The sequence below is a fragment of the Nothobranchius furzeri genome, chromosome 16 (genome assembly GCF_043380555.1).
Source record: "Nothobranchius furzeri strain GRZ-AD chromosome 16, NfurGRZ-RIMD1, whole genome shotgun sequence".
Taxonomy (NCBI): domain Eukaryota; kingdom Metazoa; phylum Chordata; class Actinopteri; order Cyprinodontiformes; family Nothobranchiidae; genus Nothobranchius; species Nothobranchius furzeri.
In genome coordinates this window covers 22,839,312-22,983,490 of record NC_091756.1, presented here as the reverse complement: position 1 = coordinate 22,983,490, position 144,179 = coordinate 22,839,312, and the positions used below count along the sequence as shown (strand labels likewise).

Below are 144,179 nucleotides of genomic sequence, written 5' to 3'. Positions count from 1 at the left end.
TGGTTGCAACAAACAGACACCAATGAAGGTAATCAGAAGTGAGGAACAGAAAATGAAATAATTATTTTAATGTTTAGAGCAGCAGGAACTCCGAGAGGCTGCAGGCACATCAGTGAGTTTGCGGCCGCTGCGCAGGGGGAGGGGGGAGAGGGCTGAAGCAGAAACTACCATTGTTAAAAGAAATGTGTTTAACTTTGAAAATGTGGGCGCAATTTTAATTGTCAAAAACTCCAATGAACCATTAGTTCATTTAGCTCAAATAGAAATTGAGGCCTGCCTCCAATTCTGGCCCTCCTTCCAATAAAGGCCTGGGGCTTGAGTCAAATACAGACCCAGGCTTGTATTAGAGGATTTACGATATATATATATATATATATATATATATATATATATATATATATATATATATATATATATATATATATATATATATATATGTGTGTGTGTGTGTGTGTATGTGTGTGTGTGTGTGTGTGTATATGTATATACATGTATATAAACGGGAACTGAAGGTGCACTGGTAAGTCCAGTGGGGATCGAGAAAGAGGAGCGCGGCGTCTGAGGAGGGGAGAGCAAATACAGGTGAGTCCAGGGAGGTAAGTCTTAACTTGGTGGGTGCAGATAACAGACTTACTGGGAGATGGGGAAGAACCAGAATGAGGGAGGGCAGGTTGAGAGCCGGGGTGTATCCAAGTGAGGGGTCCAGGAGAGGGAGCGTGAGGAGGGTAGGAGAGCGGGTCGGTTAGGAGGAATGGAGAACGGTTGAGAGCTGCGTCCAGAAATCATATGAAGCATGGGTAAGTAATTCCGAGGAGTCGCTGAATCAGACATTCCAAAAACCTGGAGACGGGTATCACAAAATCCAAAGTTTACAATAGTCCAACAGAGCACAAAAACCTAGTACACTAGGAGGGTAGAAACTACCAAGCAGTAGTAATCATCCAGCGTTGCGGTGTGTTCTCCATCCTCCTTAAGTAGCCGGGCCCGCTGATTGCCAACGAGATGCAGCTGGGAACCTCCCTCTCCTGCAACACACAGCTCAGAGGTGGAATATTGAGAGGAGTACTCACCCCGGCTCATGACACATGAATGACTTACAAGGCATTCATTCCTACTGGAGACCACTGCAGATGTATTGATTAGACGAGTGAACACTACACCTTTAATGCTATTGCATTTTACACCCTTTTCATTATTACTGATCAACAGTTTTATCTGCAATACAATAATGAACCATTTAGCAATTTTCACTTTTTTATCTTTTTTAATTCTTTTAATCCTTACCTAAAAACAAATACAACAAAGTTTTCAGAATCTGATGATGTCTCAGTGATTGAACTCCACTGGACAGCTCATCAGTGGTAATTATAATAATTGAACCAAATAAAATGACCCAAATAACATAGTATTTTAGCCCTACAATCACTAATCAGAGAGATATTTGTAATTACTACATCAACACATTCAGGACGTGCACAGTTTGGTGTTTCTGAACCCATTAACTCACTGCCATTGACCACCAACGTCGTCTAAATCTAATCACTACCATCGCTACCACTGACGACTAAAGTCATCAATTGCTTTTTTTTAACGGGGCGGGCTTGGGAACGAGGAACTGTGGTGGGGAATGTGCAGGTGAGTTTGAAAAATGACCTGCACCCGTATAGCACCATTCTGAGTCAGAGGACTCCATAGTGCTTTACTCAAATGTATTCATGCAATTGCAAACACACACACACACACACACACACAAACACACACACACACACACACAACCACACACATTTGAGGCAAGACTGCTTTACACAGGTGCCACCGATCACCACCAGCAGGCAAGAAGGTTGAAGTGTCTTGCCCAAGGACACAACAGCAGAATTCCCTGTAGGGAGCTGGGAACGATCCTACAACTCTCCTTTTAGTGGAGAGCATCACAAAAGATACTGCAAACGGGACAACATGGATTCAAAACCATTTCCCAGAGAAAACGATACTTTTAGGGACAAGGTAGTGGCAGCTGGTGAAAAAATCTAGGTGGGGCCATGTGTGAAAAGATGTCCCTTCTTAGTCCATTACAAGAATTCAGATGAACATTTGCAAAATGACTACAATTACAAAACAATAATTATTTCCCTGTTTCAAATGAGAAGTCTTTACATAAAAAGTCAATCATTGTATTTATAGATCACTTTTACTATGATAACACTCAAATAATACACACACCTTGTACGCCTGCCCACCAAACATGAAGATAGTTCAGTCCACAGTCTCCATTTTTGGCATTATTCACATTTGTTTATTTTCCATATATGGATAAATGTAGGGGGGAGGGGGGGGGGGACTTCTTGCATGCTTTCATGGAGAATGGGTGGCTGTCTCTAGTGGTCACATAGGGACAATGTAGAGTCTCTAGTTAGTCCTGACACGCATGTTGTTGGTCTATCTTAAGACGCTGGAGGACACAGAGACAGTCCGCGCATTCATAAGAGGAACACCCTGTGCAGAAAGTCCTCAGATGGGATTTGAGCCAGCGACCGTCTCTCTGCGAATGCAAGGCAACAGCGCTACCAGCTGCACCACCATGACGACCATGATTATCAGTTAAAATAACAAATGGTTCCCTCTGCCAAGCCACAGAAGTGTGTGATGGTTTGTAGCGCGCCAAGTGCTTCTAAATATTTCAGTATAAGTTTATCTTGTCGAGACCACCATCCTCACTGAAACTAGTCTGAGTGACAGACTAGAGAGGATGTCGCTGAGACGAGCAAGATAATGAGCAAATGACAAAAAGAAGGCTAAGCAAGCAAGAGGGGCTGAGTGTATAGAGTGAGAGGACAGATAAGGTGTGTGTGTGTGTGTGTGTGTGTGTGTGTGTGTGTGTGTGTGTGTGTGTGTGTGTGTGTGTGTGTGTGTGTGTGTGTGTGTGTGTGTGTGTGTCTTCAAGGGAAGAAACGACAAAGAAGAAAAGGGAAATCTGAGATTTCTGAGAGAATCTTAAGGTTCTTAGAAAGCAGCACAGCTCCTGCTGTTCCCTGTCCTCCTACTGTTGCGCTCCTAGGTGGCCTTACAGCTTATCCCCTTAGATGACCAGAAACCAAAATAAACTGTTACATTTGAGATCCGTCTCAAACTTATAGGTTAAGTTTATTGTCTTTATGAAAATAGATATATTGAAAAGTAGGTATGCACCGATGCCAATAACAACCTTTGGTATTGTGCCAATGCTACATGCAGGTGCTCGAACTCATCTAACTGCTCAGAGGGACCAGTGATAGGAAATTATTTCCTTGACTGCATTTTGTGATCTTCAATTAGACTCCAAAAATTCCTGACTTTCATGCTGTTCCGGAGTCCCAGAAATGAGTAATATGTCTGTTATCCTGAAACAAGGCAGACCACCAGATCGCAGAAGTACTCTAAAAATCAATCTTTGTCTCACCCTGGAGGCCTTTGTTCTCTATGGATAAAGAGATTTCTTTCAAAACACAGATAAAGATTAGATGATCAGGCTGGCATGCCGTCTTCACAGATTAGATTTTGTGAAACCCCATCAATGCTGGTCCGTCTCCTGTTGCAGCATTCATTCCTAGCCTTGTTTCATTTTTGATCATACCCTCGGCAGCACTGACTGTTTGAAGCATTGAAACTGATTTGTGATTTCTTTTCACACTCAGTGCAGAGAACAAAGCTCTCATTGCTTCTTGTAATGTCTGATGCAACTAGCCGATTTTGTTTAAAAAAGGATTGTCTTGAGCTTGCGTTCTGACGTTCTCCTCTCTATTGTTCAAAGAGGAGTAATGACAACCAAGTGATTTCAAAACATTTGAACTAAACTTTTTTTTATTTCTTTGCAATCACCATCCAAAATGATTAATACTGACAGTCGGCATTTTAGAACTACACGTGGAAGGATTGACTCCGACTTCCCATCAGTGACAAATGAAGTTCATCATTAATGCTGACAAAGCGACCCTTTCAAAGTGCTAGCCCTCATTTGCTCTGTCGCTCACTTCCTCTCCTTTTGAGCTGAAAACAGCTTTGATGTGGCCAATAAGGCAGATCCAGTTATACTGACTTCATTTACGCCGAAGTCGCAGTAGAACAGAATGCAGTGTTGGGTTTAATTACCGACTCAAGCAGATCAAAGTTTGCTACAATTTTTACTCACTATGCACAGTCCTTAATATCAACTTCCCACCATTATCTGCTATACAGATGTGATCTGTTGTACAGCACTTGCTGCAAAACTTACCGGCTCCTGTGATTATGTGTTTCCCTTCCTAATATAAAAATAGTAATGAAAAAAAAGAACAGCTTGCTCATTGAAGCAAAAAGTAAACAGACTGTTCACATCTTAAAGGGGCAACTAGGGATGAGCGAGTACACCACTATCTGTATCTGTATATGTACTCGGAGTGGGCGTGGCATGACCCAGAAGTGGGCGTGGTTTAACCGGAAGTGGGTGTGGTTTGCATCAATACACTATATTAAGTCTGAAATTGACATGGATTGATCAAAAGTTGCTATCTGTATTGTTTATTTGAAAACTATTTACAGAGCAGCCTCAGAATTGAGATTAAATATTTTTGATCACAATAGTAAAAGAACTATTTCAGAACAAGTGTTTCAGTAAAATCAGAACATTAATATTTAAGTGCATGAATTAATGCATCTGAACTCATGCAGTAGGAACTAGGAAATATGAAATACTAGAACCATTTTATATTAATTTGATTAAACAGATTATTTTCTTATTGTTCTTGGCATTTTCCCACACAAAGTTAAACAAAACAATGTTGATTAAGGTGTGTGTGTGTGTGTGTGTGTGTGTGTGAGAGAGAGAGAGAGAGAGAGAGATAGAGAGGGAGTTAAAAAAATTAATGAAACCCGACCGGAGCGGAGGCAGTGACTGACGCAGCACGTCAGTTCTGTCTTGTCAAATGCACCATGTAACTTACGAAAAAGTAACTTTAAATATTCAGCCGAAAAAGAGGCAAGCTGAGGAAAACATAGGGAGTACTGAAGAAACGTGAGCAACAGTGAAGCAAGCACAGCGAGATCCGTTACTGTCTGTGCGTGTGCGTGGATGAGCCAGACGGACTGAGCCCCCGGCTAGAGAGTTTTGTGTGTAGGGAGGGGTGAGCGCTCTATGTGACTGGCCAATCACAGAGCGTGAAGACAGTCAGTTACCCAATGAGGAGTTTCCGTCAGCACGATTACAGGTATTTACGAGTTTTACTCGTTTCATGCTCATATTCGTCAAAAATGTTTTATCCGTACCGGATACTCGTCTGAAACGAGTACCCAGCTCATCCCTAGGGGCAACCATGGTTAAGAGTTAAGTGACTGCTCCACAACCAGAGGATTGCAGGTTCGAGCCCAGTCTGCCACAGTCGTGTCGTTGGGCAAGACACTTCAGCGGTCCCGGCTGCTATGGTGATTGGAGGGACTGGTGGCGAAGATTGTGAGGCAGCCTTGCTTCTGTCAGTGTGCAGCAAGGGCTACATCGTAGCTGTTCGCCATTCGCGTGTGAATGGTTGTACTTTAAAGCGCGTTGGAGTCCCTGACTTAGTACAGCAATATCAAACCAGTACTGGAAAACACAACACTTTCTGCTCCGGGCTGATCAGCAGCACTTGTGTGAAAAAGGCCGTGACAATTTGTATCAGGGGACATGGCGATTTAATTACTCCCTTCTCCAGCTCTAAACCATTTGCCAAGTGGCTAGGACCCTTTGAGGTCCATGGCGTGTTGGAGATTTGGAGAACGGAGAGGTGTAATCTGACGGGGCAGAGCTACACAAATAGATCACCTCAACCTCCTGAAATCATGGAGGAAGGTTGCCCCTTTTTCTTTCTGCCAAGGATGGTCGCTTTTCTCTTCCCCTCCCTACCCTGTCTGCTGACCTGCTCTTTGTACTGTCTGACTTGGGGCGAGGGACGGGTACCAAATTCAGTACTTTTTAAGGCACCAACCAAATTCCATAGTGAGTACCGATTTGTGGCATATGAAACGGTGCCTCGTTTCAGTACCGGTCCTTCATTACAATAACTTGCGAGACAGCGATTTGCTAAGATAGACAGAAGCACTGGCGCAAGAGCATTATGTCTTCAGTCGCTGCGGAGCGAGCTGTAAACAAGGTAGCATGGCAGAGAGGATGTGCTCTAAAGTTTGGGACCTCTTCACTAAATGGGATGGGTAACTGGGTGATGATGAAACCAGCAACAACGATCTAAGTGAGGCATCATCATCTTAACCTGCTTTGGTAGGCAAACAAAATGTTTAAGATAACGGTAGCTTGATATGTTAGCTTCAGCTAATGGTGCGTTTGCTTTTGTTGCAAGCTCTCGCATGCCAGAAACAATGGGGGCAATAAACAAAGTCATAAGGAGCACAAAGATAAGAGAGAGCCTTTTGCTGCGAGTGGAATCAGGCAGGTGATAAGGAGGAGTGGTCCAACTGAACAGGAAGTAGCACAAGATGCGGGACAGAAGAAGGACAACTGAAGAGACATCTCAGGATATGAAAGTCCTCCGTGGGGGAGTTTTGGACTTTGGGTGGACCTGAAACCAGCTTACATATATAACGATCATATGGGTTTGGCTGTCTTGTGTTTGACTGAGATATGTAACTGACAAATAATCACATTGTTTTGCTGTCTTGTGATAAAAAGATATATGTAACCGGTAAATTATCACATTGTTTGGCTGTCTTGACTGGTTGATATATTGCTTCAATATGGAAAATGTTTGGCTTGGCAGTTTTTAGAATGATATATAACGGGCAGTTAGAGAGAGACAGTGAAGTGGTAGAGAGTAAGAGACGGAGGATGAGAGGAGTGAGAGCATGTGACAGAGAGTGACAGTTAGAGTTGACACAAGTTGACGAAGTAGCAGCGACAGTTGCAGGAAGAGAGAGCAGTTATTCTCAGGAAGATTTATAGAAGTAGCATCCTCCTAAGGGGATTAGTTGATCTTAGATTTACTCTTTTTTGTATTTTTTTAATTTTGAAATAAACTTTTTGGAAAAATAATCCTCGTTCTCAATTCTTGAAGGTCTCTTTTAGCCTTTGAGCGGGAGCCCCGACCAGATCTGGTAGAAGAGGTAAGCCACCTTAAATTGCTTGTTCCTGTGCTTCAGGACTTGTTTTCAGGTTGTGACAGATTAAGAAAAGATACCTTAGGTAATGAGAGCTAGTCTCTCCTCTTCCCTCATGCAGCGGGACCTCCTAAGGGTTATAAACCCTAATGGTTCGTTGGTTCAAACAGGCTCTGTTCTGCACGTGTGAAAAAGTCTGTTTAGCGTGGGAAGGAACCATTTCAAAGGGTGGATTAATTAGACTAATTGATAAATCCATGTTAGCCTGATCAACTAACAGGAGTCGTTTTCTATTTACCATCGCCCACATATGCTGACAGAGGCGCAAATTAATCCTGATAGGACCCAAATAATAGTCAGCTGGATGGCCCCCAGTAAACTTTCGCCCTAGTATTTAAAACCATTACATAACGGGAAATTAAAAGGAAAGTGTGTTGTCACAGAAGAACAAGTACGGCAATCTCCATTCCACCTTTAAATAGAAAACGAGTTCTAATTAGGGAGTCCAAACCAGGGTCTGTACAATAAAACTCACCTGCGGCCTCATTACCCTGAAAAAGCAGCATATTCTGAGGTTCTAACGGAACCACTAAAAGTACACGCTCGCTACACTTTCTCCTCCGAACTCCGAAATTCTGACCAGAAGAAATCGAACGCACTCTAAACTTTGGCTTCACTTCACTAAAAGCGATGTGCTATTGGATGATGATGAAACCAGCAACAACGTATGAGGCCTCTTAATCTGCTCCAGCAGAGGCTGAGGCTGACACAACTCAAGCAAGTCGAAGCAAAACAATTGTTATCTGGAGTGGAGGGTAGAGATCTGGACAGTAAATTCTGCAGGGGAGTTGAAAAGATCCCTGGAGAGCACCAACTTGGATGTCTTTAAGGATTCTGATGACCTTAATGAAAGGGTTGAGGTGATCTACTCCCATATTCTCTATTAAAAGACTCAATCTTTCCAACGAAGCAGGTCCAGGTCTTTCCTAACAGTAAACCTTGGCTAAACAAAGATATGAGGAATGCACTACAGAAGAAACATGATGCCTTCATACGAAACAAAGATGAGGAGTGTCATGTTCTGTGTCCCCTTGGTCCCCAGCCCCCTCCTGTTTGTCCTCTGTGTTCTCCTCATGTGCCCCCTGGTGTTTTCCAGCGTCTCAGGTCTCTCCAGTCACCCCCCTGTAGTTTTCTTTCTATGTTCCCAGATCTACAGCCCTCCAGATCATCTCTCCTAGGTCCTCCCCAGTCACCCTTCTGCAGTTTTTATAGTTTTCAGCTTTTCATTTTTATTAGTCTCTTTAGTGTGTTTTTTCCCACCAGTGTTTGTAGTTTTTCCTTCCCCTTAGATATCAGTTATGTGGTTGCTTTTCTTGTCTTTAGATTTTACTTTTAGGTCATGTTAGTCTCCTCCCTGATTAGTTAATTGCCTTCACCTGGTTCTCTCTCCACACACCTGCAGCCCATTTGCCTCCCATCATGCCCCAGTGTATATAAGCCCTGTCTTGTCTCAGTGTTTTGTTGGTCCATTGCTCTCTGTCAGTCTCGTCTCGTACTCCGCTTTAGTCTCGAGTGTTGTTTTTGCATTTTGTGTTTTGGCTCCCTTCCCTCGATGATTTCTCCTAAATAAAGGAATTTTAATTTTTACCTTCCACCTCTGCCTCATTCATCTGGTTCTGCATTTTGGGTCCTTCTCCTCCTCCTCCAACCCTCCTTGTGACAAGGAGAAGGTGGAGGCAAAAAAAGAAAGTAATATTAAGCCAGGTATAATCAGAAGGACCAAGCATCAATATAAAAACAAATAGAGCTTTTGGATTATTTTTTCCTCTATGGGACGGCATGAAAGCCATGACCGGACTGAACAATGTAAGAAGCCAATGGATACAAGTGGGGGTTTAAGGATCAGATGGAGTCTGCCAATGCTATGAATGAACTTTCTTTACAAACACACGTGTGGATTTTTTTTGCATCCGCCTTCTCTGAACCTGCCGTCAGTGTTCAGTCCGTCAGGGCTGTCCTGCAGAGATGTAACATTAGGAAGAGCCCAGGCCCTGACAGGATCACAGGCAGACTCCCTAAAGTCAGTGCAGACCAACTGTGTGACGTTTTTACAGATTTGTTTAAGTCATCTCTTATCAGCAGAAGGTCCCCAAGTCCTGGAAGGAACCTAAAATTATACCGGTTGCAAAAAACAAATCTCCGAAAGAACTGAATGATTTTCGGCCAGTTGCTCTGACTTCTACTATCATGAAATGTTTTGAACAACTGGTCAAAGCCATTCTGGCCGATAAAGTGAAAAACCAGCTTGATCCACTGCAGTTTCCCTATCTGGCACACAGAGGAGTTGAGGATGCTACTGCTAGTCTTTATAATTACCTGCTCAAGCATCTTGAGGGCTCAAAAAGACATGCGGGGCTTTTATTTGTGGATTTTACTTCAGCTTTTAATACCATTCAACCCCACAGCTTGGTGAATAAACTCCTGCAAAATAACAACAGGGTCACCTCAGGGGTGTGTGCTCTCTCCTTTGTAGTACATTTTATACACTAATGATTGTAAAAGTGCCTTTGAGATCTAGCACTTCACTAAGTTAGCAGATGGCACAGTTGTTGGTCTGCTTCTGGATGGAGAGACTCAACGTGGACCTGTACTTGATGACTTTATGAAGTGGTGCAAGGAACATTACCTTGAGCATGGACGTAATTTGGGGGGGGACATGTCCCCCCCACTTTTTCCAAAGTCAAGTTTTGACCCCTGCACTTTTTACCATCCAAAAGCAATATTGATTTATATTAAATTGACACTGGTTGAGCTCTAGGACCAAGTAGAAATGTTTGTGTTGAAGCCTGTTTCCTGTTAGAACATACTGTAAAGATACCCCCCGTGCCCCCCCCCCCACATCTAAAGTGAAAATTACGTCCATGACCTTGAGACTAATATCAGTAAAACAAAGACATGGTCATTGCCTTTAGGACAACTCCCCACCCTGCTGTACCAACAACTATCAAGGAGTCTGTGGTGGAGCACACGTGCACGCCCATCCTCACGTGACAGACAGGCACAGACACCCAGTTTTTCTACATGCTCACATATCCTTGATACTCTCCTCCAGTACTTGGGGCAGCGGTGGTTGAAGGCCACGCTGATGAGTAGCTGCTGGTCTTCCTCGGATGCATGAAGATTTCCACTCATTATGTTGTGACTCAAATTTGTGGGGTTTTTTTTTCTCAGATGTTTTTTCCTGCCAGCTAACTCTGTGCCCTGTAGAGAGCAGAGTGGGGGGCGGCACATGTTTATTTTCTCCCTCATCCCTCCCTGCCCTTGTGCCAACCATTTTTCTTTATCTGCATAAAAATGGCTCCATGCCCACAGTAAATCCGTTTTCCTGTAAATGTGTTTTATGTGCTGTATGTCAGATCTTGGAATGGTGGTATTGAGACTAAATTTCCTTGTACCGGGATGCTGGTTCATTTACAAATAAAGCTATCATATCCTATCCTATGCTCTGCCGCTTTGGTGAGTGTATTGGCTGAGGGAGACGAGTTGGATCAGAGGTTTCTAAATCCTACTATCAGGTCCGAGTCCTTTTTTATGACATCTATTCTCACCCCTCCTTTCCACCGGAGCTGTCATCAGCACGTTACTGCAGCAGCACGTCATAGCTGCTGATAGGAACCGCTGTGGTCAACAGAACCTTTTCCACCGGAGCCGTCAGCAGCGTGAGTCGGCCGCGTCTCAGTCAGGAGCAGCATGTTGCGGCCTTTACGCGCCGGTTCTATTTTCTATGCTCTACGCCTCTGAAACGGGTCAAGTTCGACATTTTTGGGGAAGGAAAGACAGGAAATCGGATGCGGAAACGGAGCGAAGCTTCCCGAGATTTTCAGAACAACAAAACGTACTGCCTTCCGGTTGCTTTACTTTAAAAAAATAAGTTATCACCTAGCTAGCGGTCTCCTCTGTTTCTCCATAATGGACGACGAAAGGTCGATTACTGAAGTGGAGAAGTACCCAAACCTGTTTGATCCCAGTCACAGTTTTCATAAAGACAACATCCAGAAGGATAACGCATGCAGTGACGTATCTGCGGTTTTGGGGCAAGATGGGTTAGTGTGATGGTGAGTTTATGCTAATTATTAACGTGATTTTTGTTCTGTCTGGACCTCTCAGTTATGCTATCTAAAATATATGGCCCTCGAAGTTTTAATTAAACTACAATGAACCAATACCAAAATAAATACCGTTTGTCATTTTTAATACATCGTTAACACTAGGCCTAATTATTATGATTTTTTTTTACATTTTTGTCTTTATCATTTTCTATATTAGTGTCATATTTGTAGCTGTAGCTGTTCAACCTAATTATTTCAACCAGCTGTTCCTGTGTACCGTATGATACTTGAAAACTGAGGTTTCAACCATTTAGAAAACTCCAACACAGACCTAGGAACCTGGGGGAAGTGATTGAAGCTTGAAGTTTCAGCCTTTGTTAAAAGACAAAGCCAACCCTGTTTTTCACAAGCTGCTTCATTCATGTGCTAGAACATTGCAAGGGCACTAGAAATGAAGAGAAAGCCATAAAAGATGGATTAAAACTTCACAATGTTTCATAACATATAAAAAAGTTCTTTAATAACAAATCTCACAACACATTCTTCTGAAAATGTATCCAAACACAACAAACAAAAATTAACAAGTTTACAGTCCTAGCAATTTATGAATCGTAAATGGTCACAAAATATTACTTTTATTCTCTAAAGGGTCACTGGAAGTTTCCAGTATTTACAATATTTATAATGCCATATTATAGAACAGGCCGTGGTTAAACACCTCAAACCATCTTGTCCTGCCAAGGCACACTTCCTTCAGGGGAGTTGAAGGTGGTGAGACATCCAACACAGCTCTTCCAGCTCTGTTCACCCCCATGTTTTGCACTGCAGCCATCTCTCTCCATTGCTGCTCTGCCTCATTCAGCAGCCTTTGGTTGTCCGCTGGGTTAAGTAGAAAGTCGTGGAGGATGCAAGCGGTGACAACCAGTGGGTCAACGTGGTCCGGAGACAGGTTAATCCTCCGATAAAATATCCTCCACCTTGAGGCCAGAATGCCAAAGGCATTTTCCACCACCATTTTTGCTCTTGAGAGTCTGTAGTTAAATATTATTTTTTCATGGCTTAGATTTTTCCCTGGCTAAGGTCGCATGAGATGGGTCTTCAAGGGGAAAGCTGCATCTCCCACCATGGCGAATGGCACAGCACCCAGGTGAGCCGTGCCCGGTAGAGTGGCACTGGCTGGGACATGAAGGGTTTCGTTCTCCATTCCTTTTCCCACTTCTGATCCGGCAAACACGCCACCGTCACTGGTTCTCCCGTAATCTCCCACCTGGATTATCCTGAACCTGTAGTCAGCATCAACCACTGCAAGAAGCACTATTGAGAAGGTTTTCTTGTAGTTGAAGTATTGACTTCCAGACAGTGGTGGAGCCTGTATCATGAAATGCCATGACATCGATGGCTCCTAGGCAGTTCGGAAAATTCCACTTGTCCCAAAAGCCTTTAGCCACCTACTTCCAGGTTTCTTCTGATGGGATGGGCAGGAATATTTGCATCATTAGCTTCACAACCGCGGCAACACCATGTGGACAGTTTGACACAGTGGTTAGCCCAAGTCTGTAGCTAAATGCTAGACTTGTCATCGAGTCCCCTGATGCCAAAAACCCGTGAAGACAAAAGAAAATAGAATTTGGGTGTGAAAACAAGTTTATTTATTTATTTATTTTACATCTCTCCTTTTTCAGTTGACGGCTGCAAGCAGCGATAGAAAGTGCTGAGGGACTCTTTTGTAAGAAGCAAGAAAAAGGGTTCCCTGCTCAGTGGATCAGCTGGAGTTTCGCAGAAGGAGTGGGAATACGGTGAGGCTATGTCCTTTCTGTCACCTCATCTCCAGCCAAGAAAGTATGTTTGAAATTATTAGTAACAGGGATGTTTTCCTGTTGGTTTTTATTCTACTTTTGAAATGCACCTCAACTTATTTAGAGTGTACAGTTAAAATCCTAGCAAGTCCTGGCAACTGTCAAAGTTCTCAGTTCATACCAGTTTTCAAAGACCTGCAAAAAATAATGATCAATTTCTATAAAGTTACAAGTAGAAATTATTTTTTTTTAAATATTCTGTCATGTGAATATGAATCATTCTTTTGCCTGTCATTTTGCTTATTATCAATTCCCCCCTTGCAATCCATTTCCCCCTTGTTATACAATGAAAAAGGTATCTAATATTATATTCTAAAGCTCTAACTGGGCAAAAAGCACTGAGAAATTACACAACATTTTTTGACTTAGAACAATTTAAAAGGCAGACCAAAGTTAAGGAAAATTAAAAATTATTTATTGGAGAGAAAAAATGATCTTCTATTTGATCTTTTTCTGTTTTATGTGTGTAGGTCCATCGGCAGCATGCGTCAACCATCACCTCTTTTTGTGGAGAAGCAGCAAAGCACCCCATCATCGGTCGAAGCTGAGGAGACAGTCGGCACACAACCAACGTCCCAGGAGCCAAATTCATCCATTGATCCCATTCCAGTCACTTCTGCAGAGAGAGGAAGGTCCACCAGGCCACGAAGCCCCACTGAGCCCATGTCTGCTCCCCGAGGCGCTAAACGCCCCAGGATGTCGCAGCAAACATGTGATGACATAGGTGACAGACTGCTCTCTATTTTATAGGACACCCCGCAAAACACATCCACACTTGATGCTGACTTAGCAGAATCATATCATTTTTGTATGAGCATTGTTGCTATTCTTCACAGGCTTGCCAAAACAACTAGACTAGAGGCAAAAAAATAATGATATTGACCACACTAACTAACCTTGGAATCTGACAACAGCAACCCCCCTCAAATTCCACTACTGTTCAACATCACAGGCCACCACAGTCACGCCCCTGGATCCTCAGCTTTCCAACAGTTTCAAAGTCCCCAACCCACATTTAACAGACCAATCGGGCCATATACACAAATGCTGACTCAAGCCCAGGAAGAAATGCAAGGGCCAAGCACTAGTGCTGGTCATTTTACACACCTGTAATATACAGAGGAAATTGTTCATTTTTTTCTTGTCTTGTCTTTGTTGCCTTTGGTTCTTAAGTTCTTTGAAAATTTTGTAACAAAGTTCATTGTATATTTGTAACGTTAACTGTTTAGTGTACTTGCATAAATATTGTAAAATGTGTAGGGGTAAATTATTTTAACACAAGTTCTATGTGATTTAATGTAAAAATGTTATGTTTTTAGAAAAAAATAAAAACTGGTGAGAAAGAAGTGCTTTGATTACTTTTCTTACCTCATTGCAACAGCCAACCTCTGTTTGGGCTCTATAGGAGCTCTGTAGTTTGTTGATTGCCTTGTCAGTTCAGGGCCAGTGATGGACAGAATGCCGTCAAGTTGTGCTGCTCTCATTCTGAAGTACTGATGGCGTTGGCTGTCCAGCCTCAGCTCCTCAACAGCATGATGGAAATCACCCTGATGTCTCCTCCGCTGGTTGAAGGGATGAACCCAGAACCTACTCCTTCGTCTTCTCTGCAATTTTGGACAGCAAGCGCTAGCACTTTCTTTCTACTGAAAGCCACTAGAATTGAAACGTAAAACACAATGAACCTCAATGAGTCTCATGTCAGTTAAATCCAAAATTATTAGGCAAGTAAAATTGTATTTAATGATTTTTTTAATTATGGCTCTAGACTGGGTTTGTAGTCCCCTGCTGTGAACTACTCCAAACCCAGAAGTATGCTCAGAGGGAGCAGCCCTAAAATGTCTACTACAGTACCTCGGATCGCCACTAACATTATTCAGTTGGACTTTGAGCGAATTGGGATATTCCCTGACTTAACATAAACGTATTGGCGATTATAAAACGGACAGAACATAAAACACAAACCTTTTGGAGCCATGTTGTAGTTTCCTCCTGCTTGTTATTGTGTTTACTGACAAAGTCACGTGTGATTTTGCTAATGTCGCATGACTTCGTGCTCTGTCGGTGACAGCTGCTCCCCTGCTGCTTCGCGTCTCGTGGGAAGGGCCAAGCAGCAGCATACGCGAGCAAGACATGCTGCTGCAGTAACTTGCTGCTGACGGCTCCAGTGGAAATGAGGGGTTAGAGGAGATGTTGCCAGCTTGCAACGGCTGACATGCTCTGTCCCCTGTCGGGTTGCAGGACCCTTTACACCATTACATAGACATTCTGTCATGAACAGAACTTGGAGGACCCGTGATGACACCAAACACAGTAAGACGTTTTTAACAGTCTTTATTAGCCAGAAGCTAATAGGAGGCATTACCGGAGAAAACTCAGGTAAGGGCAGAGTCGAAGGCAGGCGTGGGTCGAAACTAGATCGAAACTAAGCGGGTACAGGGAGCAGGCTGGAGACGTGGTCATAGACAGGCTAGGGTCGTGGTGGTAGGCAGAGTTCTTGGTGTGGTGGTCAGGTGTGGAAACAAGGTAAAGGGACTGATCAGGCAGGAAGGAAGGCTGGAAGATTTACTGGCAAAATCAATCCATCAATCAAATCAAAGATACTTTATTAATCCCAGAGGATTAATAGAGATCAGAGGGGTTACATGAGGATTGGTTCAAGTGGAGGGAAAAAAGAGGCACTTCACAGCTACTCTCCAGCAGGAAGCAGCTTTGCTCTGCAAAAAAAAACAAAACAAAAACACCTCAAACAGATATGCAACAGACTGCAGAAAACACAACATACCGTAAATCCTCTAATACAGGCCCGGGCCTGTATTTGACTCAAGCTCATCAAGCTCCAGGCCTTTATTGGGAGGAGGGCCAGTATTAGAGGCAGGTCTCTATTTCTATTTGAGCAAAATGAACTAATGGTTCGCTGGAGTTTTTGACAATTAAAATTGCGCCCACATTTTCAAAGTTAAACACTTTTTTTTAACAACGGTAGTTTCTGCTTCAGCCATCTCCCCCCTCCCCCTGCTTCAGCCCTCTCCCCCCTCCCCCTGGCAAACTCACTGATGCGCCTGCAGCCTCTCGGAGTTCCTGCTGCTCTAAACATTAAAATAATTATTTCATTTTCTGTTCCTCACTTCTGATGACCTTCAATGGTGTCTGTTTGTTGCAACCAGCAGGTACAAAAACTAACTTGTTTTTATTTGACTATTTTTCTGTCCTGTCTGTTTATTATCTTCCTGCATCTCCTCTCAATCCTAAAGAGAAACTGCTACCTGGGTTCATATATATTCACCTCATGAGTTACCTTTGAACTGCAGTTCTAAAAGATCTACCGACCGCAAAAACAGCGGAGCGCTCGCTGTTTGGCGGCCGTATCAGTGATCAGTGCGTCGGAGGACAAGGTGATGCGCCCCGCTCCACAGCATGCAGCGAAACGCATCAGGCGCAAATAAAAGACAGAAAACATTAAAGGAAATGAACTGACATGAACGATCGCGTGTTAAATTAGTTTTGGAGGTGGCAACACCTGATTGTTACTGTGGCCGTGCTCAGGAGGCAGATCTACCAGCCGCGAAAACAGCGGAGCGCTCCCTGCTTGCCGGCCGCATCAGTGATCTGTGCGTCGGAGGACAAGGTGAAGCTCCCCGCTCCACAGCAGCGATACACATCAGGCGCAAATAAAAGACAGAAAACATTAAAGGAAATGAACCGACATGAACGATCGCGTGTCAGTACCTACGGTCTAGCACAGCGCGTTGCCCCCCCACCCCCCCCCCCACCCCCACCCCCCGAGCGCAGGAGCTTGTCACCTGCTGACAGCAGGCTGCTGTCTTTTCCGAGGGCTGCATCTTGCCTGTCATTATCACGTGACAGCGACTAGTCGACGACAGGCATAAAAAGTCACTATAGTGAAGTTGACTAGTTCATACACCCCCTACTGCTGCTCTCCAGAGTGTTCTGCAGCATAATCAGCATGTTCTCTTTGAACTTGATAGTGTAATGACCTGGCTGGGGTTGTAAGCCAGGTGCATTCTGGGTATTGTGTTATATGTGTTTCCTATCGTTCTGCTAGTTCCTATGTGCTGATTTGCGTCTTGTGTGAGTGTTATGTAAGCCACAGGGAAGGTGATGTGTGTTCTGTGGAGCGGGTTGAATTAGCATGGTTAACTGACACCGTGACTCTGTGTGGTAGGAGCGTGATAGAGGATCGTGTCTGTAGCGTTACAAAGCATAGAAGAAAAAGCCTAATAAAGGTCTGTGTGAACCTCTATTGCCACCTGCTGGTTGATTTGGGGACTATAACCCTGCTGCTGAGACGCTCATACTTGCTTGTTACCACATTCCACCCGGCCACAATAAGAGACCGGCCATTATTTACTTCTGCTGACTCCGACACCGGCCAAAATTGGAGACCCGGCCTTTAATTGAATACCGGCCTGTATCAGAGGATTTACGGTAAGTGTCCACTAGGTGGGGTGGTGGGTTGGGACTATCCCAGCTTCAGCTCCTGCAGCCGCGATGAAGCAGCGCACGTCACCTCGGTGTGGATAGGGGGAGAAGCATTGAGGGTTGGAGGGTTGCAGTGACCCTGGATGCTTCAGCGGCCTTCCCACAGTCCCGCCCAGGCTGGGAAAGGAGGCAGAGTTGAGTTGCCATAGCAACGGCACATTCCACATATCTTCTGAGGGGGAGTTTTCGTTGGAGCCTTGCAGGCTCAAGGGCGCCAGATTCCGATTAGAAATTGTTTTGGGGCCAGACAGAGATAATTTCCTCTCTGTCTTACAGTCTGCTGGTCCTCAACCTCTCAGAGTCCTAATAGTAATGGATGTTAATCTATCCCAGTCCATGCTGATTTGACCACTCTCTCCTTGATGGCATCCATCTTTTGTGCCAAAGAATGAATCTTGGCCAAAGTCCCAAGTTTACAATTCATCTCGACAATTATGTGAGTCTGTGAATTCACAGCGAGGTGCAAACCATCTCTGAGCTCCGGGATCAGGCCAATATTCCTCGACAGCTTGTTAATTTTCCAGTAAGCCAGGTAGCCTCCAAGGCCAATGAGCAGGAAACCTGACACCAACACCACGAATATCCACACGTCTTCACAGTCCTCCACAGACCGCTGAGATAAACAAATCAAGTTCCACTGTTTCCAGGACTCCATGATGTATCCAACTGGGTCTGTATCGGCAGGGCATCTGGGAGCCCCTTCTCCCGTTCTCATTGTTGAAAAAATTGTATCAATCGCGTTGAGAGACCAGCTGACGAGATCCATTTAAATGTATTTCAGGTTCCAGTTTCCAGAAAAATGCAGAAGCAGTCGTGCACCCAGAGACAGACAAAGGCCTTGAGGATAAGATATGGAGGAGAGGAGGAAAAAAGCATCTGCACCCTCCAAGAGCCAGACGAGAATAATCTGGCGCTGAATGGTTGGATGGCTGGTTCTTAAGTAGCAGGGGAAGCAGGTGTGTGTGATGAGCTGAGGAGCCAGGAGCAGGTGAAGTGGATGAAGCTGATGAGATGAATGATGGTGTCTGGAGGTCAAGGCATGGACACATGCCCCTTGAGTGACTGAACATGTATAGCCCTACAATCTGCTGGAGTTTAAAATGCAGGTGGTCGATCAAGAACTACAGGCGATGCTGGAGATGGAGGTAATGGAAGAGTCCTACAATGCATGGAACAGCCCTATTGTGCTGGTTGGCAAGAAAGACCGGAGCAACAGGTTCTGTGTGGAGTAAAGATCGTCATTTCATGTCTCAGGTCAGTGACCTCCAAGACCACCTTAGCACAACCCAGCATGTCATAGCATCAGATCTGACCCGGTCACCAGCACAGAGATGCTGTACCTCAGCTGTTGGACATCCTCTTCTGCTTATTATGCATGAACAATATTTATTTCATGGGTGGAATTAATGAAGAGCAGCCGCCAGTAACGGTAAAGCTGAGCTCCACTGACTATTATGCATTATACATGTTGTGCAATCATGTAACATCACTTTGCTCATGGGACCATGAACACCAGTAATTACACAAACACACACTGGCAGAAATCCTCGTAGGCTCCCGTTAGAAGCATGTATATGTTGAGTTTATGGTAATACATGTGTTGCACAGTGGGAAATAGTTGGATTTCAGTAGTTTAAGTTGCATGATTTTGTTCATTTTTGCATGATTTCTGTTTACATTTGTGGTTTATTTTGTTGGAATTTGAGGGTCCCCCCCCCCCCCCCTGTGAAGCTCCCCAAAAACACTCACTTGGGCTGGCTAAAGAGTTGGGAGGGAAGCAGCAGAACTGTCAGCTGCCCCATGCACAGGTGTACCACACCAGCAGATGTGGTTAACTGATTGATAAGGCTCTCAATAAAAGGAGCTGAAGAAGGAGAGCCTGTGTGAAGGAGGTTGGCTGGAAAGTTCTCTGGCTTTTCTAACAGGGCTCTGCTGTGTTATGTCGCTGGGGTGTCAGCTTCGATTGGCCGGGAAGGGAGATTGGTGGATCGGCCGATGACCTGTTAGGGTCCGGTAAGACAATTTTCCTTTCTCTGTTCCCGTTCAATCTCTCGGTGCTGGTATGGGGCGGAGGGCCAGTGAGGGAGCCGGGACTAAGCCGGCGGAGGGTAGAGGCATTTCTATGAGTGCCTCGTCTCCGGATGGAGTGGTGGAGGATGATTCGTCTAAACTGCTGCAGACTAGAGGGGTTGGTGAGTTGGGCCTGGTTGTTCGATTGAGGGCGTCGAGCGGGGGTGGTTTTGCTTCCATCAGCCCACTGCAGCTGTCTTGGGATTTGAAGGAGTCATTGGGAGAAGTGGAGGATGCTCCGGTCTTGCCTTGTGGGGTGTTGGCTGTTGTGTGTCATACTGGGGCGCAGCAGGACAAGGCATTCAAACTTAAGTGGTTTTTGGATGTGGGGTTCGATGTGGTGGTACCGCTGGTGTGGTGCTGAAGCTGGTGTTCAGGGTGTGGTAAATGGCATCCCGAATGACGTTCCTGAGTCGGAGGTTCTTTGATGTCTGAAAGGGGGTAGTGTTACAACTGTATGGTGAATGGGCTATAATGCCCAGGGTTTTACACCCTTGTTGCTGTCTTTCAGCGACTCTGAGTTGCCTGGCCGTGTTATGTTGGGATACGTCAGCTATTCTGTAAGGGCATTTGAGAGGGCACCTTTGAGGTGCTTTTGGTGTCAGAAATTCGGCCATGTGGAAGGAGTCTGCATGGGAATTAGGAAGTGTAAGAGGTGTGGGGGCGACCATGATAGTCTCCAATGTGAGGAGGCCCTCTGTTGTTCCTACTTTTAGGGGTTGTGCGTTTTATCGAGAGGCGGTGGCTGTTGAGGCCTATCGGTCGGATCGTAAGGTTTCATACACTGAAGCAGCGCATTTTTGAAGGATGGTGGAGGGGTGGGGTCTCGGGGGTCTGAGGTGGATGATGTGGTTTTGTTGGTTGTTGACAAGAGGATGTTGGGAGGTAGTGGGGTGATGGTGGGGGATCGAACACAGTTTCTGGCTTTTCTGACAGATCAGAACCATCAGAATGGATAATGCCCCCCACTTTAAAAATAAAGTGGTACTGGAGCTCCTCAAAAATGAGGGATTGGTGATCCAGTGGTCCATCCCATATAAACCACACACAAATGGGGTGGCTGAGCATGCGGTACGCACAGTAAAATACACAATAAAGACGCTGAACCTAAAAGAGTGGGATGCGGACCTTCGTGCTCAATCCCCGGTGGCACATGCGTTATGCCGCATATGATTCATTATCTGATTTCCTGTGTAGGTAATTGGTGTAACAAATATATATATATATATATATATATATATATATATATATAATTTTTTTTCTTCCCCCGCCTAATCTCAAGGAGAGAACACCCATGTCTATCCATGTGATCGGTTTCCTGCTCCTCATCCTATAGTCCTTTCCCCGTAGTGATTGTGTGGTGGCTAATGACGCAGAGGCGGATATTATCACTTATGGTTGCAGATATGTGCAAGTGGCTGTTGTGCTGTACCATTTGCCGTGTAATCGGTTCTGATCTGCAGCCTGGATGGGGCTTCCACTAGACGCTGCTCCCTAACAGATAGTCTTTTATTTTATTAGGCTGATGTCTTAACAAGCAGTAGCAATTTGACCTCCATTGTGATGAGATCATCCAGGTAAATGGCACACAACATATCACACAAAGACTCACTGGTTCCTCCAACGATATCTTATACTGTGTTGCATGTAGAGTAGAGGAAAGGCTGTGTGGTTGTCGACTGACATGCTTACATCCAGTGTCACCTGCTTGAACAGATATTGAATTTTAATTGCATGCTGAATAATTTCTCTCTCTCTCTCTCTCTCTCGTCCATCACATCATTCCAGTGACCAATAATCGTGTCACTCCTACTACCAATATGCATTTGTTGACTGTCTTCTTTTTGAAAAGTTAATCAGCTTTTAAAGTGTCTAAACATTTTTACCGCTAGCAAATATCCACTCCGCTGCTATGAAAGGGAGTAAGGTCATATGAGGTCAAAAGCTATAAACTTCCCAAGGCCTGTCAAGGTATCTGTGGTTGTATGCTTTTCTCTGTGATATTAGCAAACTAGCCTGTTAACTACTGAACATAATTTATGTAACTCTAGAAAAGTACTTAAATGAACATCTGCAACTTTCATAGTAAACGTTTTTGATTTGTTCTCATGTCTCTAATCATCCACTCTAATCATCCAATCGTCCTTACCTGGTCCTGCTTGATATTTTCCACCTGTGTTCCTCATGATATACGCTCCCTACTTCCACGGCTTGGAGGCCAGATCATCACAAGCTTCATGCAGACTAGACACAGCATGTTCCAGTCTAATCCATCCAAGTCAGCCCAGATAATTAAAGTTGATTATGCTACTCTGAATCAAGTGAAGCCAAGCTGAGAAACAGGATGTTTCTTTAAGTCAAGTACGTCAAGCTAAGCAAAGTTGAGCTAGGTCTGTGTTTTGAAAAGTACATTTTATGTAACTATTACATCCTTTGGCATTGCCACATGGGTCTGCCTACATTTGTGCATGGGCTGCAAGGTTCCAACATCAGTGCCTAAGGTCACAAATACACTTTTGGAATAATGGTTTTGAAGATTGTGAGTTACAATTCTATAAGGTGCCTTTGACATATTTTTATTGAAGCTGCTAATATGGTCACACTTTAAGGTTAAAGTAAAATGCATGTTTAAAAGCTGCATGAGAAGTTACACTCGAACTCAGCAGTGAAGAGCACTAGAGCATTGCATGAGTTAATGGTGGCCCAGGTCAAAGTGCACAAACAGATAGGGCACCAGCCCCTAGAGGGGACTGGGAGATTTGTGACCCTGATGAGGACCCAGTGTCTCAGTTAGAAAAGAGCAATAAATAGAAGGAAGGGTGTTTATTTGTGCTGTTAATTTGCAGACTGCCTGGAAAAGAGGTGATTTTCATCTTATAAAAAGATGAACACCAGCGGACCAATGGGAATAGACCATGTTTGCACATTTCCTTAGTGCGTGTATAAGTATGAAGCCCTCTGAAGGTGATGCATGGTGGTCAGGGACGTACACAAGGTGATCGACCCAGGATCCTGTAAACTCATTTTCTGTGGCTTGGAAATAAATTGTCAGGGTTTAAACTTAATCAACTGTTTTCATTGTCTTTTATTATTCACCTAGGGACGCCTACTCAACAAAACCTAATCTCCTCTCTTCTTGTTCACACTGACTTCCTTAAATTCTGAGAAATTATTTCTTCCTACTTAAGAAAATTAAATCAAACTCTTTGGCCCATTGCAAGGGACGGCCATTTCTTGATGGATAACAATGGGGGAGACCTCTGTGTCAAGTGGATGGATCTGATTTCCAGATGCCTGCAGCCACTACTCAGTATTCTTAAAGCAAGGTTCAAAAGCCAGATTAAAGTTGAATTCAGCCACAGCATGTTCTATCTTTATAGACAAAGTCTGATTCCCAGAATTCATTTAATCATTTTCCTTGATTTAAAAACAAAAGTGATGCAAATTTCCATGACTACTCCAAACACAGCACTGGAAAGTGGCCCACTTTCCCTCTAACAGCTGACAGTAGAGACAACTAAGCAAAATGTCCAAGCTGAGAAAAGCAGAGAATGTAACTTTGTTTTCAGGTAAAGCTGTTTTTGTGGATTTGGAACATTTTTATCTGTTGCTGTAAAAATGTTGACATCCTAATCTGATTGGTCGTTTGTTGGCATTTCTGGGGTTGTTGCACTTGTTGAACCATCAGAACCAGAGAAGTAAATTGTGCCATCTGTTACTGTCAGTCATTTCAGAATCATGCTTATCAAAATGTGTGTTTTGAAATGAAAGCATGTTGGCATTTGAGCGTGCATGGAGCATAATTAATCAATTTATCTGAATCACCAGAGGAAGATCTTGCTCCTCTGTGGTGCATGTCAAAGCTTTCACTCAATTCAAATTCAATTCAAAAATTCTTTATAAATCCCAGAGGGAATTTGATTGCTGTAGTAGCTCAGAATAATAATAATAACCAAGTCATCAAAGAGTTGTTGTATATTACAATGGCTGTTGGCAGGAAGGATCTCCAGTAGCGGTCAGTGTTGCAGCCAAACTGAAGAAGCCTCTGACTGAAGACACTCTTCCGTTGTCGGACAGTCTTGTGAAGAGAATGCTCAGGGTTGTCCATAATTTTCTTGATTCTCTGGACAATCCCTCTTTGCATCATCTCCTCCAGCGGTTCCACAGTCGTCCCCAGAACAGAACCAGCCTTTTTTATTAGGCTGTTGAGCCTTTTCAGGTCCCTGCTTCTGATGCTGCTACCCCAACAGACGATGGCTGAAGAGATTACACTCTCAACAACAGACTTGTAGAAGATCTGCAGCATCTTGCTACAGACATTGAAGGACCTAAGCGTCCTCAAGAAGTGCAGTCTGCTGTGTCCCTTCTGGTAAACGGCTTCGCTGTTCTTTCTCCAGTCCAGTCTGTTGTCCAGGTGAACTCCAAGGTATTTGTATTCCTCAACCACCTCCACTTCTTCTCCCATGATGGAAACAGTGTTTGACTCCACCCTGTTTCTTCTGAAGTCTAAAATCGTCTCCTTTGTTTTGTTCACGTTCAAGGTCAGATGATTGTTTCCACACCATGCCACAAAGCACTCCACCAGCTCTCTGTACTCAGCTTCCTGTCCATCTCTGATACACCCGACAACTGCAGAGTCATCGGAGTATTTCTGTAGATGACAGGTCTCTGATTTGTACTGGAAGTCTGAGGTGTACAGGGTGAAAAGGAATGGTGAGAGTATAGTCCCCTGTGGTGCTCCAATGTTACTGATCGCCTGGTTGGATGTGCAGTTCTTCAGCCTCACAAACTGTGGTCTGTTTGTCAGGTAGTCTTTAATCCAGGCAATAGTTGAGGCCCCCACCTGTGTCTTCTGGAGTTTCTGGCAAAGTACATCAGGCTGGATTGTGTTAAATGCACTGGAGAAATCAAAGAACATGTCCCAGACAGTGCTGCCTGCTTTGTCCAGATGACAGTGGATTGGTTGAAGCAGCTGGATGATGGCATCTTCAACTTCAACTCCATGGCGATAAGCAAACTGCAGTGGGTCCTGATATGTTCTAGTTTGCTTATTCAGGTGGACCAACAGGAGTCTCTCCAGGACCTTCATGATGTGGGATGTCAGGGCAACCAGTCTGTAGTCGTCATTGGCTCATGGGCGAGTTTTCTTTGGAACCGGAACAAGGCAGGATGTCTTCCACAGGACTGGAGCATTCTCCTGGGCCAGGCTGAGGTTGAAAAGGTGCTGCAGAATCCCACAGAGCTGCTCTGCACAGGCCTTCAGTACTCTGGGGCTGACACCATCTGGACCTGCAGCCTTGTTCCAGTTCAGTCTCTCCAGCTGCCTCTTCACCTGATGTCTAGAGACAGATCAGTCGGAGGGGGAGGTAAATGGGGCAGCAGCATCTCCTGACTTGGTTGAAGACAGATTTATAGAACCAGAAGAGTCCATGACTGCGTTAGAGGACAAAAGAGCTGGCGTGTGACAGGAAAATGTTGGATCAGAGGAGGATGGGATGTCTGATTGGCTGGGGACAGGCGAGGAGGATGCTGGGTTTGTTCCTGAACTGAACCTATTGAAGAACTTGTTCAGTTCATTGGCTGTGTCCAGGCTGCCATCTGTGCAATCCTTCCTCTGCATGAAGCCTGTGCTCTTCTTCATCCCTGACTAGACATCTCTGATATTATTCCTCTGTAGTTTGTTCTCCAGCTTCTTCCTGTATGCCTCCTTGCTGTCCCTTATCTTGATCTTCAGTTGCTTCTGTATACACAATAATGTCCTGTCTCCCTCCTTGAAGGCTCTTTTTTTCTCATTTAGCAGATTCTTCAGTTCACTGGTGATCCAGGGTTTTTTTATTAGCGAAGCATCTCACTGTTCTGGTGGGTATGATGTGGGCCACACAGAAGTTTATATAGTCAGTGACACATCCAGTCATGGCATTGATGTCCTCCTCATATCCTTGGCAGAGAGTCATCCAATCTGTCATCTCAAAACAACTCTGCAGGCCTTCTCCAGCGTCCTCCAGCTTCCATCCTGAGTTTTTGTTAATAAGGTTTTTTTATTTCCATTAGTTTTGGTTTCAGTAACATGAATAGATCTCTGTTGGGTTTAGACAGGTGTCCAACAACTTAACCGTAAGGTAGCAAGTCCATTACACAGGGTTTTGTAGGATAAATGAAACCAGACACAATAACAATTGTTTTAATGTTTATTTAAAAAGGGTGAAGAGTTTAGACCTGTAAGAAGAAGAGTTGGTATGAGTACTGAAGATTTAAAATGGTAAATGATTGAATGTTTGTACTTAGCTGTTTCCGTTGTGCTTCTGGAGGTGTTCCAGCTAAAGGAGACCCCAGGGAGCTGGAGCACCAAAAGAAGGTTCCAGAGCATTCCATTCAGGATGAATAGGAGGGATGACCTATGAAAGTGCTCTAGGAATGCAGATTTGTTTCATTGAATGATTTTAGGATTGATTAAGGATATTTCTATTTTTGTATTGTAATTTATTAAAGAAATCTTATAGATGATGATTTAAGGATCATTTAAGAATATTGAAAGATTGTATTTTTGTACTTACCTGTGTCTGGTTTTAGGATTAGTCCAATTAGTCACACCTGTTATAAATACAGCTCTGTTTGTTGCAGAGGGTTAAGAGATGGATGGAGTGGCATGCATGGATTTTTGCTGCCTAGTTTTTAATTTGTAAAAAATGTAAATAAATCCACTTGGGTCCACACTGGACATCGGCCTCTGCAGTATCACTTTTTCCTCCGGAGCGCATGAGGGTTATCCTGACAAGTACCCTCGGTACCACAATTACCAACAACTTATTTAGTAGACTAGAATGAAGCTTTTTTATTGGCTGCAACTAAAAGGGAATTTCTTGACATGAAAGACTGGAGAAATATTCTTTGTTTGCAGGGAAGCTTTGTCACCTCCAACTTTTACTCCACTTTGTCCTCGTGAGATTAGCTGAAAGCATCACCAGGAGCTCATCGCACCTGGAACCAAATTACATGCTATTTAGTAAGCCATAAGGCGTAGGATTCCATAGGAAATATGAAATCCACCTTACGGATCTGTGAGGTTACTTAAACCAGAAGATTGGAACTTTTTAATGCAGGGATTAGATAACAGCTTCGTATTCACTCAGAGACAACAGAAGAGAGAGAGTCAAGTTGAAAAGTTAAGAATTTTATTACTAACAAATTAAACTAGACTGACTTTAAGCACTAAATGTATGGTGTAACCATGGACGTAATTTTGGGGGGGGGGGGCAGGGGGGACATGTCCCCCCCACTTTTTCCGAAGTCAAGTTTTGACCCCTGCACTTTTTACCATCCGAAAACAATATTACGCTATATTAAATTGACACTGGTTAAGCTCTAGGACCAAGCGGAAAACAACCGTTTATGTTGAAGCCTGTTTCCCATTAGAGCATACATTTTACCAAACACCATCAAACCACGCCTCCGTCAGATCTGTCAGATTCTGACTGGATCAGTGAAAGCAATTTGTTATGTCTTTTAACGCTACGTGAAATCAGTCCTACTGGAACATTTCAAGTCATAGTACCTTTATATTCTAAAGGATTATAATAAAGTAATTAATATTTTGATTTCACAGATCGGTCACATCTTATTTATTGACTAACACCTGGTTGGATTAGCTTTATTAAAATAGTTATTTGATTAATTAAAAGAAAAGAGTCCATTCTTCATTCTTCTGTTGAGCTGAAAATAAGCAGGTTAGAAGCAAATGCATGAGACCTTGAGACCATATCTCATGCAGACTAGTCTTGTGTCGAGGAAGGGAAAAAACAGTCATTTCACTCTGATACACAATAAAGTTTGAGACACCATCAGAACTGCATTTATTAGTAAAAAAAAAACAACAACAAAAAAAAAACCCAACTACAAGTAACATTGATTTTCGATGCACCCTCACAGGTGTGTCTTGTACATTTCCACCAACGCTGCTGCTGCTATGACAAACGCCGTCTTGAACCTCAAAGTCAGATTAAAAATCTTTTCACTTTGAACATTAAACTCTGAGCTACATCCTCAGATGGTTTAATAAATCCTCATTTAAACATTCAAATATCAAAAATAGGAACAATGAACTAGTTGGTTTTAAAATGTGTGAACTGAACTCTGAACTAGTTTGTAGAAATGGAACATTCCCAACTCTGTTAAAGTCCCTCTAAGGCTGTGGAGTTATTGGATAGAACACAGTCATTTTTAACATTGTTGATTTGATGCCGTCTGGCTTTGGGATGTAATTAGGTCTTTAACTTTTAACATGATTAAAAGGAGAAAATGCCATCTGGTTTGATGTTTGTTCATAAATAGGAAGGATTTCCACAAACTCTGCTGAGATGGAGCTTTCACAGGACAAATACAAATAGACTCACCGTTCAGTCTCCTTTGGACAAATAATCAATGAGTTTATATTTATTTCCAGTTTAACTCGACATATCTAAGCTGAGGACATCAGCTTTTTGTCATTACATATAAAGCAGATTAATGATGTTGGCTCTTAACCTTAACATCAAGTGCAGCAGCATCTGAGGACCTCTGCAGCAGATGTTTGATTACTTTGCCTGAGAAAATTGCTCTAGTGGAAGATGACATTGACCCTGGTGGTGTGCGTTAAAACAATAAGAACGGTGACTGCAGGCTGCATTTTCAGTCATAGATTTATGTCCTGTACGAACATCTTTGTGAGTCAGCAGGTTCTTCTGTCAGTGACCAAACTGACTTAAATCCCTTCGCACATCAGTGCGTGGCACACTCTCCCTGTTGTATGGAAATAGATGGCACAGGGGCTGGAGAGGGAGCAGAACACATTTCCTGCATACCTCTCTCTGCTGCTGGTTCCTTCTCAACCCACCCTCCCCTGCTCCCCTTCCCTCCCCTCCCACTTGGGCTTTCGGAGTGAGTGCCTGACTAGCAGCATGTTCTCTCCCTCTCTCCCCTCTCTACCTCTGACACACTCACTCCCGCTCAACGTTACTCTTCCTCAGTCAAAGACGGGATTGTCAGAAAGCAGCCGTAGCTTACTGTAATCCCCTTTTACCATCAGTACTCTGAGGCTTTGTTTCTCGTGTTAATTTTTTTTCTTCTTGAAATTGGATTCTGTTGCTGCCGATGTCACAGCTGACAATCAAGTGTTTGGATGCTCTAGAGGCGCGGAGGAATTGAAGAGAACTTTGAATGAATGGATTTTTGACTGACTAATCAAACAATGGAGTGGCATTGGTTGTGATATATGACTCATTTAGGTTATTTCTCCACCTGAAGACTGCTGCAATCCTTTTTTTCCACCTGCATATTTCTTCTCTGAGTTGCTTGACTGGAAATGTGCTAACTTTTTTTATGGAGATTTTTGCTTTGAATGCATGTTGAGAGGACCAAAGTTAAATAAAGCAGGGCAGATGGAACCTCAGTTGACTGAGTCTTGAATCTTTTGTCCAAGAAGTAACCCAGGTAAGAGAAAATGCAATTAAGTTTATGTCAAATTGCAGGAAAATTAGTGAAATGTCTTTACGTGCATTTACTAACCGCACGAGACAGGTCTGATACTGGCACCTAAAGGGTAACATTAAGTTAGACTGACATTTGTTTGGAGTTACATCAGTCACGAGGTGAATGACTCTGTAATGACTCCTGTCTTGGTTGTGACAGCTCCACAGGGTCTCACCAAAGGGAGAATTATGCGACAGAGAAAATCCATTTGGCACTTGCATTATTAGTGAGACCTCTAGCTCTTAATCTCTGTGAGATCTAAGTACCGAGATTCACAATGACGATGTCATACCTTTGGTGATGCTGATACAAATGCTGTGCTTCAGTTTTACTCAAACATGGACGTTCTATGGGTCACAGTTTATTGAAAGGCCTTGGAGACGCTTCCAACATACTCAGATATTTACTTGAAATTCATAAGCTGCAAATTGTCTTTGTCATTTTTATGGCAGGATTAATGGAAAACCTTTGAGATCCTTCAAGGACGGGCATCTATGCCAATGGGCATTACTGTATATTCTTCAAAGAGTCTACTAAATTTGCATGAGTTCTGAGCTATTTTTAGAACTTCTCTCTGAAGTGTGTAAGCTAACTGGGCACTCTTAATTTCCTCAAAATGAAAAACCGTAAAAATGTTGGGTCATCAGCTATAGAAACATAATATTAGTCATTTAAGTTTTCTAAATGACAAGTCTAACAGGAAGATTTGCATTGAATTCAAATGAATCTAGTACTTGACTAACAGATTTTAGACGTTTCATCACATTTTCTTGCTGCAATTTAGTTGTCCTTATTTTATTTTCAACTTTTTTGCCAAACCCTTGAGAAATGAAAAAAAAAATGAGAAGGGACACATGAAACCGCTCTGCAAATATTATGGTAGAAAACTAATGGTTAAACACTCTGTTACATGAAAGCGTGGCCCCACGACTCACGCAAGGCAACTGATAACCCTTTTGAGACATTCAGGAAACTCCTGCGCTGTTAGCAATGTGTCGCCACAGCCCAGTGAATCACACACTTTATTGGATTCTTCAAAGGTCCTTTTTTTTTATTAGAGGTGAATATCTGTGTTTTTCCCAACTACCCAGGCATGACAACAGTGTCCATGGAGCCCGTTGGAGTTTTGGTGGACAGGAGCACCAATGCAACCGTCCCACCTCTGAGCTCACATCAGGATGCAGCTGCTACCTTTACCATAGGTACCATCCTCTCCATCATGTGCCTCGTTGGAGTCTCAGGGAACATCTACACCCTGGTAGTCATGTGCCACTCCATGAGGACTGCAGCCTCGATGTACATCTACATAATTAATCTCGCACTGGCTGATCTACTTTATCTTCTCACTATCCCGTTTGTGGTTTGCACGTACTTCTTAAAGGGGTGGTACTTTGGAGATACAGGATGTCGAATACTTTTCAGCATTGACTTTCTGACGATGCACGCCAGCATCTTCACACTGACCATCATGAGCACAGAGCGTTACTTTGCAGTTCTCAAGCCGCTTGACACAGTCAAGCGATCAAAAAGTTATCGGAAGGCTATTGCGCTGCTGGTCTGGGCAGCCTCTCTAATTCTTACCTTACCAATGATTGTGAGCATCCAACTAATGACAATGGGCACCAAGGCTATGTGTCAGCCAACTTTATCACCACTGTCCTACAAGATTTACATCTCATTCCTGTTTTGCACAAGCATTGTTGCTCCAGGACTGATCATTGGCTATCTGTACATCCAGCTAGCACGCACCTACTGGATTTCACAAACGGAAAGCTTCAAGCAGACCAAGAAACTACCTAACCAAAAGGTTGGTGTCCTTACGAACAATATGTTTTTCTAAGACCTTCAAACAGAGGCAACTTGTTCCGTGTTTTCTTGAATACTCATTCAGGGAGCTTTATCGTTTTAAAATGAAAGGGCTTAGTTTTTAAACTGCAGGGACAATGTGTAATCATTAAAAACACAGTGTTTACAAGTTTTACTTGTTAACAATCAAATTCTGGGTATCCAGTCACAATATTTTTTGAAAATTATCAGTTTACCTTTCAGGCTGAATGGGAAACTAGTCTTCCCCAATTTCCTGCATTAGTGTCTAATAGAAAATAGACAGAAAAATGCTCAGTTCACAGAAACTTACCAAATCTACATCAAATGGTCAGCATTTAGCATGCATGGCTCATGATGGGGATGGCTGTTGTTAGTTTCACATTCAGGAAACAGCAGAAATGCCTCCACTAACCGCTAGCATTAGCAACTCCACCACACAGCAGAACTCCTTCAGGCTTGTGTTATTTGTGGGGATTAAACATCAACGTTGCAGAGTAACTGAGTCAGTGGTAGAGCTGTGTTGCTGTTAGCCAATCAGAGGCAAGATGCCCAAATATCAGGGAAAAAAAACCTCCAAATTCTGTCATTTTAAACTACTTTTTCCTCTGGCTGAATTTTACATCTTCCACCAGGAACCTCAGTACCTTTTCTCCCAGAAAATTACTTACAAGATATTCAATCCTACTAGAAACCTCTGCAAATGTATTAAAAATATGAGTAAACTTGACTTTTGACCTTTCTCACCAACGTCTATTCTAAGTATTTCTATTAGCTTGACATTTATATTCATATTCATAAACTGTGGTCGACGCTGCATATTCATGCACCTTTTTGAAATACAGTAGCTGTTTAGGGACATACAAGATATGATGCTCCACGTTTTGCATTTGCGCTTTGAAACGATCATCTCTGAAAGAAGCAGCAGGGGGCAGCAGTACGCCCTGACAGCATGCAGTGTGTCAAACCAACTAAGACGAAGACAAGAATTGGTACACTGTTATTGTACTCGGTTAGTTTCTAATAACTTTCATGACATGTTGCCTTTTTGATGCACGTGGCTACTGTAGCGTTATGGATTTATGCTCTTTTATGAAAGAGAAACCATGCTACGTATTAATTCGGAATATTAATTTTAATAAATCAATAACCAAATTTTATATTGTTCAGAAGACTCAAAGGTTGTTTTCATCCATAAACTGCCGATAATATCTGAGTGTCTGTGTTTCAGTTCAATGAGGAAACAAGTTTGAAAGATTAAAAGTTTTAATTCTTCAAATTAAACTAATGATTTTGAAAATTGACAAACAGGAAATAACAATCACATTGGCAACTTTGTGGGACAATCTTTTAACAGTTTATATGCTGTTCTTGCTCAAATAGACCTTCTGGTGAATTTATGAAGATTCAGAATGTTGTGACATGAATGCGTGTGTGAGTCTGATTTTGCTTCAAGAAGAAACATGTGTCTGAGTGAAGTGATGGTTTGGATAAACTTAGGTCTTATCAGAGAACTGCATCAAACGCTAAAACCGTGCTCTGTCTCACCGAACTCTTGTGGACCCTCTTTCGGATCCGGGCCGTGGAGGATGTTGTGGTTCATCCAGATGACACCGGCGGCTGACAGGAGACATAGGTGTCGAACGGAACCGGTCCAGAGTTGCCCTCGGTACACGTGGATGGTAGAGCGTTTTATCGATGCGCTTTCTTAAGTTAATTCACTCAGAAATCAAAAGACTCGGTAATGAGGCTTCGTTAGAAGTCGCGATTCAGCTATTCTGCCTGGCTTGGCAGAAACAGCGTGGAAGGGGGGAAGAACGAGCCAACAGGCTCTGCCCCCTCTTTGGTTTTCAGGTCTGTTCTCTCTCGTTGTCCAACACGAACTGAATCAAAAGACTGAAAACTTACCAAAAACCTTTCTCTTCTCAAAGCAAACGTGCGTCATCAAATGTGTCTGGAGTTTACTGTGAGCAGGTGTGTGTGGATGTGTGTGAATGTTTGTGCTTGAGTGTGTGTGAAGGTCAGTAACAAACATTCTCAACATTATTTAAGAATGGATCCATTAAACCATTATAATTACCCCAAAGCTAAATAGTCATTCATTTGATTAATCACATTTATAATGAGCAAAATGATAATGGTTACTTTAACATTAAAATCAAGAAAAATAAGTTTAAACTTTATGTTTTGACTTGGTCTGGGTACAACTCATGTAAACACATCTTCTGGTAGACTGCAGGTGGCAGATGTTATGGTTTCTTCCCAGACTCGCTGGCGTTCAGGTCTTAATCTGTGGGTGAAAGTTCTCAGCGACCCAGCTATGACCCAGCTGCGTCCAACACCACCATTGTGACAGAAAACCCATATTTCCTCACGTTACATTCCCCCCTTTTGTGACGACATGGAGGTCAAGCAGAGGCCACCTGACGTCACAACCACAATAACGTGATGTACTCGTGAAGGTAGACATCCCAGATGAAGGCAGGAACGATGAGGTGTCACCACAGGTCTCGTGTAGAAGGGAGTCTATCCTGATCAGATGATTAAGGCCAAAGCTGTTGCAATCATTGTAAAGTAATCCACTTAGGAATCTTGAAAGCAGAGCTATTTCAATAGCAGTTAATTTTCATCAGCAATAATGCAAAGGTATGCAAAGGATAAGCAGCTCGTGTGCCACACGGAGCTGGGCAGGTGATGTATTCCCCAGGCGTAGTCCAGGCGAAGTCCAGCGCAGACCTCGACCCATCTCGAACCACGACCGAAGCCCCATGCGACAGGAAACCAGTTGAAGGATGGTGAAGACGACCCCTCTGATGGGATGTAGTCCATACGAGCTCGGAGAAGGAGACAAAGTGAGACAGCCCACACGATAGATAGCATTTGATGCAAAACAAAGAAATCAATCAAAACCTATCTATGGGTGCCTCTGGGAAAATGTGGGTGCCTTTTGTGAATTATCTAAAGAAGAAATGTACTGCACCCTGTTCTACGTGTCATGTAAAAAACGTGATGCAGGGAAAACACAAATAAAAGAAAGCAAATCCTAACTGATATGTGAAACTCAGCAGGCTGCATTAATTAAAGGCATATATATAACAAAAAAAAATCATGAAAATGAAGGGCAAATTGGCTTGTGGCCCTTTAAGGGAAATAGTAACAAAAATAACATTAAATTTGTAATCAAATATAATCATGCTACACAAAGCACTAATAAAAAGATAGAGATGTAAATCAGTTCTAAAAATGTAAATCAGTAGGTTAGTAATCCCTAAAGATGTGAGTTAGTAACAGGACCCTGGCTGGAGGCAAGTAACCTGAAAAAAAACCTCAAAGGATATCACATTTGTTAAAAATTCATCCCACAAACGAGAGAATTTGTAACGGTCCACCAGTCAGTGGAAAAGAATCCGGTCAGAATAGAGTCTTGAATCTGGTATTGCGGACCCACAGAGACACGAGTTTGGACGTATCTGTGGGAGCAGGCTCATAAGCGATTTGGTTAACAAACCGTTTGTATCTTGTGTTACGAACCCACAGGTAAACTTGTTTGAATTTACCTGAGGGTTCCGTTTGGAACTGGAGCGAAGCTGATGGTTTAACTGTTGGATCAGAACCTGATTTTACCTGCTCAAAGTTGGGTTGCAGCTTTACGGAGGCGACTCTGTTGTGATCAGAAATAGTAGTGAACTGGAAATGCGAAAATGATGCTCGCAAAGCAGGAGGAGGCTCCCCACCCCCCTTTTTTTTCTCAAACTTATGCCGTGTCTGTGAGACAGGAGAAGCATAACAAAGAACAGTTCTTAAGCTCTTAAAAGCCCTATTACCAAAAAGATGCACATCGTCACCTGAATCGTGCTGAAAGAGTAGGTGTTCAGATGTCCAAAGACCTGGAGGTGTTGGACTTGGAGGTTCTGAAAAGGAGTGATCCAAGGATGGTTGTGTCACGGGTGTCAAAGCAAACCTAGCCATGTTTAGAATCAGATACAGACATGATGCTAGCTTTAGGAACATGGTCTGTCCTGAAAACTGAAGCCAAGAATACTTTATTCCCAAGAATGATGGAGGTTCCCACACTGAATCAGAAAAACCCGGTTTAACCAGAGTATTTACAGACCGACTAGAACTCCGCCCCGTAGAAGGTGCTGCACCTAACTCCGGGTCGGAGGTCAATGTCGTCAGCTGAATTGGTGGAAGGTCAGTGTCGATTTCTGCAATGACCCGCCCGCTCAGAGGAGGCGTTCCCCCGAACCGGTTGAAGTCCGCAACGGAAAACTCAGAGCCACTCAGCACCCCCCCTTTGTCAGGAGGGGCCCCGAGCATAGCATCACTGCACGCACCTACACCTCCCGGGCCGGGTTGCCTTCCCGAGCCCGTGAGAGAGGTGCGCGCAGCAACCACCGAGCCACCTTTAATATCGCCACTGACCACAGGACTGCTGGAAACCGCAGGGTTTTCTGTGTCGTCGTGGTCACCTGTAAGAGAAATCACAGGAAAGAGAGCACAGAGGCCCGAGACTAAGTCACACCCCTGTGAAAGGAGAAAAGAATTGGCCACCGTATTAGCAGAGGTCACAAACTGAAAAGTGACAAGGTCATTCACATAAAGGTCAAGATGTCTGGGCACAAACCCCTTAAATGGCATGGTAGCTCCGTCCGGAGACCACAAGTGTTTCACGGCGGCTGACGTTTCCATCACGCCCCGATAAAGAAGCTGGTTTGTGCATGAGGCGGACTGACGAGTAAAACAGACCTCTGACTGAAGCGGTGGATCACAGCCTGAAGATTTCACACCCATGCTGGAGGGATGTTCAGCCTTTAACATGGATGACAGAGGAGAAGCATCAGGAAACAAAGGGTTAAGCACAACCTGTTTGTCAGAGAGGTTAACCATAGGCTCAAGAGATTTATTCAGCTTAAAAGCAGCAGAGAAAGTGTTGTTTATTTCAAACCTTGATATTGATGGTGGGTTTTTGACCCCCTGGAAGAAATAAAAGTAAAGAAAAAGCGTTATGACTGTAAACAGCATGTTGCATGAATTCACGTCATGAATTGCAGACCAGAACCACCTCCGACCCAGTGCAGCTGGCACCGAACCGCAGCCACTAGTCCCCACTGCTCCCGACCGGCGGCACCCGCCTAAAACGGGCCCGTTCGGGCGGGCGGAGGGACCAGCGATGCTCGGCCGGTGAACAGTCTCCTGCGTCATGGCATGTTCTGGAAGCAGAACGTCAGAGAACCTTACACCAGGTGTAACAGTGCAAGAAAGATTTTGTCGTGTCTCGTCCATCTCCCATTAAGTTCAGAGCAACTCGCGTTTTTACCTTCTGAGCCGACGTAAAACTCCGGGCAGATTCCTTAATATGTCTCACACAAACAAGGACTGTCCGTAGCCTACTTAACTTTATGACACAGGGTAAAACAAGGAATTGTTGATAGAGAAATGAATACACACAACTTCACAAGATGGAAGAAAAAGGCATGGAACCGAGCAACGGAGGCTGTGAAAGCCGACCCGATCACCGGTCCAAAATAAAAATAATAATAAAAATAATAAACCCTACGCTGCCGAGATGCTATCAGACGGACAAACGTATCAAAATGTAGATTCTACACACCGTAGCGATTTACAAGAACCACCGCCAATGCGGGTTTTGTGAGGACACAGACTGACTGTGTCAGAAATGGTATGACAATCTAACGGGACGCGTTCCCTTTTTGTCTAACTGTGGTGCTAGCTTAGCTCTCCGGCCAGGTCTAGCGTTCTTTGTCTGTAGCGACCAGACTTAAATTTTCCCGATTAACAAGTAGGCATCTCGCCCCGCTTGTAATACGGACTTCAAAAAACGTACTCAATCTGAATGCAGTAACGCGTGACGGCCATAACCCGGCTTACGACGTTTACCGTGCAATCAAGCAACAGTAGGTGCCTACGGGCATTCCGTTCAGATTGTTTCTATAAGTCGCTCATGCAATGGAGATATTTTCCACAATAGCTCGCCCACAGTGTCAACACACTGAGACGAAAGGTGTCCGAGAATTTAGTCTCGGTTCTGAGGTTCGGAGAATTTAGTGAGCGGAACAATTTCCGGTTAAGTTCAAAATAAGACATCAAAGTGAAACACAGAGAAAAGCGTTGTTTGTAGCTTTTAGATGTAAGAAATCAGACATATCGCAGATATAGAAGACTGGATACGCTCGCCATTAAATGTAGCGTTATGGATTTATGCTCTTTTATGAAAGAGAAACCATGCTACGTATTAATTCGGAATATTAATTTTAATAAATCAATAACCAAATTTTATATTGTTCAGAAGACTCAAAGGTTGTTTTCATCCATAAACTGCCGATAATATCTGAGTGTCTGTGTTTCAGTTCAATGAGGAAACAAGTTTGAAGGATTAAAAGTTTTAATTCTTCAAATTAAACTAATGATTTTGAAAATTGACAAACAGGAAATAACAATCACATTGGCAACTTTGTGGGACAATCTTTTAACAGTTTATATGCTGTTCTTGCTCAAATAGACCTTCTGGTGAATTTATGAAGATTGAGAATGTTGTGACATGAATGCGTGTGTGAGTCTGATTTTGCTTCAAGAAGAAACAGGTGTCTGAGTGAAGTGATGGTTTGGATAAACTTAGGTCTTATCAGAGAACTGCATCAAACGCTAAAACCGTGCTCTGTCTCACCGAACTCTTGTGGACCCTCTTTCGGATCCGGGCCGTGGAGGATGTTGTGGTTCATCCAGATGACACCGGCGGCTGACAGGAGACATAGGTGTCGAACGGAACCGGTCCAGAGTTGCCCTCGGTACACGTGGATGGTAGAGCGTTTTATCGATGCGCTTTCTTAAGTTAATTCACTCAGAAATCAAAAGACTCGGTAATGAGGCTTCGTTAGAAGTCGCGATTCAGCTATTCTGCCTGGCTTGGCAGAAACAGCGTGGAAGGGGGGAAGAACGAGCCAACAGGCTCTGCCCCCTCTTTGGTTTTCAGGTCTGTTCTCTCTCGTTGTCCAACACGAACTGAATCAAAAGACTGAAAACTTACCAAAAACCTTTCTCTTCTCAAAGCAAACGTGCGTCATCAAATGTGTCTGGAGTTTACTGTGAGCAGGTGTGTGTGGATGTGTGTGAATGTTTGTGCTTGAGTGTGTGTGAAGGTCAGTAACAAACATTCTCAACATTATTTAAGAATGGATTCATTAAACCATTATAATTACCCCAAAGCTAAATAGTCATTCATTTGATTAATCACATTTATAATGAGCAAAATGATAATGGTTACTTTAACATTAAAATCAAGAAAAAGAAGTTTAAACTTTATGTTTTGACTTGGTCTGGGTACAACTCATGTAAACACATCTTCTGGTAGACTGCAGGTGGCAGATGTTATGGTTTCCTCCCAGACTCGCTGGCGTTCAGGTCTTAATCTGTGGGTGAAAGTTCTCAGCGACCCAGCTATAACCCAGCTGCGTCCAACACCACCATTGTGACAGAAAACCCATATTTCCTCACGTTACACTACCATACTTGCAATATCTACTCTGAACTATGTGGCGCTAAAGACTCTCATGATTTTCACAAATTGGGCCTTACAGCTTGCTACTTTGCACTTTTTGATTTTGATAAAGCTCCTCAGGTGAGGAGGGAAATTTTGCTTTTTCTGAACCTCGTTGGATTAATAACTGTAAATATTCACCATAATAACCACAACGCTGTACAGCAAGTCATTTGACTCGTATTGATACGTGTCTTTGGTGTTTTGTCCTTAAAGGTGCTGTACCTGATTTTCACCATTGTGCTCCTCTTCTGGGCATGCTTCCTGCCTTTTTGGATCTGGCACCTGCTTGGACAGTTCTACCCCTCATTGCCTCTCTCCACCAAAGCTAAACGCAACATTAACTACCTGACAACATGCCTCACTTACTCCAACAGCTGTATAAACCCTTTTCTCTACACACTTCTCACTAAAAACTACAAAGAGTACCTGAGGAAGCACAAAAGGTCCTGGTCAGCTGGCAGCTACTTCAATCGGCGAAATCGTTTTCAACGGTCGCCACGCAGATCGCCATCTGCCAGCAGTCAGCAGTGTACGGAGAGCTTCATGCTAACACACACAGCTTCTCTACGAGCTCATAATACCAGCTTGTAAGGTAGGAGCAGCTTATTCTGACCAGAATGTATTTTTTGTGTGGCTTTTTCTTTGGCATAACACCAGTTCCTTGAGAAAGATGATTCCTTTTCCCTAAATAATCAAATATAGGTTTGGGGATTTTATGCTTACATGTTTATTTTTGGCCCTCTGAAAATGTGTGTTTACATTCTCTGGAATGCTGTTTAAACATTTCAGTGTCGATTACCCAGAGGTCCTTGATTCTTATCTTTTGAATGGGGTAAGCTTGACAAAACAATGGAAGTAATGTGGGAAAATCAGGAGATTTGGGGGGAAAACACCCATCAGATGGAATATGTTGTGTTAAATAAGATGGGGTTATGTTTAATTTATGTTAACTATGCATCTTGTACATACATTGTTAGATTCTTGCTCTCCACACTATATTTTCCTGAACTTTTTTTTAACATATTATCACCTAGGATACCATGATGCTTTATTGTCTTTGTCTCTGCTGTTTTGTTTTGCTATGAGCTTTGCTGTTACAGTTTTTATTGTCAGAGTTTGTTTAAATATTTCTATTCCGAAAAGCTGAACTAACCATGATTAATCAGTGTTTAGATCCTTTTGTACTGCAATAACACACCAGCTCAGTGGCCTGGTGGAAGAGTGTACGCCCTGGGACTGGGAGAAGACTTTAAAAAAGGGAGCCAATGTCTCCCTGCTTGACACTCAGCTTTAAGGGGTTGGATTGGGGGTAAAACCACCAAATAGTTCCTGAGCGCAGCCACAGCTGCAGCTCACCACTCCCCTCCATGGGGATGGGTCAAATGCGGAGATGAATTTCATCCAAACACACCCACATCACCCCGCTTCTCCTCCAGCTTCACTGGCTGCCAGTCAACTCCAGGGTTCATTTCAAGATCCTGGTTCTGGTCTATAGGGCCTTACATGGACAAGCACCATCTTACATTGGTGATCTTCTTAGTCCCTACACCCCCAGCAGGTCCCTGAGGTCCAGTGGTAAAAGCCTACTGGTTGTGCAGTACCAGGCTAAATACCAAAGGTGACAGATCATTTGCTGCTGTGGCCCCCAGACTCTGGACCTCTCTCCCCCTGAGCCTGAGATCAGTGGACTCAGTGGTCTCCTTCAAAAAGCAGCTGAAGACTCACTTGTTCAAGCTGGCTTTTGTATGACCTTCTTCACCACCCTCTCTTTATTCGGCTCTCCCCACCTATTCCACCTTCCTCAGGATCCACTGATTTCCCTCTTTCCTATTCACTCTCTCTCTTTCTTAACATTTTTTCTTTTAAATCTTAATTGCTTATTCTTGCTCATTTTAAATATATTTTTAAACATTTTCAAAATGTTTTTTTATATTTTTACAATTTTTTATAGTTTTTGTTTTTGTGAAGCGCCTCGTGATTTTTATCTTGAGAGGCGCTATAGAAATGATATTTTCTTCTTCTTCTTCAGTGTGTGATGATGACTATGGGACTTTAACTTGAACACAAGTGAACCCAGTGCTTAATTTAAGCCGGATCTTGCCGGAACAAGATCCGGGATCTATCTTATTTTGAAAGGACCGTTCTGGCAACAGTCTGCTAGGATCCGGCAACTCATGCAACAAACTTGTGCTATACGCAGGATTCAAATTACGGGTGAGCTAGGGAGCTCCTAGCCCTCAACACACCCAGGGGGAGCCCAAAAAGATCCTGGTTCAACTTGTATTACATTATTCATGTGGACTCTCCAGGGATTATCAAGAGCTGAGAGATGCAGAGCTCTGATCGTTGATGCGCTCCAGACAGACGCATCCTCAGCACGACCACAGTAACTTTTTCAAAGTGTCATCAACTCAAAAACAAATTTAACACGCAATCACTTATGTCTGCTCATATCCTTTTATGCTTTCTATCTTTTATTTGTGTCTGATGTGTTTCCCTGCTGCGGAGCACATCACCTGTTTCGTCCTCCAGTGACCGCCTCACAGGTGCGGTCAGCTATATTTGCGGTCGGTAGATCTTTTTGAACTGCAGTTCAAAGGTAACTCATAAGGTGAAAAAAAAATGAAGCCAGGTAGCAGTTTGTCTTTAGGACTGAGAGGAGATGCAGGAAGATAATGGACAGACAGTACAGAAAAATAGTAAAATAAAAACAAGTTCATTTTTGTATCTGGTGGTTGCAACAAACAGACACCATTGAAGGTAATCAGAAGTGAGGAACAGAAAATTAAATTGTTTTGATGTTTAGAGCTGCAGGAACTCTGAGAGGCTGCAGGTGCATCGGTGAATTTGCAGTCGCTGTGCAGGGGAACAGTAAAGATGCAAAAAATACCATTATTAAAAGAAATGTGCGTTAACTCAGAAGATGTGGGCACAATTTTAATTACTTGTCAACCCCACTTGTTCTTTCTGGCTGTGAAGCAAACAGAATTGATGTCTGACTGCTGGTGACAAGCCTTACAGATTTACTCTCAGGTGGAGCATCAAAGTGTCTGCTTGTAATGTCACGCCTGATACTTAAAACTTTATTGTTATTGTTTTTGAATGCTTTTTGATTCTGAAGCTGCCCCAGAGCACAGGAACCCCAGGAACACTGTGACCAGAAAAGCCCTCGCTCCCCTCGAGAGGCGCAGAGGATCGCCCCGGGGGGCCACAACAAGCAGCCAGCAGAGTCCCGGGAGATATCGGCGGCAAGCCCACAGGCCCGCCCGCAGCCTCCCACCCCCTAGCCGGCCGAGCCCGGGACCCAGCCACCCGGGACCCAGGGGCGACCACCCCTGCCAGGGACCAAGCAGAGCCCAGGGACCCAGACCCCACAAGGCAGCCACTGGGATTGGTTAGGCAGACGCCAAAAATCTTAAACCCCCTGACCCGGGAGCCACGACCCAGGCAGACCAAGGCACCACACACCACACCAGGTGTGGCAGGGAGAGGGGAGATGAAGATCTATATAATCATAAGAAATCTCAGGAGAAGGGAGGAGTCAAAGGCCCCACCTGATATATACAGTCATACAAAAACACAGTCACACACTCTCTCCCTCATGCTCACACATGCACATAAACCAAAGACTTACAAAAATGCACGCCAGAAACCCACGCAGCTCCCCATACACACCCTATTCACTCTGGTCCCGGTACTGCTGCACATGGGGTACAACCATTACCGGTTCCCAGAGTTCAACCCTTTCTGCTGGGGTGCTGATGAGCAGGCTCCCCCACCAAACGCTGAGCACAGCAACCCACCACCCCAGACCCCAACCGGACGGCCGGATCTCCCTCCTAGCCTCCAGCCCCAGGAAGACATGCGACAACAGAGGTGTGCTAAGACCCTTAGTCTCCCTCCACCTGCTCCAATATGGTGTTAGTGAGTGTTGATGAGGTGTATTCCATGGCTGTGGTGAGCGGGCAGCGCGGACATCATCTGGCCTATGCCACCATACCACCCCACTTGCACCCACAGGCCTTAGTGTCTAAGTGCAGTTTAAAATTGGAAGTGGGCACCAGCACTTGGGATGAGGCTGAGAAATCCCCCTGCCATCTGCCGTTGAATGTGCTCACTCCCAAGGCCCTAAGTGTATGTTTGCATGGCATGTCGTTGGTGGAAATGTTTAATGTGCAAATAAAATCGGGGGGTCCCGCACTCCCTGACTTGTCCACCTCCCGAGGTCCTATGTGCATGTTTGTGTCATTATGTGAGGGAGCAAGAGGAGAGAAATGTGTGGGGATGGGGAGGAATGGCTGGTTGGGCTTAACCCTCCAGGAAGCCAGCTCCACCACTGGCTCCAATAGGCACCTCTGTTGTCAAATGCCACCCAGGGCTTGGAGACCCAAGGCCATCCTGCCCGGGCCCAAAGCAGCAGCATCACAGAGCCTCACAGAGTCCAAGGGCACCAACCCAGCACCACCCCAGCAGAATATCTACACCCATCCCTGCATTTGCACAACTTCCAGATTATATTACATAGGACATCCAGGTATGGTTGAGCCCACCCCCTCCTGGAATTCCCCCTCCCCTTTGATGGGACAGGAGAGGAGCCAAGGTCTATCTGAGGCCCCTGAACCCAGGCCAGGCACTGCTGCATGTTCCTGCCTTCATCCCAAAAGCATCCATGTCAGGACCCGACCCCCAAGGCCCCGCCCAGATCCCCCATCTTGAACATCCCATGACCGGTATAGTGTACTCTCTGTAGAATTTTGTGTACTGAATTAATTGTAAACTGGGTTATCTGATCATTTTAAAAGTTTTTAAACAAGTTTGGGACCAGAAGTTCTGGTCAAAGCTGACTGATGGATCCACCTCCCATTTTTCAATAGGGATTGCTATTCTATCGTCTATTTAAGACAGTGTCTTATATACTTTAGACAGTAGTTTGGGGGGGTTGAGTTTATAGAAGTCTAATACCCTTGGTGGTGTTTGTAATTCTATTTTATTGAGCTTAAATTTTTGTTTGACTACAGATTTAATTTGGTGATATTCTTAAAAGCTATTCTTATCTATTCCAAATTGGGAGACTATTCTATTAAATGGGATGAAGTCCAATCCTTCATATGCGTTCCACATATAGAATTCCTTTATTTTTCCAGTCCGGAAGGTTCATCATTTTGTTTTTTTGCAAAATATCATGATTATTCCAGATAGGTGCATGATATTAGTGAAGACGCTGCCATTTTTAGATACTCCCACCATGCTGCCAGAGAGGTGCTGATACTAATACTTTTGAAGCCTTCATGTTTTCTTATGCTTGAGCTAATAAATGGTAAGTCTGAAAGCTCTATCGTATTGCAAAGTGTCTGTTCTATGTCTAACCAAGACTCATCCAGTGGGTTATCCTGCAACCATCTTGGTATATATTGCAGCCTGTTGGCTAAGAAATAATAATGAAAGTTGGGTAGATCCAGTCCTCCTTTGTCTTTGGTCTTGTGAAGCATTTTTAAGCTAATTCGTGGAGGTTTATCCTGCCAAAGGAATTTGGTAATTGAGGAGTCCAGAGATCCAAACCAGTCAGCTGGTGGCTTGTTTGGGATCATTTAAAATAAGTAATTTATTCTAGGTAAGACTATCATTTTAATTGTAGCAACCCTCCCCATGAGTGATATAGGTAAGGATGTCCTTCTTGCAAGGTCATCTTCCACTTTCTTTAAAAGTGGGACACAGTTTAGTTTGGTTAGATCTGCCAACTTGGGAGAGACATTAATTCCCAGGTATGTGATATTCCCTGACTCCAATTGTGTATTAAGTAAATTGACAGAAGAGAAATTAATTGGTAGAACTGTGGATTTTAACCAGTTTATAGCATAATCTGAAACTTTTGAAAAATAGTTTATCAGTTCCATTGAATAGGAGAGAGGATTGAGAATTCTGGAGAAAGAGTAAAACATCATCTGCATGAAGACTGATCTTATGTTCTATTTTCTTACACTTTATCCCTTTAATACCTGTTGTTTGCCTAATTGCTGCTGCTAGTGGTTCGATAAAGATGGCAAACAGTGAGGGGGAGAGTGGGCATCCCTGCCTGGTCCCCCTCTGAAGACAGAAGCTAGCTGATATTTGGTCGTTTGTCCTGACACGTGCAGTTGGTGAACTGTATGTTTGCAGCCAGTTTTTGAAGAAGTTCCCAAAACCAAATATATGTAAAGGTGCAAATAAGAACTTCCAGTAAACTCCATCAAAAGCATTTTCTGCATCTAGAGATAATATACTAGTTTCTATGTATGTTGGAGCCAGAATGATCCAGAATTCTTTGTAGAACTCTGCTGGAAACCCGTCTGGACCTGGAGCTTTCCTATTCGTCATGGATTTAAGGGCTTCTTGGAGCTCAGCTGATGTTAGTGGCGAGTCCAGGAATGTAGCTTGGCTGTCTGATAATTTAGGAAGTGTTTTCCTGTCAAGGAACTCATTGATCTCGTTATCTGATGGGTTTATCTGTGGTGAGTACAAAGTTTGGTAAAATTCTCTGAAAGTGTTGTTTATGCTTTCAGGGTAATAAACTATATTCCCGGTTGAGTCTAACAGCAGATATGGTAGTTTTCTCTTGTTATATAGATATGTTCAAAGTTTTCTATTTATAGTTTTTGTGCTAAAAATTGTGTCTTTTTGTCAATAATTCCATGAAGTTCTAATTTAGCTTTACTTCTGTGGATGCCTCTAAAGGCTTAATGATTTCTTCTAACTCCTGAATACGTTTGTTTTCTGTTTTGTTTTTTCTTGTGTGATGAGAAAGAGATTATTTTTCCTCTCATCACTGCCTCTCCTGCCTCCCAGAGAACAGATGCTGATGTTCCAGGCAGGTCATTATGTTCTAAATATAAAGCCCACTCCTTTTAAAAAAAATTCTATAAAACCTTTGTCTTTAAGAAGTGATGTAATAAACCTCCAGTTTTTGCTTGGTGGGATTGTCTTCTTGTTTACCAGAGTTAAAGAATTCGGAGCATGGTCGCTGACAACTATGGGGTGTATCTCAGTGTCTGAAATGTCAGCCAACAATGAGCTGCTGACTAGACAATGATCCAAACATGAATGAGAGCGATTGACGTGTGAGGAAAAAAGTATATTCTCTACGGTTAGGATGAAGAGATCGCCATGCATCACAAAGCCCATAATCACTCATGTACTGTTTAACTATGTTAGTGGATTGCCAATTGCGCTGAGTCCCAGCTGTACTGAGCCTGTCTGTTGAAGTATCCATCCAAGAATTAAAATCGCCTCCAAGTAAAAGTGGGCAGTCCAAGTATTCGGAGAGTACAGAGAAAAAATTATGAAAGAATGAAGGGTCATCAATATTTGGACAGTATATGCTGACAATACATAAGCTTTGGTTCTGTACAGATATTTTTAACATTATAAATCTACTCTCTGGATCAGAAACTGTGTCCAGTACTGTGGAATTGATGTTTTTGTGTATTAAAATAGCTACACCTCTTTGTCTAGAGTTATAGCAGGCAGAGAACATGCTGGGAAACACTGGTGTTTTAAGTTCATCTGTGGATGTGGCAGATCTATGTGTCTCTTGCAATAATGTTACGTCTGCTTGCACTCTCTTTAGCTGATCAAAAATCTTTTATCTTTTCTCTATGGAGCCAGCTCCATGTATGTTCCATGAGACAAACCTTAGTGCACCCATAGATGTGTGTGAGTAGCTAAAACATGACACCGTCGTGTGAATAAGATGGAATATGTAACTAAATGTATAAAGAAGAAGAAGAAGAAAATATCATTTCTATAGCGCCTCTCAAGATAAAAATCACGAGGCGCTTCACAAAAAAAACAAAAAATATAAAAATTGTAAAAATATAAAAAAGCTTTTTGAAAATGTTTAAAAATATATTTAAAATGAGCAAGAATAAGCAATTACGATTTAAAAGAAAAAATGCTAAGAAAGAGAGAGAGTGAACAGGAAAGAGGGAAATCAGTGGATCCTGAGGAAGGTGGAATAGATGGGGAGAGCAGAATAAAGAGAGAGTGGTGAAGAAGGTCATACAAAAGCCAGCTTGAACAAGTGAGTCTTCAGCTGCTTTTTGAAGGAGACCACTGAGTCCACTGATCTCAGGCTCAGGGGGAGAGAGTTCCAGAGTCTGGGTGGCACAGCAGCAAATGATCTGTCACCTTTGGTCTTTAGCCTGGTGCGCTGCACAACCAGTAGGCTTTGATCACTGGACCTCAGGGACCTGCTGGGGGTGTAGGGACTAAGAAGATCACCAATGTAAGATGGTGCTTGTCCATGTAAGGCCCTATAGACCAGAACCAGGATCTTGAAATGAACCCTGAAGTTGACTGGCAGCCAGTGAAGCTGGAGGAGAAGCGGGGTGATGTGGGTGTATTTGTATAAAATAGTATGTTAATAAATAACAGAAACATAAGTAATAATAATAATAGTAACGGTCCAACAGTGTTCGTGGTTGTATCATTCGACACATAAATTATGATATTTTGCTGTGTGTGTGTGTGTGTGTGTGTGTGTGTGTGTGTGTGTGTGTGTGTGTGTGTGTGTGTACATATGTGTGTGTGTGTGCGTGTGTGTACGTGTGTGCTGAGTCTGACGCAGTGTTGGAAAGTTGTGTGGTTGTGCCATACAGGTGTAAAGGTACAGAAGCAGGTAAAGACAGGAAAGGAAAGAAGTATGCAGGTTAAAGAAGAAGAAAGAACTAAAAAGAAAATGTGATAGGGGTGTGAGGTGTTGATGAACAGGTGATATCATCTAGAATACGGATTTAATTATACAGAGCATGCTGGGACCGATGGACTGAAAAGCACTTTTAAATAGAGATGAGGGTAAGATGTCGAGGGGGCATGCAGAGGTCTTCATAGAGTTAACTAGTTTGGTTAAGTCAGGCAAAGAAACAGGAGCAAATCTATCTAGGATGATGGGCCTGGTTGGAGTTAGGTAGGAAGGTAGGAAGGTTAAATTGCAAGAGGGTAAAGGTCACACTTCGGTCAAATGTCCGTTTTACGGTGGGCGTCAGATATCGACGCTCTGGCACAGCACGTCGGGAGGCGACGCGCAGGGGCTCGTCACCTGCCGTCTTTTCCGAGGACTGCATCTTGTCGGTCATTATCACGTGACAGCGACTAGTCTATGAAAGGCATAAAAGTCACTACAGAGCAGTGAAATCGACTAATCGACTAGTTGATTCAACCCCTATTAGGTATTATTTATTCATGCCTGTTCTGAGGCTGAAATGTGCGTGACTCCAATCCCTTCACTGAGAAGTGCACTTGCCACCCTCCACACCATGCCACATACACACACACATGAATGGACTCAGAACTTTTACTGTTGGAGGACACAGGACTGATGAAAGCACTGACCTTTCCTTCTCCAGATTATCCATTATACAGAAGTTCCAAACAATCAGAAAAATAATTAATCAGGAAAAAAAAGACTTTTCTCCAGTCCTCAGCAGTCCAATGCATGAATCTTTAGCAGAAAAACAGACTGTTCCTGGTGTTATTTTTTTGGCCATAGGTGGCTTATTTGCTGTCCTTCTAGACAACAGACCATCCTCTAATAGGAAAACCTTAGGTCATGGCTCTAGACCCCTAAAGTGGATCAAAATGTCACGTTGTGAGGGTGGAGTGGAGATCGACCATGTGTGGTGGAGAGTTCAGGAGGCAGGAGAGCAGGCACAGATGAAAAATAAAAATGGGTTAAATGACAGGATACGGCAGGAACAACACAACAAACAACAGTGATCTGACAAAGACTGGCACAAGGAGGGAGGTATAAATATACAGGGAAATGAGGAACACATGGGCAGGTTAACGAGGGGCAGGTGAGAACAATAAGGGCTAATCAGGGCAGGAGAGAGACACAGTCAAGAAGGCAGGGGCAGAACGTGACACAAAATTAAGTCATTTGAAAAGGGTAAAATGATCAATTTGTCAAAAAAAAACAAATTGTGTCATTTCGTGTCACAAATTTGCCGAAAAGGAAGGTAAATTCAGCCAGTATACTTAGGTGGGCCCCATATAGAATATACATGGGCAAGCCGTATGCAACCCAACAGGGTTTATCTGTGGTTTACACAATTGCCATATGGGGATTTGCCCACATAGATTTTAAGGTTTTCAGAATTTTGACAAAAACACGAGCCCATTGGCATCTTTGTGGGTAAATTTCTGGAGGCCACCATGGAAATAGGGGACAAACCCTGCTGGGACCCAAATGGCTTGCCCATATATATTTCATATGGGGCCCATTTTCATTTTCAGCAGGCTGGCTGTACGGTTGGGGGTTTAACTTTGATTGTGTGTGTCCAGGCTTACCGTGCAGTGAGTGTCTGTCTTATATAATTCTTGTCTCTGGTCTGTAACATAATGTACTCAGAAACCAGAATTCATAATAGGTGACTCAGCTCCATGCTTTTTTGGTTTGTTTGTTTGTTTTTTTGACACAAGAATTTTTTTTGTCATATTTCTCACACCAATTATACTTTGTGGTTCACGACATGAAATCTCTGACATCTCCAGTTTTAGTTGGAAAATACAAATCCAGCTCAGTGGTATGTCATGCTGCATTTAGAGGGTTTTAAAATTAGCTCATAAGTTTTAAACTGTGCTTGAAGCATTAAACCACTGTGATTACTCCAAACACAAACATGTTTTCTTGGGTTATGCTTTCATTAACTTTGTCTTTTTACACTGCAAAATCCAAACCCTCTACCATATTTTTTGTATTCTGTTCTAAAACATGTAAATGCATCAGAAATTATAGCTACAAGTGGCCAACAGCTTGTTAATCCATATTCATTGTACGACAGCCGCTGTCTAATAAAATCCTGATTTTAAAATCAATATGTCATCCAATAAAAGTACCATCTTATTCTCTTAACCACTTATTTCTCCGTAGGGTCACGGGGAGCTGGTTTCTACCTCTGGTGGTCACCAGACAAGAGACAGAGTCACCAAGTACATAACAGAGACATAGGTTTGGGCTGTATTTGCAGACATTGATAATTCAGAAACTCTTTCAAGCTTAAATGTTTAAATTGTTTGCTCTAAGTTTACCGTCCCCTCACAGCTGCTACCACTTAAACTAGTGGTTCTCACTCCTGGTCCTGGAGAGCCAGTATCCAGCTCTCTTTTAGGTTTAACTGTTTCAAGTCACCAGATTTCAATCAAGAGGTGATTAACTCATTCACTGCCAATGTCATTTTAAATCCAATCGTTCACTGCCAATGACGACTGAAGTCGTCATTTGCATTTTTTTACTGTGTGGGCATCGGAATGAGCCCCCCGCACCTTGAGAACAAACATCCCAGCTCTAAAGCCGATCTTCATTCGCATCCGTCACACGTCACATGATCAGGAAGCAGAAAATCCATGTGTTAGGAGATCGTTTTGGGCCGCTGCTGTAAAAAAAAAGGTGAGGCGCGAACCGGAAAAGCTTCTGCGGATCACAATTCAACAACGGATTATGAAAGAACGGATAACACTCGAAACGCACAGATTCTTATTCCATGCTGTCCTTCTTTTTTAGAACCAAGACACAGCAAGAACACACCTAAGACGCACAGATTCTTCCTGATGTAAGAGGTGATTCTACTCTTTGTTTTGGTAGTTTTGGTAGTTTTGGCGTCTACATCATGCTAGCGCACAACATTCTGTGACTCTTAAAACAAAATTAAAAACTGTGAGAAACGCTGTCAGCGAAGGGCTTTTCTGATCAGGAAACGGCTGGCACTAAGTGAGTTAACAGACTCCTGAAAAGCTTGATGAGCTGCTGCACAGGTGATTCACCCGCTGAATTTGGTGTGTTGGAGTAGAGAAACAAGGAAAACATGCTTGATACTGGCAGAACCAGGAGTGAATGAGTACCACTGACTTAAACTTTAGGACAAACTGCCAGATTCCCACAAGGAAATTCACCATTTGAAGTAGCAGAAAACAAAAAATGTTTGGACCTATAAAACTGCCACTGGTGGTTTGCGCTTTCTCGTCTCTCTGGCAATGTGGGTTCTGATATCGGGGGGGGGGGGGGGGGGGGGGGGGGGGGATGGCTATAGATGATGGCTGATGCGAGGGGTAGGAGTTCCATGACAGATTTGCCATTGCAGCTTTAGTCATTCTTTTATTGATATTGTTATTTTGGGGACTTTAGTTCTTTTTATCATGAGAGACACTGTATAAAATATTTTTCTTCATCTATCTTGTCGTATTCAAAAATAATTTTCCCAAAGCTGCTGCAGCACTTTAAACCCAGAGCACAGAAACTATGCTGAGGACAACTCAGCTAACTAGACGTTACAGTTTTACAACATATATTTTATTAGTCACTTAAAGCTTCTTTCTGGAGTATTTCTCTTATCCGATGGCACCATCTAGTGGCTGATAAGCATATCACACTCCTTCCGTTTGTTTAAGATGGCAACTTCACGTTTCTGTTTATAAATTTGCTTCTGTAGCCAACATACAGCTAAAACACGTTGTTTTACGAGTATTTTTCTTATGCCATGTTGGGTTTTCATACATTTATAATTTAGAGAATTTCTTGTCCATGAAAAGTTCAACTCTCCGTCAGATGACGTATTGCTTATATTTGAAGCATGTAAGCGGTAGTCTAACGCTATTGGTTAGTTCTGGTCCGCGCTCAGTTTCCCATTGCATGGAGCTCTGCGGGGCAGGGGGCGTGTTTAGCAAAAAAAAAAAGACGTATTGCTTATATTATATCACAGTACATGATAAGATAATCACTTTTACAGATTTCTGACAAATCATACATCATTTCTGAAAGGGGAAAACTCCGGAAAGCTACTTTAAATGAACAAAACAAAAAAAAACTTAGCTTAAATATCAGTTTGTTCAAACTCGTCAATCTAGCTTGAACAGGATCTGTTTTTGCAAACATAGGAGCAACAGAAGCATAGGAGAGCAGGCAGATTATTTTAGTGCTTTGGCTAATTGAAAGTCCAACAACTTAATAACCTGGATGAGATAAACTAAAAGATAGAACTTCGTTCATGGAACAATGAACATTTTCTACAAAGACATTTTATATCCCAAACTAATGAAATCAAGTGTGTAACTGCAGGCAAACATCTCATCTCCTCTCTATTATATTCAGTTTAATTAAATCCTTAAACTTGAAAATGTGATATCTTCCTTCTTTATTGCAGCACAAGTAGATGCAACACTGCTTCAGGTGTTGTATGCAAAAGTCTATTTGGAAAAACTGTTTATATTAAACGAGGCTGAAAACAGAAACATTGATTTTGTTTGTTTTTACTCATGAATACTTTGAGAACATCCTTGAAAAGTAGACACTTTGAATTACACAAACTCTTAAATTTTTGTGCCTAAGTTTGAGGAGAATTGTTTTAGCAAAGTAACTTGGATTTTTCAGGTGGCACAGAAAAGAACCAAACAGTCCAAGAACTATTAATACTGGAAACAGTGATTTTTATTCCATGCATCCATTTTGGTCTGCTTATCTGGGGTCGGGTCGCGGGACAGCAGCCTAAGGACAGAGGCCCATACTTCCCTCTCACTTAGGTCAGTTCCTCAGGGGGTATCCCAAGGCATCCCCTGGCCAGGTGAAAAACATAGTCCCTCTGACGTGTCCTGGGTCTTCCTTTAGGTCTACTGGTTGGACATGCCCAGAAAACCTCACCAGGAAGCATCCTAATCAGGTGCCCGAGCCACTTCAACTGGCTCTTCTCAATGTGGAGAGTACTGGTGTCAAACAAAATATAGATATAAAGAAAAAAAATACATTTTTTTTAAAGAGGCAGCAGTAGCTCAGGAGATTGAGCAGGTTATCCAATAATCAGAAGTACAGTGTACATTTTAGGACATCCTCAGGTCTCAGGTGTCAAACCCCAGACCTTAGAGAAAAAAGCCTCGGGTTTAATTCAAAAACCCATTAGACCACAGGTGCCCAATCCTGGTCCTGGAGGGCCAGTATCCAGCAGGTTTTGTGGCTTCTACCCTCCAAAACACTTGATTTAGAGGTGGAATCACCTGTGCAGCAGCCCATCAAGCTCTGCAGAAGCCTGTTAATCACCTGCTGATTGAAATCAGGTGTGTTGAAGCAGAGTTAAATGTAAAACCTGCTAGATACCGGCCCTCCAGGACCAGGACTGGGCACCCCTGGATTAGATAAAAAAGCATCAGACAAAAAGGAAATCAAGGGAAACTGCTCTGTTTTGGGGGTTCCAATATTAAGGGAAACGCGTCCCCACCTGATCCCTTGATTCCTATGCACTTATTCATATCTAATTAATCTGAAACTTGACAGCAGTTTTTGTCCACCTTTAGGCCGTTGACATGGACCCCCTAGTGGGCGTGGGCCCCTGGGCCTGTTCCCAGTTTGCCCATTGGATAATCTGGCCTTGGTCCTTGGGCAAGACACCTAACCCTCCCAGTCGGCTGGTAGTAGTCAGAGGGGCCAGTGGCAGCTCTGCTTGGCCGCTTTGCCCCTGTTGGTGAGCCTCAGGGCAGCTGTGGCTGCACTGTAGCTCATCACCACCATCATTTACCATCACCATCGGTGTGTGAATGTGTGTGTGAATGGATGAATGATGATGTGCTTTGGAGTCCTCTGACTCTGAAAGTGCGGGTCATTTATGATTTATCATTATTGTTCCTCTCCTGAATTTTCAGGCGTCAGACACAGTAAAACCATCTGATCAGACTCTAAAGTCCTTCAAATTTAACCTTAGATGTAGAAAAGAACCCGTTTCCACCATGTTTTTCTCAAACAAGAAGGATGCCAAAATGGGAAAGGTCTGCAACATGATCATCATATGTGAAATCCATGGCACATAACTAACAGGATTAGAAAATAGCGTTTTTAGCCCCATTGACTTGCATTCATTTGTTTGTTCTTCCGGGGGACCCATGGTCCGGAAGTAGATGGGCCTGGCCTAGGCTCCCTATGTCAACTGCAGCAAAGCAAGCCTTCATTTAATGCCCCCAAAATTAATGTAGGTTCAGAACAAAAACCAATAATGGACGTCAACCCACAGTTGCACACACACACACACACACACACACACACACTTACTATACTGTGAAACTATGCTGTAAGTGCTGAGATTCAGTATGAAAGTAACTGAGGAATTTAATCATGTGCCTGTCATTTAAATGGGAGAAGTGCTTAGAGCATAAACGCATGAAAGTCAAAGAGTTGTCATTTGCTGTCAGCAGTCGGGGTGCTCTCATCACTGACTGCATGCACTTATCCACCCTTCATTTAGATCTCCCACTGGAATGTGGGAGCACCTGTGGTGATGGAGACATGATGATTAGGCTCCTTACATTTTAGAGCTGATGTTTATGACCTGTCATCTAACAAAGGTGAAGGGGTGTGACCCAAGAGACACAGAAAGCAGAGATTTGGGGGTTTTAGCTCAAGTTGAGCCTGTGTTTCATCACTTTATCATCTTTTTAAAAGACAGTTGAAACAATCACAAGATAAAGCAGCCTTAGATGAGTCCAGGTCTCTCTATAACCTTGTTGAACAGCTCATTTATCGATTGAAGGCAGGATTTTCCCAGACAATTCTGCCTGTGGCCATTTCAAACAAAACTTCCCTTTACTGGTGATGAGAAAAGACCAATGATTCTCATCTTTAGTTCCCAAAATGAGCCAAGCCAATGCAATCTGCTCTCTCTAACAAGACAAGGAAATCAATAGTTCTTGCAGCATCTTGTGTGGAGAAAGAATAAACATGGATACGTTTGGATAATCTAGAGAAACTTGTTTGACTTTTCTTCCACATGGTTCTCATGATGCTGCGTGTTATTTTCCATCTCAGACTGAAATGTAAAAATGTAACAGCAAATTTATATTCTTTGATTTGGGTCATGGAGATTGAACCAGATCTCGGTTGTCCAGTCTGCTTGTATTTTGTAAACTTGGCAGTTTTAAGGGGCATCTGGGACTCTTGCAAGATGCACTTGCATATTTTTTGCAACGTTGAGCTCATTCCCAGTATTGGTTGGACTCATCCAGGGCTGTCCTTTGTCTGCAATCCTTTGCTGTGTGTCGACAAGATCTTAAAGTGATAACAGATTTTTAATGGTAAGCCAGATTTAACATTGATTGTAGAGATCGAAACTTGACAATTTTCATATCTGACACCACTCTGCAGCCCTCAGCTGACCAAAAACCACAGATGATAGCTTTGTGGAGCAGGTAGGTGTTCTAGGGGGAGCATCTGTTTCATGGCTGTTAGCTGGATTGCTAGTGGTTAGCATTTTCAGTTTGCCGATTGTCAATAAGAAGCATGTTGGTGTAATTAATTCATTTGATCCGGGACATGGCTTAGATCATGTCTCCATTATTTTTCTGTACAGAAAGTATGCAGGGGTGTCTGTTCATTACTAGATACAGCAACAGCCACCATTTTCACATCTTGTTCTTTTAGGATAAGATTTGTGATGCAAATGGATCTTGACACATTTCCATGCCCTGATATAATACAATAGATAATAATACAATGTAACATGTCACCAAATGGGGAGGTCCAAACTAATGTCTCTAAAGATGTAAGGCCTTTTCGACTGATGATCATGAGGGGTTGCTTCAGGGGGTATTGTCTTGTTTGTACCATTTTCTATACTTTTTCTATAGAAACCAATTTAAAATCAGTCTACTGAATAATGGTCATTTTTGGACGAGTATCAGGTATATCCAAGTGTTCCGGTCTTCCTCCCTTGGAAGGAAAGAACCAGGAAATTAAGGTCCGCTAGCTGGAGAGGATGCAGACCTTGACAATAAAAAGCACTAGAAGAACAGGAAAAAAATATTTTTCTGTTGGCATCATGGCTGAGTCTGGATTTTAAAGTAAGAGAGTAATGTTTGTGAGGTGAAACAGAGCTAATACTGCTATAGCCTACACTAGTATCAGGGAGCTAAAGGAGGCTACTAAACACAGACTGATGGTGAGCTGGCTTTCCTCCTACATTACTTGTAACTACTAGTCTTGTCCAATGTGGAACTTTTACCTTCGTGATTTATTTTAGTATTAGTTGGTTCATGTCAGTGCTAGCTTGTTGTTAGCGCTAGCCACTTTTAGTCAGGAAACTGCTCACTGTTACTTTAAGGTGTAATGGTAAGAAACAACATTGTCTAGTTTGGGAGCCTAGGATCTCATTTCTGCTTTTGCATGTGGTTCTGTTTTTGTCTTCATTTTCAGCATGCACTGAGGAGGATTTGTTTACCCAGTGGTCAGTGGTTAGAAATCTCCAAGTCTGCGATCAGAGATTCTGACTAGAATATCTCCTGGTGCCTGGTCACCTTCCTCTGGAGAACCCTCTGGAACATGCAGGGGCCCATTAATTATACTCTTGGGTCTAGAAAGGCCTTGGAATCACTGCTGAATCACATCACCATTACACATCCATGGATAAGCTGAAGGAAATTGATGCATGGATGATGTGTTAAGATAGACATCCAGTCTGCTATGAATATTAGAGATTTTATTGGTAATGATTAGTGCACAGTTGTTTGTACAACTGAAAATTTTTGAAAATGGAACAAAAGTCAATTTATGCCAGTAATCCAACTTAGACTGAGAGACCATCTAAAGGGTCGGGAACCCTCTGCAGGTGTTCTCGACTCATTAGCTGATCAGAGTGTGACACTTTGAGTCTAGAATATTGAACCTTTTCACAATATTCGGAATGTCTGAGATTTTAAATGTGGGGTTTTCGTCAGCTGTAAGCCTCATCACCGTTGTAACAAATATAATAAATATACAGTCCAGGCCAAAAGTTTGGGCACACCTTCTCATTTAAAGTAGTGTCTTTATTTTCATGACTATTTACATTGGGAGATTCTCACTGAAGGCCTCAAAACTATGAATGAACACATGTGGAGTTATTTACTTATCCAAAAAAGGTGAAATAACTGAAAACATGTTTTATACTCTATTTTCTTCAAAAAGGCATTCTTTTGATAAGCTTCAAGAGGTAGTTACCTGAAATGGTTTTCCAACAGTTTTGAAGAACTCTGACTTTGGGACTACAGTCACAGCTCCTTCCTGCAGATGGCGTGGGTGTGTCCGGCCTCAGCCAGGATCTGGATCTGGATTCCTGTAGGGTCCTCCATCAGCAGAGAGCGGGTCGGAGACTCCAGCCATAGGTCTTTGAATGGCTCAGCCCTGACATGCGGCGTCTCCACCGATTTGCTGAACACCTCTTCTTCAGCCCCCATGACGCTGAGCCTCTCTCCTCCCACCACCACCTTCTGCTCGTCAGCAGAGAAGAGGAGCTTCCCAGAGGTGGGTTTGACTTCAAACATCTTGCCTCGTGCTTTAAATCCACTGGATCCTGTTATGAGCTGAGTGAGCATCTGGTTGTTGCTGTTGACGATGTTGACTGAAATGTTTCTGGATGACTGGAGGAAGAGCATGCAGGCCTTCATGAAGCTCTGAGTTGAACTGGGTTGTTCTGTCTGCATTTACTCTGTCTCTGGTTTGGACTGGATTTCTTTGGCGTAGAGGGGTTGGAGGAACTCGGGAGTCTCCCTACAGTTTCAGGCCTTTTTCCGGTATTTTGAGATTGCCCATGTCATCGATGGTGAAGTTCCTGCCCTTGAGGATTCAGATAGCGTCAAATTGATCAGGATCATAAGCAGCAGGATGAAGAAGTAAAGGCAGCGCTTCCTCCAGTCGTAGATTCCCACTTTGTACACTTGTGGTTTCTCTGAGCTCTGGACATTGAGAACCCGGACCCTTGTTTGTCCACCTTGTGTGTGTGTATATATATATATATATATATATATATATATATATATATATATATATATATATATATATATGTATAACACTCAAAAAAAATATATAAACGCATCACCTTTGTCTCTGCTCCGATTTTTCATGAGATGGACTTAAAGATCTAAAATTCATTCCAGATACACAATATTACCATTTCTCTCAAACATAGTTCACAAATCAGTCTAAATGTGTGATAGTGAGCACTTCTGCTTTGCTGAGATAATCCATCCCACCTCACAGGTGTGCCACATCAAGATGCTGATCCGACATCATGAGTAGTGCATAGGTGTACCTTATACTGCCCACAATAAAATGCCACTGATTAGACTGATTTGTGAACAATGTTTAAGAGAAATGGTAATATTGTGTATCTGGAATGAATTTTAGATATTTAAGTCCATCTCATGAAAAATCAGGGCAGAAACAAAGGTGATGTGTTTATATTTTTGTTGAGTGTATATAGGAATATTTATATATGAAATATCTGGCATAAATCTGTCTCATACATTAGTTTCACACTAAGTATAATTACTTACATAAATAACTTTTGCACCATAATCAAAATTGGCTTGCAACATTTTGACTAAAAAAGCAAAAGGCTGCATACACATTTAGTTGAGTGTGATTCAACAGATTTAATTAAGCTGAAATTTGGAAAGGCTGTTGAGCTGTAAAAGGTTTGATGTATGCATTAGGAAGAAGAAATACAAGTGTCGGTGTGCAATAGGAAAACAGTACGTCTCCAGGCCAAATACAGACAAGTTAACAGATTAAGTGACTGATGATGGTGCTCCCAACTATTGTTCATTCCTCACAGGTGTGTTTGCCATGTGCTCTTCAAGCTGCACCTGTACCAACAAACGATTGAGTGTTCTCATTGCATCCAGACTCCAGCAAGTTTAGCCCAGTATCTATTTGGGCTCTGTTTAACAGGTTATGGGCCCAGGCTCATTGATGTTTGTGCAAGTTTGTGTGAGTAGCCACTGCAAGCCAGTTTTTTTTTTTTTTTTTTTTTTTTTTTTTTACAAGTTTTTGGAGAACTACCACCCTGAGTGAACGGACAAATTCACGTTGGTCCCGCCTTGTGTTTGATGGAGATGAAAAAAACTATGAACTGTGGGAGACAAAGTTTTTGGGCCATCTGCGGTTGCAGAATTTGAAGGACACAATTTTAAATGGGCCTGATGAGGATGCGGATGCAGAAGCACAGGCTGAGGACGCAGGGAAGAATGCTGAAGCATATGCTGAATTGATTCAGTTCCTTGATGACAAAAGTTTGTCCCTGGTCATGCGAGAGGCTGCAGATGACAGGCGTGGTGCACTCAAGATTTTGCGGGACTATTATGCTGGCAAGGGGAAGCCCCGCATTGTTAGTCTGTACACAGAGTTGACTGCCTTGCAAAAGATGAGCGGCGAGAGTGTGACCGAATTTGCCATACGGGCTGAGACTTTAATCACAGCGTTGTGGAATGCTGGAGAAATATTGAGTGATGGACTATTAGTTGCAATTGTTTTGAAGGGCCTTCCAGAATCATTTAAGCCTTTTTCCATTTTTATCAAAGTGAAGAGACTCTCTCTTTGACAGACTTTAAGACAAAGTTGTGAAGTTATGAGAGTACTGAGAGTATCTGCACAGCTGTGGCTGATGACAATGTCTTAGGGGCCTGGGCATCACCAAGGAAGGCCTGCACTCCAGCAGAAGCAAGGCCACGGGGTACTGAAAGCAAGGAAATTGAATGTTTCCGTTGTGGCCAGAAAGGACACAAGGCAAGACGGTGTCATCGTGGTCAACAGCGGTACAGCCAAGGAAAGAATACTGCATGGCGGGGAGGAAGGAAACAGCAGCAGCAAGATAATGCACGTGGGGTGTACGGAGAGACGGACAACACCTTTTATCTTCAAGCTGGTGACCAGTGATCGTCGATCGAAGGGTGGTGTCACCAGAAAAGAGTTAATGGTTGACACCGGTGCAACATCGCATATCATCACAGACCTGGCCAAGTTCAAGAGCTTTGATGACTCATTCCAGGCTGGGACGCACTGCATAGAGCTGGCAGATGGTACAAGGTGCAAGGGGGTTGCCGAGCGGAGAGGGGAAGCAGAGGTGTGCCTGGTTGACAACAAGGGGTGGCACCTCGTAGCTAGACTGAAACAAGCGCTGTATATCCCCGCTTATCCGCAAGATATCTTCTCTGTGAGAGCTGAAACTTCCAACGGTGATCTTCAAGGAGGGTGAAGACATCCTGCAGTACAAAGACGGTGCATGTTCTCATTCATGAATATAACACTGTTTTATTAGCCTACTGTACAACCGAACAATGACTGTGATGATACATCTATGAGTTGTCATGATATCCAGACGTGGCATGAGATTTTGGGACACTGCAATTTTGACGATGTTCAGAAGTTAGAGCGTTGTAGTCGGTATGTCAATAAAGGGCAAAGTATCCAAGCCTATGCAATGTGAAGTGTGTGTTCAAGGCAAGTTCACTCAGAGCAGGAACAGGAAACCTGATGTGAGGGCCAAGTCATCTTTAGAGTTGGTACATACAGATTTGGCAGGCCCCATTGAGCCTAAGTCCAGAGAAGGCTATAGGCATGCTCTTTCCTTTATTGATGACTACTCAAGTGCAGTGTTTGTGTACTTTCTGAAAAACAAAAGTGGCACAGTGGAAGCCACAGAGCGGTTCTTAGCTGACACAGCCCCCCATACTGAGTTTACTGGGCAGGGTTATCAAGCACTACTTTGTAAGAACAGAATCAGACATGAGACATCAGCACCATACTCACCACAACAGAACGGTACTGCTGAGCGGTACTGGAGAACTCTTTTTGACATGGCTAGATGTATGCTCTTGGAAAGCCAGTTAGCAAAGGAGCTATGGCCATATGCAGTCCAGACAGCAGCACTGGTGAGAAATAGAGGTTTCAATAACCGTACCAGACACACTTTACTTTATGCTGACAGGAAGGAGACCAAATTTGTCCAGGCTGCAGAAGTTTGGTACTGTATGCTATGCCTGTAGGCAGGACAGGAAAAAGCTAGACCCGAGGTCTGACAAAGGTATTTTTGTTGGCTATGGCAAAAGCAGTCCAGCCTATATGGTCTATTATCCCGACAGTAGAAAGGTGATGAAACACAGACTGGTGAGGTTCATCTCAAATGATGGACAGGAGACTGTTGACGTGTCTGATGATGATGAAGTTTGTGTAGAGTATAGTACAACCAGACCTGACCCTGATGAACATAAGCAGTTTGACATCCCAGAGACTAGGCAAGACCTAGATCAGATAAGCCTGCAGCCGGCTGAGGTCAAGCCAGAATCAGTTTCCCCACAGAGATACCCTAGAAGAGAGAGACGGAGGCCAGACTTCTATGGGGTGGAGAGGGATCAGGCTCAGATGGTTTCCAATATACCTCAAACTTTCAGAGAAGCTGTAGCTTCATCCAACTCAAGAGAGTGGGTAGATGCAATGGATGAGGAGATTAAATCATTGAGGGATAACCACACATTTACTCTGACCACCCTACCTGAGGGAAAGAAAGCAGTGGGGGGTAGATGGATGTATTCTATCAAAAACAATGCTGATGGATCTGACAAGTACAAAGACCGTTATGTTGCCAAGGGGTATAATCAGGAGAAGGGTATAGATTATGGAGAAACCTTTTCTCCTACTGCTAACTTTACCAGTGTTAGAGTGTTAATGCAGAAAGCTGCTCAGGAGGATCTGCTTCTCCATCAGATGGACGTTAAAACAGCTTTCCTACATGCACCGATTGATTGTGAGATTTACATGGAGCAGCGAGAAGGATATGATGTAAAGTCTCAGACAAATGAAAAACTTGTGTGCAAAAATCATTGTATGGACTAAAGCAATCAGGTCGAAACTGGAATAAAATGTTACACGACTATCTGTGTGAACACACCTTTGTACAGAATTCAGCAGACCAATGTGTTTACAAGAGAGAAACAGAACATGAAAAAGTAGTAATATTGATATGGGTGGATGACTTGATTATTGCTGCTCGTGATGAGAGAGCCTTAAAAGCTGTCAAAGAAATGCTTGCTGAGGAGTTCCACATGAAAGATTTGGGAAGACTGAAAACTTTTCTAGGTATCTCTTTTTACCAGTGTGAAGTGTGACTATGTCACAGCACAGTTATGTTGGCAAACTGCTTCAAAGGTTTGACATGCAGGATTGTAAACCCAGGTCGACACCTTCTGAACTTAAATTAAATTACACTGATGGTGATGAAAAACTGAATGATCCCAGGAAATTCAGAGAGGCAGTGGGAAGTACCTGACCACATGCACTAGACCTGATATGAGTTATATTGTCAGCAAGTTGTCACAGTATTTTAGTGAGCCAACTGAAAAGCAATGGGCAATTGTAAAGCATGTACTGAAATATCTGAAAGGCACAAAAGACAAGATCCTCTGTTACAGGAAATGTGGTGAAGGGTTAAGCTTGTTAGCTTACCGTGATGCAGACTGGGCCGGTGATACAAATGACAGATGGAGTATATCTGGTTATTGTGTTAGCCTATGTAGGAATGGTCCTCTGATTTCTTGGAAGACCAAAAAGCAGCCAACTGTTGCACCGTCAACATGTGAGGCTGAGTACATTGCATTGGCTTACACCATACAAGAGTGTTTGTATTTGCCTCAACTGCTTGAACATCTAAATGATTATCAGTGTGATTTGCCTGTTATCTTTGAAGATAACAGGGCACAATTATGCTGGCAAAGAATCCTGTTCAAAGACAGAGGTGCAAGCATATTGATATAAAATACCAGTTTGTGAGATCAACTGTTAACAATGGTGAAGTGTTTTTGGAGTATTGTCCAACAGATCAGATGGTAGCTGACCTTATGACTAAACCAGCTACAAGAGGGAAACTACAGGTGCTGGCCAGTAAATTAGAATATCATCAAAAGGTTGAAAATATTTCAGTAATTCCATTCAAAACGTGAAACTTGTACATTATATTCATGCAATGCACACAGACCAATGTATTTCCGATGTTTATTACGTTTAAATTTGATATTCATAAGTGACAACTAATGAAAACTCCAAATTTGGTATCTCAAAAAATTAGAATATTCTGAAAAGGCTGAATATAGAAGACACCTGCTGCCACTCTAATCAGCCGATTTACTCAAAACACCTGCAAAGGCCTTTAAAAGGTCCCTCAGTCTTGTTTTGAAGGCACCACAATCATGGGGAAGACTTCTGACTTAACAGCTGTCCAAAAGACAATCATTGACACCTTGCACAAGGAGGGCAAGACACAAAAGGTGATTGCTAAAGAAGCTGGCTGTTTGCAGAGCTCTGTGTCCAAGCACATTAACAGACAGGCGAAGGGACGGAAAAAATGTGGTAGAAAAAAGTGTACAAGCTCTAGGGATAACCGCACCCTGCAGAGAATTGTGACGACAAACCCATTCAAAAATGTGGGGGAGATCCACAAAGAGTGGACTGCAGCTGGAGTCAGCGCTTCAAGAACCACCACGAGGAGACTCATGAAAGACATGGGATTCAGGTGTCGCATTCCGTGTGTCAAGCCACTCTTGAACATGAAACAGCGCAAGAAGCGTCTCGCCTGGGCCAAGGACAAAAAGGACTGGACTGATGCTGAGTGGTCCAAAGTTATGTTTTCTGATGAAAGCAAGTTCTGCATTTCCTTTGGAAATCAAGGACCCAGAGTCTGGAGGAAGAGCGGAGAAGCACAGAATCCACGTTGCATGAGGTCCAGTGTAAAGTTTCCACCGTCAGTGATGGTGTGGGGTGCCATGTCATCTGCCGGTGTTGGCCCACTCTGTTTCCTGAGGTCCAGGGTCAATGCAGCCGTCTACCAGGAAGTTTTAGAGCACTTCATGCTTCCTGCTGCTGACCAACTTTATGGGGATGCAGACTTCACCTTTCAACAGGACTTGGCACCTGCACACAGTGCCAAAACCACCAGCACCTGGTTCAAGGACCATGGTATCCCTGTCCTTGATTGGCCAGCAAACTCGCCTGACCTTAACCCCATAGAAAATCTATGGGGTATTGTGAAGCGGAGGATGCAATACGCTAGACCCAACAATGCAGAGGAGCTGAAGACGACTATCAGAGCAACCTGGGCTCTCATAACACCTGAGCAGTGCCACAGACTGATCGAGTCCATGCCACGCCGCATTACTGCAGTTATTGAGGCAAAAGGAGCCCCGACTAAGTATTGAGTGCTATACATGCACATTCTTTTCATGTTCATTCTTTTCAGTTGGCCAACATTAGAGAAACAAACATTTTTTCATTGGCCTTTAGAATATTCTAATTTTCTGAGATACCAGATTTGATGTTTTCATTGGTTGTCACCTATAAATATCAAAATTAAACGTAATAAACATCGGAAATACATTGGTCTGTGTGCATTGCATGAATATAATGTACAAGTTTCACGTTTTGAATGGAATTACTGAAATATTTTCAACCTTTTGATGATATTCTAATTTACTGGCCAGCACCTGTACTTACCTTTTCCATGTTTCTGTTTGGGGAGCAGCCAAGCAAAGATGCAATGTAGTTGGTTTCCATGATGTTCCTGTGTTTGTTTTTGCTTTGTTGATTGTGAATAATGTGTGAGCAAGTGGGGGTGTTAACAGATTCAGGCCCTGTCCACACGTAGCCGGAGATCTGCCAAAACGTAGATATTTTTCTACGTTTTTGGCCTGTCATCCACACGAAAACGGATCTTTTTAAAAACTCCGGCCAAAGTGAAGATCTGCGTTTTCTCTGTTTTGGGTGTCTGCGTGTGGACAGACAAAACCGGAGTTTCAAGGTCCGCAACGTCACTTTCCGCGACAAAAAATGCTGACATCACGTGTGCGACCTATGTTTACACTAGCCGACAGAATGGATGCCCTCAGAGCTCCGCTCGCTTTATCAATTGTCCAAGCGCTTTCTGCTTGTTTGTTTTTGCAAGCGGAATTACTGCTCCTTGCGGAAGACCACAGACGAAGAACGAGGTTAAGAACGGGGGAAGTACTGACGCCTACAGGTCTGGCATGTCCTTAACAACGTATTTATCCGGGTACATGTGGACAGAGTTTTTATTTTTAAAACGAGGTGGTGTGGATGCAAGTTTTTGGAGGGGCGGATATTCGTCTTTTAAAAAACCCGGCTACGTGTGGACTAGGCCTCAGTGACTGATGATGGTGCTCCCAATTATTGTTCATTCCTCACAGGTGTGTTTGTCATGTGACCATGCCATGTGCTCTCCCATTTAAGCTGCACCTGTACCAATAAACGATTGATTGAGTGTTCTCATTGCATCCAGACTCCAGTCATGTTTGTTCTCTCCAGACACAAGCAAGTTTAGGCCAGTATCTATTTGGGCTCTGTTTAACAGGGCTTGAGGCAATTTCAGCTCCTTCCAGCATGATGAATTCAAATCTGAACTCTGAGTAATTCACACAGTTGTTTTAAACAAAGGAGAAGAGTGTTCAGAACAAAAATATATCCCTTTTCTTCCATTTTACTAACTTTTTTTTTAAGAAGTAATTATCTACCATGTCTGCAGCAGTTAATGGAACACGCTTGTTCTTTGGTTTTATTCAAATCACTACGTAAAATAATCACTTAAATCTTTTTTTAGCTATTCCAAAGAATGTCTCAGTCAGGAGCTGCTAATCAAATGATTCTTTAGCCAATCGTCATCTGTGCTGCTCTCCCATAAAAGCATTATTTGGTTGTATGGAGCTGAGTAGACATCCACAGAGACATTAGAAACAGCTTTTACTGCTTTCAAACTGAAAAAAATTGTTAAAGGTCATTTTCTATCTATTTGAAGTGCATAATTCTGTAGAGACAAAGATTATTCACTATTTTCACAATTGTTTTAAAGACAGCTGACAATCTTCTCAGAAGTGAACATCCAAGAAAATCTACTCTGACAATATGCAAAAATCCCAAGAGTCTCGATTCAGACTATACACGACTCAAATAGTAGCTTACATTTCATAATAATAAAAATAATAATAATAACGACGGAACAATTTAGGCTAAAGCCAGGTTCACACAGCAGAATAATCATGCTTATTTTGAATTGCTAATGCCCCTTCTGACAATATTAAGGAAGCACACATTTACCGTAATTGAAAGATAACCTTCATCAGATAGTCTCGTCTTTTGTGGTGTGTTACAAGGACTCTAGTCCACCTGGAAGGACGTCAGGACAGCTGTATACATAAAGCTGGGCTGTCTAACATGTTGGATTGCCATGGTCTGGTTTTGGGGACAAACAAACATGCTGCCCTTTGAATGTTGTGCAGCCAATCAGAAAGCATGGTGATGAAAGTGTACTACATACTCCTTATTACGGTTGGGCATCGTTTGATTTTGAACGATTCCGATTCCTTGTTTCGACTCCGGTTCTTATCGATTTCCGATTCCGATTCTTCCAAAACATGACATGCTTTACATGAGCCAGCTAACCACAGGTCCTACTTGATGAAATAATCTTAACTTCAACATGAATTTTAACTCTATGAACAACAACATCACCATCATTTAGACAAAAACATGTTTTGGAGAAAAAAGAAAAAGACTTGCAGCACAACCAGTGTGTTTGTTTCTGACCACAACCAAAGTGTGGAAGAAGCCTCTGGGATGAGAGGCTAAATGTCTCCAACATATCCAGAAACGTCCAGCTGTTTTCAGCTAAAACTCTCAGGATGATCATGTCCAGGATGACTGAGAACTGCACCTCCATGCTGCAGCAGCATTCAGTCAGAACAGGAAGTGAAACTTAAATGTAGCTGCTGTCAGTAACAATCTAACAGATTTTAAACATTAAAACTCAACAGAAATAGTTCAGAAAGGAAATTTAAATGTTCACAACTTTGTGTGTGATTTATTATTATTATTATTATTATTATTATTATTATTTATTGAGGCAGAAGCTGGTGTGGTCCACCACAGAGAAGCTGCTCTGGCATGATGACTTTAATTAATCTACAAGCTATTGTTCAGCCTTCTGACGCACGCACACACACACACACACACACACACACATACACACACACACACACACACACACACACACACACACACACACACACACACACACACACACACACGAGTGTTGGTGAGCGGCTGCGTCTGACTGCTGACGCTCGGTGTGTGTTGTTATTTCTGCAGTGAGACAAACTCACCTCGCACCGTCCAGAGTTTGTTCTTTAAAGCTTCTATTAAATCCACCTTGTTGACGTATTTAACACGTTTCCTCTACACTGCAGGAGGTAAAGTTTACATTACGGAGTAAAAGTTCAGCAGAAGCTGTGTGCCAGGTGGTGGGAGGGGGGACGGTGCTCCACACAGACAGCTGGTGTGATCAGCTCTGAAAAGCGTTGATCACAATTTGCAGATCACGTTTATTTTTCACGGAGATCGGCCGCGGATTCCTCTTCTGTCGGCATACTAGGAATCAAAACTAGGAATCGAAATGAAAAAACTTTGAATGATTCCAGGAAAAACAAACAATTGGTCCCGGTTCCAATTGATGCTCAATGCTCAACCCTACTCTTCATCCACCAAATTTGTTTTCTCCAAAGTCATGTTTTATCTTGCAAGATTACTCATCTGAGTGGGTTTGTGGGCTGTGTATTGTTTTTATCCAGTGGCTAATCACTACCTCCTCATCACCAAGCCACCCCTAAAGATGTCTGTCCTCCACAATCCCCTGAACTGTCTGGTGATCTGATCTCCATCTCCACCGAAGAAACGCTCCCAGAGCTCTGCGCCGATCCAGTTTATCATCCCAGCTGGTTCTGTTAACAAAAGCGAAACTTACTGTGTTTACTTTCATCGTGTATGGTTGCAGGCCAGAGCTCAGCAGTAGCTCCCCACGTGATCCTGACCCCTCCCTCTGTTGCAGCAAGGCGGATTATGCATTCACAAGTCCGGTGTTGTGGCACTATTACTGCAAAGCTTGATGGAACGAATGCCGCAAAATTCCTGCATTGTCATGTACTGTGCCTTGGGGGATTGTAGAACCCTAGAAGGTGCTATACAAAACCAGGACATTTATCATTTCTGTTGTCACATTACAGCTTCTGTGGTTTGTTATCTCTTGTATGCCCTGCTTCAGTTCCCATGTGTTGTGGCTGGGTAGTTAAGACTTTCTGCCCCTCTAGTGCATCTGGGATTTTTTAAATTCCTTTCCCTCCTCCGTCTGCACCACCTTCAGAGCCATGTCATGGTTCAAAATGCCTGTCAGTGCATGTAACCGTTGACTGGTCAGATGCTGTGTCCCGTCAGTCATTGCAGCAATGTGCCCGGTGTCCAATAACTCATCTCCTGCCTGTGCTGACTATCCTCTATGTTCAGCAAGCCGCACGGCAGCGCATCTTTCACATGTTTGCAGAAAATGTGTCCTCTTGTGCAAAATACTCCTCCTTTAGGTCTTCTCCCGGTGGGATGTGCCTGTAAAACCTCACCAGGGAGGCATCCAGGAGGCATCCTAATCAGATACCCGAGTCACCTCAACTGGCTCCTCTCGACGAGGAGGAGCAGCGGATCTACTCCGAGCCCCTCCCGAATTAGAGCCCAGCCACCCTGCAGAGAAAACTGATTTTGGCTACCCAAAGCTTGTGACCATAGGTGAGGGTAGGAATGTACATCGACAGATAAATCTTTTCACCACGACAGACCGGTACAACGCCCACATCACTGCAGATGCAGCACCAGTCCGCCTATTGATCTCACGCTCCCACTTCCCTCACTCGTGAACAAGACCCCGAGATACTTAAACTCCTCCACTTGGGGCAGGGCCTCATCCCTGACCCGGAGAAGGCATTCTACCCTTTTCCGGCTCAAGACCATGGTTGTACAATATTCCACAAGAAAATGGAAGACCTTTTTAAGAAATAAATGGAGAGCTAACTATGTATCCATTAGGAGGAAGAAATAAAATAGTCAGTGTGTAATAGGAAAACGGTACGTCTCCAGGTCAAATACAGACAAGGGGCTTGAGGCAATTTCAGCTCCTTCCAGCATGATGAACTCAAATCTGTGACAGAACTGTTCTCAGTCCCACTCTGGACTCTGAGTAATTCACACAGTTGTTTTAAACAAAGGAGAAGAGTGCTCAGAACTAAAATATTCAATTCAATTCAAAAATACTTTAATAATCCCAGAGGGAAATTGATTGCTGTAGTAGCTCAGAATAATAATAATAATCAAGTCATCAAAGAGTTGTTGTATATTACAATGGCTGTTGGCAGGAAGGATCTCCATTAGCGGTCAGTGTTGCAGCCAAACTGAAGAAGCCTCTGACTGAAGACACTCTTCCGTTGTCGGACAGTCTTGTGAAGACAATGCTCAGGGTTGTCCATCATTTTCTTGATTCTCTGGAGAATCCTTCTTTGCATTATCTCCTCCAGCGGTTCCGAAACTGCCAAAACTCTGGCTGAGTCCTTGAAAGGGCTTGGAGTTCCTCCATCTTGTTGGCCAGTGATCTCACATTATGATCGATGGAAGAGATGGTTTGAATTTCCTCTTTCTCTGTCTCCGTTTTGCTCCCGCTCTGCACCCACGCTTCTTGCGTTTTAGCTCATTTGGGATTTGTGGCTTCAGTTGAGGTATTATTTCAGCCTTTCCAATGTTAATCAGCTGCTCCTGATTGTAAACCAGCTTGTTACCATGGTTACACATCATAACAAATGCTCAAAAAGTGAAAAAGCTAAAAAAAATAGCAGTAAAAATCCTCCAAGCTTCACAGCACCAGAAACAGAAAAGTAAAATGCCCCAAAAAGTACAGTTTTTCGTGAGAAACTAGAAGAAAAAATGCCCAAGAAAAGGCAAAACTTACATACAGTCAGCAGAGCTACTCCAACATGCAGCCACCCAGAGCAGCACCGTTCCTTTTCTTCCATTTTACTGACTCCAAAATCAAATCGAAGCCAATTTTTTTATCTAAGTCACTTACATTTATTCAAATAAATCAAAAAGTAAAAATTTTTGTCATCAAAAATGTTAACCATGGGTTGTGTTTGTATTTGTGTCAAATCATCAGGACCTCATTACTGACTAAAATAATTGTGATGCAACTGTTCTTCCACCCTTGAGCAGCCCTTGGGCTAAGTGGAAGAGAGAATAGAGTGAAGTGGGATTTCATCTTCAGGAAATGTTAATACTTAACCTTCTGGCTAAACCCCAGGACCGTGTTTTCATGATAAGTGGCAGACAGCTTAGAAGGCTGTTCTTTTTGCTGTTCTCAGATTATTATGTTCCTGGTGTGGCAGCATGGGTACAGCTGATGGAAAACACGCCAGGCCTCTCATTTGAGGGCATGATGGCACAGCAGCTGAATTGAAGACAACCCATTATATTTGCTCTTTGGGCTCTTGTGTTAAGTGTGATATGCACACTTTCCCTTAAGTGCATCAAAAGGTGACTCTGGCTACTGCTGGCAGGATTCCCAACCTCTGGAGGCAAACTGATGGAAGGGAGTGATAATGCAAGACAGGGGTGGGGAAAAGGGTTGAACTGTGTTGGGATGAGGCTCTTCTTGTGTCATTAAAAAGTCATGTTAAAGGGATGTAGGGAGACAAAATGATTTGAGCAAAAAGGACAAGAGAAAGGAACGTTTCTAGGTCGGTGAAAAGCTGGGGGGCTAATGAGCAGGATACAGGAAACGTGTCAGTGATTAAACTAAAGTGTTAGTCACACCGAGGTGTGTGTGTGTGTGTGTGTGTGTGTGTGTGTGTGTGTGTGTGTGTGTGTGTGTGTGTGTGTGTGTGTGTGTGTGTGTGTGCGTGTGCGTGTGTGTTTTTAACTGCTTGGAAAGTTGTGTGTATGAATTGTACTCGGGCTCAGCTGCACATGTGCTTGTAAATATCTATCCCATGACCCTGGGAAAAGTGTTTAGCAACTGAACAAAAATTGGCTCAAAGGTAGAGGCCAAGAAAACAAGTGGTGCTCTCACCAAGAGCCTGTGTGCTCATGGGTAATATTTCAGAGGTACCGTAGTGGAATTGTTCATCTCCAGCTGGTTCGTTGTTTCTGGGATGATATGCGATCTCACTGGAAATGTTTTCTGTGTGCTTTTGCCGTTTTCTGGTCTCTGAACAGAATCGATCTGTTGAAGCAGGAGGATACCCAATACGGCAGCTTCAGTCAATGTGAATGTTTACCGCATCATCAGTGGAGTAAAAGGAGAGGCATAGATATCCGTTTTTATCATTCAGCCCATCGTCTTATGATGGATTCCAACCACGTAAAAGGACGTCTGTTATTGTAACGGAGGCTTTTGTCTATAGCAGCAGTTATATTACTGCTGTTTGACTCAGAAGGATTTCTACTTCAAAAGGACTGGCTCTTGGAAGCCCAAATAGCTCCTCGCAATATTGAAAAATGAGGTAAATTTTATTTGATTTGTCATTTTTCATTTAATTGATTTAGTCAATGAAAATGCCAAACTTTCTTTTTTCTTTTTTTTCTTTTTTTTTTTACAAAATCCTTATAGTTATGTAAAAGATAAATAATTGAAATGTAAATATACAAACTAGTTTTTATGTTTTTAAATCAAACCTGAACATCATAGAGCACATTTTGGTTTGTGGAACTAAAACGGAATTTATCACTGCACCTGGGCATTTGGAATCAGTATAAAAGACGCAAAGTTACATAAACAAAGGGACAGCAGTAGCTCAGGGGGTAGAGTGGGAGGTTGGAAGGTTGTAGGTTTAATTCCAGCTCCTGGCTGCTGTTGTGTCATTGGGCAAGACACTTCACCCACCTGACCTGCTGGTGGTGGTCGGAGGGACCAGTGGCGCCCGTGTTCGGCAGCCTCAGGGCAGCTGTGGCTACATTATAGCTCATCAGCAGGTGTGAATGTGTGTGTGGATGGATGAATGACTGATTGTGTTGTGAAGCACCTTGGAGGGCTGTAGAACCCTAGAAAGTGCTATACAAATACAGGCCATTCACCACCTACTATTACATTTAATTACACACATTCAAATTAATTCCTTTCCACCACAATGTGTGTGTGTGTGTGTGTGTGTGTGTGTGTGTGTGTGTGTGTGTGTGTGTGTGTGTGTGTGTGTGTGTGTGTGTGTGTGTGTGTGTGTGTGTGTGTCCTTTAGTTTTACAGCACTCTATATTTGCATGTTAGCTAAATATTTAGAATAAAAACACCACTTATAAATTTAGATTCAATTGTAACATTACGTATTTGGACATGACTTAATATACCCACATTTCAATTGATAAACCTGTTTTCATGTATTATTACAGATATGTTGTTTTTATTCATCAAGCTCATTTTCAACATAAGAAGACTTTTAAAATAATAGCGAATTCCATTAGAATAAAAGCAGATTCTGAATTTTGGTTCCATCTACTAATGAGACAAGCATCAACATGATTTGACACAACCACCACCACTGTTGTAGCTTCCACAGTAACCAGTTTAGTTGGACCAGAGCAGAGCTGTTCACACATCCTGCAGTGTTTTGGTGAGCCAGCTTTGGGTGAGACATTTCCATCTGCTTTGTCTCCTCCACTGTTAATGGTATAAAGCTCAGCTTTCCATATATTTGAATTCAACAGGAAAATAAAGCCGAGTTTTGTACATTAGTTAGAAATGGAATTAATTTAAAAAAATGCAAATAACAAATGCACTAAATACAGGAAACTCATTTCTTCAATGTGATTCACAAATATTGTTAAACTCCACAGGATCAAATTCCAATTTAGAAGAAAAGACCATTAAAAAGCAACAAAACCAAACTTGACATGGAGTTTTTGTCCAGACTGAATATGCTCTACCTTTATTTAACTCATCCAGTCCTTACACACAAACCTCCCTTTTTATTATAAAGCAAAACTGCTATATCACTGCACAGCAGGGTCAAAATGCAATGAGTTTAAACAATCAACATCCTAGATTATTCATAGTATCAGGGTTAAAAGGTTAAAGAACTTTTCAAACAGTGTTCTAATAATGGGTCATAATTCATAACCTTGCCTTACAAAGATAAACAGCTCTTAATTTAATAAAACAAGTGATGAAAAGTCTTAAGGAAAATTACATTTATTTAAATGTGTATTTCAAATAACTAGCCATATTTTATATCCTAAAGCTGAAGCGACACGGTCATGTTGTCACGTCTGCTGTTTTATCCAGAAATAATGAATTTATTGGTCAATTTAGTAAAAACTAAAAGGTTGTGATGAACATGTAAAGTTTACCAAACATTTCAATGACATGTTATATTGGGAGAAATTGGGGGATATTGTAATGTTATTTAATCATGGTAAGGCCACTTCATTGTTTTTGACAAGAACACAAGACCATGTTTGAACAGTCTGCTGCAGAAACATGCAATATCAGAAACTACTGCACTTAAAGGTGTAAATATTCAGCATAGACAAAGCTTTTGCATAACATAGCATTAGCATACCTAGCTTGGGGCTGGGTAACTGTTGTTACTGGGGTTCATATATCAGCAAACATGTGATCTTGGTGTCAAAGGTCAGCCTGTCATCAAGAACGGTCCCCTGATGAAGCATCTATATTGATTCACAATTTCACCATTTTCCCCAGAAATTAGCACAGGCCATGGTTGTATTTTATTTATTTATTTTTTATGGGAGAGGGGCACTTTTTCCAAAGTCAGATTGTCCCCTGCTCTTTTTTCATGAGCTGAACATCTGAATCTGAAGATTTGTCTACATACACAAAAGACTCATGACTCTCAAATATTGTTCTGAAATCTGTCTATGTGTGTGTTAGTGAGCACTTTTCCTTTACCAAGATAATCCATCCCACCTCACAAGTGTGGCATGTCAAGGGGCTGATTAGAATGCATGAATAATGTACAGGTGTGTCCACAATAAAAGGACACCCTGACATGTTTATTTGGCAGACGCTTTTATCCAAAGCAACATACAATTTTTAACCTATAGGGCATGTTGTGATCTGTGGGGAAACCGGAGTACCCGGAGGAAACTCACTCATGCATGGGGAGAATATGCAACTCCACGCAGAAAGGCCACAGCCAAGGTTCGAGCCTTCTTGATGCGAGGCAACAGTGCTAACAACCGTGCACCATGAAATATGCACAGTTTTGCTTTATGGTGGGTGGAGGGGAAGAAAACAATTCAGTACCTGGTGTGGCCACCATTTGGCTCATGCAGGGCAACACATCTCATAGCATATATTGATCAGGATGTGGCCTGTGGAGTGTTGGTCCACTCCTCTTCAATAGCTGTGCGAAGTTGCTGAATATGACAGGAACTGGAACACGTTGTTGAATATGCTGATCCAGAGCATCCCAAACATGCTGAATGGGTGACATGTCTGGTAAGCATGCTGGCTCATACTGAAATGTTTTCAGCTTCCAGGAATTGTGCACAGATCCTTGCAGTATGGGGCCGTGCGTTATCACACTGCAACATGAGGTGATGGTCATGGACGAATGGCAACAGTGGGCCTCAGGATCTCGTCACAATACCTCTGTGCATTCAAAATGCCATCAATAAAATGCACCCGTGTTCATTGCCCATAACATACACCTGCCCATACCAGTACCCCACCAGCACCATGGGCCACTCTTACCACAACGATGACATCAGCAAATCGCTCACCCACACGACACCATGCATGCAGTCTCCCATCTGCCCTAAACAGTGAAAACCGAGACTCATCTGTGAACAGAATGCCTCTCCAATATACCAAATGCCATCGAATGTGAGTGTTTGCCCACTCAAGTCAGTTACGATGATGGACTGCAGTGAGGTCCAGACGCTCATGAGGACGACGAGGTTGCAGATGAGCTTCCCTGAGTCAGTTTCGGACAGTTTCTGCAGAAAGTCTCTGGTTATGCAAACCGATTGTTGCTGCAGCTGTCCGGGTGGCTGGTCTCAGGTGATCCTGGAGGTGAACATGCTGGATGTGAAGGTCCTGGGCTGGTATGGTCACACGTGGTCTGCGGTTGTGAGGCCGGCTGTAGACAGATTTCAAAACAATCTTTGAGACTCATGGACATTTTGTGCATGTAGAAAAAAGTTTCAGATGTTTGAGTTCAGCTCATGAAAAATGGGAGTGTTGCGGTTTTATTTTTGTTTAGTGTAAATAGACACTGGTTGAGCACTAGCACCAAGAAGAAAACAGCCGCTTGTGTTGAAGCCGGTTTCCCATTAGAGCCGTCCATAAGCTCATCTATTGGCTCTGATGATACTTGCTAACGTGTCATTGGCTGTTCCTGCCACATGTGGACTTGACAGTTCTGCATTCTTGACATTGCATAAAAGAGCCTTTAGGCCAGGGCTATTCAAGTTTGGGCCTCAAGAGCCAACATCCAGCGTATTTTAGTGATTTCTCTGGTCCAACACACTAGATTGAGTGGTTGAGTCACCTGTGCAGCAGCTCATCAGGCTCTGCAGAAGCCTGTTTATCACCTGCTGATTGAAATTGGGTGTGTTGAAGCAGGGTTAAAACTAAAACATGCTGTACATGGGCCCTCGAGGCCGGGAATTGAATAGCCCTGCTCTAGGATGTAGTTTTATACATTTGCTTTGTATACTTACTGTAAAGATTCACACACACGTGACAGAGGTGGTTAGGTTAATAAATCAGTATTTGCATGGACTGCAATGATAATTTGGACAACTGACTTGTTTTGAGTAGAAAACTTGAAAGAAGTTAAATAAGTCTGACTTTGAAGCACTGTTGCCTCCAGAAAGTAACCTCTTACCGAGGCAAATAGAAACTAAAAGCTCAGTTTACTGGAGAAGATTTTACTGGAGTCATGGAAACCGGTCATGTGGTCTGATACGTCCATATTTATCCTGTTCCACAGTGATAGGCACATCAGGAGACGGAGAGCGAAGGATGAAGGGATGTACCCATTAACAAAGAGTGGTTTTAGGAGGAACAACCCATAATTTTTACACATGAATTGGTCCCCATAGACTCCAGACCTTAACCCACTGAGAACTGCTGAGATGTCTGAAACATTTAAGATGACACTTGAAGATTTTTAAGATACTTCAAGATCTTGTCCAGAAATGCACTGGAGATAAATATTATACTGTAAAATCCTACAGTAGTTATTTGATGGCCAACAAATTAGAGTGACTTGATGATGTGGTGGTAACTATGGTGTTAATATTATCAAGTCCCAATTTAAACAGCTTGGATCTGCTGCACCAATCACCTCATTAGATAAATCAGTGTTTCAACAACAATCTAAAGACCATGGCTTGATTTAGAATATAATGGAATAGAATATCCTTTTATTGTCACTGTACACACTCGTACACCGAAATTTGGAAGCCACTCCCGGGTGCAAGTTGAAAGAAAAACACTTAACAATTAAAATTCAATCAGGACAAATACTTCCCTAAAAGAAATACATTATACTACAATAATCAAAATTCAGTCTGGACAAATCCTTCCTTCATTAATTATATAAAATTAGAACCATGCAGCTTTTGTAGTTCCATCATGGCTACACCTGAAAAACACACACACACACTAAGAAGAACTTTGGGTCGGGTTCCATTTGATTTTAGCAACTCGATGGGAGAAGGTCCGGGTGATGCTGAAGGACCGATCCTGGTCCAGAGGAACACCAGGGCCATGTTTGTTCCTGAGGAGCTCAGACGGATCCTGCAGTCTTATTTTGTGCATCTGGGTTTAAAGATGTATGGTTCTGATGTTCTCAGATATGTTACGCTCCAGGCTGTCTAGGGGGCCTGGGGTAACAATTGAGGATGCATGTTCTTGTGTTAAAAGTAACAAAACAACATTTATTTACATACATATAAACACAAAAAACAGATTAACAAGACACATCAGCAGCAACACAAAACGAGTAACAACTAAACTCTCATATTAACCAAATTAATACAAAACTACGAAAGACCATCACAATTTCCCTTTTTACCGAGTGATGTCTTAATAAAAGCAAGCGAATGGGTAAAGTGTCCTTTACCCCTAAAAAGGCGAACGGTTAAACACAGAGATTTTTAAGCTCCCACCAAAGTTGTTACATAAAACTTAACTAAACCAAAAGCTGCTGAGGAGACAACAGACCAGAGAGAACTGGCCTGCTGCTGGTCATCAGGATCAGCTGGGAGAGTCTATCTAGTGAGATTGGAGCCAGGTGCTGCATCTCCTCTCTCACACACACACAGGGAAAAACCCAAATGGCCCTGAGCCATAACAGACATTAACTTTAAAAGCCGATAAAAGAAAAGTTCAGAGAGTTCCTCAGGAGGCCCCAGTTCAGGAATCACCTTCGAGACGCCTTGTGGGACTCCAGCAGGAGGACCACCAGGCGTCTCTTCAGAGGCAGAAGCTTGTTGTTGTAGTTCTTCTGCAGGACGTCGGTCAAGTTCCCGCGGAGCATCCGCAGGCTCAGGAGGGACCGGCAGTCTGGAATGTTCAGCAGGGTGTGGAAGAACTCCAGCCACAGCTCGCTGTGGGGGTTCCTTCTGAACATTGCGTTTGTCCTCCACACTCCGTCCTGGTTGGACACCTGCATGTAGGTCCGAACATTGACATACATATATGGGAAATGGGTTTCCATTGACTCCAATAATACGTTTTTGTACTAAAATGGGAGGTGGCCACCACCGCCATTTTGACCGTGTCACAGGTTCCGTCAAGCCCAGATAATTCCATAAAAGGGAAGAGAGGTGGAGCTGAGGGTGGGGCTGTAAGGCTGGGATCAACTGACGACACCCGGTCGAACTAGCTACAAGCTAACCTGAAGCTAACCCAAAGCTAATGCGGAGGTGGGAGCTAAGCTAATGGAGGTAGCAACCTAGCTACAACCGGAGTTAACTGTGCACAACACCAGAGCTTCTGAGTCAGAGATACGCCGGGCTGACCGCTGGGTAAAACCGGGTGGAACACAGAGGTCTCCTAGACCTCCACAAGCCGGCAGCCGCACAGCAGACAAGCGCCGCTGCGATCTGAGATGCGCAGAGCTGCCGCTGGGGAGAACCGGGTGGAAAGGTTTCCATCCCAGAGCTCCACAAGCCAGCAGCCCGCACAGCAGACAGAAGCTGCGATCAGACAGAGATGCGCCGAGCTGCGGGGAGGGGAGAACAGTTGGAAAACATCGGTCTCCCGAGAGCTCCACAAGCCGATAGTGGGAACCCAGCTCCACCAACATGTTATATTTCAACCCATTTTCTAAAGTGCAGCATTATGTTAAATGCACTGGGTTTTACCCTATTACATTTAAATTTCATGGTTAAACAGTACATGTTAAAATCTAAGCTTAGCTCGGCAGTGACCTAAAATACATAAATATAATTTTACTTACCGAAAAAATGAAGTGGAGACTCCTTGGATGCTCTGTTAGTGCAATTAATGCCACAGCAAGTCATTTTGTCCAACAATTGCACTAATAATATCCAAAAAAGAACACACAAACACAGAGACTCAAAATCCCGGAACAGTTTCCAGGCCAGACCGAGGCTCTACTGAGGCCTTTCCACGGAGCTAGCTCTGTGGTCACGTGGGTCTGATGCTCATTAATTATACAGACTTTTAGGCTTTTAATACACTTAAACAGAAGAGTGAGAAAAAAATTCACCCCCCTCAGAGTTGTCATGAGTGTAAACTAGATCATTTAAACCAAAAACATGTTTTGGTACCAGGCTGTAAACATGTTTATTTCTGCTGTGAAATTGGTATTTTTAACATGGGAGTCAATGAGGATTTGCTCGCTTCTGACACCAGCCCCCAGTGGCTGAGGGTGGAACTGCAGTTTTTGGTACTTCTGGGTTGAGACCAATTCTGAACCGCATTGTGGGGGCTTGGTCCCGAACAGCAGACAGAACATGTTCCGGCGATCCCAAAGTAATCCGTCTGATAGCTCCATGGTTTCCCACTCAGCATCTCGGTACACTGGAACCCAGATGTGAGACAGGTGGTGGTGAAGGCGGTTCCGTCCGGGAACATCTGCAGGTCGATGCACTGTCCCAGGTCGTTGAGGACCAGACCGTGTTCCGTGCTCTCAGGGTCAAAACACTTGTTCTCCAGGAACCTCTGACTGAGCATGAAGTTGTCAGGTTTGATGTCGGCGTGGACCACGTGCACGGCGTGCAGCTGCTCCACCGTGTGCAGGATGCAGACGGCGAAGTAGAGGACGAGGGGCTGCGCGACCACCCGCTCACTCAGGGTTCTGTAGATGTTCACCATGTTCAGCAGCGTTCCGAGGTTGTGAAGCTCTCCCAGGAGCACGCTCCCGTTGCGGAACAGGTGAGCCGAGTGGATGCTGCTGAACAGGTGACGGTGGGCGGGCTTCAGCCGGGCATCCAGACAGGTGTTGATGTAGAACTCCCAGGGATTGGCTGGTTTCTGGACCTTCAGGATCATCTTTTCGGAGGTCACTGGGTCGGTGGCCCGGTAGACCGTTGCAAAGGCGCCTTCTCCGAGAATGCTGTCAACTCTGAGGGAAGCCGTTCTGATCTCTCTCTTCTCCCTGTCCTGCCTCTCCCGGAGCTTACAGAAGTGCCGTTCTACTCTGACCTCCTCGAAGCAGAGCTTGGAGTCGGAGCCCTCCCACACCAGCACCTCCTTCATGTACTCGGATACGGCCGGAGTTCTGGAGCAGCTGGAAACCGGGACCTCCGACCGTGAAATGGTGGTGATGGTCCTGTTTGCAGGTTTGAGAGGACGAGCGTCCAAATCCTTGCTGTGGGTCACGGGGTCAGAGGACATCTGATTGGTTGACTGGGAACTATGCAAATGTGTTCGACTTCCTGTCCCACGGATCCAGGAGGTCGTCTCCTTCGTATGAGGACAAGCCGTCTTTTAAACGCTGGAAAGAAGTGGCGACGTCCAGTTCAGATGACTTTGAAACGTGCAAGGTAGAATCCGGAAACGTTAGTTCTTTAATAATCTATCAGATTAATCCAGACTACATGCTAAACCCAAGAGAAGAGTTACATCTTCTCTTCAGAACGGCTGCTGTTAATTTATTAAAACATAAATAGATATCATTAATTCCTGTATGCAACCACACCCATAGAACACCCCACATCTGGTAGTGAATGGTGTGATTTTCATGTTAGATGTTATGTTTCTGCTCTTCCTAACAGACATTTTCTCAACACAGGAAAACCTGATTACATCATTGTTCATTGCAAACCCACAGTCATACAGCATGAGGATGCCTGCCTAGCTGTCCATCTCCTCCAGCACATATGGGGGACTCATAGCTGTTCACTAGCCACTTGTGATGTCTTATCTCACCAGTGAGCCTTGGCTCTGCACCAGCGTCTCTTCCTGATACATGTCAGAAACACCTGCGGCCAGCAGCCCTACTGACTCTATCAAATACTCAGGATCAGGGACTCTATTCTGAGCTCTGAGTTAGGGTTAGAACATTGCTTGGTACAAAATGATTTTGTGTATGAAACGTTCCTTATGAATAAATCTGCCTTGCCTTGACCCAAAGGGTCCTAGAACTACTTTGTGCTCATCCTGTGCTTACTCTGTGAGTACCTTGCACCTGCCCTCTACTCACCTCTAGCACCTCTGTAAGTGCACTGCACCCGTCCTGTATACTTCAGCTGTTCATACCCGTTTAAATGCTGGGCTGTGATCAGTTGTTACTAATTAAAACTGCTTTAGCAAATTTACAGAACAAGCTAGGTTTTGAATGCAAACACGGTCACAGGACACTCGTTCCTGCCCTCGGGCGTCTTCCCTGAGACGCTTTTACCAAACTGGACACCTGCATTTCAAGAGGAAACAAGACAGTGCTAAACACCAGTCACTGTTTTCCGGGTCCAAATGTCTTTTGTTGTCTGTGACTTCAAATGGTGTTTTTCTTTGTGGGACTCTGGTAGTTTGTCTTGAAGTTGAAGTGGTAGCAGTTGGCTGTTTCTCCTCTTATATTACTCAGCGGAAAACCTCTCAGACTAGTGGTGTTCTGGTGATACACTGTAATAAGTCATAAGCCACTTAAAGCTTCTTTCCGGAGTATTTCTCTTATCCGATGGCACCATCTAGTGGCTGACAAGCATATCACACAAAAACTCTGTTGCTCTGTTTTCCAAGATGGCGACTTCAAGTTTCTGTTTATAAATGTGCTTCTGTAGCCGACAAACAACTAAAACACGTTGTTTTACGAGTAATATTCTCATGTCGTGTTGTGTTCTCATATATTTATATTTTAGAGACTTTCTTGTCCGTGGAAAGTTCATCAACTGCTTCAGCCAAGGTATTCCTTAAATTTGAAGCAAGTAAGCGGTAGTCTAACGCTCGCTATTGGTTAGTTCTGGTCGACGCTGATTTTCCTATTGCACAGAGCTCTGCGGGGCAGAGGGCTTGCTTAGCAAAAAAAAAAAAAAAAAAGGCGTAACGCTTACATTATATCACAGTACATGATGAGACAATCGCTTTTATGGATTTCTGACAAATCATACATAATTTCTGAAAGGGGAAAACTCCGGAAAGCAGCTTTAAACTTAGAAATTAACATTCACGAGCTGCCTTAAAAACACACTTTGTATCAACTTAATAGCCCACTTTTTTCATCTCTAAATGCCAAGATGAACAAATAATGTTAATAATAATGTATGTTTTTAAACAGTGTGAGTTGAAACAAAAACTATGTAAGCAAGTAAAAAAATATATTTTCTCTTGTTAAAGATACACACCATTCTATATTATTTTAACTTACAAATTCACCTTAGAAGACAATTATGTACGTCCATTCGAACTGTTTATATTAACTGAACTAATGGATTAATTGTTTGTACTCATGTTGCCAGTTAGGTGGCTGTCGTGCCAAGACGGGCAAAGAGTGGAGCAAGAAGCTAACAGCGACACTGAAAGATGGCGGCTAACTTGTGCCTCATACACCGTGTGACAGCAGATAGCCAGAGAGAGCTGAGACTGGAGCATGTAGCGTGAACCGCCTCCTTATTTCAGACCAGCAGCCCCATTCCTCTGATCACCCTCCTCACTTAAGAAGCCAACATGACAAAAACAAACAACTCCGCCTTTTCCACAATGAACAAAGCAATAACTAAGAACACAGCCCCCCTCAGTAAGCATGCATAAACATCCCAGAAACAACAAAATTAAGAACATCCACAACACCCCCAGATTGTCAAGTGTCCTCACATCCCTCAAAAGAAAGTCCTGAAAACGGTCTTTGTGGAAGACAAACTTTCTGTTCTTAAAATAGTAGTGTTCCATTACTGTCCCTGTCCATTTTCCTCATTTCTTACTTTCACTATGTGTGTGTGTGTGTGATTTGTACCTTAATGTGCATTAAATGTGTTATTGTTTTTAGTAATTATTTTACTTATTTGGTATCACGGATAACCCCGCTCTTTCCATACCTGCCAAGTATCAGGATCCTTTAATCTATAAATTGCAGTTTTCAGTTGACTGAACGCAAGAGAATGAGGTAATATGCCAATTTGTTGAAAAAACAAGCAAATTTAACATTGAGTTTAACAATCAAAACTTAACAGGGATACTTGAGTGAAACAGTAAAAATAAACGGAAACAACTTTTTGAGGCTGTTTTTTATTAAAGGGTAAACACATGAGTGTGTAATAAATGGAGGAAGTAAGGGATTGCGAAAGTGGTTCAGCAGTAGTTTGGTGAGACTGACTACCGGGTGGTCCAATAGTTGCCTTGGGTCAGAAACGAGTAATTAGCAGAGGCTTTTAGACAAACGTGAGAGAACCACCTTATTATGTTAACAGGCATGAAAAAAATGTTTGAAGCTAATTGGTTTTTCTAATTGTCATCGTAGCATTAACTTTGTAATACATTTTACTTCATTTTATTCTTTTATTTTTTTTAAATGTCCTCTCATGAGCCTCTCTCTGGAGTTCCTTTAAATGGTCCTAGAACAACTATTTTATTTTCCAAACTGTTATTTGAGCCTCTTTACAACATATAAAGCACGATTAGGTCTCATAAGGGCACAGGAACCCTGATAAATGGCCAACTACAGCTCCATAATAAAGCTCTAGAATGGAAAGGCTGGTTTACCTCACCTACTTGGCCAGAACATGAATGTTAAATGAGCTGCATGCTGATTGACCAATTAACTCAGATGGCTCTTTGCCGCTGCCTAAAGCTAGAGACTGTGTAAAACCATGTGCAGTATCCTGATAACTGAATGGGCAAACCATGGATCTCTCTGAGATTCATTCAAAATCTGGAAATGTCCAGAGCATCCTGAACTGTTACACGTGTGTTCTGAGCCGTTACGACCTGCTCGCACACACTTCTTTATCTCTTTTTCCGACTCTCTTTGGACTGCAGACCCTAAGAACGAAAGGTCCTCTGCTATCTCCACTTCTCTCCGTTGCACTTTTACCTCTCTCATCGACACCCATGTATCTGATCTTGCAGAGAATAATCTTCGTTCCTCATTTTCCCAGTATCTATCTTCACCTCGACCGCTGTGTTTTCAGAAGGGTCAATTTTAGAAACAGATCAACACATTTTATGTGTAGGCCTGCACACAAAGCACAAGTCAATGTTCATTTTGACAACAACACTTATTTTTTTATTTAGTTTGAGAATAGAACAGAATAGACTTTAGTAATCCCACAGTGGGGGAATTCATTTGTTACAGCAGCACCAGCACTTAAGAGAATAATTTGAAGAAAAATAATAACAAAGGTACATGTATATACACATAGGCAGTAGTCTAGAATTTTAACCTTCAACCACTGAAACCACTGTCACGAGCGTGTGGCGAGGTGAGCTGAGGTGAGGCAAGGATCCACACGCGGGGAGGAAAACAGGCAGGCAGGTGAGAACTTCTAACATTGATTTATTAGAGTCACACGCTGGAACACTGAAACAATGACACGACAGGGAACACAGAACAGAAGGGGTTTAAATACAAGAGGAGAGGGAGCTATGGTGATTGGGAAACAAGAGGCAGGTGGGAGCAATTAACGGAGAACAGACAAAACCTAAGAGTAGACAGGACAGGGCGTGACAACCACGAATGAAACTATGTAGTATACTGCAAGAGACACAGACATACTACAGTATGTAAATCAGGTATTGCACAGGGACTGAACACATAATGAGTATTGCATTGGTGTTATTGTGTACCAGGATAATGCCAGTACAGCTTAGACTGAGGAGTTATACACTCTTACTGCAGAAGGGATAGCTTTAGCGTTACGGTAGCGTTCTGTTTTACATCTGGGATGTCTAAGTCTGCCTCTGAAGGAGCTGTCCATGGTCTCCACAGTGGAATGCAGTGGGTGGGAGGGTAATGATGTTGGTCCCCATCATCCTCCTTTCACATGTCTCCTCAACTGAATCCAGTGGGCAGCCCAGAACCGATCTAGCTTTGTGAACTAGCGTGTTCAGTCTCTTCCTGTCTCGGTCAGAGCTGCCTGCACCTCAACAGACCACAGCAGAGTGGATAACAGAGCCGATCACAGAGTGATAAAAGAATTTTAGCAGCTGGGAATAAACTCAGAAGGACCTCAGCCTCCTCAGGAGGTGGAGGCAGCTTTGGCCCTACTTATACCGAGCATCTGTGTTGTTGGACCAGTTCAGTTTACTGTTGAGGTGAACACCCAGGTACTTAAAGGTATCGATCACATAAATGTCTGCTCCCTGGATGTTTACTGGTGAGTGAGGAGGAGTTTTTCTCTGGAAGTCAATCACCATTTCCTTTGTCTTACTGGTGTTCAAGTGAAGGTGGTTACGCTCACACCAGTCCACAAAGTCCATGATGACTGACCTGTACTCCTGGTTATTCCCCTAAGACACACAGCCGGCAATGGCCAAGCCACCAGAGAACTTCTGGAGGTGACATCTGATAGTGTTGTAGATGAAGTCCGAGGTGTAGAGGGTGAAGAGAAAGGGTGAGAGCACCGTATCCTGTGGAGCTCCAGTACTGACATAAAATGTTGAACTGTTGTCTTTGCATGAGCTTAACCACACAGCAACTTCGCTTCACCTCTCAGCAAGGTGTTTTTTTTTTCATCTAGCACCGCTTGTTCCATTTGCTCAGTGGATCGTTTGTCTTTTCTGCATATCTTTCCCATCTTCTGATTGGATTTTTGTCCTTGTCAATTTTCATCTTGTTTTTTATTCTTTGACAAATATGTTGATGAATTCAATTCAATTCAATTCAAAAATTCTTTATTGATCCCAGAAGGAAATTAGAGCATTAGTCATTGTTTTGGGCTTTATCCAAGTTACTGTTTTTATTTTTTTATTTAATTTTCATCTGCAAAAATATAATTGTGCTGAAAAACATATTTTGTCAATGAAATTAACACGTGCCAAAGTGTAACGCATCCATTCACCCTTTGATGCATAATGGTCACTACAGTGGACAGGTACTCAAAATTGTTATTTATTTGTTTTTGCTATTAAGCACAGCTGTTGAAGACTTTATTGCATTTGAGCTCCTCCATTTTGACTTCAATAAGCCAAGCCAACATATTTCATGCTCAGAATGCACGCTGTCCACCAAGGTGGACATGTAATAAATTATTTGTAAATTATAAAATTTAACCAAAAAATATTTGTTGAAATTTGTTTCATTCACACCTAAAGATGAATGGAAAAATTTGTTAAAAAAATCATGGTTGAAGATTTCATAATTCATGCATCAAAGGGTTAATAATTCCTCATAATAGCCTTACGGGCACAGTGGGTGACTGGGTTTGACACAGTTTGGTATTGTCTGCTTTTACACAGAAAAAAGGCCTTCGCTGTTCTTCAGAGGACGGCATCTCATTGCCAGTGCTGGCTGCTTGTCCTTGAGATATCAATTGGTTGACAGTGGGGCATGATTTTGAAGTTTCCCTGATAGTGAATCAAGCCACAAGCATTATTTACTCAGAAAATATTCATCCGATTGCCTCTTAGGGCAGGGTTAAGACCCGACACCTTCCTACTTCAATCGATTGTTCTTCACAACAAGGGGATATAAGACCAGCAAACAGTTTATTGTTGAATTGCATCATTGTAACTACCCTGAAACAATGAGAACCCACTCTAATGGCCCTCTGTTCCTTTCACCCACTGCACAGGTAGTTTGATTTGGTATCCATGGGAACAAAAATATTTTCCTTTGCAGTAAACCAAAATCTATGCTCTTATGATTGCGTGGGGCTGTTTGCCGAGGGATCCACACTCTGCAGACGCTAATCTGGTACAATAAATCACAGTCAGGCAGCGCTCCGAAAAGCTGATGCAATCAATAAGATGTCTGCTAAGTGCTTATATGTAACTCTACAGCTTTTTTTCACTCAGCCACGTAAATACAAAAGGCAAAAGCAGCAGAAAAATGCCACTCTAGGCAAAAACTGATTTTCTATTTTTAGGAATTTGGTTTTATCTGAAACCAAACTTTTCTCACAGATCTTGTCTTGGTATCGAGGGCATTTTTACTCAGTCTTGTCATACTTTGTTTAATTTAAAGAATGGTATGTGGTAGAAACTACATACATTTCGCGAGCATTAGAGATTTACAATCCACCAGCCTACTGTGCATGAATGTCGTCAAGCTGTATCTGCTTTGGACGAGACTTGCTGATGGCTTTATATCCATGCCTTCAACCTTTGACCCAGCTCTCACCCTGGATTCTCTTGTCAGTTATCTTGTTTGCTCTTCCTTCTTCCATCTCAGGAACCCTCCATGAACCGTCTTCAGGTGGTTCAGAATGCCTGTGCTCGGCTTCTGACCAAGTCCTCCAAACACATCCACATCACACTTCACTGGCTGCCAGTCAACTTCAGGGTTCATTTCAAGATCCTGGTTCTGGTCTATAGGGCCTTACATGGACAAGCACCATCTTACATTGGTGATCTTCTTAGTCCCTACACCCCCAGCAGGTCCCTGAGGTCCAGCGATCAAAGCCTACTGGTTGTGCAGTACCAGGCTAAAGACCAAAGGTGACAGATCATTTGCTGCTGTGGCCCCCAGACTCTGGACCTCTCTCCCCCCGAGCCTGAAATCAGTGGACTCGTGGACTCCTTTAAAAAGCAGCTGAAGACCCACCTGTTCAGGCTGGCTTTGGCGTGACCTTCATCATCACCCTCTCCTTATCCTGCTCTAATTCCATCTTTCCCAGGATCCATCGATTTCCCTCTTTTCTATTAATTTTCTCTTTATCTTTCCCTTTCCTTTTTTTCCTTCTAATTTTAACAATTTTTTAAATCATTTTATGAAGATTGTTTTTGTTTTTTGTTCTTGTGAAGCACCTTGTGGTTTTTATCTTGAGAGGTGCTATATAACAGATGATTTTGTTTATATCTTTTTCTTATAAAAGTGGAAAAGAACTCTCAAAATTAGATAATTATAACCAAAAATCATTAGTGGTGTAAAAATTTCTCTAGCTTCTTTTTATAATCTTTCTCTCTGAAATGAAAACTGTTTTGGGTCTTCTGAGCTTTTTCAGGAAGCGAAGCATGACAAGATTTTATGATTAGAAATTTGTTTAATTCATTGTGCTGCTTTGAGGACAACAAAGAAATAATTGTTTTTGTTGTCATTTTCATATAAAAGCAAACTTACATTTAAAAAGAAACTCCAATCTTTTAATTTTTGTTATGATTTATCTTTCATACATATGGTCTTGGTTTTGTTTGGTCTGGACCTCTAAATGTCTTGGCGTTGTCTTCATCTCTGTACACGTCTCAGTAATATCTTGGTCTTCACTACAACTCAAATTTTTGGCTTGGCTGAATGGTGCCACAGTTGGTAGCACTGAAGGAAACAAGAAGGTCCTAGGACCAACCCCCACCAGCAGAACCTTTCATAGGGTTTGCATGTGTTCCTCATGCATGCAACGGTTTATTCCAAATCTTCCACTTTCCTTCTACAACGTCTGCAAAAATAAAAATAAACATAACATCAAATAAATAAATAATTTCAATCTTTGCAAACACAACAATGGCCGCAACTCGGTCTGTTTTACAGACGTAGCAGTGTGTTTCATCGTAACAACTTTGAATCCATAATTTCTCAGCGTAAGACGATCAAAGCTTTGGGACAACAGGTTGCAGGTGAAACGCTTTACCTCAGGTAGGGAAGAATGTTTTAAATGTATTACACAGTAGGTCTAGTTACTTTGGACTGAATCACAAGATTCATATCTGAAGGCTGCTCTCACCTGAGGGACAGTTTTTTTAAACCAGGGTTTGTTTTGTCTGTATCTTAACTATTGATTTGGCAAAAGTCAATGGAGTTGGTCCAATGCTGAGCCAGAATATAACGAACCATTATTCAACAGCTCATTCTCTTTGTCAAACTGTGTTTCCTACGGACAGGCTTAGGTTGTTCCATTACTGAAGAAAGACAGAAAACAACACTAGTTTTGAAATGGGCTCCATCCCTATAGGTCCCTGAGACACCATACCTGTTCCTTTGAAGTGCGATTGGTCATTCTGAGTAGCAAATGCTTGCTGCACATGAATATTTTCTTCAACCACCATTACTTGCATTAACCATAGACAGGACAACAGACAGGAAACGATCGAGTCAGAAAAATCTGTCGCATTTATTTCACAGGGTTAGTCAGTATTCGCATCCTTGTCCACCTGGGCTTGCGGCCATGGGAATGATGTGTTGACTTTATAGGCAGCAGAGAGCAGAGGGCATCTTGACTAATAGACGATGATGATTTCCAAATGTTTATTGAAACTTCAAGCATTCTAATTAACACAACAAATGTTCAGCTCTTTTAGAGGGAAATGTAAGTTTACACGCAAATATCACCTGACATGTTTATTGGGAAACAATCACAGTGGTTCTCCTCCTATTTCTGTCTTCCATGGACTCAAGATCAAATAAGGTTCATTAGCCTTGCAAGCCAGACTAAATAAATACATTATTTAGTCTGGCAACGCTTCATTGATGGCTCTCAGTTGTGTAGCAGGTTCTATTGTTGTCTTTCAAACAATCGCCGCATTTTACTGGATAATGAACAACATGACATACTCAGCGCAACGGATGTCAGTAAACGAGGTAGTCTGCAATGAAGAAGGTGAAAAACATCCTTTTTTAAAAATAACTTAAATACATCTATCTGCTCCTTATTCTAATAAAACCCAAGTCCAAATTGTCCAAATTAGATGGAAAAGCCATTTTAAACTAGCTGTTGCCATCTTGTTCCACTCGGTTACATCATCCCGCCCACCAGAGGAATAGAGGGCCCTGATTGGCCCACAAAGCAGATAAAGCACTGTGATTGGTACACAAAGCAGATAGACCAATCACAGTGCTCTATAGGATTGAAACCCCTATAGAGAGCTGTGATTGGCCAGCCAGAATGCTGCTAGGGGCTTCGGAGGTTCCAGTGGAGTGTTCCTAGACCAAACTTTGCAAAGCAAGAATTTGGTCTAGTTCACTAGGCTAGACGTCCGTAGCATGACGTCATCAAGGAGAAGAGGCTGAGGTTTTGAAATGTGAACAGCTAAAGGTCCTGTTTGTTTGAATGAAAGCTACTAGTCCAGCTGTTTTAATGTTGAACACATCTACCTTTGGTCTTCCCACAGGCACACTGGCAGCTTCTGACGATATGTTACACTTTGTTTTCTACCTTGGTTTTTGTCTCATCTTATGTGTTCAAATCTGATTCTGAAATCAGAGACTATAAGGCCACATTCTAACTGAAATGGGACAGTTTTTCCTCTAATAGCACCGCTGTCCTTCGAGGGAGTCACTCTCAGCCTGTTAACAAATGGGGATAATGATTAGAGCAGCAGTTAGACAAACCTATTTGCTTCTTTAAAAAACAAGGGCTGTGGGCAGAACAAATTACTCAGGAACTTTGTTGGGAAAGGAGCCTGCTGGTGCCGATGTTTACTCCTGTGCACATAACCAGTTTAGGAATCTGCAATGGAGAGAGCTGGGGCCGCTAACTGCACTAGATACAGATACATTTCAAATGATTTATTATAAAATTTGAAAATGTGTACACAGATTTCTGGCTTGACACGGTGACACAACTCTAAAAGGCATAATAATTACCCATGAGGGTCTAGACTTGAACCTTCATTAGGTTATTTATCTGATCTGGATCAATACACATAACATGGCAGAGATGTATACAAATCAAAAATCCAGTAATTCTGGTGGTTGTCCAGGCTAGGATCAGGTAAATGCAACAGCACGTACAGATCCATGAGGGGCAAGGCAAGGGCCAAGATCAAGGTAGGCAGTCTTTACTCAAGGTGAGAGCAGATAAAGTTGGATCAACTAGAGCCAGGTAGAGAGCTACATTAAGAAGTCAAATGTAGAATACTGATCTGAACTGATCTGGAAATTAGATAACACTGAAGGCTTCAGTCGATCTGGTACCACAGGGAAGCGTATCACAGGTCAACATGATTAGGGCGTGTCAGCAGAGCAACTGAAGGAAAAAAAAAACATGCATGCCAGTGTCAGATCATGGCAGGGTGTACTACAATAGGTTGAGAAAACCTTCAATCACTCGTTGATAAAATGTAAATTGGTATGCGCTGCAATCAATCAGTGTTGTACCACTTCACAACTAGGTCGCCCTTTGGCATTTTTAACTGTAATAAATAGTTGACCTATCTTCAGCATTAAGAAGAACAAGAAGTCCTGGAAGTGATGGTCTGGCCCACAGAGTCCTGATCCCAACATCATGGAGTGTGTCTGGGATTACATGAAGAGACAGAAGGATGAGGAAGCCTGCATCCACAGAAGATCTGTGGTCAGTTTTCCAAAATGTTTGGAACAACTTACCAGCCCAGTTCCTTCAACACCTGTGTTCAACACCTAATGCTGTATTGACGGCAACGGGTGATCACGCCTGACATAGATTTTATTGGGATTGGGTTAGGTTGGGGATTTGTTCATTCACTACTTTTTGTTGACTAAATAATTAACGTTTTTCTAAGCATCGTTTGTGTACAGTTTTTTTCCACACCTGTCTAAAGTTTTTTGCATAGTACTAGACAGACTCTCCTGACACAACCCTCTGCATTATGGTTGCATTACTGAGCATATTAATTACTCCACAAAACTAAATGCATTTATGAGTTGTTTATACCTGAAACTCTGTTTACTTGGATTAAGTTTTCAGACCATTGATTGAGCAACGAAGAAGAATGTGGCACATGCACATCGCAATGTGTTGAAAATGTGTTTTGGGTTTGGAACAACTTCAGCGTGAAGAGTGCTCTTGTGTTTTTCAAGTTTATTAATTGGCTTGGACTTCAAGTCTTTTTCAAGAGTTGTAAACGGAGGAAGATGCCAATTGTTAAAGAGTGGTCTTAATTATGCTTTTGAACAGGCTTAAAAATATTTTAATCAGTTGCAGTACCCCTTCTTCCAAAAAGGGGCATCCAAAGACTGTTGCCATAATAGCTAATTTAAGATAAAAGCACCATGCATTTAGTTTTGTAACCCTCTCTTGTTGTGTACAATTTGTCCACCTTCCTTTTGGAAGTGATTATTATGAAGCGTGACTCATCTTACTGCATCACTTTTGGTCTCATTTCTGCAGATCCGTGTTTACAGCTTTAACATGGCTGAACTCTCAAACACGCTTTCATCTTTGTAATGATGGGTTTGTGCACCAAAGTCCTTCTATAAAGTCTCCGTCTTTCTGTCTAATTGTCTTCAGACTCTTCTTGTTGACAAGGACTGATGGCAACCTGCACAGACATCTTCATTCACCCAAAAGCAGAGCTGCTCCCACTCTCTCATGTGGCTGTCTGATATTTACTTTGCTCTTCTGTGTTTTTACATTTTAAATGGTTACCACGGATACTTCATTTGAACCTTTCACATGAAACAGTTAAAAGGAATTTGCAGTTTTGGTTTAAAATAAATCTTATCTGACAAGTCCTCTTATGATGTATGATTGTTTTACACCATCATTGATTGTCTAATGGCTAGGACAAATTGCTTGACTTGAAAAAGTCATAAGAATGATAACTTTTATGGAGTGTGCTCTCTGTCTGTCATCTTATGTGATTGGAAATGACATTGGTAGAGGACTTCAGTCTCCCACTTTATCTATTGAATGCTTGTTTGATCATTTTTCAGTGACAACCAAGTCAAATGATAATGTTTTTGTGTGTGTGTGTGTGTGTGTGTGTGTGTGTGTGTGTGTGTGTGTGTGTGTGTGTGTGTGTGTGTGTGTGTGTGTGTGTGTGTGTGTGTGTGTTCTTGTACTCACTACCTACTGTGGCCCATTTTCACCATTTACCCTACAAAGTGAGGACATTTTTTTTAGAACTAGTTTGTTTTAGAGGTCTGGTGTGAATTAAGTTTTAGTTAAGGTCAGATTTAGGAATAGATCATCATTGGTTACGGTTATGGTTAGGGTATGGGTTAGGCATAGTGGAGTCACAAAAATGAATGGAAGTCAATGGAGGGTCCTCACTATGATAAAAAGACAGACGTGTGTGTGTTTATGTTTATGTTCATGTATTTAGCAGATGCTTTTGTCCAAAGAGACTTACAAGTGATAATCGGCATGTTACCCTTCAGGCTAGCAAAAACAATAACAACAACAACTTGACACCAATCATGGAGAGGAGGGAACAAGGAGTAGACAGAAGAGATGGGCAACAGATGCAGGGAGGGTGCTAGTTTAGAAGATGCTCTCTGAAGAGCAGGGTCTTAAGGAGTTTCTTGAAAATTGAAAAGGAAGCCCCTGTTCTGGTAGTGCTTGGTAGGTCATTCCACTTTTGTGGAACGATGCATGAGAAGAGTCCGGATTGTCCTGAGCGTGGTGTAGGCACTGCTAGCTGACGATCCTGTGATGACCGGAGCGGCCGGGCCGAGACGTCAGCCTTTGCAAGAGGATTCAGGTAGATGGGAGCCGTACCATCTCGGACTTTGTATGCTAGTGTTAGCAATTTGAATTTGATGCGTGCTGCTAGCGGTAGCCAGTGGAGCTCAATAAACAGAGGGGTGATGTGTGCTCTTTTTGGCTGATTGAAGACCAGACGCGCTGCTGCGTTCTGGACCATTTGAAGAGGTCTCACAGTACAGCCTGGAAGACCAGTTAGAAGGGCATTGCAGTAATCGAGGCGGGAGATGACAGTAGATTGCACCAGGAGCTGGGTGGCATGTTGTGTTAGGTATGGTCTGATCTTTCGTATGTTATACAGCGCAAAGCGGCATGAATGAGCAACAGAGGCAACATGATCTTTAAAGGTCAGGTGTTCATCAATCACAACACCCAGATTTCTAACTGCCTTGAAGGAGCCAGAGATAGGAAGTCATTTTGGATTGAGATATTGTGCTGTATGGATGGTTTTGCTGGGATGACAAGTAATTCAGTTTTAGAGAGGTTGAGTTGGAGATGGTGGGATTTCATCCATTTTGATATGTCAGACAGTTTGACATTTGTGCAGAGACAGTGTGGTCGTCCGGTGGAAATGACAGATAGAGCTGGGTGTCATCTGCATAGCAGTGGTAGGAGAAGCCATGTGATCGAATGATCTCACCCAGTGAGGTGGTGTATATGGCAAAGAGAAGAGGTCCTAGTACAGAGCCCTGGGGACTCCTGTGGAAAGATGATGCACGGTGGAGGATTGTCCAAGCCAAGATACAATGAATGATCGTCCTGTGAGGTACAATTCAAACCAGGTGTGTGCTTTCTCTTTGATGCCCATGCTAGAGAGTGTGGACAAAAGGAAGCCATGGTTGACATTGTCAAATGCAGTCAATAAGTCGCGCAGGATAAGCACTGAGGATTTGGCAGTCGTTCTAGCTTCTTTTGAGGACTCCGTCACTGCTAACAGAGCAGTTTCAGTGGAGTGGCCCTTTTTGAACCCAGATTGGTATGGGTCAAGCAGACAGTTTTGTGAGAGGTGTTCTGTGATCTGCTTGAAAGACACCAATGGAGAGTCCTTACGATGATGAAAGAGACAGACGTGTGTGTGTGTGTGTGTGTGTGTGTGTGTGTGTGTGTGTGTGTGTGTGTGTGTGTGTGTGTGTGTGTGTGTGTGTGTGTGTGTGTGTATTTGTCTTTATAGGTTTAAGTGGACAAATTTAAACTTTAACCCACTGTGTGGACATTTTTACATTGTGGGGACGTTTTGCTGGTCCGCAGAATGCTAAACATACTAAATGGTTAAGTAAGTTCGGTTTAGAGGTTTGGTGTGAATTAACCTTTAGTTTAGGTTAGGGTTAGGAATTAAACCCCATTGGTTAGGCAAGTGGAGTCACTAAAATGATTGAAAGTCAACGGAGGTCCACACATAAATACGTGTGTGTGTGTGTGTGTGTGTGTGTGTGTGTGTGTGTGTGTGTGTGTGTGTGTGTGTGTGTGTGTGTGTGTGTGTGTGTGTGTGTGTGTGTGTGCGTGCATGCATGCGTGCTAGAGTATTCATAGGTGAAAATCTATGACCTGCTCAAAGAACTTTAATAAAACTCACAAGTAATTAATAAAGGTTCATCAATGAATACTCAAATATAAGGATCAGTCTAAATAGAGATCCTTGCCAGAACTGATCTACATAATTTAACACAAAAAAGTCAGTTTTACAGATATTTAGCTAAAATGTGGTCGGGTAGTTGCTGAAAATCTTTTTCAACACATATTCTAAATGTGCTACTATTTCTACATCGTCTTTGCTTAAAACGTTAGTACTGCTGGAAGAAAATATCTCATAAACCTTTAAGGAAACTCTCAGATGAAACATTCCCCTCTAACGTTTCCCTCTATTCAAGATGTCCACAGCAGCTAATCAACCTTAGGAAAGACAAAGAAACATTGTATGGAAGAAAAGCTGAGTCATACACAGCATATACATTCATAACCTTCATTCACCCACCACCCACATACACACACATATTCACACACTAGAAGTGATGATCGATGGCAGCCTTGGGGTTAGTTGACTAAAGTGGTGCTGCCTTACACACTACAGGTGCTGGTCATAAAATGAGATCATCATGATAAAGTTGACTTATTTCACTAATTCCATTCAAAAAGTGAAACTTAGATTAATTCATCACACACAGACTGATATTTTTCCTATGTTTATTTATTTAATGTTGACGATAATAACTGACAACTGATGAAAATCCCAAATTTAGCATCTCAGAATATTAGAATATCAATCAAGACCAATGCAAAAATTTTCGAAATGTTGGCCAGCTGAAAAGTGTAAGCATGTACAGGACTCAATATTTGGTTGGGGCTCCTTTGGCCTGGATTACTGCAGCAATGTGGCGTGGCGTGGAGTCCAGCAGTCTCTGGCACTGCTCAGGTGTTATAGAGCCCATGTTGCTCTGATAGTGGCCTTCAGCTCTTCCGAGTTGTTGGTCTGGCGTTTTGCATCTTCCTTTTTACAGCAGTTTGCTGGCCAATCAAGAACAGGGATGCCATGGTCCTTGAATCGGGTACTGGTAGCTTTGGCACTGTGTGCAGGTGCCACATCCTGTTGGAAAATAAAATCCGCATCTCCATAGAGTTCCCTTCCCCTATCTATTATTGTGCTTGGACACAGAGCTCTGGGAACAGCCAGCCTCTTTAGCAAAGACCTTTTGTGTTTTGCCCTCCTTGTACAAGGTGTCAATGGGGATCTTTAGGACAATTATAAAGTCAGCAGTCTGCCCCATGATTGTGTAGCCTACAGAACTAGACTGAGAGACCATTTAAAGGCTTCTGCAGGTGTTTTGAGTTAAAGGTAATGTGGAGAATGTTTCTGAATTTCAGGAAAGAATTGCCTTCTCCATTTAAAAAAAAATGTGCATGAGAGAGAACACCAGATAACCTTGTACAGGCTCTGTTTACAAGTAGCTGCCAGCTTTACAGCACTTCTTCAAGCAGTAATCTGAAATCAATTTCTTCAAATAGCATGCCGAACTTGAGCTTACCTGTTGTGCAGAAACCGATGACAGAGGCGTCTGTGGGGAGCCCAACCTTTGCTTTCAGTGGACACCATCGTTGAAAAGAGTCTCTTATAAAACTCTGGTCTTTTTTCTCACTTTGGAGGCCTTTCTCTTCTTACCGTAGTCTTCATAGACATTTTTTCAACTCTCAGCCACTTTCAAAAGAACCAGTGAGAACAGCGAGGAATGAAGGCTATCACTCTACACATAAACAGAATGCTCACATGTGACATGATCGAGGTGGATGGTGCCACTAATATTAAGAGATTAAATAGGTTCTAAAAAGGTTCTAAAACAAGGGAAGCAGTGCGACAGCCAAAGCAAATTAAAAAGGGACATTTATTACAAAACTTTAGGTTACTGTCATAACCCCGGTTCTCTGAGTAACATGAGTGAGATGTCTCACTATGGGATGTGCCCCTCCGCGGATTCCTCAGAAGCACTTATCTCAATACACCAATCCTGATTGGCCAGTGACCGTGACGTACGCGTCCCCCTGCTACTATAAGTAGCAAGCGTCCCAACGCACGCACCATTCAAGATAAACACCTCTTCTCGCTTCGCCCAGCAAGAAGGGTTGTCTGGTGAGACATCTCACTCCTGTTACTCAGAGAACCGGGGTTACGATAGTAACCTAAAGTTCTCTTTCTTAACATTCGTTTCGATGTCTCACTATGGGATATGGAGACTCCCGTAATGCCAGACAGCTTATCCAGCGATCACCAACCTACAGGGGTACATCTTGGTCCGCCAAGGACCCCACACTCAGAATCGTGTGAGTCATTGCAGGGACCGAAACATCAAGCTTATAGAAGCGTGCAAATGCAAGTGGAGAAGCCCAACTCTTAGCTGGCTCTCCTGTCTGCCATCCTAGCTGTGTCTCCTTGGTCCATGCATTCCTCCCTTTAAATAAAACCTGTCTGCCTTCGTCTCCTGCCTGTGTCTGTTCATTAATTGGCAGTCCAGGCAACACTGCCACAGGTAGAGATGATTGGGGTGATTAACACAGAATGGAACGCAATGTTGCACCAAACAAACTAAAAACACGCCATCAATAAAAACATGCACATTAGAATAAAAACAAGTAAAACATGCAAGCAAATAAGAACATTACCACTCTGTGACACATGCGCAGGAAGTGAAAACTACGCAGCAACAAGCATGTAGGATGAAGGCCTTGTGTGAATGGTTCACCGGAATGATTGACAGTTATGCGGACCAATGGTTCAGTTGATCCACCCGGAAGAAAAAGATCCTCTGCATTACCTTTAGTAAATCAACTTTGTCACAATTTTCAATTTTTATAAGAAAGACCCGTAGATACTGTGAGTTCCCTCTAACCACTATTAGCAGCCAAGGTGGTTGGTGTGTCTTTCCCAAGGACACAACCTCTGTTGTGCCTCAAAGAGTCCCTTGAATGATTAGTTCTTGTTGGGTTAACTCACCAGTATTTTGTCTGATGAACAGTTTAATTGTTAAGTAGCAAATGGCCTGCCTTTACAGTATGGTCTAATGGGAAACGTACTTCAACACAAACAGTTGTTTTCTGCTTGGTCATAGTGCTCAACCTGTGTCTATTTTATATAGTGTAATATTGTTTTTGGATGATAAAAAGTGCAGGGGTCTAAACTTGACTTTGGAAAAAGTGGTGGTGTGTGTGGGCGGGGGACATGCCCCCCTCCCCAAATTACGTCCCTGCTCCTGTTGCCTTTGTTATAGTTGTGAGCGAGCTAATTCTGGCATTTGTGAACGTTGCTTTCTCGCAGTTTAATTTTGTTCAAGGGAATTTCAGATTTTCATGGAGCCTTCCTGGCCACAGCCTGGCTAAAACAAACTGTTAACAATAGACACCCAGGGCTGCCAACTCTCATGTGTGTCACTGTCTTCCCACGCTCTCACCCCACACTACTAGTCCACCTGTGGTGGCTGTTGATGGTGGGATTTTTGTTTGTAAACAACCAGCTGGATTTGAATGACTCTCTGTCTATTGGATGTACACCTGCCAAGTGACTCATCACATTTTGGAGTCTGCTATTACAACATTATAATTTATATGACCCAACACAAAAGGGCTATAACTCAGTCAGTTTTAAGGATATTACACTAAACTGCGGCGCATTAGTAGCTGAAAGTCATTCGCATCAGTTAATCTGACAGCTAACAGATTGCATGAGATTTTTCAATATTGCTTGGGATCACACACAAAGTTACTTTCATGACTTAACCAACGCATCTATGACTCCATTACTTCCCAACAAAAGTTTGGATGCCTTATTTTCTCACACCGAGACAATAAGTTCTGCCTCGGTTCCCCAATCAGTCGATGTAAGTTTGGTCATGCGTATCATCAGAACAATGTAAAGGCACCACATAGATAAAATTTGCATCATTTGTGGGAACGATTTGCTGTCCTTCTTCCTCTGTTCCTTATTGACCCCCATCCCATCATGTTGCCATTTTAAATGGTTGACTGAGCCTCTAGCACTCACTAATGTGCCTTTACACCCCTAAGGTTGAATGCAAATATGACTTTGCCCTTGTTGTGTCACCTCGAGTCAGCAGATAAAAGGATTAAGTGATCCATCAAACGGAGACATCCAATTTTACCTCAGAAGATTGAATACTAAAAGTGCTCTCTAATCTGTAAGGTTCAATAATATGCTACTGAAGTTCCTAATTCTCACAGTTTGAACTACTAGTGCTTTAAAGTTGACAGCTAAAAGATTACATTTTTATGACAGATTTTCACAACATCATAGAAGAAAGGTGATGGAAGACTAGAGCAATAACTGTGGGGCACGACGATCATCAAGACGCTATGGTGCTCCATATGTGAAACATGCAAACTGGCTTCAAATCTAAAAGGTCTTCATTGTTTGAAAGTTATTCTGAGCACATAACCCTGTTGGACTTTTCTGCTTCAAAAGAAAGACTCAGAGTGATCTTTGACATTAGTGCATGGAGATAATCGGTTCACTTTTTTATGAAAAGAGCAGAAATGATGTTAGGCAGTAAAGTGACAGCAGTAATAGGAAATGCAATGGAGGGCATCTTTAATAAGCAGATTGGGCAGAACTGAAGTGAAACTTTAATTTAAAAAGATAAAAGCCTTTTTTCCTGCTGAGTACTGGCTGGACTTTGCTTGTGAGATTCTCTATGAAAACTGGGCTAAACATAAATATTTCACAATTCTACAGAACCTTTTTAAAACTTTGCTGAGTCCTCTAAAGTTCTGTACAGTAAGGTTCATGTTAACCCTTTCACACTAATACTTCTACTACCAACAATAATACTATTGATAATATCAGTAGTATTATTGTTGTTACTATTATTAATAAAAAATATAACAAATCAGATATTTTCAGACCACTCTGCGGGCTAAAATCTAAAGACTTTTCTGTTGTTATTAGAGACTTTAGAGTTCTCTTGTTGTTATTCTCAACAAGCACCGCTTGCTGCCATTGACCATTATTCTATCATTGCACTCACACACACACCAGTCCTCATTCTCGTACTTCCACACCTAACTTAATTCATGCTCACACTTCTGCAACTTGAATGCAAATCAGTTTTGTGGTGTGTGTGTGTGTGTGTGTGTGTGTGTGTGTGTGTGTGTGTGTGTGTGTGTGTGTGTGTGGTGTTCTTGTACATGGGCGACGGTGGCACAGGAGTTAAGAGCTCGCCCCGTAATCGGAAGGTTGCAGGTTCGAGCCCCGCTCAGTCTGTCGTTGTCGTTGTGTCATTGGGCAAGACACTTAACCCACGTTGCCTGATGGTGGTGGTCGGAGGGACCGGTGGCGCCAGTGCTCGGCAGCCTCGCCTCTGTCAGTGCGCCCTAGGGCAGCTGTGGCTATATTGTAGTTCATCCCCACCAGCGTGTGAATGTGTGTGTGAATGTGTGAATGACTGATTGTGTTGTAAAGTGCCTTGGGGGGTTCCAGGACTCTAGAAGGCACTATATCAAATACAGACCATTTACCATTACCATTTACATACTACTACAAATCAAGGACCATTTTGACCATTCTCCCTACAATGTGAGGACATTTCAAAGTGAGGGCATTTTTTTTTTGGTCCTCACTTTTTTTAGAAGCTTACCAGAAGCGTATTATACCAGTTAGAGGTATAGTGTGAATTAAGTTTTAGTTAAGGTTAGGGTTAGGATTAGATCAGTGTTGGTTAGGGTTAGACATAGTTGAGTCACAAAAATGAATGGAAGTCAAAGGAGGGTCCACATTATGATAGAGAGACATGCGTGCGTGCGTGCGTGTGTGTGTGTGTGTGTGTGTGTGTGTGTGTGTGTGTGTGTGTGTGTGTGTGTGTGTGTGTGTGTGTGTGTGTGTGTGTGTGTGTGTGTGTGTGTCTACATTTTGACTTCTTGTTTACTTTTTGGAACAATTCCTCTCCTACTTGTGTTTGGTTCTATGACTTTTATTCTGTTGAATCTACTTTTTCGGGAAACAACCTTGGTTTTCCTCTGCAAATGGTTTATTTGGGGTTTTCTATTGCCTTTTATTGAACTCAGATTGATATTACAAGCCAAGAAAAGTTTAATTGGAAGTTGGTTTTCTATCAGGCTGAGCCAGCCTGCTGAAAATCTGAGGGTGGATCAACCAGATAAAATTTAAACTAAGATTTGCACTAGTCATAGATTAGTTGAACTAATTTTAAAATGACTTAAACCAGATTTTAAAGTTAAGCAGAGCTGTGTTGCACCACCTAAATTCAATCTCAGTTTAATTAAACTCCATTTATATTTTTGAACTGTGCTTAAACTGATTTAAATCGAGGGGAGTGTGTGTGGAAATAAAATCTACTATTTACTAAGACTACATTATTAAACTATAAACATATGCAATAAAACTTAAATTGGAGAAACTAGACTCCAACACACAAACAATAGAAAGTGAGAAAGAAACAAGTCCAAGACACACAAGAGCAGAGAAAAAAGAAGGTACAACAAATAAATCAGCTGTAACAGACCACTGCACAAGAGAAAACCACATAATGGACTGGGATGGTTTACAGATCATAAACACAGAACAACAAAAATACAAAAGAGGGATAAAGGAGGCCATAGAAATAAGGAGACGTGGACATACAACCATGAACAGAAACTATGGGTCTACACACTGGATCACGCATGGGACAGTGTCATCGGCGAGGAGAGCGGGCAGCAGAGCGCGACACCGTCCTCTGCTGCCTGCGAATAAACTGAGAAGAAAGTGACGCCACAAACATTGTCACTGCTTTGAGGAACGATACAGCGTTAGCTGAAACATTAGTAAACACGGTAAAATATCTCTTTTGCTGTATTGAAAAAAGAACCAAGTAATGCAGGGAACAGAGGTGTCTCATGCTCTGATTGGACCAGCTCAAATAACGACCTGTAGACCCGCGTGGGTTTGCAAATAAACGAACCAGAGTTTCGGAAACTGTTACACAGCGCTGCGGCTAATGTTTTTCTGTTGTCACTAAATGTAAACAGAACCAACGTGTGATCAACCCAACCCAAATGTTAATCAGGTGGCTGGTTTTATGGGTTGGTCAGTCCAGCGGAGGCAGCAGCCGTTGATAGTTTTAATGGATCGATGCCTGACAAAAAGGAAAGAGACATCCCTCGGCTTAAGGCTTGCTGAACAAGCCCCGGTCGTCGTTGTCGTGTTCCTCCGCTTATCCGGGTCTGGGTCGTGGGGGCAGCATCCCAACTAGGGAGCTCCAGACTGTCCTCTCCCCGGCCACCTCCACCAGCTCCTTGGGCAGGACCCCAAGGCGTTCCCGGACCAGATTGGAGATGTAACCTCTCCAACATGTCCTGGGTCGACCCAAGGGCTTCCTGCCAGCAGGACATGCCCGAAACACCTCCCCAGGGAGGCGTCCAGGAGGTATCCTGACCAGATGCCCAAACCACCTCAACTGGCTCCTTTCGTTCCGGAGGAGCAGCGGTTCTACTCCGAGTCCCTCCCGAATGTCCGAGCTCCTCACCCTATCTCTAAGGCTGAGCCCGGCCACCCTACGGAGGAAACTCATTTCGGCCGCTTGTATCCGCGATCTCGTTCTTTCGGTCATTACCCAAAGCTCATGACCATAGGTGAGGATTGGGACATAGATCGACTGGTAAATCGAGAGCCTGGCTTTCTGGCTCAGCTCCCTCTTCCCCACGACAGATCGTCTCAGCGTCCGCATCACTGCAGATGCCGAACCAATCCGCCTGTCGATCTCCCGATCCCTCCTACCCTCACTCGTGAACAAGACCCCGAGATACTTAAACTCCTCCCCTTAAGGTAGGACCTCTCCCCCGACCCGGAGTTGGCAAGCCAGTAACTAACCAAAAGTTACTATCATAAAATTCAAGTGGACTGAGCCTGCTTCTCACTTTCTTTGAGGAACATCATCATTTTGCTAGATTGACCTCAAAAACACAAGTTAAACCTTCTCATTAGCTGGTTTAAAATGCATCCTATTTTAGCTTAAATTTGGGTTTAAAGTTTTGATGTAACATCCTTGAACTTGGTTTAGTCTTAAAATTAAACTGGGTTTTAATGAGAGTTTTAAATTTAATCCGTCGTAATTTTAAACTAGGTTTAAAGTTTGGTGCAACCCAGTTGGTCCCCTTTAAACAGCGATTTAAGCCTAGTTTAAAGTTAAACCTTGTTGGTGCAATCCACCCTAAGATAAATACGTGATGGTAGTAAATGTAGCAGTGAGTTTGTTGGGCATAGTGAAGCATAGTGTTTGGCTTTGGAATCCTCCAGAATTTACCATAGTACTCCACAATACTCCATCCATCCAGGATGGTGGAATAACCCACTGAGAGCTACCAGAAGAAGGGTATTCCCACTCCATAATACTCATAAATTGGCTAACCCGATACTTAGGTGCTTCCACATACAATGTGAGCTTTCTTTCTGTTTTGTTTCTTCAGCAAAGTCAACAGAGGCTTTAGCCAACTGGGTGTAAGACAAATGATGTCTGAGCCAGACAAATCCATTAAGATTCAGAAACAAGCCACAGTAGTTGGAAGTAAAGGGAATAATCATTAATTTTAAAAAAGGGGAGTCTGGCAATAATTGGGAATTCAAAACATTAAAAAGTATTTTTGGAAAACACAAATAGGAATGGGAGTTAAAAAAACTAAGGGAAATTAATTTCTTGCTAATTTAACTCTCCCACAAAAATATAGTCTGGTGATTAATAAAACTCTCATGTTTAACATCCATCAGAGCCTGAGATTAAATGTCTCTCTCCCAGTTCCCGCAGACTAATTGTTCTGTGAGATTCTCAACTCTGAGAAGGCCACGGCTGTAATTATAACCAGAGGGTTTCCCACTCACATGTATACGCATGCACACAAGCCAGAAATCCCACGAGCACCTAAACTTTAAATCATGCTGTGATAAGACTGCTGGACTAAAATAAAACCAAACAGAAGCAAGCTAAGAATAGCAATTTAGATGAATGGTCTGAAGTGTTTAACCTCTTTTTTTAAATAGTTTCAAATACTAACACTAACACCATGCCAACTGCTTAATGTACATTTAAAAATGGAACAAGTGGGTTAATAAAAAAAAACACACACACACACACCCAGACACACACACTTCCAGTCTTAAACACGTGTCACTGTGTTGGCTGTTATTAAAGATTTATCATCAATAATTATAACTGACCAACCGACAGAGATGAAAGGTTTGAACAAAATATACATTTTTGGGACTAATTCTAAAATATACATACCAACATATGTTAAAATGAGGCGAACTACAAAGAGGGAAGAACAATTGTGATAGTGTAGAAATGGAGAGCACAAAGAGAGGGCGGAAAGGGAAGTGTGGGGAAAGTGTAAATCTGCATGGTGGCACAGTGGTCAGCACTGTTGCCTCGCAGTACGAAGGTTGCAGGTTCGAAACTCTACTGCGGCCTTTCTGCGTGGAGTTGTGTTCTCCCCATGCATGCGTGGATTTCCTCCGGGTACTCCGGTTTCCCCCACAGATCACAACATGCCCTACAGGTTATAAATTATAAGTCGCTTTGGATAAAAAGCGTCTGCTAAATGAATAAACATAAATATAAGTCTCTAAAATATAAATATATAAGAACACTTGACATGAGAACAATACTTGTAAAACAACGTGTTTTAGCTCTGTCGGCTACAGAAGCACATACATAAACAAGAAACGTGAAGTCGCCATCTTAAAAAATGGATCGACAGACTTTTTGGGTGATGTGATGGACCGGGCGCATAGGAGCAGATCGTCCAGGTAAAATAAAACCCTCATTCCCGCCGTGCGCAATGGCTGCAGAGTGGTCTCCAGACATTTGGAGAAGGTGCGCGGGGCTAGCGAGTAGCCGAAAGGGAGACAATTGAACTGGTATTGAACTCCGTTGAATGAAAAGCGCAGGAACTTCCGGTGTTTGGGAATTACTGGGATGTGGAAGTATGCGTCTTTCAGGTCTATTGACGTGAACCAGTCCCCGGAGCGCACGTATTCTAGGACTTGCCTCATTGTTAACATGTGGAAATGCATCACTGCTATGGAGCAGTTGAACAGGGAAAGGTCAAGAATTGGTCTCATTCCTCCCGACTTCTTCGGTACTACAAAGTAGCGGGAGTAGAAGCCTGAGAGCTCTTGTCCGCGAGGGAGTTGGGAAATGGCGTCCTCGGACAGAAGTTCCCATAGCTCCAGCTCCAGGGCCTGAGACTGTTCCTGTGACATGAACGTCGTCTCCACGATCCCGTTGAAGGGAGGAGGAGCGGACTGAAAATGGAGTGTGTGACCGCAATGAATGGTGTCCGATATCCATTTGCTCATGAGACAAAGATGGCGCCATTCTTGCGCACATTACGACAGCGGACGCGTGTTCGAGGTCACGTGAACGAAGTCTGAGGACTGGGTTTGCGCCCTTACCGCCGTTGCTCGCACCAGCGAACTGGGAGCGACCCATGGAGGGCTGCGCTCGAAAGGGCAAGTGTGAAACAGCTGGAAGAGGCTGATCCGCACCGCGGAGCATGGAGTCCAAAGATAAAGGATGAGTGGAAGCCTGACCCGTGCACGGGGACGACAAAGTGCCAGCAGATGGAGCCGCACACTGTGTCACCACGTGTGGTCGCGATAGCGCCATGACATCCCGTCCCACCCTACGTTGTGGGGGGAGCGGGATGTGTTGGGCCTGGCTGGAAGCTAGGGCCGGTGCGCGAATGGAGCGCACCCTTACAGCTGGTCGTGTAATATGACTGACTGTGTGAACATGCGGGTGTGTCTCAGTGCTTGGTGTGGGGAACATGTGTGAGGATTCTGCAGAGGACTGTAGGATTGTGCTCTCAGTGTGACGTTTTTGGGGTTTTATTTCAAAACCAAAATCATTCAAAGAGTTAATGTTACAGTCAGAAGCACACACATTCCCCCCCGGGGTCATTTTCGTGGTTGCTTTCGGCGAGGTTCTTGCGACTGTGATGGCCAAGACGGTCTGCTGGCTCTTTCAAAACCGTTGGCTGCCAACTCTCAGCGTGGGGTGGGCGGAGCAGCTGGGCGTCTGAAGTTTCCGCGGCGTTCGTCCCATCTTCTGGAGGAACGGCCGGAGTGAGGCGGACCGAGGGTGGACCAGGTCTCGCACCGTGGCTGACAGTTCAGCTGTCTTCTGAGCCCTCTCAATGACGCCCCTAAGATGGGGACCAAACAGAAAGTCAGAGGTGATGGGGCCTTCCAGCATCTCTCTGTGCAGGTGTTTAGGAATGGAGAGCAGGGTCTTGAGCCACAGGGGAGCTCATTCCTGGGTCGGAGTCGCCCGGCCCGCAGCAGCTCGCCACAGGCTCCAACAGGTGATGGCGGGGCAGAGGAGCTGAAACCTGGACTGGAGCCAGCCTGCAGCAGCACGCTACAGGCTCCAGTAGGTGATGGCGGGGCAGAGGAGCTTATTCCTGGTCCGGAGCTGGTCCGCAGCAGCGCGGTTTACATAATTTGGTATATAAGTCGCTCCAGAGTATAAGTCGCAGGACCAGCCAGACTATCCGGAAAATATGGTACTTCCATACCTTAGCTATTGTGCAGCAGTTTGGGTAATATTTACATTAGTGCAATCCAGCCATGAATAACTTTGCTAAAGAAAGCAATACGAATCATTCACAAGGTCGGATATAGGGATCGCACTAATATATCATTTATACAGTCAACACTCTTTTAACATTTAGAGACATTGTAGAATTGCAGACAGCACAAATATTATTTCTAGCAAGAAACAAACTATTACCAGATAACATCCAAAAATTATTCATTGAGAAGGAAGGGGGTTATAAATTACAGGAACAATTTCATTTCAGAATTCATTTTGCACGTACAAGAAGTAAAACCTTTTGTATTTCGTTCTGTGGAGCAAGACTGTGGAACAGGATGGAGGGGACACTAAGGAAATATGTTACTATGATTCTGTTTAAAAATAAATACAAAACAATATTTATACCAGGTACAAAACTGAGGAAGGTATTTCAGTTTTACAGTCTGTTTTAATTAATTATTATTATTATATTAACAAGGACATTATTATATTATAATATAATAAAAATGACAGGCATAAATATAAGCATTTTGCTTCTGCCTGAGCCTTTTCAGTCACTTTGAATGTAATGATTTATGATTATTATGATGTTATTTTTCTGACTGAATAAAATAAATAACAAAAAAAGATCGATCCAGCTTTTGCTAAATATTAGTAAACTAAAAAGAGAGTAGAGCTTAGTCTGATAAAAGTTTAAATGTTGACCTTTTACTTCTGACATTGAATGAATAGATGGCTGTAGAAAACAGTGCAGAACTGCAGCTGCACCACAATGCTACCCACCTATCTTTCTCCAACAACCTCTTCCTCTTTTTGTGTCTGAAATGTTGTTTTTCTTATTCCTGTTATCAGCACTCGCAACGTGCACACACAACCTACAGATAATTTTTGTCTGAAACAAAGAACAATGAGTAAAATAGAAGATACAAAGATAGAATTCAAATTTTTATTAGCTTCTGTTTTCAAAGCATAAGTGCTCGTCATGAGGGTTTCTGTCGCATGCAAATTAGCTTTTAGAAAATTCACTGTTGGACTCTCCTTGATTTGTATCCCGACCCTCTATCCTTCAGTCCAAAGCAAAGACTTCTACTTGTTTTTGAAGTCTAAAGGCCCCCTTTAACCTTGCGCCTCGCCTCATGTTTTCTTTACACAAAGCAGCCATTCATCTCCTTCCATGATGCATTTTTCCCACTTTTGATAACCTTTAGTTAAAAAGGGTCAATGTGTTGAGAGGGAAGTGTGCTTTTGAAGTGGCAAAAGGTAAAATGTATGAACATTAAACAACGTTAAATGATAAAGAGGCCACTGTGGACTGCAGAAAAGTAGAGAGCTGAGTCACAAGCGAAGAGGGAAACATGTATTTGACTAAGAATGTTGTGAGTGAGAAAATTTACTATGAACCATGCAGCCATAGCTGAGAGGGTTTAAGCCAGATAATCGATACAAACTGGGATGTGTAAACAAAAGGTCATTTCAAGTGCTTCCTGCATGCCGAGTCAACAGAATCCTTCAAAGTTAAAGTTCTGAAGATGGGAAATGTCATTACGTCATAACGTTCTGACACTTTAGAATACTGCAAATCAGACTTTGTCAATGTGCCAAAGACACTTAGCATATTTTCACACAGAAATCTGGACCACATGTTTGCATCTCAGCTCGATGTTATCTCGTAAACATCTTGCCTGTCTTCATCTGGTCATGGCACATAGGTTACCCATCTGAATTAAGTTTGAAATTGAGGCAATTAGACATTGTGGCTGCACATGTGTGAGGTGGTCGGCTTCCACGGATAGACGAGCACGCAGCAGGGAGGAGACAGAGGTGCAGGAAAGGACGAGTGACTTAAGGGGTGGTGATGGTTGACAGATGCTCGGCTAGGTCAGATCACATGAGATGGAGGCTGGGAGGAGATTACAGTCTGCTTAATGGAAACTTCAACACAAACAGGAAATGACTGCAGAAGTCTGAACCACACACACAAAAAAGCATGGTTCCTGGAGTAACTGTAATGCTCGGACAGTGAGAAACAAGTTTGCTTCTCTTTATATTTACTTCAACAAAGATGTAGCATTGATTCTTCTGAGGGAACATTTTTTCCTACGTTAAGAAAAATGTACCCAGTTGTACCTTTAGGAGTATAGAGGCCTATCACTAGGTAGTACCCTGTTCTTGTACCCTCAGCTGTGGATACTTGTTGGTCCTGTGGGATTTGTTCCTTTTAGACCTGGACCCTAAAATCTGACACACCAGATATAGTACAGATGTGGGCCGGTTTCTGCTCCCACAAGAGCACCAATTGATTAGACATTTAATATAATAAATAAAAAAATATATTTTTAAAATTCAAGTAAACTATGATGCATTGTGAGCTGATGTCCCATTCATTAACAATAAAACTAAAGCTGGCAAAACTAATGCAGCAAAGGGTTTATTTTGAAATATCCCAGGTGCATCTCGCTGAAACAGGTCTCGCTTCCTGTTTGGCTCACATAATTTATTTAAATTCATGACAATCTGCCCGTAGAGTTTGGAAAAAACAGGCTCCCCGTGGAAATTTTCCAGAGTTCCTCATCCAGATCCACACCAGTGTGGATGATCTGATTGGACTCAAAGATTTCTGATCACTGCGGAAGCCAGACAGAAACCGAATCACATTTGTTCTTCAAAATAAAACAGAAGAGGACTGTGTAGTGTCATGAATGTCCTGTTTTTGACCTAAAGGTCAAAGGTCAAAGGTCTGCTGCATCTGCTCGAGCAGAGACATAAAGTCTCTGACAGGCTAATCTACATGAGATAGTGGCCAAGGTCTTTCATGCACTCTTCTCATCTGAACTGCTTCACCTCTGTTACAGCTCAAGACGAAGACGAAGGTGAAGAATTATTTTGATAAACACATAATCAACAACTTTGTTATTACCAATAATAATGTGAGCCCAATGTTCAAACAATCTGTTAAATGACAATGTTATTACTTGATATTATAATCCTGTGATCAGTAGTATTTTACAAGTAATTATAATCCTGGACATTTGCACTAGACATTGATGACACGTGATGCTAAAGTCACACGACACATTTCCTTTTGTCTGACCCAATCAGAACCTCCGTTTCTGGCGAAGCGTGGTCATCTGTGGTGTTTGTATAAACTAGGGATGAGCGAGTACACTACTATCTGTATCTGTATCTGTTCAACCAACTAAATTATCTGTACTCGGAATGGGCGTGGCATAACCCAGAAGTGGGCGTGGTTTAACCAGAAGTGGGTGTGGTTTACATCAATATGTTATTTTAAGTCTGAAATTGTTATGGATTGATCAGAAGTTGATATGTGTATTGCTTATTTGAAAACTATTTACAGAGCAGCCTCAGAATTGAAATTCAATATTTTTGATCACAATAGTAAAGGAACTATTTCAGAACAAGTGTTTCAATAAAATCAGAACATTAATATTTAAGTGCATGAATTAATGCAACTGAACTCATGCAGTAGGAACTAGGAAATATGAAACGCTAGAACCAGACACAACTTTATATATTTTTTTTATTTTAATTTGATTAAACAGATTTTTTTCTTAACGTTCTTGGCATTTTGCCCCACACAAAGCTAAACAAAACAATGTTGATTAAGGTGTGTGTGTCTGAGAGAGATAGAGAGGGAGAGAGATGGAGTTAAAAAAGAAAAAAACCCGACCAGAGTGGAGGTAGTGAGTGACTGATGCAGCACGTCAGCTCTGTCTTGTCAAATGCACCATGTAAGTTACGAAAAAAGTAACTTTAAATATTCAACCAAAAAAGAGGCGAGCTAAAGAAAACCTAGGGAAAACTGAAGAAACGTGAGCAACAGTGAAGCAATCACAGCGAGATCCGTTACTGTCTGTGTGTGTGCGTGGATGAGCCGGACGGACTGCGCTCCCGGCCGGCTAGAGAATTTTGTGAGTAGGGAGGGGCTGGCCAATCACAGAGTGTGAATACAGTCAGTTACCCAATGAGGATTTTCCTGCAGCACCATTACAGATATTTATGAGATTTACTCGTTTCATGCTCGTATTCGTCCAAAATGCTTTATCCGTACCAGATACTCGTCTGAAACGAGTATCCGGCTCATCCCTAGTATAAACCCTCTTTTGCATGTCAAATTGTGATTCGCCAGTAAACCAAAATATGACAATTATAAAAACTATTCCACGCCACCTTTTCTTTAGTTCAAGCGTTCTAGACAAGTCTCGAACAGGCCATCCGGACTTCCTCTTCAGCCATAAAGAACCTCGACAAGCTGGATAAAATCTGTTGCACGTTACAACTGACCGCAACGGTTCCTTCAGAATAAAAGCTGAACCTCACAACCCCTTCAGGGTCTCAGAGACACCAGTGATAACCTGTCATGACCTGGAAGCATTCCAAGACTAGTTTAGTCGGCACCGCTGCTTTTCTACCGGCTTCGGTACCAAGGAGGGTCCAAGAGGACCTCGGCATTCTGGATCTGACGGAGGCTTCCCCTGGAGTACGTAGACCGACAGATGGTGTTTCATGTGTGTTATAAACATCCTACTAAAGCTTAGAGCGAAACATTCACTCCCACTCAGAACTAACTGCTTCTCCGGATCCGCTGGTTCTGAATAGCATTCCACACACACACCATCATCATTCATCATGTCTCACTCCACCTTAGTCCATCAGTACACAGAGTGTTAAAGTTAGTCTTGTTTAAATTGCGTAGAAATAAATTTCTGAACTATTTTAAACCTGACTCTCTCTCTTTCCTTGGAGTTAATACGAAGTGTCGCTTAATCCCTGCAATAAAAAGTTCTGATCTTCTGGTTAAAATAGTCAAAGATCCATCAGATTGATCTTTCATATTTCCATGGAATCTCACATTTTATGGTTCATAAGTAAGATGTAAACTACCCATTCTTTACAATTGTGATCCCAAACATCACGGGCTGACCTGTGCAAATGTTTCTATTACACTACATCAGTGGGGGCATAATTACAACATAAAAAGCTGTTATTATGCGTCCAGGTACAAAAAAATGTAAAATAAATAAATAAAATCAGTCAAAGCTGAAGAAGAATAAATAAATGACCTCCAGACAATCTGAAGAATAACCGATCCAGACTACATTGACCCTCAAATGTTCCAGAATAAGAAGAAGAAACGATTACTACAGCTGAACTAGAGGCAGTGACGATCACGTTACTGTCCACATTGCTTTTGAAGCATGTTTATTTCATTGAAGACCTTATCGGTTGTAAGGTCGTCTTGCTGTGCAACTTACACATTATGCATATTATCAAGCCTAATCTATGCTTTGTGGGTACAAAGACACGCAACGCCAATATGCATCAATGCAACGGCTGTGCAGCAGGTCTCCAGAGGTTGACAAGAACATGGTAATTTGTTGACAGAGAACACAGGCTTCCTTTAAATTTGTCAATTTCGCCTCAAGAAAAATGATAATTAATAATAATTTTTTCTTAACGTTCTTGGCATTATCTCACACAAAGTTAAACAAAACAATGTTGATTAAAGCGTGTGTGTGTGTGTGTGTGTGTGTGTGTGTGTGTGTGTGTGTGTGTGTGAGAGAGAGAGAGATAGTGAGGGAGAGATGGAATAAAAAAAAATAAAAAAAAACGACCGGAGTGGAGGTAGTGACTGACGCAGCACGTCAGCTCTGTCTTGTCAATTGCACCATGTAAGTTACGAAAAAGGTAACTTTAAATATTCAACCGAAAAAGAGGTGAGCTGATAAAAACCTAGGGAAAACTGAAGAAACGTGAGCAACAGTGAAGCAATCACAGCGAGATCCGTTAATCTTGGTTTATGCTTGACGCATTTACTTTCCGCTTGGTGATGCGGCTCGCAGATGGAACGTGCTTCACAACTTGCAGCATTTATGGTTCATGCGGCTTGTCTCTGCGGTGAGCCAATATTCTCCCAAACTGTAGGGGGCAGCATGGAGCTCTACGGCATGCGTCCAACACTACACCATAGTAGAAGTAAAAATTACTGTTGTTTACAACATGGCATTCCAGCGTTTTTAACAGCGTTCTCGTCTTTTCCGACAGTGCGAGCTATTTCTCTCCAAGAATTATTAACAACATGTTGATCACGATGACCTTTGAGAGCTGAATCATACAAATGTCTGTATTTACCAACCTCTGCCATACTAGTTCTTGCCAGTCTGCCATGTTTTTCCGCGTCCGACCGTCCGCATGGTTAGAAAATTTCCTAGGTGCGCGGTGCGGAGATTTTGGGCGGTGCGGAGGCGCGGTGGAGGGGCGTGGTCGTTAAAATGACGCAATTTCGCCGCACGGACCTCGCGGACGCATCAAGCATAGACCAACCTTTACTGCCTGTGTGTGTGTGTGCGTGGATGAGCCGGGCCCAGATGGACTGCGCTCCCGACCGGCTGCAGTTTTGTGTGTAGGGAGGGGCGGGCGCTCTATGTGACTGGCCAATCACAGAACGTGAAGACAGTCAGTTACCCAATGAGGATTTTCCTTCAGCACAATTACAGATATTTATGAGTTTTACTGGTTTCATGCTCGTACTTGTCAAAAATGCTTTATCCGTACCGGATACTCGTCTGAAACGAGTACCCGGCTCATCCCTAGTTTCCACATACAAATCTACCTTTACAGTGGAATTTACCCCCTTGCATTAACTTAATCAAGGTCAGGTTTTTCACTTGCAGAAGTAAAAAGGTTCATAAGAAGCATGCTCATAGGAACTGCTCTCCTATTGTAAGATACACTTGGAAACTGCAGATGTATCTCATCTCCGTCCACGACAGAGACGTGTGTCATTAATGAAAGGAGTCCGTTAATAACAAGTTACCAAAGTAAAGCTGTTAGAGCGTGACAACCCCCGACATTCTTCAATAATTACAATCCACTAAAGCTAATAAAGAATGTGGTAAACAAGTGGATCCAATTACTGTTTTGCACTGATTTTAACTGGTGATGATCACAAGTGTTTTATGCACTTTAAACAGGAGGCTGAATGCCCAGGATGAGCTCTAATCACTTGGTGTCGACCCTCAGGAAAGAAGTACAAGTGTTGTATTTTTTCTTTAATTGGAACAGAGCCCGTGTTCCCACTGAGAGTTATCCGAATCCACTGCAGTATCAAAAAGTTAAAGGCAGAGTTCAGACACAGACTGTTTTTTGTGGAATGATAAGGAATGAGATATAAGACATTTAGGCAAGGCAGCTTTATTTATTGAGCACATTTCAAACATAGAGGCAACTCATTGTGCTTTACAATTATCAGGACATGATACGAAAACAAAATTAAAACACAAATTAAAATGCACACAAATGGAATTACAGTTTAGAGCTAAAGGAGATTAAAGTGGAGACGACGCATGATAAACAATTCATTTAAAGGCTGTTGAGTACATTAGGGTTTTTAGTTTTGTTTTAAACAACACTATTGGGGCAGTGATATCCCATTTACTGCCATGTTGTAGTTTGGCCCTTGCCTCTCAATTCGTCCTTACCCAATAATATAGGTCAAATATGTGTCTCCGATAGACATTTTTCTGCTGCCCCACTCTGGAGGTGCTTGGGTTGCCTCGGGGGGGTAGACGACAGGCGGTCGTGAGTGGGGCGGTGGCCATGGGTTGCTGCCTGGCGGCTGCATCACCCCTGACTGGGTCTGGGTGGGGTTCTGGAGGCAGCTGGCCCTGTGTGGGGATCTGGGCAGGGCCTTGGGGATTGGGTCCTGACTTGAATGCTGCTAGGAAGAAGGCGGGAACACGTTGCAGTGCCTGGCCCAGGCTCAGGGACCTCAGGTGATTCATGGCTCCTCTGAAATAATAATGCTGTCCCATCACAGGGGAGGAAGATGTCCAGGAGGGAGAGGACCCAACCTCACCTGGATGTCTTATGTCTTACATATTTTGGGAGTTGTGCAAATGCAGGGATGGGAGTAGATATTCTGCTGGGGTGGGGCTGGGTTGGTGCCCGCGGGACTCTGTGGGGCTCTGCGATGCTGCTGCTTTGGGCCCTGGCTAGATGAGCTGGGGTCTCCATGCCCTGGGTGGCATTTGGGGAACAGAGGTGCCTATTGGGGCACCTCCTCATCCCCACACATTTTTCTCATCCTGCTCCCTCACATCATCACACAAACATGCACATAGGACCTTGGGGGGTGGGCAAGGGAGGGGGTGTGGGTATGGATCCCATTTTCACATTCCTGTGACAGCCTGCCCCCCAATTTGCACATTAAACACTTCCACCAATGACATTCCACGCAAACACACACTTAGGGCCTTGGGAGTGATCATACTCAACGGCATTTGGCAAGGGGATCTTTCAGCCTCAACCCAGGTGCCGGTGCCCACTTCCAATTTTAAACTGCACTTAGACACAGAGGGCTGTGGGGGGAAGTGGGGCTGTGTGGTGGCATCAGCTGGCGTAGGCCAGATGATGCCTGCACTGCCCACTCACCCCAGCCACGGAATACACCTCATCAACATGCATCAACACTGTATTGGAGCAGGCGGAGGGAGACTAGGGGTCTTAGCACACCTCTGTTGTCACTTGGCTTCCCAAGACTGGAGGCTAGGAGGATGAGCTGGCCGTCTGGTTGGGGTATGGGGTGGTGGGTTGCTTTGCTCGGCATTGGGCTCATCATCACCCGATGGTCGGGACATAGAAGGAGGTGTGAAGCTAAATAAGTTTTGGAACCGCTACCTTACAGCATTAAAGGGATAAAAATAAACAGCTGATCTCTCATTAGGGACTGAGGTAGCTCTTGTGGTGGATCTTGTATGGCATGTGCCAGCATGCAAAGCCAAAAGACACGCTGAGGTAAGGGAGGGAATAAATCTGAGCCTAGACCATCCCAATTTCACAGCTGTTCACCTGCTTTCCATGTTAACCAAGGACCCTCCTGTACCACCGCTAGCAACGGTGGTACAGAAGTTAAGTGGTCACCCTGTCCCCAGCCTTTTGACTGCTGGAGATGGGCACCAGCTCCCTGTCACCCTATCGGGAGGCACCAGTTCAGAAAATGGGTTGGTTCTAGAGGCAGAACTAGGGGGACGTATCTCCACCTTTCAGTTTTATTTCAGTAATCCTCTTTAGAGCGCTAGGCAAGATGACACATACACAGCAGCTTGTTTATCCTGTGTAGTGTTGCAGAGACATGCAGAATACAGCAGCTACTCTCATATACAATAAAAGCTCAGCATCTGTAAATTAACTTAGTTATTGGTTGTTTTTCTTTGTTTGGAGATGAGCTGGTTGTTGCGGGCATTTGACTTGGGTTGATCCAAAGAGTAATCAGTTGAACGTGTAATGAGCATCTTTGAAATTCTGGAGATCAACATCCATCCAGCGGCCCATGTGTTGTTCACACTAACTTTTTTACATTGTAAAAGACACACACACACACACACACACACACACACACACACACACACACACACACACACACACACACACACACACACACACACACACACACACAAGCATTTCATCTTTTAGTGGCGGGTGGTGAAAATTTGATTTCACCAGTGGAACCTGCTCGGTTATGTAACAGCATCAAAGTGTCTGAAGCGCTGCACTCTCAGGTCTCATCCAATCCTGTTTGGTTGTAATTTAAATAAATGTCAGATTGTAATAAAATAATTATACCACGGGTACGGAAAGTATTTAGACTCTCGTCAATTTTTCAGTCTTTGTTAAACTGCGACCATTTGTTAAAATCTATTAAATTCATGAAACACAGAAGTTTGGAAATTTCTGAAGATTTATTAAAAAAGACAAACTGAAATATCACATGATCCTAAGTATTCAGACCTTTTGTTCTGACACTCGTATATGTAATTAAGGTGCTTTCCATTTCTTCTGACCATTCTTGAGATGGCCCTACACCCTCAAGTACAAGGATCTCCTGGACAAGAACCTTCTTCAGAGTGCTCAGAACCTCAGACTGGGCCGAAGGTTTACCTTCCAACATGACAATGACCCTAAGCAGACAGCTAAAATAATGAAAGAGTGTCTTCACAGCAACTCTGTTCTTGAATGGCCCAGCAAGAGCCCAGACTTAAACCCAACTGAGCATCTCTGGAGAGACCTAAAAATGGCTGTCCACCAACGCTCACCATCCAACCTGACAGAACTAGAGAGGATCTGCATGGAGGAATGGCAGAGGATCTCCTCATCCAGGTGTAAGAAACTTGTAGCATCTTTACCAAGAAGACTCCTGGCTGTATTAGCTCAAAAGGTGCTTCTACTAAATACTGTGCAAAGGGTCTGAATACTTAGGACCATGTGATGTTTCAGTTTTTCTTTTTTAGGAAATCTGCATACGTTTCCAACATTCTGTGTTTTTCTGTCAATATGGGGTGCTGTGTGGACATTAATGAGGAAAACAATTAATTTAATTGATTTTAGCAAATGACTGCAATATGACAAAGTGAAAATTTTAAGTGGGTCTGAGTACTTTCCATACCAACTGTACAGCACAGTTTTTTTATTCAACACGGCAAACCAAGCAGAAAGAGCCACAGATGAAACAATGACACACTGATATGCGTGCAGAGTGTTGTGGAAAGCAAGAGTGAGGACCAAGCACACTAATGTTTGATCTAAAGGTGAAATCAGACGAATGAATAAAAGCTGTTAGAAAGATAAGAATCATGCCTGCAAGGTGAGAACAAAAGCCTCTACCTGCTTACCCCAGAGGTCTTTAAACAGTGTTAAACAGCTGTATAAGCACTGCTTTTTCCTCAACAATGGGACACACACACACACACACACACACACACACACACACACACACACACACACACACACGCACGCACGCACGCACACACACACACACACACACGTGCACACACACACACACACACACACACACACGCACGCACGCACGCACACACACACACACACACACACACGTGCACACACACACACACACACACACACACACACACACACACACACACACACACACACACACACACACACACACACACACACACGCACGCACGCACACACACACACACACACACACACACACACACACACACACACACACACACACTGGCCTAAGGAGACATTAATCTTTCAAGCACTTCCTTTAAGAAGGTTGTTAAAAAGTCACACAGGTTGACCTGGAGGTGAAGCTCTGAACTGAGGAAGGTTCCAGATGATATTGCTCTGAATGTGTTGAGCCAAGTGTTCTTTGGAAATAGCTTTCTGTGCTTCCTGGAGGTTCTTCAGTCAATGAACTTATTCTGTTTAAGACATTCAAGCATTAAAATCTGAACTCTGAACATCTTCCAGTATTTGGAATTAGCACTATGTGTAAAAAAATCCAGGTTTTTTCCTATGTAGTGGTCACACTTTATATGACAACTTCAAATTAATTATGACCAATAAGATGTGATTATTCCATATGAATATGAAATATCAATCTGATTGATGTTTGAATGTTTAATCAGAGGATTCTAGGGTTCTTTGCTAGTTCAGGGACCATAAACACACTTCGTATTAATTCAGACAGAATAAGTATGTAGTTAAAAAGGAATTTTATTCTTTTCTAAACTAATGATTATACACGACAAGATATGACTTATGAGATGTGATGGAGTGGATGTGCGGTGATGGAATGTGATGTGTAGGTGGTGTGATGTAAGCTAGATGTTTATCAGAATCTTTGTCTGAAAGAAATTGTGACATCTGGGTGTAAAAGAATTTGTTGTCTGCTATAAACTAGAGAGTTGATTATTAATGAAGCAGCATCAGACGCTGCTTTTAGACGTTGTGTCTAAAAACCCTGGTGGAGACCCCGGGCAGATTCGGACCGTCAGAAGTCGGGTGGACGTCACGGCCCCGGGATTTCGTAGATTAAATCCGATACAACCCGTCCAGTCTTGAGATGTCTCCAGGTCACAACAGTAGCTGGAATGCTTGTTTGCTTCTAAAGTGGATGTGGCTCGTAGGGAGCCGTCTGGCTGTGTCAGCTTGCAGTGTGCTAACAGGTTGACTGTATGTCAAAAGAGATGTTTTAAAAGAGGCTTCTTTCCCAAATAGGGCTCAGCTGGAAACTGAATTAATTGGGAAGGATTTGTTGTTTTATTCAGCTGCTTTGTTATGATTTCCATCCTGGTAAATCAGAATGTGCCATGTCTTTGGGTGTTTACCAACATCCATCAGAAAGTCACTCCTTCCTTCAGATACAAGCTTCTTAACTCTGTGAATAAGAATCTTTAAACTGAATGTGAGGTGAACCTTAACCTTAATTTGTACCTTATTGTAATGTGTATGAGTGTAAACAATGATTAACTTGTTAAATCAAACACAGTGATTTGTGACATGAATGGATCATTGTAAGAGCAATATTCATTTCTAATTCATTGATTTAAGCACAGGTTGTTCAAACATTTCATTTAAATATCTTGTTCATTCATCATATGATTATTTAACTTATGAGTTGTAAAGTCTTGTAGGATTCGTGTGGATTCACTTTTATTCAGAGTGAGTAATCTAGCAGTCTGAGATAAGAGAGGAAAGGACTTCCGTGGGAGACCTTGACAGTTTATTTATGTCTGCACTGAAGAACAATAAGTGAACAAAAGGTTGATTTGTGGGCCTGGATCCTCCAGCTGGCGTAACCTTGACTTTGCAGCTCTGGCATGCATGAAAGGTTACTGTGTCAATTCGATGGTGAAAATTGACCCATTTTGTTAAAATTGACCCATTTTGTTCATTACACCTATTTTAGCAATAGCCAGGCAAACATCTGCTCCTTTAAAATTGAAGTGGCAAAAATGAACAAGATGTGTTTAATATAAGACATAAAATTCTAGTAATCTGGGGCTTTGCCACTGTCAGACATTGCAGCTGTCCAGTTGGTGCTGCGTGTCACGGTACTAGTATTTCATAAATCTTTATATTATCACTTTTGTCAGCTGAACCTTGCTGTGAGGCTACTAGCTGCACTACCACACAGCCCTTGGTTAATGTTTATCTAAATCTAATTGAGGTGGTTTTGAAGCCCGTAAAAGTAGGCACCAGTAGGTCTGTGTAAAAATAGTTAAATCATCCTAAAAGCTATGGCTGGAGATAAATTTGCTCCTTAAGCTTGCGCTGATGCACCCAGCAGTCTGTGTCTGTGAAAAGACTTGCTGCTGATGCACTGCACCGAAGGGTTCCTTTAGTGGAGCAGGAGAGTTTGTGGGGTACAACCGAGCCTCCACAATACAGGTCTGAAATTGAGGCCAATGCGGAAGTGAAATAAATTGCAGTTCCACCCTCATCCACTAGGGGCTGTTATCAGAAGCGAGCAAATCCTCTTTGACTCCCATGTTAAAAATACCAATTTCACAGCAGAAATAAACATGTTTACAGCCTGGTACCAAAACATGTTTTTGGTTTAAATGATCTAGTTTACACTCATGACAACTCTGAGGGGGTGAATGTTTTTCTCACTCTTCTGTTTAAGTGTATTAAATGCCTAAAATTCTGAATAATTAATGAGCATCAGACCCACGTGACCACAGAGCTAGCTCTGTGGAAAGGCCTCAGTAGAGCCTCGGTCTGGCCTGGAAACTGTTTCGGGATTTAGAGTCTCTGTGTTTGTGTATTCTTTTTTGGATATTATGTGTGCAATTGTTTGACAAACGACTTGCTGTGGCATTAATTGCAATAATAGAGCATCCAAGGAGTCTCCACTTCGATTTTTTTTGGTAAGTAAAATTATATTTGTGTATTTTAGGTCACTGCCGCTCTTGCACTAGCTGAGCTTATCAAAGTAGCTAGCTAACTACCATTTTAACATGTACTGTTTAACCATAAAATTTAGATGTAATACAGTAAAAACATTAATAGGGTATATGTAGCCATTTAACATAAAAATGGGTTGAAATATGACATGTTGGTGGAGCTCTCGGAGGGAGACTTCTGTGTTCAATTATTCCACCCAATTCCCCAGCGGTCACCCCGGCGCATCGCTGACCGCTGCGGCGCCTGTCTGCTGCGCGGGCTGACCACTTCTGGAGCTCTGGGACTTGGAGAGAGACCTGACCGCAGAAATGCTGCAGCTCGGTGAGATGGTTGATAGTGCTTGATGTTAGTCTCCAGAAGTCTGTATGCCATCAGATAAACGCGCTTGTCTTTTACATTTTTTGCATATTTGTAAAATAGGGGTGGTGGGGAGCGACTAAATAACTAATTTGTCCACAGAGAGCCGCGACTGGGTGCCCTGTTCTCATGGGAACTAGTGCAGTTTAATAAAATGGAAATTAGTTAATAAAATTGATTATTAAAAGGTTCATATCCTATCCAATAAGGCGATAGACTCAAGTGTTTGGTTTTACATTTTTTTTATAAAGTATGCATTTTGTATTGCTCTTTATCCTAATTTTAGACTTTTTACTACAGGCCATGATAAGCCATTAAGTATTTTAAACCCATATACTTAAGTAGTTCTTTGTATGAAGTTTTTCTCTAGGTGATCCAGAGAGGCTTGACCTTTGGGTAAGCAACCAAAGAAGAGAGTGCTGGACTCCCAATTCACACTCCCGCTTGTGCAGTGAACACTTTGAGAGTCATCACTTCACCACGGACTCCAGGGTACAAACACATTACTTCATATTTTGGTTAAGATTGAAAAAATTGAAGCATTAGCTGTATAATATACAGATGTTACATTGTGAAATGAACTTTGTCTGACAAAAATGTCCCTGGACTGTCACGTCTGATGTGAGGATGCACAACGACGGCACCATTTAAGCTAGAAATAAAAGTAGCCATAACAAACCTCCTGGCCTTCTCAATTTTAGCAGGCTTTACAACTGCCCTCCAGCTACATCTATGGGTGATGGATGACATGATGATCATCATATAAGGGTGTAGAAGGTGAAGCCGGTGCAGGTCCTCCTTTATCATGTTGACCTGCTTCACACTGCTGACCACCCCCATGTCATTGTCACCACAGTAGATGAGAAGGACATCAGGAGCTGCTCTTCCTCGCAGGGAGTGGAAAAAGAAGGGGAGAAGGTCTTTCCACCTCAGTCTGCCCCAACCGAACCAGGAGACACGGACGTCAAGGAGGCCAAGGTTGTCTCAGAGGTTCTCTGCAGCTCTCTGGGCACCACACCTCACATAGCTGTCTCCAATGATCCAAATGGCTGTGGAGAAAAAACAACAGGTTTGGCCTAGCTGTTTAAAGTACAAAACCATTCATGAAGTGGTCAAGACAGGTACTTGGTACTTACACTTGCTGCGTTGTGTAGCTGATGTTGGGGCAGCAGTAGCTCAACAGGTTGAGTGGGTTGTCCAGTAATCGGAAGGTTGCAGGTTCAATCCCGGCTCCGGACAGCGAATTCTGCTGTTGTTTCCTTGGGCAAGACACTTAACCTGCTGGTGGTGGTCGGAGGGTCCGGTGGCGCCAGTGCTCGGCAGCCTCGCCTCTGTCAGTGCACCCCAGGGCAGCTGTGCTACATCGTAGTTCATCCCCACCAGTGTGTGAATGTATGTGTGAATGGATGAATGATACACTGTAGTGTAAAGCGCTTTGGAGTCCTTACTCTGAGAGGTGTTGGTCATTTATCATTATCATTTGGAGACACACAGGCTGCCATGGTGACCTTTTAACAGATATAAGAAAAAAATGTAATAAAAGAATGAAACTTAAAAACTCCCATACCTCATTTCATGATTGCTAATCAGCTATGGCTGATTTATTGTTTGGATCACAGTAAGTTACACTAATTCTAATATATTTTTATTTCTGTTATACATACATTTTAATTTTTATTTTCAAAGGATGAAGATCAGCACCTCCAAATCTGAGACCATAGTTCTCAACCGGGAAAGGGTGGCTTGCCAACTCCGGGTCAGGAGAGAGGTCCTACCTCAAGTGGAGGAGTTTGAGTATCTCGGGGTCTTGTTCACGAGTGAGGGTAGGAGGAATCGGGAGATTGACAGGCGGATTGGTTCAGCCTCTGCAGTGATGCGGACACTGAGCCGATCTGTCGTGGTGAAGAGGGAGCCAAGCCAGAAAGCCAGGCTCTCGATTTACCGGTCGATCTATGTCCCAATCCTCACCTATGGTCATGAGCTTCGGGTAATGACCGAAAGAACGAGATTGCGGATACAAGCGGCCGAAATGAGTTTCCTCTGTAGGGTGGCCGGGCTCAGCCTTAGAGATAGGGTGAGGAGCTCGGACATTCGGGAGCGACTCGGAGTAGAACCGCTGTTCCTCCGGATCGAAATGAGTCAGTTGAGGTGGGTTGGGCATCTGGTCAGGATCCCTCCTGGACGCCTCCCTGGGGAGGTGTTTCGGGCATATCCTGCCGGCAGGAGGCCCCCGGATCCACCCAGGACACGTTGGAGAGATTACATCTCCAATCTGGTCCGGGAACGCCTTGGGTTCCTGCCGGAGGAGCTGGTGGAGGTGGCCGGGGAGAGGACGGTCTGGAGCTCCCTAGTTGGGATGCTGCCCCCACGACCCGGACCCGGATAAGCGGAGGAAGACGACGACGACAGTTTTCACAGGACTGTTATCAGGCTCTCTTGTTCTGGTTCTCATGATAATTCAGTTTCTTCCAGTGAGTTATCTTGTGCTTACTTCATCTGTATAATGTCTCTTTACTTTTGGTGAATTGTACTGAGTCCAGAATAAAGGCTACTTGGCTGTACAAGATACAAACAAGTATTAAGTTTTAGAAATATATGAAATGGATTTAGCCTGCTAATTTATCTCAAATACTAATAACTACCGTATTTTCCTGACTATAAGTCACACTTTTTTTCATAGTGTGGCCGGTCCTGCGACTTATACTCAGGAGCGACTTATATACCAAATTATGTAGGCTATACCGCACTGCTGCGGGCCGGCTCCAGACCAGGAATGAGCTCCCCTGCCCCGCTGGGAATAAAAAACACACAGCCATCACCTGCTGGAGCCTGTGGCGCACCTGATCTGGCCCAGGAGTGAGCTCCCCTGACCCGCCGGGAACTAAAAACACACAGCCATCAGCTGATGGAGACTGGTGTGCGCTGCTGCGGGCCGGCTCTGACCCAGGAATGAGCTCCCCTGTCCCTCTGGGAGGGTTTCAAACACTGCCATCCTCTACTGGAGACCGTGTCGCTCTGCTGCGCCTGCGTTGTTTATTCTGTTATTGTTACTGGTACTTGTCTTGCAATGTGAAACGCATTGTCTCAGATTTTGTAAGAAAAATAATAAAGTTTCCCCCCAAAATGCGACTTATAGTCAAGTGTGTCCAGTATGTATGTTTTCTTCTTCATTATACATTTTATGGCTGTTGCAACTTATACTCCGGAGCGACTTATAGTCCGGAAACTATGGTACGATAAAAATATTGAAAACTTGCTCAAAGCAAAATATATTTTCATTAAGGAAATAACTTATTAACTTACCGATTTAATTCTTTTTTATTCACAGAAAGATAGTTTTCATGAAAAAGTGCCGCAGACCTCCACACAGAGCTTCAGGTCGCTGGCATTCCACAGAGTTAGCTCCGGCTGTCAATCAATCAATCAAAGCTTTATTTATAGGCTGTAGCTACTTTCATTAGCTTAGCTCCCTCCTCCGCATTAGCTTTGGGTTAGCTTCAGGTTAGCTTGTAGCTAGTTCGACCAGGTGTCGTCATTTGATCCCAGCCTTACAGCCCCACCCTCAGGTCCACCTCTCTTCCCTTTTGTGGAATTGTCTGGGCTTGATGGAACCTGTGACACGGTCAAAATGGCGGTGGTGACCACCTCCCATTTTTCCTCAAAAACGTGTTATTGGAGCCTATGGAAACCCATTGTCCATATATATGTATAAATATACAAACATGGCGACAATAGAAGACATCACTAACTGGCTGATTTTGTGATATGTGCATGCAGCCTGTGGTTCTGAAAACCAAAGATAAGTCCCAGCTAGTGTTCTGCATGCTACGCCCGGTGGAACGTGTTGCAGAGGGAACGAGTGACAAGCAGCAGCCGTAACAACCTCAGCAGTAGTGATATTCACTCTAGTGGACTCCTCTACCCAGACTGAGTCTTCACCAAATCATAAACCTCTTTGCCCTTCAGAAATCTTGACTGAATTTAACATATTTGATATAAGAAAAATGTCTTTGAAGTAACTGAATCACTGATTCACTTTTATGCAATGCTTGGAAAGTAAGATCATCACTCGTTGAGAAATGATGGAGTTACAGTTTTTGAATGGAGTTATGATTGCATAGGACTGTGTGTGTGATGAGGTCACCTATCAAAGTTTACCTCCATATCTGAAGAATACACTGAGTTGTATTCATTTTTGTGTTTTCTAAAGTCAGTTAGCTGTGTTATTATGGGATTAATATTCTTCCTTTAATCAAGAGGGTTTTTTTAATTCTAAAGCAATATTCGTTATTTTCCTGCTCATATATCTTGAGGGACAAATACAGATCTCACCACGCTGCCACTACAGCCACAGGGACTTCAAGATGTTCGGGGGGGGGGGGGGGGGGGGGCATACTTTAAAGAGTATTTAATGAGATGCAGTGTAATCCAAAGTCAGTTCAGCTGGACTGAGGATATGGAGATCAGTCTCTCTGGGGTTTCCCTCCCCCCTGCATCTGTTCAAAAAGCTAAACAGCCTTCCTCTGATGCTACTGGCTTCCACGACAAGGAAGAGAGTCAGCAGCTTAAGCCCCTAGAAGCCGTCTGTGCTGCATAAATGATTTAGCCCCTGGAGGAGGCTAAACACACATGAATAACTATCATACACTGAGGTGCATGCTTCTCAAATAGCCCCAACAGTTGAACCCAAGTTGTTGATAAAGAAAAAGAAGATTCACAGCTTTTTCCTTCCTCTCATCCTGTGGGACTTGGCTTGGATGAAATGAAGACAACGAGTAAAATTGTTTTAAAGTTGAGTTCATGTTCTGTAGCTCAACAGGGCCGTGATTAATATTTCAAACCAATGGTATCAGACGATGTTTGTAAATGGTTTCATAAAGTATGAATAACCGATCCTGTCACGTTGTGTTTTTGTGCCCTTTTCTTTTTGTCACGTTCTGGGGTTTTCTCCTTCCACTTTAATTGGTTTTGAGTTTTCTCTCTGCAGGTGGGCGTGTCTGGAAGTGGGGAAGCTGCAGGTCATCTGCTCATCAGCCGGCCAGGGATACTTAAGCACCTGAGAGACGCCTTCACTTCGCTGGATGATTAACTCGATTTATCACCAAACAGCCAATTCAGAGAACTAGCTTTTGAGCTTTTCCGCCTTTTTGAGTATTTTGATACGAGCTATAGATTTTGTATGTTTGACCTCCTGTTCACCATCTCTGCAGAAATCACTCCACTTCCCCCTCAGACAGACAGCAACCTGGAACTCCTCGTCACCCCACTCATCTCTCGGTACGTTCCTGGTCTCCCTACTCCCGACAGCCCACCTAAACCCACCCGGATCTACACCAACCTCCATGCTCAGCTCCCTCCACCTAAAACGCTCAGGAACCCTGCCGCAAGTAAGCTCCTAGACCTCAGACCGGACCCGCTCCCCTCTCGAGTCATCCACACTTAAAGACTGTAAGTCCTCTCCGACCAAATATCTATCAGTCATCTTGTAGCGGACCAAACACCCTCTGTCTCCAGATCCCCCCCCCACCACCACCACCACCACCACCACCACCACTGGAATCCTGTCCGAAGACCTCGGCTTGACTTCCTCGCTGCTCTTTTAGTTTCCCTTTTAATAAATGATCGTTTTTGAAACTCTCACCCTGGTTCGTGGACTGATCCTGTATGTCGTGGGTTAGACTATTGCCACACAACATGACACTTTTCAGTAGCTGTCATTTATGGTGAAAACACTAACATCCTACCCAAAACAGAATATACACACATGACAAACATTTTAATGCCTTGTCAAGATGGTATATAACACCCTAAACCCGTGATCAGAGTTTAACCCTAACCATCTAATCAAAGATACACCCAATGGCCCAAAAAAGGAGTTTCTAAGCAGCCTGCTGACCCAGCCTGAGACCATTCAGATGCTTAGGAAACCCTTTTGAGTTAGGTGATGAATCTATATGAGTTTCACTTTTACACGATATTCTAATTTGATCAAATGCCTCTGAATGGTTAAAAGTCAGCCCAACAGAACTACGCCAACGTGTAAAATAATTATTTATTAGTATATTTTAACAGGCAAAAAGTTATTGTTTAAAGTTGAAGTGTGCATACACCTTTCTACCCCCCAGTCCTACAGTTTTCTCACTGGCATTGTTGGGTGTGCACATTAAATACTGGATTTCTTTTTGCCTCTCACTGTTCTCTCCATTTCGAGCCCTTAACTCTGGAAGGCTAAATTCAAAAAGCTGAGAAGTGAAAACAATACAGAGACTTGTTTAAAACTCTAAAGCTGACTGAGCTTTACCACAGGAAACTGTCTTCAAGCCTCAAGACCACCGTGGGCTCAGGAAAAAGCTTCCAAGCTTTTAATAAGCGCACTTCCTCTTTCAACACAAAGGTTGCAGGTTTTCTCTGATCACAGATACAATTTTATCATGAATTTAAAATGATGCTTTTCCTTAAAGGGATATTCCACCCCTACATGAAACGTAGTCTGTCTCCATAATCCCCAGAAATAGAGAATAACCCTAACCCACCCTAACCCTATCCCTCCATAATCCCCACAGATGGAGACGATGGGAAAAGCATTTTGTAACCAGCCCTTTCAATCTAATCCAGCACTATTCTGTTAGCTTTAGCTAAGTATGTACGATGCTAAATAAATGTTGCATGGTGACCTCATTAATCATACCGGCTGCAAAAGAAAACAAAGTAACACAAAGGAGTTACAGGAGCTGATTCAGACTCTGGACTATGTTACAACAAAGCACGGTGGTAAACTGTCGCTAAAAGGCAAAAGGACACATCACAGTGGCGTGATGTCTGGCAGACTGTCATTTTCAGGTTTACTGTGTAACATTTAAAACATTTTATCCTTATGACAGTAAACAGGGAGCTTGGGGGCCATGTCCATGTACCTTTCACTGGCGGCTTACAGCAGTGCTTTGTTGTAATGTAGTCCCGAGTCCAAATCATTTTCATCTGTAGGGGATCTGATTATTCAGGTCAGAGTTTGGATCATTAACTCATTCGCTGCCGGCCGTTTCCTCATCGGTAAAGCTCTTTGTTGCCGGTGTTTCTCACCGTTTTTTGAAAGTCCCAGAACTTTAGGATGATGTCGACGCCAAAACTACCAAAACAAAGAGGAGACTCACCTCTTACATCAGGAAGAATCCGCGTGTTTCAAGCATTATACGTTCTTTCATAATCCGTTGTTGAAGCTTTTCTGGCTCGCGCCTCACTTTTTTTACAGCAGCGGCCCAAAACGATCTCCTAACACATGGATTTTCTGCTTCCTGATCACGTGACGTGTGACGTATGCGGATGAAGATCGGCTTTAGAGCTGAGATGTTTGCTCTCACGGTGCGGGGGCTCGTCCGACGCCCACACAGTAAAAAATACAAATGACGACTTTAGTTATCATTGGCAGTGAATGAGTTAATGATGAAATGCTAGTTGTTACCATTTACTTACATCCATCTGCACCATGGCTAAGTTGAATTAGCAGACTTCATGCTTCCAGGGTGCACTGCTGCCCTCTGCTGTTTCTTTCAGGTTAGTCATAGTGCAAACGCACAACGTGGAGCTTTTTTGTCCCCAAACAGTTACTGTAATTCAAGCTGGTGGATGACCATGGAGCATCGACCATAGTTTATCTATTTAAGAGGATTATATGTAGCATTGATGTTAGTCAGAATATGAATGAAAAAGGACAAGTTTATGAAATGGAAACAGGATTTGATAGTAAACAGGTACAAATATCACACACTGGCTTCAGGTCGGTGAGGTTGATTGTCTAGCTCAAAACCCATAAAATCAGTTAGTAACGTATTTTTCTATAAAGTTATCCAGTTGTTTCAGAAATGGATTTTCTAATTTTTTTGAAAGCTGAGAGAAAATAGAGATCGGTCTATAATTGGAGAACTGGAGAACGTTTGCATTGGTTTTTTTAATCAAATAGCTCAGAACTCTCCACGTTTCCTGGATGTTAGTTCTGTGCTGCTCCTGAACGTTACTTAATATGTTTTTATGTCTCTTGTACTATTTTCCGACCTTTATGTTCAGCATTTTTTAAAACTTGTTGATTTTGTTTGCTTTTATTTTTACATGCTTGTGCTTGTACTTGAGAAGGTTGTTGGAACCCAACTCAGATCCTGGTTTTCTAAGTCAAAGATCTCTGACCCCTTCCAGTCTGGCTTTCTGAAGCAGCACTCAACTGAGACTGCTCTAAGGGTGCATAATGACCTCCTGATGGCTGCTGATGCAGGGAAATGCTCTGTCATGGTCCTGCTCGACCTCAGTGCAGCTTTTGACACTGTAGACCACAACGTTCTACTAAACAGGTTAAAGGTCCTGGCTGGGATTTCAGGTTCTGCTCTAGACTGGCTCTCTTCCTATCTCACTAACAGAACATTCACAGTGAAGTCCGAAACCTTCTCTTCAGATACTGCCTCTCTAACATGCGGGGTCCCACAAGGTTCAGTTCTAGGACCTCTACTATTTACATTCTATATTCTTCCCTAGCTGGCATCATTCAGTCTTTCCCAGACATCTCCTACCACATCTACGCTGATGATATTCAGCTCTATATGTCCTTTATGCCACACCAGTTGGACAGGCTGGCCACACTTGTACTCTGCCTGACCCAGATCAGTAACTGGCTGTCCAGCAACTTTCTTGTCCTAAATGCTAACAAGACAGAGACACTGATCGCTGCACCCCCGGAACTTCAGCCAAAAATCGAGCGAGAAATTGCCTCCTTTTGCCCATCAGCCAAGGCCAACATTAGAAACCTAGGAGTTATTTTTGATCCAGCTTTAAGTTTAGACTCACACGTCAAAACCATCTCCCGCTCTTGTTTCTTTCAACTGAGAAACATTTCAAAAGTCCGTAAACTGGTTTCTACTGCAGATCTGGAAAAAAATCATCCATGCCTTTGTGTCATCACGCTTAGACTACTGTAACGCTCTTTTTACTGGTCTCAGCAAAACCTCCCTCTCACGCCTTCAAGCCATCCAAAATGCAGCAGCCAGACTCCTAACCAAATCCAGGAGACAAGCTCACATCACCCCAGTTTTACAGTCCCTCCACTGGCTCCCGGTAGAATACAGAATACAGTTTAAAGTTTTAGTCCTGACCTATAGAGCTCTTAACAACCAGGCTCCAAGCTACCTATCTGAGCTTTTATCCCCACACACCACCTCACGGAACCTTAGATCCACATCTGAAAACCTCCTGGCTGTTCCTCGAACCAGACTGAAAACCAAAGGGGACAGGGCCTTTCAGACTATTGCACCCAGACTTTGGAACAGTCTACCTTCAAATCTCCGTCTCTCTAACACTGTAGAGATCTTTAAAAATCATCTAAAAACTCACCTTTTCATCCAGGCGTTCCCTCCCTAAATGTTTCAAAAAGATGGCTTTGTTCGGGTTCACACCTTCACTTTGTTTATACTCAAGGTTTTATTTTCTACGTTTATCACTGCTATTGTTTTTCTGAGGTTTTTATTGGTTAGAGGTATTTGACCTGATCTTTATCATGTTGTACAGCGCTTTGTGATTCATATCTGAGAAAGGCACTATATAAATAAACTTTTACTTACTTACTTACTTACTTTTTCTTAACAAAACTGGTCTTTGCGTACCAGCGCCTCTCTAAACACGTGGTGGCTATCGCGTGGAGTAGTGTGAAATTGTGAGCAACGCTGACGTTCCACACGCGACCAGCAGCTGCTGTCAATGGCAGTCCGTCCTGAAGCAGCAAAGATTCCAGCATGCATCCGTTCTGCTCTTGGAGTAAACGAGACTTAATTCAGATGAAACTTTCCATCCTAGATTTGACCGTCATGTGGTTTCAGCTTTTAAAAAGTTATCTTGCAGCTTTCCCAACTAAGCCTCATTACCTTATTTGGGTTTTATTCAGTCTACCCTTGGGGGGATCCTTGGGAATGTCCATTCTTGGTCAGATGTTTTTACCTGGTGATTAACCTTTTTCTCTACAGAATGATGGACTCTACGTTGTGCAGAAATGTCCTTTAACCCTTACCAGATGTGTGGGTGGCAACAGCTGTTTTCTGAGGTTGTTGCTGGTGTGTTAACACACGCCTGTATGCTCCAGAGCAGCTCACACAGGTGATGATCAGTAGATGGGTCCATCTAATCAGAAGCTCCTGCTTCATACTGAACCTCTGCAGCAGGCGTAGACTTTTACACCTTTCCATGTTGTATTTGTATTTAATAACATTTTGGTATCTGCTGAGTTTTTCTTCATTTGGATAATCTTGGAACCTGTTGGAAACCAGATTTTGTCTTATTACATAAAACCTCTTGAAATAAACAAGCTGGATGCTTTCGTTCTCCTTCACTCTCACCATCTGGTGGTCAGAATATCTCGCCTCTTCAGGTGATGCAAATATCTCACAGATTTTACTGGTTTTATTCTTTTATTCTCAGAACAGCTCAGATCTTCCTGCATAAATCTTGACCCCGAGGACATCATGTTAATCCAAAGGGACTTCAAATGATACATAAAGATTAGCAATTATTTAACAAAGGAGAGGTCAAATCATTCAATTGTCCAGTCGATCCTTTTCATCATGCTCGTTTAATCTTTCTAAAAGGGCTTGAACTTCGTGTCTGTTCACCGTGAGAAATTCTCTTAGCTGTGCTTGACTCACTATGTGCACACAGAAGCCAATTGCTGCTTTTTGGCTATTTTTACCTGCATGCTTCTCCAATAATAGCATGCCCTGCAAACAGCAGGGTGTACACGTGAGCATTTAAAGAATTTCCAGCCAGGATATTAATAGCACTTTCTGTCCTCTGTCTCCGCCTGATAGGTAACACCAGGCCGAGGAGGAGAAAGGACGAAGAGGAGACGTAGGAAAGACAAGAATCATCTAGAGACACAACTGAAAGAAGATCACGACTACTTGCGTCAGCAATAGCAACAGAAGTCCCTTTATCTTTTTCAGAGTGCACGGCAACAGGAACCGCAGAAGCGGTTTTAGACTGTATGAAACAGACATTTCCCCATCCTTTAGGACTTCTGATGGCATGAAATCAAACTTCAGCATCTGACGTCTTTATCCTTCACATTCATCCCCTTTCACCCTGTGTAGCAGTAGGTCAACAAGCATGCAGTTTACTGAAACAGTTTCTAGGAATGATACCAATGAAGTACAAGAGAAAAAAATAGACATTAGCTTTTGCACAAGAACGCCTCTCACTCAGTTTCACTATTAATACTTTAAGAAAAATATTTTTCTCCAAAGATTATTTATGTTGGAGTCAGCTGCAACAGAAAGATCTCACATTGAAACAAGCAGTGAAATATTTATTTTAACTCAACAAATGAAGGGATACATTCTTTGCTCATATCTGGGAAAGCTTGTTTGTTTGTTATATAAGCAGCAGAACCCTCTGAAACGTTACCAAAGCCAGGATGTATTCTCCAGTTCCTGTCAGAGAGCTCATCGTTTGCTTCCAGGGAGCCAAACTTCCTTTAATCAGATGAAGCAGGACTGAGCAGTAGTTTTTAAAAGTCAATTTGAACTTTGGAGTTGCGTGTATCCAAAAATCAAAACAAGGTGAAAACCTTATCAGATGGGCTGAAACCAGCATTTGTAGGCTCCACATAAGAGAGTTGTTGATGAACCTTCACACAGATGTTAGCTGTATTAACAGACTATGTAAGGTGCAGGCCCAACTACTGACCAGAACCAAGGTTCCTCTGATTGTGGAGATGTCAGTGGGTGATGATCCACCACCTTCTCTACTCTTCCACAGTGATGCCTACTGTAGGTTGGTTTGCCATCATGTAGATGTCGAGGCAAAAACAAACAAATTAATTAAAATATAATAATAATAATAATTAAAGCCTGTCAAAGTCCAAAGAAATAAGAACACCCTTCAGGTAGTTGAACTTACTTTTGATAAAGACCAATAAAACAGTTCGTTTTGAAGACAACTACAAAAAATTAGGGATGAAACAAAATTTTTGCACAGCACCTTTCCTGCAGCAGAAAGACAGCAATGTATTAATCTGACAGAAACTGGTCTAAACTGGTCTTTTAATGACTCCAATCCCAAAAAAAAACAAAGATTATTTATTCCTGGATTGTCGAGCTAACAACCAGTTAGCTCAGTGTGGGTTTAAGCCACAATGAAACTACTTTAACCTATACACAATTTTATTTATTATTATTATTATTATTATTATTATTATTATTATTATTATTATTATTATTATTATTTATTATTATTTTATAAACCTTTAAAGCCTTCCATGAATAAGCATGACAGTTATTACAGATATGTTGCAGCAAATATTAGCAGTGAAACTAGCCAACTGTAGCACGTCCCCAGCAAGTAAAATGTCAAGTAGACTTTTAAAAATGTTGAGTTGTTTTCTAACGCCCACTCTGAAACCAAGGCTAGCGGTTAGCTCCTCAATCAGATAACCTGATGTCATTGTTACTTCTCTAAACTGAGGTTGTTCAAAAAGCCTCCAACAGGCCGGAGATGATGTGTTCCAAGTTGATGAAACTTAAAGATCTGAACTATCCCTCTGAGCTGTTTGGGAACAAAATTTCTAATTTTAGGAAAATCAGAATAAAGTTGAAAATAGAAAGAAATCTATTGCTTGTTTTTGTCTGAACAAAAACATCAAAAACCTGCTTTAATACAAATGATAATAATAAATAAAATGCTTCCCCAGTACCAGCGGGTTGTTACTGATGTAGCTGTGATACCTCTGCATGTCTGTGCTGCTGTTAGCGCTACAGTGATGGGTTTTTAATTTCAGCAATATCTGTTAAGAGAAAGCTCCTTCTGTGCGACTTCTCTCAGGTTAGCTCCACGACTTTTGATGCCTTTCATGCCAGGACTGTTTGATCATCACAGCAACAATTTTGATAATAAAAGGAGGTTAAGATCGCTGTAGCTAAAAGCTGAGACACCTTTATTGATTTTATTCCCAGTGCAACAAGACAAGCTGCAGTCACTAAGCTGACATATCTTCTGAAGCTATCTTGTTCACAGATTTTGGGTTTGTTTTGTACGCAGGAGCTTCAAAGTGAAATAAATCTACACACACATCACAAAGGGGATCTGAAGTCGGCTTTTGTAGTTGAATGATGAACAGATGAAAGTAAGAAACCAGCGCTTGCAATGCCTCGTTGTAGTGTGACGGGGTCAGATTCTGCACCTTAAGACCGAATCCTGTGCTTGGTCAAGGTTGGGTCACCGAGGTAACAGGTTCTGCACAAAAACCCAGACATTCGTGATAACTGGGTTGCTGCTGTTTTTGAAGTTGTCAAGAGCACTTGGCAAGCTGCCTAACTCCGACGACGGGACGTGTTGTGAACGCTCAGACTCATGCATTGCACAAACTAAACTGTGAGCTAGATGCTCTGAGCTGCAAACAGGCTGCTAAACTCATCAACGGAGGGAGGAACCACTTGGAGTAGTTCTTAGCTCGGCTTGGTGGAAACTGACCCAGTTTCAGTTGATTGGAGTCCCCCTTGAGACCGCGGAGAGACATAAGGCAGAGCCACTAGCTCTAGCCTGTACCAAAACAAATTGTTAAATCTGGCTCCCCCACGTTGGCCTGAAGGCTGAAGATCTCTAAACTCCCATAGATGTTTATGCAGACTGATGCTCTGCCCCTCCCTCCCCTGTTCCTCTCATGGGCTTGTGAGCTCCTTGGATCAGCTCGCCGACAGGTCGTATCACGACATCTTAGACGACAGACACTGACTAAACAGGGAGCGTGTTCACGGACTCACCTACATACTGATGCACACGCATACTCAAATAATCGAGAACCATTGTTCTAGTGGAAGCTGTCTAGGAAACCTTCAAGGAATGGCCACCAAGCAGCTGAATCCAATGCCGCCACCAAATCAACGACCTTCATTTGAAGAGGAAGAGCAGAGATGATGAAGCTCCTCACCTCTGGATTACGGAGTCTGGCCAACCTTCAGAGAATGCACATTTCAGCCACCTGGTCTTCCAGTCACACACACACACACACACACACACACACACACACACACACACACACACATCCTCTTCACATCCAAAAAATTGATGTATGGCTGGATTATGAATTAAAGCATTTATTTGCCCCAGATGGATCTGTTCGTAACTCTAGAGCTCTGACGGGTTGTTTTTTTTCCTGCTATTTATTAAAGAATGAGTTTCGGAAGACAGTGTTGATTTTTTCGCTTTACCTATCAAAATGTGTAAACTCCAGGAAGTCGAGAGAACATTTTGTTGTCTGCATCACATTCAAAAATAAAATGTGCCGTTTTCCCAAGTTGTGCATTATTATTAATGCATGCCCTGCACTTTTCTTTTGTTATTACTAACAAGCATATTTAATCAGAAGCCCATTGTCTGTCTTCACTGCAGACTCTAATTAAGAAAACGGGTGCTGAACTTCAGTGTTCTGTGGCACCAAGTCTGCAAAACTCACCACCATAAGCATATATGTTTGTCCTGACTCCGCTTCTGCTAGAGCATCATCAGTCTGCCTTAAATAAAGAATGATGAATGAATAATGGATTATGTTACTGCTCAGCCTGTGAAAAGAACCTTCCAGAAAAGAGAAATAATAGTTTTTCTGTTATCTCTGGTTAGTGTTGGATAATTCAAAGTCTGCATGGGATTTCTGATGAGTCAGTATGTTTGTATGTTGTAATTTGTTACAAAGCCAAAGAAATTCAGACATTAACGTTTAAGGAACCAGGTCCTTATTTATAACTTGCTTACACCAAAAAAAAAAACGGATCTAAAACTCATGTAAGTCACTTAAGCAGACTCTGTGGTAGGTTCTTGTCCTGGCTTTCGGCTGGAGCTAGGCAGAAGTTATGGTTCCTGTTTATTTTTAAAACGTGTTCATTTAAAATTTTCATCTTATTTAACTACTTTGACAATACTGTTCTGGTCTCACTTCAACGTTCCCAGAACTCAGATTTCATTTGTGATTCCTCGTTTTCAAAAGGAGTCAGGGGAGCTGGCTTTTTCCATCAAAGCTCCATTCTACTTGCAACTATTTACCTGCTGATTTAAGGTCTATTACATCTTATCTTCAGTTTAGAACATTGGTTTACCTTCATTTCTATACATGTCTCTGCATGTCGGTCAGGCCACACTCCACTGAAGCCTCAGCAGTGGTGTGCCTAGCCAATCAAAGCACTCTATCGGTTTGGAGGGTGGGATGATGCGATAAGAGTGAAAAAAAAATGGCGTTGGCTCGTTTGAAACAGATTTGGCGTCAACGTTGGACTATTTAGACTTGGGCTTTTCTTTGACTCTAGAGCAGCTGAAGGTACTTAAGACCTGTCATGTTCTGAGGTATGTGCTTAACCCAAGACATGCAGAATCAGAGACCGGAGACAAGTTGGATAGTAAAAGGTAAAATGATATTTATTAAACGGGAAAACTAAGGGCGCACTGAAGTCCAGCGGGTTGCAGAATCCGGAACCGGCGTCTACAGGAAAACAGAGGTGAGTCTGGTGTTTGTAGTTCCGGGAGTCTTTGATTTGTAGTCTGACTTACTGTGCGGAAGTAAAGTTGTTGTTAGGAGGGGAGTGAGCCGTGGTGATATCCAAGATGAGGAAGCGGTCCAAGATTAAGGTGAGTAGGAGAATGAGCGAGGATATTGATCCGGAGAGGGAGCGTGAGCAAGGTGGAGAGCGGGTCGGCAGGTGGAGGAGATACAGGAACGAACCAGAGATTTCCTTCCAGGGGCAGAGCACGTAATCCAGGAATCTAGGAACCTGAGGTAGGTATCAAACATTAATGAGCGAATATTCCAAAAATTCAAAGTTCAAATATAAAGGAGCAAACAGAGGGGAAAAACTCGGAGGCAAGCGACTACCAGTAAACGGCAATCATCCGGCGTCGTAATCTGGTCCTCCTCCTCCTTATATAGCCGGCCCGCTGATGAGAAACAGCTGTAGCTCCCTCTCCTGTAATCAGAGCTCAAAGGTGGTGAATGATGTGACGAGTACTCACCCCGGCTCATGGCAAGACCTTTATTTAGAAAAATGATGTATTTGCATTTTCTTCTGCGGAGACAACTTGAAAAAGAACTGTAGATTCCACCTCATGACTGGGATTTGTTTGTGAGTCTTGGCCAGACTTTATATTCTAGTGTTGCCAACCCGGGGCGATTCTAGCTTCAGACGTTTAGGGGTGCTGGGCATCCAGCAAATTGCCCGTCCAGGCAAGATTAGTTTCACAGTTTGTGCATTTGAACGCAAATTTCATTCCCAAATTTGCTAATTAGAAGCTAAGCAGTGTTTTCCACAAATCCAGAACATTTTCACAAATCACAAACAATGCTTTACGGATTGTGTTTTACAATAATCTAGTCCAGGTTCATAGGCTCTTGGTCAGTGATCCCCAACTCCCTTCCCCGACGGCAGGTATCCAGCATGATTTGCTGTTTTTCCTGCTTCAACACACTTGATTTTAATCAGCAGGTGAATAGCAAGCCTCTGCAGAGCCCGATGAGCTGCTGAACAGGTGAATCAATTGTGTTGGATAAAAGAATCCAATCCAATACAGTTTTATTTATAAAGCACTTTAAAAGACCCAGCACAGGAACAAAGTGTTGTACAGAAAATCCATTAAAACAATTGACTAAACAGAAAACAGCAAAGATAAATAAAACACATGATACATAAAATTAAAATAGCCCTATATTAAAAAATAAAAACTTGATAAAACCGCATTGAATCACCTAAAACAGCTAAAATAAAATAAAAACTAGAAACCAACATCTCACAAGGTATCAAAAGCCAGGGTAAAGAGGTGGGTTTTCAGGAGTGCCTTAAAAACAGATAAGGAACTGGTCTGTCTTATCTCTAAAGGAAGTTCGTTCCACAGTTTTGGAGCTGCAACAGCAAAAGCGCGATCTCCTCTAAATTTACGCTCAGTCCTGGGTACAATCAGGAGCAAGTATAAAACTTGCTGGATATTAGCCCTCTGGGAAGGGAGCTGGGGATACTAGTGTTGTAGTTTTTAAGCTAGACCAGTTCCTTTGTAGCCCAGATGCAAGACAAACAGACCTAAATAATGGTCTCCTTGAGATAAAATCATTATTCTCATCAAACTTCCTGAAACTTCTTGAAACTCAACAGCAATAAAACTGAAAATCCACGCGTAGGGAAACCCTCCACTCTGAACAAATCTCCCAGCATATCCGTTAACAGACAATTCCTCCATCCTTCCTTCCCCCCCATGTAAAAAGTCTTGTTGTCATTCTTGGCAGCACTCTAAAGCCCACATCAACATCATCATTCGCTCAGCCTACTTTCATTTATGCAACATCAACCTACTCCGCCCCTCTCTCACTCCTCGTGCAACAGCCATCCTCGTACACAGCCTAGTCACATCTAGGAGTGACTACTGAAACTCTCTCCTTTTTGGCCTCCCCCATAAATCCCTTCATCGGCTCCAACTCCTCCAAAATGCTGCTGCACACATCAACCCTGTTCTTCAGCGTCTCCACTGGCTGCTGACCACAGAATCTCCTTCAAAATCCTGCTTCTCACCTACAAATCCACTGTCTCGCCCCTCCTTACCTCTCCACTCTCATCCATGTTGCTGTCCCATCTCGCTCCCTCAGGTCTTCCTCTGCCATTCACCTTGTGGTTCCTCCTGCTCGTCTCACCACTGTTGGAAACAGCTTTCTGTCGAGCTCCTCGGCTCTGGAACTCACTTCCTCCTGACATCCGAAACACAGACTCCCTCCTCTCATTCAAATTTAAACTCAAAACTCACCTGTTCAAGCTGGCTTACACTGTCTAGTCCACAAACTCTCCACCCTGCAATTTATAGTATATTCTTTGTAATTCTATTGTTTAAATTACCTTATTCTTATTTTTGTGTATGTTTCATCATGTTTTGTGAGGTGACCTTGGGTTTTGAAAGGAGCCTATAAATTAAATGCATTATTATTATTATTATTATTATTATTATTATTATTATTAATAAAATGCTGAAATCAATTAATTGACAAATCAGATAAAGGTTTCACTTATCACAAACTGTTGGACTCAGCCATAAGTGGGAAATTAGATAGTCCAGGTTTGAAGGTTGTTGTAGTTTTATAATAAAAGCAGATTAAAGATGCTTAGGGAGTAACATTGGTTGGACTTGCCACTAAAAGTACTAGTAATATTTATGGATATATTTGTGTATTTTCACTTAATTTTCTGCTAATGTCAACATCCCATTGAAAAACTATCCACACTCTTTTTGCAACAGTTTTTTTCCTTCTTAATCCAATAGAAACAAGATGATTGTTATTCAAAAGAGACACCAAATCTCATTGAGTAGATATTTACAGGAGAAAAAGGATGATGGCGTGACCTGGAGTGGTGTGATTGGGAGGAGCAGCTCACTTAATCTGAGTTTGAGGGGTGTTTCTATTGTTGGACATATGCGCAGGTCGTGGTTTGGCCATAACAAACATCATGTTCAGACATGGTGATGCCCATCGGTATACCTGGTACCAGGGCAGCCTAGGTTACAGGTCAATGATTGACTTTGTAGTTGTACCTGAGACCATATGTTTGGTGGTGAGCTGGATCAGATGGTCGGAGAAAATGCCAAGCAACAACAGAGGTGTGCTAAGAGCCCTAGTCTCCCTCCACCTGCTCCAGTACAGTGTTGATGTGTGTTGATGAGGTGTATTCCATGGCTGGGGTGAGCGGGCAGTGCAGGCATGGTCTGGCCTACGCCAGCTGATGCCATCACACCACCCCACTTGGACCCACAGCCCTCGGTGTCTAAGTGTAGTTTAAAATTGGAGTGGGCTACGGCACGCGGGATGGGGCTGAAAGATTCCTTTGCCAAATTGTGTTGAGTGTGCTCACTCCCAAGGCCCTAAGTGTGTGTTGCTGAGTGTTGCTGCACATGCTTGGGGATTTCCACATACCTTAGAGGTCCTTCGGCTTTATATGTGAACACTACACTGCTCGCTCCAGACCAAACTGATGCTATTCTCCCCAGACCGTACCAATGCTAATGTGTATGTGGCTTTAGTCTCTCGGCTGACCAGGAAATGCCTTGGGATTCCCCGGAGGAGCTGGCCCAAGTGGCTGGGGAGAGGGAAGTCTGGGCCTCTCTGTTTAGGCCGCTGCCTCCGCAACCCAACTCCAGAGAAGTGGCTAATTTTTAAAATACTTCTAATGGTTTTTAAGTGTCTTAATGATCTTGGGCCTTCTTATCTTTCAGAACTGCTTTTACCGTATGAGCCCACGCAGTCTCTGCGCTCCTCTGTCAGCCGTGTCCTTGTCATCCCATAAGTCAGGTCTCATATTCACGGCGAGGCGTCCTTCCAGTACTACGGTCCTCGCCTCTGGAACAAGCTGCCAGGGGACCTCAGGGCCGCAGAGAAGTTCATGTTTTTAGAAACAAGCTCAAGACCCGTCTTTTTAGCTTAGCTTTGAGCTGTTTTTAAATAAATAAATAAATAACCTAAGTAATTAATTTATCCATTTATTTATTTATTTTATGTATTCTTTTTTTAAACAGTTTTTATTTGTTTATATATATATACACACACACACACATCTTTTTTTAAACCATAGATTTATAATCAACATTATTTTTATGTCTACATAACTTTTTATATTACAATTTTTATTTTAGCTCTTAATATTTTATATTTTAACCTTAATTTGACCTTTTTCCAGTGCTTTCTCTGTGGGTGCCCTCTGCCCTGGGGGGCGGTGGTCGGCTGTGGCGGCCTGGGTGCTTTCCAGGTGTGCCTAGGTGGAGGTGGGCTCTCCACCCTCCCTGCCCTATAGGCGCCCTGTGTCGGTGCCTCGGCTGCTGCTGTGGATCTGCTGCTGTCGGGGCGGATGGCTCCCCTGATGGCATCTCCTTATCTTAGCTGGTCTGGCTCATCTAAACTCAGTCCATTGTGTTTTTTCCATTTTTCCATTTCTCAGACTGTTTTTAAATTCTGGGGATGGGAGGGAATGTGGGTATGTGGGGCCTTTGTAATTTGTTAAGCACTTTGAGTTACATCCATTGTATGATTAAGTGCTATATAAATAAAGTTTGATTTGATTATGCTGAAAATGGAGGTTTCAGCTGAAACCGTTGTTTTTGACTAGAAATATGAAACAATAAAAAATTTTTATTGTTGACACATCAAATCTAAAGGTGGTTCAACAAAATATTTGAATGTGTGCCCTTTTTTGTTTGGTAGTGACTTTTTTTTGACCAGGCAGTATATTGACCCTTTGCACCGACGTCACCTAATCACGTGGGTCCACCATGGTGGACGGCAAAAGCAGGTAAACAGTGAGCGACACGAGTACTAAACAAAGGGAAAAGTAGAGCCTGAAATTGTTTTTGCGATCAAAACAAAAACAAAACTCCTCCAGCATTCCTTCAACTAGTTCATGCCCAGTTCAGTTATCAGAAGAAGTAGCGCATCTAGCGGGATTCATAGAGAGCGGTATGCTAACTAGCTTACCAGCGTTAGCTTACGTTCTCTCTGCAGCTGCTCACCGATGTAAACATGTTGCTGACTTTGCCTAAATTCACCCCTCTGGATTTATAACTTTATGTTGTAAACAGCGTTTCACTTTACACCAAAGCTGATTGTTAAAAAGTCCGGATCCCTACCAGCTTCTGTTGCTGGTGGTGTTACCGGGTTCAGCTGCTGCTCTCACACCGGAATGAGAAGATCTCTAAACGCCGACGCTCATATAAATAAATAATGTCATTTTATCACATGTAATCATACATGGGAGCTTTAATATTGTTAATAATTGTCTCGCTTTACACTCCAGTGGACGGAGCGCATCATCTGTGGTGAAATACCCATCCATCAGGATTATCAATAACTAGTATAAACACATCACATTTATCCCTGTCCCTGTCTTCCTCGTGAAATAAATGAACGTTAGTCTTACCCGCTAAAAACATGTTCGCTGCAAATCTGAGGCCTGCTAGTCCGCTTGATTGATCGCTGCAGTTCATCTCCATCCTCAGTCTCCATCAAAGTTATTAAAAAGAAAAAACGAGTTGAGTTTACATCCTTGTCTGTTAGTGCAGCCAACCACGCAGCAAGCTAAAACCATTTTACTGTCAAATCAACTAAATAAAAGCCATAAAAGGCTACAAGCTGGCTTGTTTTGACTACGTTCACTGGAGTTTCTACGGGTGTAAACGGTCTTTTTGCAGTCCATCATGGCGAAGGGGGCGGTCACATGAGTGGCGTGACGTCTCGTGCAAAGGGTCCACCAACAGATCCTTATCAGAGGAGCAGAGGGATCTCATGGGCTCATATCTTGTTAAAACACTACAAGGTAAGGGGGAGCTGATTAAGTGACTGAGTGAGTGGTGGATGTTATTTCAGTGGACTAATTCGGGCACCAATTATGTTTCTGCTGCTGTACTAAACTTCTTTACACACATTCACACAGTAGAGGTTCAAACACCACACAGCACCGATGGTTCTGCGTTCTGAACCTGTAGCCACGCTCTTTCCTCAGAGGCACACACTTACGGAAAGTATCTCTCCGCTGCATAACTGGATGCAGTTTGTTGCACAGGAAGTTGAACATTTCTTCAAACATTCTAAAGTCCTCCAACTACTGTGCTTCTGTGAGATGGGGAAAATCTCTCTCCCCAACACATTCTCACACACGAAGCAGCTGAAACTGACGAAGGGTGACCGAGCATTTGTTTCCTACGCGTTGGAAGCGCCAACGCATCGGGAGGCGACACACAGTGCCAGAACGTCACTTTCCGACAACGAAGATTTTAGTGAATTTTAACCTTCCCCTCAACCCATCCTAACCATAACTCACTTGCACACGCAAAACTTTTCTTGTTGAATCGTTCCTCTCAGACATGGTTAACAGCTGATTTAGAAAGAGAAACTTGGTTAAGGTCAGGATGGAGGCGAGGGGAAGGTTAAATCACTAGAGGGAAGAGGTTAAATGTCGGTGAAATGTCCGTTTTACCGCGGGCGTCAGAAAGCGACACTCTGGCGCAGCGCTTGGTCACCCGTCATCAGTTTTAGCCGCTTCAGGTGTGAGAATGCGTTGCTCTCGCATCAGTGAGAGAATCACTTGTGACCAGATTGCATGCTTACAGATGGAATAGCACCCCAAAAGAGCCATCTAAAAACAAAAACACTATTATTTTTTAAATAAATATGTAAATATTCACATCAACAGGCCATCTCTGAGGTGATCCATAAGCAGGGTTGGTACCATCAACATATATACTGGACAATTCATGTCCGTAGGATCGAATTACAACGTTTTGTTCCCAAATGGGAGGTTCCCACTTCCCACCACCGCCATTTTGACTGTGTCACAGGTCCCGTCACACCCAGAAAATCCAAAAATGGGAAAAGAGTTGGAGCTGGGGGTGGGGTTGTTACGTGTGGAACAGGATTGGAACAAATGCACCAGTGCAGCTACTAGCTACTTAGCTAACCCAAGAAGCTAAGAAGGGCTCCTTAGACTGGGGTATCCCACCTGCATGGTAGACTGGTTCCGTGTGAGGCTGTAGTCATGCTGGTCACCTGTGGCGATCTATTAGGGACAGCAACCATTAAATTACAAGCGGCGCCTCAGACCACTGCGATCATAGCAGGGCGCCGTGGCCTTTCACATCAGCTCTTGATCCACAGTTGGAGATCAGCAGGACATTAGCTACATGCTAACCCAAAGCTAAAGAAGTTTTTCTGGGTGTTTTCAGCAAGAAAAACATGGTAGAGAGATTCCAAAGTAAAGGCACCTCCGGCCTGCTTAGTAACAAAATCATGACTAGGTAAGCTGATTGAGAATATCGTGCTTCGCTGGTCCACCGCGGTCAAAGATCTGCAAGTCCGCTGCCGAGGACCAAGTTTACAATGGCTGACTCACTTATCTTCGATCGCGGTGGAACTGCGGCTCGATAGCATCCGCTATCCTCAGTCAGATCTTTAGCTCTAGCTTTTTTTTTTCTGCTCAGCAGCCACACCAACATGCTATATTTTAACTCATCAATGACCAAGCACTGAAGCACAGATGTAACATCAGTGCAAAAATGCTGGTCTGTTCTGTTGACACACAGAGAAAGAGAGAGAGGGTTTACCTTTTTAAACGCCAGAACAGTAGTGAGTGGGAACTAGAGGATGGAGAGAGAGGCAGCAGGCGGGATTAAGGATGCAGCAGGGAGGAGGGGGGCAGGGTAGTTACGCTATAGGTTAGGCAGAATTGTTTTTCTCCACTTTTCAACAATGATTGGCTTAAACTTCATCACGCTGCTGTGTTGTGTTTTCAGACATGAGTACCAGATGTGCACATTTGCTACAGAACTCACGTATCCGCAGCTTTCTACATAGTTTTGAGGGGTGAGCCATACCAGCGTAACTGGGTGCAAAATTGTGTAGTTGCTACGTAAAATGTGTACAGGTTGGCAGGTCTGCAAACTTGTTCTAGAACAAGCCCTCTTTCATCCACAACAGCTTGCAGAATAATGGAGTGCAAGCCTTTGTAATAAAAAATTGCATTGTGGTAGTGCTGTGGTGCTATTTTTCAATTCTATTCAACTTTATTATCGGACTCAAGGTCCACATTAAAAAAGAGACATAAAAATGATACAAAAGATTATAAAAGACATGCATACCAGTGTCTCAACATGGATGACTGGTAACGCACTGCACTAAAATGGGGATCAACCAGCATCAGCACAAGTCTGTTCTTAGAGTTCTTCAATCGCAAGATAAACTGTACATCAAATTCCTCATTATGGCTTGGAAGGTCCTGACATGAGCATTACAAAATAAAAGACTTGCACTACAGGACCAAGGCTTTCCTAGCAGAGTCCTAAATGCATTATTGTAGGCTACTTTAAGCTTATGCTAGCTGGCTTTCCTATACTTACACCACAAAGGTGCAGTATACAAAGATGCGCAGTAGGTTCTAAAGAGGTGGATTTTTATCTTACCAGAACACACGTGGAATTTCCTGACCAAAATATTGGCTTGGGCATACAAAGCGCGACATTGCCTGTAAATGTCGTCATCGTCACAGAGCTGATCTGTGATGATGTGACCCAAATATTTAGCTTTGTCACTGACACTTATCTTCTTGTCGACCAAGTCTGGGAATCAAAGATCCTTATCCCCTTTGGTTCGACAAATCAGGACAACACTCTTTTTTGCATTAAACTGCACATCGAACTTCAGCCCATATTCAGAGCGTGTGTTTAGCAGCTGCTGAAAACCAGCACTGCTGGGCGAAATGATGGCCAAGTCATCAGCATACATGAGATGATTAATCAGATTGTTACCAATCACACATCCAGTTTTACATTTCTTGAGTTGATTTGACAAATCATCCATGTAGAGGTTGAACAGAGCAGATGACAGTAGCCCTCCCTGATGCACCCCGTTGTTAACACCAAAGGGGGCTGATGTGGTATTGTCCCATTTAACTTGCATTGTCTGATTAGAATACCAGTATGCCAAAATCCTCACAATGCTATCAGGGACACCGCTTTCACTTAATGTACAAAAAAGCTTGTAGTGGTTGACCCGATCAAATGCCTTAGATGCATCAATACACCCCATTACCACTGAGGAGTTCTGTCTCAAATTAGGATGAGCTGCTTCCTTCAGGCCATAGATACACAGATCTGTTCCCAGCTTGGATGTAAAACCAAACTGGTGGTGTGTCGTTGTTATATAGTGAGAAAGTTGATCAAGCAATATCTTTTCCAGTACACTAGAAGTAACTAAGGCTATTGGCCTGTAGTTATCCAGGCTCCCAACTTTACCAGCTTTCTTTTTAATGACAGGCACTAAGGTAGCAGTCAATAAAGAGTCAGGCA

At 42.9% G+C, this 144,179-nt stretch overlaps 2 protein-coding genes and 1 pseudogene across 8 annotated transcripts; 1 reads left to right on the top strand and 2 right to left on the bottom strand.

The window, feature by feature from the left end:
- Positions 1 to 28,564: 28,564 nt before the first annotated feature.
- Positions 28,565 to 133,052, top strand: LOC107388280 (urotensin-2 receptor). Of its 7 annotated transcripts, none has more exons than XR_011516837.1 (6): positions 28,565 to 29,095; positions 30,226 to 30,941; positions 38,733 to 39,111; positions 56,569 to 56,802; positions 124,303 to 124,702; positions 130,151 to 133,052. XR_011516837.1 is itself a non-coding variant. In XM_070545387.1 (4 exons), exons 2-3 carry the CDS (start codon positions 30,228 to 30,230, stop codon positions 39,108 to 39,110), a joined length of 1,092 nt encoding a protein of 363 aa, XP_070401488.1. In that variant the 5' UTR covers positions 28,565 to 29,095; positions 30,226 to 30,227; the 3' UTR covers position 39,111; positions 56,520 to 57,164. The 7 variants fall into 7 exon arrangements, 2 of the variants coding, with proteins under 2 accessions (XP_070401488.1, XP_015819217.1); XR_011516836.1 differs by having other exon boundaries at positions 56,520 to 56,802; XR_011516838.1 differs by having other exon boundaries at positions 56,520 to 56,802; positions 124,303 to 124,763.
- LOC107388281 (delta-sarcoglycan pseudogene) lies at positions 56,550 to 57,272 on the bottom strand (annotated as a pseudogene).
- On the bottom strand, positions 70,843 to 83,203 carry LOC107387549 (mitotic checkpoint serine/threonine-protein kinase BUB1-like). The gene is given in 3 exon segments (XM_054749682.2): positions 70,843 to 76,849; positions 78,134 to 78,151; positions 78,154 to 83,203. Coding segments are annotated over 3 exon segments (1,158 nt in total). The 5' UTR covers positions 79,034 to 83,203; the 3' UTR covers positions 70,843 to 76,589.
- Positions 133,053 to 144,179: the final 11,127 nt, after the last annotated feature.

Coding starts and splice junctions, on each gene's coding strand:
- LOC107388280 (XM_015963731.3), top strand. CDS start 30,228: ATGACAACAGTGTCCATGGAGCCCGTTGGAGTTTTGGTGGACAGGAGC. Junction 30,942..38,732: donor AGAAACTACCTAACCAAAAG/GTTGGTGTCCTT, acceptor TTGTCCTTAAAG/GTGCTGTACCTGATTTTCAC.